The 140954-nt window shown below is 43.5% G+C and overlaps 10 protein-coding genes and 1 long non-coding RNA gene across 25 annotated transcripts in view; 7 read left to right on the forward strand and 4 right to left on the reverse strand.

Moving 5' to 3' along the window:
• adcy3b (adenylate cyclase 3b) overlaps positions 1-3844 on the forward strand; it is a 16540-nt gene extending 12696 nt beyond the window's left edge. Inside the window, exons 13-20 of one of the 2 annotated variants that reach the window (XM_077016638.1) lie at positions 445-716; positions 855-936; positions 1120-1278; positions 1542-1688; positions 1892-2008; positions 2672-2798; positions 3040-3164; positions 3321-3844. In XM_077016638.1, coding sequence (XP_076872753.1) covers positions 445-716; positions 855-936; positions 1120-1278; positions 1542-1688; positions 1892-2008; positions 2672-2798; positions 3040-3164; positions 3321-3503 — 1212 coding nt within the window. In that variant the 3' untranslated portion in view covers positions 3504-3844. Of the gene's footprint in view, positions 1-444; positions 717-854; positions 937-1119; positions 1279-1541; positions 1689-1891; positions 2009-2671; positions 2799-3039; positions 3165-3320 lie in introns of those variants that run through there. The other variant, XM_077016639.1, reaches the window with a different exon arrangement.
• A 3453-nt stretch (positions 3845-7297) lies between these two features.
• LOC143522792 (uncharacterized) lies at positions 7298-13749 on the reverse strand. Of its 2 annotated transcripts, none has more exons than XR_013133139.1 (3): positions 13611-13749; positions 9831-10872; positions 7298-9718 (listed from the first exon to the last, which is right to left on the reverse strand). It is a non-coding gene; the product is annotated as an uncharacterized LOC143522792 (long non-coding RNA). The 2 variants fall into 2 exon arrangements; XR_013133140.1 differs by having other exon boundaries at positions 7298-9445; positions 9595-10872.
• Positions 13264-25331, forward strand: wdr26b (WD repeat domain 26b). Its single transcript, XM_077016640.1, has 14 exons — positions 13264-13868; positions 15451-15550; positions 17448-17504; positions 19459-19595; positions 19913-20010; positions 20355-20511; positions 20615-20753; positions 21095-21235; positions 21551-21670; positions 21787-21932; positions 22121-22199; positions 22403-22532; positions 22679-22873; positions 23096-25331. The coding sequence occupies exons 1-14, from the start codon at positions 13567-13569 to the stop codon at positions 23119-23121; spliced, it is 1827 nt and encodes a 608-aa protein (XP_076872755.1). The 5' UTR covers positions 13264-13566; the 3' UTR covers positions 23122-25331.
• A 2155-nt stretch (positions 25332-27486) lies between these two features.
• On the forward strand, positions 27487-36059 carry fez2b (fasciculation and elongation protein zeta 2b). 3 transcript variants are annotated; one of them, XM_077016641.1, is made up of 9 exons: positions 27487-27927; positions 29652-29760; positions 30154-30267; positions 30681-30822; positions 31864-32129; positions 33435-33515; positions 34662-34737; positions 34831-34896; positions 34980-36059. In XM_077016641.1, the coding sequence occupies exons 1-9, from the start codon at positions 27620-27622 to the stop codon at positions 34994-34996; spliced, it is 1179 nt and encodes a 392-aa protein (XP_076872756.1). In that variant the 5' UTR covers positions 27487-27619; the 3' UTR covers positions 34997-36059. The 3 variants fall into 3 exon arrangements, with proteins under 3 accessions (XP_076872756.1, XP_076872757.1, XP_076872759.1); XM_077016644.1 differs by having other exon boundaries at positions 27502-27927; positions 30151-30267; XM_077016642.1 differs by lacking the exon at positions 33435-33515 and having other exon boundaries at positions 27495-27927; positions 30151-30267.
• A 2251-nt stretch (positions 36060-38310) lies between these two features.
• On the reverse strand, positions 38311-49507 carry LOC143522796 (usherin). 2 transcript variants are annotated; one of them, XM_077016648.1, is made up of 11 exons: positions 49332-49507; positions 48568-48613; positions 47599-47691; positions 47363-47417; positions 47232-47282; positions 44974-45030; positions 44781-44848; positions 42649-42899; positions 42169-42240; positions 41862-42068; positions 38311-39221 (listed from the first exon to the last, which is right to left on the reverse strand). In XM_077016648.1, the coding sequence occupies exons 2-11, from the start codon at positions 48608-48610 to the stop codon at positions 39138-39140; spliced, it is 981 nt and encodes a 326-aa protein (XP_076872763.1). In that variant the 5' UTR covers positions 48611-48613; positions 49332-49507; the 3' UTR covers positions 38311-39137. The 2 variants fall into 2 exon arrangements, with proteins under 2 accessions (XP_076872763.1, XP_076872764.1); XM_077016649.1 differs by lacking the exon at positions 44974-45030.
• On the forward strand, positions 48642-51939 carry LOC143522797 (uncharacterized). 4 transcript variants are annotated; one of them, XM_077016650.1, is made up of 3 exons: positions 48642-48797; positions 49912-50010; positions 50864-51939. In XM_077016650.1, exons 1-3 carry the CDS (start codon positions 48788-48790, stop codon positions 51547-51549), a joined length of 795 nt encoding a protein of 264 aa, XP_076872765.1. In that variant the 5' UTR covers positions 48642-48787; the 3' UTR covers positions 51550-51939. The 4 variants fall into 4 exon arrangements, with proteins under 4 accessions (XP_076872765.1, XP_076872767.1, XP_076872768.1 ...); XM_077016652.1 differs by having other exon boundaries at positions 48706-48797; positions 49917-50010; XM_077016653.1 differs by lacking the exon at positions 48642-48797 and adding an exon at positions 48830-49087.
• Positions 51940-52649: 710 nt separating this feature from the next.
• slc35a1 (solute carrier family 35 member A1) lies at positions 52650-58001 on the forward strand. The gene is made up of 8 exons (XM_077016647.1): positions 52650-52800; positions 53320-53497; positions 53899-54058; positions 54240-54392; positions 55180-55246; positions 55365-55541; positions 55978-56112; positions 56965-58001. Exons 1-8 carry the CDS (start codon positions 52791-52793, stop codon positions 57090-57092), a joined length of 1008 nt encoding a protein of 335 aa, XP_076872762.1. The 5' UTR covers positions 52650-52790; the 3' UTR covers positions 57093-58001.
• Positions 58002-58665: 664 nt separating this feature from the next.
• rars2 (arginyl-tRNA synthetase 2, mitochondrial) lies at positions 58666-66506 on the reverse strand. Of its 3 annotated transcripts, XM_077016645.1 has the most exons (20): positions 66348-66506; positions 66028-66101; positions 65681-65783; positions 65468-65551; positions 65208-65305; positions 64911-64966; positions 64708-64791; positions 64367-64443; positions 64062-64220; positions 63623-63729; positions 63435-63530; positions 63106-63166; positions 62944-63020; positions 61901-62025; positions 61675-61742; positions 60386-60495; positions 59993-60088; positions 59651-59725; positions 59112-59175; positions 58666-58872 (listed from the first exon to the last, which is right to left on the reverse strand). In XM_077016645.1, the coding sequence occupies exons 1-20, from the start codon at positions 66381-66383 to the stop codon at positions 58786-58788; spliced, it is 1737 nt and encodes a 578-aa protein (XP_076872760.1). In that variant the 5' UTR covers positions 66384-66506; the 3' UTR covers positions 58666-58785. The 3 variants fall into 3 exon arrangements, 2 of the variants coding, with proteins under 2 accessions (XP_076872760.1, XP_076872761.1); XM_077016646.1 differs by lacking the exon at positions 66348-66506 and having other exon boundaries at positions 66023-66044; XR_013133142.1 differs by lacking the exon at positions 58666-58872 and having other exon boundaries at positions 59113-59175; positions 59993-60119.
• Positions 66507-68489: 1983 nt separating this feature from the next.
• akirin2 (akirin 2) lies at positions 68490-72256 on the reverse strand. Its single transcript, XM_077016654.1, has 5 exons — positions 71719-72256; positions 70075-70218; positions 69616-69762; positions 69390-69461; positions 68490-69201 (listed from the first exon to the last, which is right to left on the reverse strand). The coding sequence occupies exons 1-5, from the start codon at positions 71894-71896 to the stop codon at positions 69191-69193; spliced, it is 552 nt and encodes a 183-aa protein (XP_076872769.1). The 5' UTR covers positions 71897-72256; the 3' UTR covers positions 68490-69190.
• A 19849-nt stretch (positions 72257-92105) lies between these two features.
• On the forward strand, positions 92106-104515 carry syncrip (synaptotagmin binding, cytoplasmic RNA interacting protein). 4 transcript variants are annotated; one of them, XM_077016658.1, is made up of 12 exons: positions 92106-92265; positions 94158-94317; positions 95164-95282; positions 95379-95486; positions 95967-96080; positions 97440-97616; positions 98144-98279; positions 98796-99001; positions 99334-99483; positions 99650-99771; positions 100070-100457; positions 102082-104515. In XM_077016658.1, the coding sequence occupies exons 2-12, from the start codon at positions 94170-94172 to the stop codon at positions 102121-102123; spliced, it is 1710 nt and encodes a 569-aa protein (XP_076872773.1). In that variant the 5' UTR covers positions 92106-92265; positions 94158-94169; the 3' UTR covers positions 102124-104515. The 4 variants fall into 4 exon arrangements, with proteins under 4 accessions (XP_076872773.1, XP_076872774.1, XP_076872770.1 ...); XM_077016659.1 differs by having other exon boundaries at positions 102085-104515; XM_077016655.1 differs by having other exon boundaries at positions 100070-104515.
• Positions 104516-105378: 863 nt separating this feature from the next.
• Positions 105379-121175, forward strand: bub1 (BUB1 mitotic checkpoint serine/threonine kinase). Of its 2 annotated transcripts, XM_077016660.1 has the most exons (25): positions 105379-105531; positions 105810-105869; positions 105988-106129; positions 106520-106716; positions 106964-107007; positions 107091-107170; positions 107278-107315; positions 107595-107764; positions 109203-109330; positions 110269-110819; positions 111229-111269; positions 111370-111486; positions 111726-111833; positions 112996-113071; positions 113233-113296; positions 113429-113588; positions 113835-113910; positions 114167-115401; positions 115814-115954; positions 116036-116136; positions 116344-116505; positions 118765-118922; positions 119275-119452; positions 119614-119720; positions 119925-121175. In XM_077016660.1, the coding sequence occupies exons 1-25, from the start codon at positions 105509-105511 to the stop codon at positions 120118-120120; spliced, it is 4353 nt and encodes a 1450-aa protein (XP_076872775.1). In that variant the 5' UTR covers positions 105379-105508; the 3' UTR covers positions 120121-121175. The 2 variants fall into 2 exon arrangements, with proteins under 2 accessions (XP_076872775.1, XP_076872776.1); XM_077016661.1 differs by lacking the exon at positions 111370-111486.
• Positions 121176-140954: the final 19779 nt, after the last annotated feature.

The following is a 140954-nucleotide window of genomic DNA, read 5'->3' on the forward strand; positions in this document are numbered from 1 at the left end:
CCTGCAGTAATGATGCTTTAGGTGTCCACTGTGGTGCCTGCGCTCATTTGCCAGGTCCCAGATGAGGGGCTGCTTATGCACTCACTGCTGCCTTTGCAGTCCAGCTGACAGTGCTCACTCTCCCTCTTCTACTGCTTTCAGCTGGTCTGAGATCAGACAGTGTATTTGTTAGTGGATGGGTCTGAGGGAGGGTAAATAACAGTTCCCACTGATCCCAGAGTTCCACCTGTTTCAGTGTTGCTGTGCTTGTGTGTGGTGCGTTCTGGTGTATGTTTAATGTTTGAGTCTTGAGTGTTTATGCTGTATGTTTGTGTGGTGTGTATGCATGTACTTGGGATATACGTGTGTGTGTGTGTGTGTGTGTGTGTGTGTGTGTGTGTGTGTGTGTGTGTGTGTGTGTGTGTGTGTGTGTGTGTGTGTGTGTGTGTGTTTCCCTGCCTGCAGCTGAGCTGTGTTCAGCCTCCTCTGCTGCTCCTGAACACCAGTGTGGGATTAACCCTGGAGTCGCTTGGTGATGGGGGCTGTGCTCAGAACCCCAAACACTACAGCTTCATTGCCGTGCTGTCGCTCGTGGCAACCACCATGCTTGTGCAGGTCAGCCACCTCGTCAAGCTTGCCCTCATGCTGCTGGTTACCATAGCGACCAGCGCCGTGGACATCTACAGCTGGCGGGACATTTATGATATCTACGACCTCTTGCGCTACCTGAACTACAGGTGAGTGTGATACATATGCTATCTGAACTACAAGTGAGGGTGCGGTCATATGCTAGTTGAACTAGAAGTGAAGGTGTGGTCATTTGCTGCTGTGACAGTGAAAACATCAGGTGTGTCTGTCTGTTTGTCTCTTTATAGGTACTCAGTGGTTCCTTCAAAATATCTGATGACCGTTATGATCATCGTAATGATGATTAGTTTCTACTATTTTGCTCGGCATGTACGTCACACACAGCTGAGCGCTTTCAGTTCAGTCTATCAGATTCAGTTCAGTTTAAATGAAAGTCAAATCCTACTGTATTGCCACATTAAGCACATTATACAGTATATAACAAATATCTGTCTCTCTGTGTCTGTGTCTCTCTATCTGTCTCTTTATGTCTCTCTGTCTCCCTCTCCCCAGGTGGATAGGCAGTCCCGCAAACTGTTTCTGAGGAAGATAGAAGTCCATGAGCAGAAAGAACGTGTGTATGAGATGAGGACCTACAATGAGGCCCTGGTGACCAACATGCTGCCAGAGCATGTTGCTAAACACTTCCTGGGCTCCAAGAAGAGAGATGAGGTAGCAGGGGGTGGGGAATGATGAGGAAAAGAGAGAGAGAGAGAGAGAGAGAGAGAGAGAGAGAGAGAACAACATGGGGAGAGAGGAATATACATAGGCTCATGTTTTCATAACTGGAAAAACCAATATGTGTGAATGTCTGCGTGTCACCTTATTTGTATCTAAAATATTTTTGTGTTTTATGCTTGAATGTGTATGGTCACTGCCTTTTTTCCCTTGAAGTAGTGACTTTTGTTTGTGTGTATGCATCTGCCATTATACAGGAGTTATACAGTCAATCGTACGATGAGATTGGAGTGATGTTCGCATCTATCCCGAACTTCTCGGACTTCTACACCGAAGAGAGCATCAACAATGGTGGCATAGAGTGCCTGAGGATACTCAACGAGATCATCTCGGACTTTGACAGTGTGGGTTCCTCTCTGCCACATCTTTTCTCCCGCCCCCTCCTCTCCTTCTGCCTTTCCCTTTATCCAAGCCCATCACCTTTTTTCCATTTTGTTCTGGGCTGCTCTAAATGCTTTGTGTACTTTGCAATTGTTACAAAAACGTGAAATCTATGTGTGCATCATTGTTTCATGTTTATAAAAGTCTGACCCCTGATCCTAAGCAGTTGCTGGACAGGCAAGAATTCCTTTGCATCACCAAAATCAAGACGATCGGGAGCACCTATATGGCTGCGTCGGGCGTGACCCCAGAGAGCAATACTAACGGCTACAGCAGCCGCAAGGTGACACTAGACACTACAGATACATAAACATACATATATACTATACACACACATACACACACACACATATATATATATATATATATATATATATATATATATATATATATATATATATATATATATATATATATATGAAGATTCGAGGTAAGTTACTCTAGTAAAGTACACAAAGTTTCCAAAGAGAAAACAAGAAGTTTCGGACAGAGGTCCTTCATCAGCAGTGCAAGCAAAGTGCTTCTCATTATATACACTCTTCAGCCACGTTATTATGTACACCTGTCCAACAGCTCATGAAAACAGTAAATGTCATGTCGAATCAGCCAATCACATGGCAGCAAGTCAATGCATTTAGGCATGTAGACATGGCCAAGACGATCTGCTGCAGTGGAAGAACTTGACACAACTCGTTTCTGGCCTAAAAACCTACAGAGCCCCTACTTAAAATAATTAGTCCAGAAACACTTCTGTTGTGTTGTGACCCACTCCTGTTGTGTTGTGACTGGATTTGCCGCATTTCTGAATTTGCAGCGCATTTCCAAAATATAGTGTATGTGTGTGTCATTTTGATGAATTTGCAGAGCATTTTTTCTTTGCAGAGAGATGAGTTTTTTTGGCCACCGTAATATTTGATATATGTGTGTGTGTGTGTGTGTATAACAGAAGGAAGATCAGTGTGTTCTGGAGCGATGGCAGCACCTGGCTGATCTGGCTGATTTCGCTCTGGCCATGAAGGTCACACTGAATAACCTGAACAAGCAGTCCTTTAACAGCTTCATGCTCCGCATCGGTAGGGCTCATCTGAATGTGTGTGAGCGTGATGTAAGATGAGATTGGAGAATTATGAATTTATTAAAAATAAGAGAATTCTGTCAGAATTTCAATAAAAATTTCAGGAGCTCAGTTTTAAAGTTATAATACATTTGTTAGATTTAATCATTACAGTATATTACATTTCGCTAGTTGATTTTGCTTGTAAATGTGTGTTTTCACTTGTGTCCTTTTATGTGCACATGTGTTTGTATCCTCAGGTTTGAATATGGGTGGTGTGCTGGCTGGTGTGATAGGAGCCCGTAAGCCTCACTATGATATCTGGGGGAACACAGTTAACGTGGCCAGCCGCATGGAGTCCACTGGAGTTATGGGTAATATACAGGTAAAACACACACACACACACACACACACACACACACACTCCTACACATTTAAACACATGCATGGACACGCATAATCCTGCTTGATTATGTAGGTTGTTGAGGTGTGTGGAAATTGTCTGCTTGAAGAAGCTTAACTGTAAGAATGGCGCCCTCAGGTGGTGGAAGACTGCTATAAGATCCTGCAGGAGTATGGGTTCCGATTTGTGAGAAGAGGCCCCATCTTTGTGAAGGGGAAAGGAGAGCTGCTCACTTACTTCATGAAGGGCAAAGACAAAACCATCACCAATGGCAACACGGTCATCCCTACTCTTCCTCACCAGATATCAGAAAGGGCCTGAGAGAGCAGCCAGCAAACTGTGGACATAAATACACCAAACACACACACACACACACACACACACAGCAGTTCTAGATAAGTAGTGCTATGCAAACCTGAAAGAGCACCAGTAACAGCCTGCCTAGTTTTAATTTATAACATGAAACATAACATTCCTATAACATTAAGGAAAAACTGTGTGAAAGTTTTGGTTATAAAGCAAAAACCCACCTTTTTACATCTCTAAACAATTTGTACACAAATAGTTTCTTCACTGAAAGTTTTTATTGTTTCACTCTGGATTTAATTTTTTTGTAAGTTTATAATCTGCAGAATTTATTGTAAGGCCTTTTAGATGGTGATATTTTTAATAAGACATTTAGAACTGTGGTGTACAAATTATGGAACCTTGATATTGATATGTTTATAAACTGAAATGTTATAAAATTGCATTACCTAGTAGTTATTTTGCAGTTTTTGTAGTCCTCTTTCATGTTGTTTTGATATTTACATTTTTGATAAAATATAAATATGGTGTGCATGTGTATGTATAAACACCTGGTTTTAGACCACAATAATTTAATACTATGTCAAATCATATTGGGAGAGACATATACAAGTCCTGCAGGGTGGTCAGAGGGATTTTAAGCCATTCTTCTTGCAGGATAGTGGCCAGGTCACTACGTGATGCTGGTGGAGTCAAACGTTTCCTGGCTCGCTCCTCCAAAACACATCTGGTGACTGCAGGCCATGGGAGATGTTCAACTTCACTTTCATGTTCATCAAACCAATCTTGCTGTGTGTATTGGTACATTGTCATCCTGATACACAGCTACATATACACACACACACACGACCACAATTTCTCAATGGGATTAAGATCTGGGGAGTTTCCAGGCCATGGACCCAAAATCTCTATGTTTTGTTCCCTGAACCATTTAGTTATCACCTTTGCTTTATGGCTAGAAAAGGCATTGTTGATGACCAAACTGCTCTCGGAGGACATTCTGGTACCATTCTTTATTCATGGATGTGTTTTTAGGCAAGACTGTGAGAGAGCCGATTCCCTTGGCTGAGAACCCCACACGTGAATGGTTTCAGGATGCTTTACAGTTGGCATAAGACAAGACTGGTGGTAGCGCTCACCTCGTCTTCTCCAAACAAGCTGTTTTCCAGATGTCCCAAACAATCGGAACAGGGATTCATCAGAGAAAATGACTTTACCCCAGTCTTCAGCAGACCACTCCCTGTACCTTTTGCAGAATATCAGTTTGTCCCTGATGTTTTTTCTGGAGAGGAGTGGCTTCTTTGCTGCCCTCCTTGAGACAGGCAGTTGCACTCACACCTGCCTGCTGCCATTCCTGAGCAAGCTCTGCACTGCTGGTAGCCCGATCCCGCAGCTGAAACACTTTTAAGAGACAGTTCTGGCGCTTGCTGGTCTTTCTTGGGCGCCCTGGAGCTTTTTTGGCAACAATGGTACCTCTCTCCTTGAAGTTCTTGATGATGCGATAGATTGTTGACTGAGGTGCAATCTTTCTATCTGCGATACTCTTCCGTTAGGACATTTTTGTGCAATGCAATGACTGCACATGTTTCTTTAGAGATAACCATGGTTAACAGAAGCGAAACAATGATACCAAGCACCAGCTTCCTTTTAAAGTGTCCAGTGGTGTCATTCTTACTTAATCATGACAGATTGATCTCCAGTCCTTTCCTCATCAACACCCACACCTGTGTTAATGGAGCAATCACTGAAACGATGTTAGCTGGTCCTTTTAAGGCAGGGCTGCAATGAAGTTGAAATGTGTTTTGGGGGATAAAGTTCATTTTCTAGGCAAATATTGACTTTGCAATTAATTGCTGTTAAGCTGATCACTCTTTATAACATTCTGGAGTATATGCAAATCGCCATTATAAAAACTGAAGCAGTAGACTTTGTAAAAATTAATATTTGTATCATTCTCAAAACTTTTGGCCATGACTGTACACATACAGCTGTGTAGAAGCGGTGCTTCAACTCAATACAGAACAAAGGGTCTAATTACTTATTATGACCATGTGATATTTCAGGGTTTTTTCTATAAATTTGCAAACAATTCTACATTTCTGTTGCTTTTTTTGTGAGAGGAAAGAGAAGGAAGTTGAGAGAGAGCCAGCTTTTAATATCAGCTAAATAGTCAGTAAGGGAAGCAAGATTACCTGAGAGATAGAGCTGGGTGTCACCTGCATAGCAGTGGAAGTTGACATTATATAGAATAGAAATCTAACTGCATATGAATGGGATTCATAAAATATTAACACTGCTGAGTTATTATAATCTTATTTTAATGCAAAGCTACAGATTACAAACATTTCAAATTCTGCTTAGTAGCATCCAAGTTACATGTGATGGTAGGTATATTTCAGTCTCTGAACCTCCAAAGTATGCACAAGAAAACTTGGTGGCTTAAATGGTATGAGGAGTACTTGAGTATGTCATGAAACTGAACCAAGTGAGGGTGGTAATGGAACATCTTTAATATCATTTTGACCCAGACAAACAGAGTTACAATAGGTTAATATGATAGGTCCTTGGCTCAATGTAGCTCTAGGGACAGCACTGAGGAATACACAGCACTAGAACTTGGGACCTGTGTATTTAGTCTATCAGCACTGGTGTTCCTCAGGGATGTGTGCTCTCCCCACGTCTCTTCTCTCTCTACACTAACGACTGCACATCTAACCACCCGTCTGTTAAACTCCTGAAGTTTGCCGACGACACTACAGTCTTCGGACGACGACGAGTCTGCATACAGACAGGAAGTTGAACGACTGATGTTCTGGTGCAGTCAGAACACCCTGGAGCTGAACACGCTCAAGACTGTAGAGATGAGAGTGGACTTCAGAAGACACCCCCCAGCACTGATGCCCCTCACAATCTTCAACAGCCCCGTGTCTACTGTAGAGTCCTTCAGGTTCCTGGGCACCACCATCTCACATGACCTGAAGTGGGAGCCCAACATAACCTCCATCCTCAAAAAGGCCCAGCAGAGGATGTACTTCCTACGCCAGCTGAGGAAGTTAGATCTGCCTCAGGAGCTGCTGATCCAGTTCTACACTGCAGTCATTGAGTCCATCCTGTGCACGTCCATCACAGTGTGGTTCGGAGCAGCCACAAAGCAGGATAGGAACAGACTGCAGAGAACAGTGCGGACTGCTGAGAAGGTCATCGGTGCTTCTCTGCCCTCCATTCAGGACTTGTACTGCTCAAGAACCAGGAAACGGGCAGAGAAAATAATCACAGACTCCTCACATCCGGCTCACCACGTTTCAGCTCCTCCGATCTGGCAGACGCTACAGAACGCTGTCCACTAAGACCGTCAGACACAAGAACAGCTTCTACCCACAGGCCATCACCTTCATCAACAGCCAATCACAAGACACCCATCACACAGACCATATACAACAATTAACAACTATTATCACTCCTATTCTAAAACCACTGCACTATAAACTGTTAGCACCCGGGAGACACGAACAGCCGGAAACAAATTCCTTGTGTGTGCGAACACACTTGGCCAATAAACCTGATTCTGATTCTGATTATATAGGGAAGAAAGAGTACTGATGAGGTGTGTACTGATGAGTGGGAGTATCAGTAGGTAGGGGACTGTGAGCAAGGGACTGGCCTAGTATGTGTGTCTGGGCGTGGACGTAGGTATCTCCCTTGAGGATTTGGACCTGCCTATTATGACAGAGAACAGAGACCCTTTCCCACAAAAAAAGAGGAAAAAATCCATCATATTGTTTGACGTTTATTTCAAAGAAACCCGTGCAACAACACTTTTGTATGATGCTTTTAAATGATCAGACATTGCAAAACACATAAATAAATAACACAAAATAAAATACAGTCGATAAGTTTTTTGAAATGTAAAGAAAAAAAAATTGCAATCATGTTCTTCAGGAATCCCAGTCACACTTTTGGTACACCAGCACCAAACCAAAAAATCATACATTTACTCAGCACAGACTTAACACTGAAATACAAACACAACACAATTCTGAAAACTTATTTCTATTAGGGCTGACTCCAGTGTGGTTCCTCCTGCCGCCACAGGGAGGGGCTCATGAGCCAGTTCCAGGCAGAACTCCAGTAATCAGCAGCAGTGATGCCGGTAACGCGTTACTTAGTAACGCGTTACTGTAGTCGGACTACTTTTTTCAGTAACGAGTAGTCTAACGCAACTACTATTTAAAAACTAGTAGTCAGATTAAAGTTACTTATCTAAAACATCGTGCGTTACTATTTCTGCATTTCGGGGGAACGTAGGTTATTCATTCTTATTTTTTGGCTACACGTTTCTTGCGCGGTTATGTCATTTCTGCGGCGCCAAAGTCAGATGGAAGGAGAGTGTCGCCTTTAGCAGCTGGAAATACAGGCATTATTTTGATTTTATTTCGGTTAAGGATGACAACATTAAGGTGCGTTGTACACTCTGTGCTGGCGACAGAGTGCTGTCTACTTTCAAAAACACAACGTCAAACCTGAAAAAAACCGGGGGGTGGCGGCGAACGTAAATTGTTACCGGGCGGGGTGTAAAATGGACTAAATTCAGTATTATATCACGATCTATCGATCGCCGGTGGTTGGCGCCAGATCGAACTAGTAACTCATTGAATCATAGATATGGATCAGAGGTAAATAAACTAGATTTTTTTTCGGCGTGAGATATCGAAAGTGTGGCGTGTGAGCGTGTGAAGACAGTCAAATGCGTGTGTCTCACGCTCAATGCGTGAGAATTGGCAACCCTGTAAGTGGGCGGAGTTGAACAGAAAGACTGTCTTATTTATTTATTTATTTTAAAAACAACAAAGCCTATTTCAAGAAAAAGTTTACAAATGCCAGTGTCATTTTTGATGTTCCGGTTAAAATACATGTCAATAAAGTGAGTATTGGCAGAACTGGTAGTCATTTTCCTGTTATAGGGGCGGGGGATCAGCCTCTGCTGAAAGTAACTAAAAGTAATCTAACTTAGTTACTTTTAAAAGCAAGTAGTCAGTAACTTAACTGAGCTACTTTTTAAAGAAGTAGTCAGTAGTCAGTAGTCGGATTACTGTTTCAAAGTAACTATGGCAACACTGATCAGCAGTGATGAGCCACAGCTGTCTTCCTTACTACTTTAGGAGTATAGCTGTGGCAATCAGAGACCTCTGGTGGCAACTCACTGCTGAATCGTTTGGCCGCTAGTGTTCTCTGCTCTCATGCTGAGTAGTGTGGTCAACACATTCTCTCCCTTTGATCATTTGCTTATTCGAGTGTTTTACTCCTGCGCCGCTTCATGGCCTCCCTCAAGTTTTCCTCTCGCTAGTGATGGGAAGATGATACCTCAAGGAGTGTATCGACACACTACACAAACTGTGTTGACACAGTATTGACACCGTGTTGGTCACTCAATAGTGACCCCTGCAGTATTTATAATATCATTGCAGGTAAACAAAATGAAAAGTTGAAAAAGCATCCTGAAAACACATCAACTCGTGAAATATTTAATCGACATTCGTTTACTTAAAATATGATCTCATCATTTTATAATTTCATTTGCTCAATTTTTTGAGTCCAAAATTTGCTTAAAACCTTGTGTAAATGCTAAACCAACTCTGCAAAGTATAGCAAATTTGTCTAATAAAATTCAGCTAAAATGTGCAACTTATGTAAGGATTTTCATTAATGAAAAAGAAAAATAATATAAAACACAAAAAATGACAAGAAATTCATTCATTTATGTATTTTTATTGAGGAACAAAAGTTTTTGAAGTGTGTTGGGTCCAAGGCGATTTCTCCTCTTATACAAGTTCTCCTGCCTTAGAAAAAACTCTTTCACAGGGTACAGACGAAGATGGTGTCCATAAATATCTAAGTGCGATGGAGAGAGGCTGACAGTCTTTGATGATCATGTTGATCACAGCCTCATCCACAGCTTGCTTGTTAGGAAATGTAAGGACATTTTTTTTGCCTTATTAAAGTACTGACAAGTTTACAAACAATATTACATAGTTACACAAAGCATTTTGTGTGTAATAAACAATTTTAAATTAAAACATTTTAATTTTATTTGAGAATTTTAACACACCTGTGGTACTCTCACCAGTATGTGCTGATTCTTCATTGCCATGCCGAGCTCTATAATGCCTCAGCATTGATGAAGTGCTCTTATTGATGTAAGACAGCTCCGTGGAGCAGAGTCGACACTTCACCTACAATAAAATAAAATCAAAAGTGACTTTATCTGAATACAATTAAAAACCCTTACCAGAAAAGAGTACAAACATATTTAATAAAAAATAATGTCCAAAGGAGAAACAATACCTTATTTGGCGTCAAAAGATCAAAATGATTCCAGGCAGTGGAAAATTTTCTGGTTCGATCCGTGAGGGCAAAAATACAAAATCTAAAAGTAACAGTAAAACTCCATCCAACAAACCCGCGACATGCCGATACAGTTCGTTTCCTTATAAACACAATTTGGCGCTGCACATCCAAACGATACACTTCTTGTATCCATCACGTGGTTTTTGTTTAAAGCAATACACGCACCGATACGGGGTTTCACTCTCGTGCGCTCGGCACAGTGTTGACGCACCAGTATCGTTCGTCCCATCACTACCTCTCGCTATTATTTCTCTATCCAGTTTGGTTTTGGGAAGGGGGGTTTTGTTCATTACAGCGTTTTCCTGCCAGCCAGCCTGTTACTTCCCCTGACGTCTTTTGGTTTTTTTTTTTTTTTTTTTTGTTTTGTTTTTTCATCCTCTTTTGAGTTTTCATTTGGTATTTTCTCCTGTGCTTTTCTACAGTCGAGTTTCGTTTCATGCATTGATTATTCCACGTATTTTATGTTTATATTTCATTTCACCGTTTCCCCTCTGTGTTTTACATTACATTTACGGCATTTAGCAGACGCTCTTATCCAGAGCGACTTACAAAAGTACTTTGCATCTGATCACAGAATTCATCCTAGGTAATAGTACGGATAGGCCAGAATTCAAGACACCACTGAGTCAGACTACTACTAAACTACAGGAGTCAATGTCATTAGTGTTAGACGTTTGCCAAGAAGCACAATTATCCATAGACAGACATACAATTTAAGAACAACGGCAAGTGGTATCAGCCGAGTTAGTGCTCTGGTAAGAACTCAACAAACAGGTGGGTCTTCAGTCTTGGTACCACCATTGGTACCACCCTTGCAATCTTGAACCCGGTAGGTACATGACCCAAACTAAGGAGTTGTTGATGATTGCTGAGATGAACGGAAGGAGTTCTCTTGACATATTCTGGAAAAGAATGGAAGGAATTGGATCCAGTGGGCATGTAGTAGGATTGCTAGAAGTCAGAAGTTGATGTTTCTTGTCTGAGGAGAGAGGAGAGAAATAAGCCAAGGAGTTGAGTGTTGGGTTAGAGCAGCGGTTCTCAAACTTTTTCTATCATTCCCCACCTCAGAAGAAGGGGAAATTCCACGCCCCACCTGTCCCTTATCACCCAAACAAAATGTGTTGACGGGGGGGGGGGGGGGGAGCGATCGTAATTTGTTGACGGGAGGGGGGGGGGGTATTTGGCAAACGTAGTTTATTGACCATAATTTGTTGACAAATTCATTAAAGGGCCGAATCTAGCCCTGGTTCACACTGTTCCGCAGACATTTTAAACATCCGGGGCTTATGCAAAACGAACAGGCATTAAAACTACAGGCTTAAAAACGTTCATTTCTTCCAATTGCTTGCGCCCCACCTGCAATACCCACACTTTGAGAAACGCTGGGTAAGAGATACTAGTAGGAAGGTTGGGAGCTGGGGAGAAGTACTGACGGACTGCTGCAATTTTCTCTTCAAAGATGATGACAAAATCCTCAGGAGTGAGAGAGGATGGAGGAGGGGGTGAGGGAGGGTTAAGGAGTGAGAGAGGATGGAGGAGGGGGTGAGGGAGGGTTAAGGAGTGAGAGAGGATGGAGGAGGGGGTGAGGGAGGGTTAAGGAGTGAGAGAGGATGGAGGAGGGGGTGAGGGAGGGTTAAGGAGTGAGAGAGGATGGAGGAGGGGGTGAGGGAGGGTTAAGGAGTGAGAGAGGATGGAGGAGGGGGTGAGGGAGGGTTAAGGAGTGAGAGAGGATGGAGGAGGGGGTGAGGGAGGGTTAAGGAGTGAGAGAGGATGGAGGAGGGGTGAGGGAGGGTTAAGGAGAGAAGAAGAAATACTGAATAGATTGCGTGGGTTGGATGCAGATGATTAAAATTTCTTTCTGTAGTAGGCTGACTTTGCTGATGTGACTTCCAGTGAGAACTTTGAAAGGAGAGATTGATATAAGCGGAGGTCTAAATCTAGGTGACTTCTCTTCCACCTCCTCTCTGCAGTTCTTAGATCTCTCCTGTGGCTGTTAAACGGTGTTAAACAATATAAATCGCTGATGAGCGATGACTAGCATACAGCATGTTTATTTAGTGCGAGTACATGTCCTGAATATCTATCCTACCCGTCAAACCATCCTACCAGGTGTACTGCGCATGAAACAATCACGTCATTGTTCAGAGCACGGCTATAGCACAAATTTACAGATATCTGTCGATTTGTGCTACTGTGTCGATGCTCAACAGTGCGTATATACATTTTATTACTTTATAAATCCTGTAATTGTAACGTGCTTTCAGCAATAACGTAGGTAGGATGATTTTACATGTTGTGCAACCTTATTAGAAAGTGCTTACAGTAATAGTACTGTGGGTAGGGTATTGAATTGAACATATTCACCTATTTATTTTAACCTATTTAACCTATAAATTTAACCTATTTATTTTAATTAAAAAATTTTTTTTTTAACATTTCAAATAAAAACAGACATTCATTGTAATGAACCTTTGTACAGAGGTAGCTGGTGTCTTTCTTTAGGATACTGAGTACACTGAAAATGTGCCCAGCGACTGCATCCATCACACTGCACCTAAAAATGTCAAATGTCTAATTGAAGGAAAAAAATTGCATAAATTATTTCCTTTTTACTGTGCATGACGTTTTATCATAATCCTTGAAATATGGATGTAATATTTCTAGATTGTAGAGTTCACTATTAAACTTTGGATATGGTGAATCAGATAGTGATGCAGTACTCTCTATCTCCTTTAGGTGTCGGTGTTGTTTTTAATTTTGATACAATGAGAGATTTAAGGTCCATTTCATACGCTTTCATATAGAATTATAATATTACCTGTATGAATACGAAATTCGAATGCGAAATATATATATTTTTAAATATAATTATTTAATAATAATTTTGCTTCTTCGATATTTATTATTTTAATAGTGTCTGCATGTGTCCAGTTAAGATCTAATCGTAACTATTTTTAAACAGAAAATATAGGCAAGTAATCGATTTCAGACACTCACGTTTCCTGCCTATAGTATGTAACCTGCCATTCGCGAATTCGTCCCCCATTAATAATTACCTATCTGTGAGATTTCCTTATTATTGTTATTAATATTTATAATAATAATAATAATAATAATTACAATAGGGTTCCCACACTATGTGTGTGAACCCTAATAATAATAATAATAATAATCCTTCGTGCTGAAAGTTTTCACACGCCTATTGATTATTTTATCCGGAAGTATGGTTGTATAGGAATTTCCGGTGACGTCAGCGCGTCTGGACTCCATTAGAGGTTGCAGCTGTTTGGAGAGAAACAACAACAAAAACGGATCGGCAGGCGAAGCTATCGCAGAGACGGGGCGATTTAAGCCGGGTTACGAGGTCTGAATCCCGGGAGCTGACGGCTCCTTTTCCATCCCCGGGCTTCACCGGCTTCTAACCACGGCCGCTCTCGGTGAGGAAACTCTGGCCTCCGCTTCCTCCTCCTCCGACTCGGACACCGGTGGAGCGTCGCCGCCCCCGCGGAAGAAACACCGAGCCTCGGCGGCGGAGGGAGTAGGAGAGCCCGGGGCTTCAACGGGAACAGCGGGCCTTTCTGCAGTTGTTTTGGCACTTTCAAGTTCTCCACATCCTCAAGCGACGTCTGCCATTCACTTTAACCGAAATATCGTCAGCGGTCTCGGCACAAATATGCAGTCAAACGGGGCAGGTCAAGGACAGGACTCGGCTCTTACCTGCCAAAATAGCGCACAAAATGGAGAGTCTTCCTCGGCTGCAGGAGTACACTCGAACGGGCTTCTGTCCAGCACAGATAACGGGAATAGTGTCGGTACCAGTAACGGGGCCCAAACTGTCCAGGGTTCCGGGACTTTAGCGTTATCTGCAGGTTTGGGTTCTGATGTGGGTTCGTTAAAAAAGAAGAAACGTCTATCTCAATCAGAAGAAGATGTCATCCGGCTGATCGGGCAACATCTTCACGGGTTAGGGCTGAAGTAAGTACCGAAATTCGACGTGGCAGTGGACACGGGAGTCTGCAAACGCGAGAAACATTCACCACACTTGGTTTTTGGAGAGGATTTCATATGAAACGACGTTATGAAACGCTTGCCTGCGTCTGCCCAACATGGGGGAGGGGGGTGGTTAGCTAGCTGTCCCTGGCTCTCTCTCGGGAGGAAGAAGGGGGGTCCATCTTGCACAATACAGACTATAACGTTGACTCTCGGAAGCTTTAAACTTCATTTGTCAAGACCCCAGATAGATAAAACATTATGAATTTGATCAGTGTCAGTATGCCCCTTGGAGAAAAGAACACTTATAGGATTTTTCGTGGGCCATAAACGCATTAGGTTACATCACTTTTACAGTCAACCTAAAGACGCTGCAAATCCATAATTAACATTGACTAGTAAATCCCCCGCCGGTGTTTGACAGCGGCTCCTTTTGCAGCCCAACACTAAAGACAAGCTGGTTTGCGAGCTTTCTTTTACTTGCATTTTTTGAGGATTGCGCAAAGAATAACCGCTTGTTTGACAGCGTCTGTTTCTGGCCTCCCCTTCCGCTTTGTAATATCTGCCTTGTTTTTGTCCAGTTAGGCGTTAAGCACAAGTGATAATAACCCCTCTGTTTAGTGTCTGCTGCACCCTGAATATGTTCATGCCTTTCTGTCGTCTGAGTTTTCATTAGTACTTTTTACCACAACCGTGCTTTTGTTCGAGCTGGCAGCGAAACCAAAATAACTGTTACTATTTTAGTATCTTTGTTGGCAAAGAGGCCTCAAGTTATAAACGAGTGTAGTTACTAGCTAGTTAGTATGTCAATCGACGATTGCTTCTGTGTTGCATCGTTTGTCAGGTTAAGATGGCCTGCCAACAGTGTTGTTGTTTCTGGGGCCCTCATTATAAAAATATATGATATAAGTTCATAAACACGCGAAAAATATGTGACAGATGGCCGCTTTTAATAAGTTTCCTGTTATTTAGTGATGGTCTTCGCTAATCGAGTCCAGTTTAACAGCACTAAAGCTGTGGTTTATGGTTTCATGGCGGCCGAGGAATGCGTCTTGAACCAGCTGTTTTAGATCACAAACGTTGGTCTAATTTTAGTGTCGTCTGCTGAAGCCATCGCAGCTCCGCTCCAGCACTGTAATTTCGGACGTTTTTCTTTCCGAGAAATCGGGGCCCGACCACGACCTAGCTCGATTTCGCCGAGGGACGGTAAACATGGAAATTCCATGGCTCGGTCCTGCCATAACACGACTCGTGAACACACACACAGGCCGGTTTAATTCCGCGTTTATGAACAGGGCCGAGGGCATTGTCTGCCTTCGGGAGCGCGCGCCGCACGCCCCCGTGTTCAAGAGGTGAAAATGCACGCGAGAATGACGCCGAAACGTTCTGCGCCACTCTCGCGCTGCCCTACCTGAGGGATGATGTCATTGTGCCGACCCCCCTCTCCCTTATACATACACTTACTGCACACACTGAACATTTGAGGCACTGGTGTTTAATGACGTTATGACACTTCATTGCCGGGGTTGCTGCTGTCTAATGCATCCATCTCTCTCTCTCTCTCTAGTCAGACAGTGGACTTGCTAATGCAGGAATCTGGCTGCAGACTGGAACACCCTGCTGCTACGAAGTTCCGGAACCACGTAATGGAAGGCGAATGGGACAAGGTGTGTCCACAGCAACCCCAGCCACTCCCACTTCTGTGTCATACACGCCTGTATTTCAGTATCGCAGAGTGAGAGCTTGGCTGTGAGATCAGCAGCTCCCTCTGCCACATATGGGTGTGGAAAGCCACTTATTCTCTGCAGATGTGAATACATTTAGTGCTCGCTGGTGCATGACTGTCACAAGTACTTTAAAATGTTGTGGTGATAATTCTGGAGCGCTTCTTGAGTGGACAGTCGAGCCGTTCATGGTGGTGAAGTTTGCTGAATGTGAAGACGGGTGCTAGCTGGGGTGATTGTGACGAACCTCAGCGTGCGCTCTCTCTGAGTGATCCTGTTGCTAAGCTGTAGTCCTGTATAGTCCTGTGAGGGACGCTGTTGGCTCCTGTGAGGACCCAAGGCAGGCAACAGCGACAGGGTTAAGCACATATGAAATGCACTTATCCTCTTCTCCAGCAAACCTGTCTCTTGTGTGTGTGTGTCTGTGTTTGTCTTCGTGTTTCTTTTTGAGAGATTGAAGGCACTGTGGTCCAGTCTTAAAATGGGTCAGTCTGTGTTCAGTCTTTATTTCACACAGCACCACCCCAGGGTTACAGTGCATGATGGCTTCTGACCTCTAGCAGCGTTGCCACAACATGCTCCCCCCATATACACAGAGGAACACCATCTAGCCCTGCTCAGACTGTACTAATACACCCCAGATGATGGAGATCCCTGATGCTTTTTGTTGGTTACCACATATAAGTGGTCAGTCGACCACGTTTCATACGAGGTTACGAAGTACTTAGCGCTACGAACGTTTCGGGAAACCCACACCAGATCAGTAGACTAGAGCTGTAGAGCTGAAACTGCACTGTAAATAAATCCAGAATTGGATCTTGGGGGTTCTGGATTTCTAGGGTTCTAGGGAAACTCTTATGCTGCACATGTGTGTTTGCCCTGCTCCAATACCCCTGACACTTCAACTGCCAAAGCTGTCTCCCCTCAGCTGAGAGCAGACAGACACTGCATGGTAAGGAGCTCGTTAACATATGGACTCTGTATTGCAAGACAACTAGTCACTTTTGTCTGGTAGCTCATGTTACGATTTCTTCTTCTGGAGCTTCTTGTCTTGGTTATGATGGGTTTGGAATATCAGGTGATCAGATTAAGCCCCCTGGATATTGCAACTGTTAGTGTATCAACATGACACTCTCCACATTAGCTATCCACATGTTTGATTTTAAACACTAATGGTGCTTCACAAAGCAGAGATGCATTGACCTGATTGGGTTCCTGACGACCATGTAATTGAAACCAGAGCCCTTGCCCTAGGTCTCCCCTAACCCTAACAGTAGTCCTAGGTCTCCCCTAACCCTAACAGTAGTCCTAGGTCTCCCATAACCCTAACAGTAGTCCTAGGTCTCCCCTAACCCTAACAGTAGTCCTAGGTCTCCCCTAACCCTAACAGTAGTCCTAGGTCTCCCATATCCCTTCCCCTACCCCTAGGGCTCCCATAACCTTACCCTGTCCATAGGTCTTTCATAACTCTACCCCTAGCTGTTGCCAGACCATTGATGCTCCATTTCTTAGTTTTCCATCCTGCCGTATTGGAAAGTTCCACCTTCTTTTCTTGTAATACCAGTTTTTTGGCTCAAATGTTTTTAGCATTTAACACAGTCCTGTGTTAAGTCTGATCTCTAACTTGAGTTGGTACAAATTGTACATCTCTTTCTGCAGGACAATCATGTGCTTCTGTTTCATTGCCACAGTTGACTGTGTTTGCAGCAGTACCCACTCTCTCTATGAATCAGTTACAGAGTGGTCAGTCCTACAAGCCCTGCCCCCTCACCTCCCCCTGGACACAGACCAAATTGCTGACCTGACTCTCTCGTTTCTCCTCTTTTCTGTGTGAACACAGGCTGAGAATGACCTGAGCGAGCTCAAAGGCCTGATGCATTCCCCCAACGCCACTGTGGTAAGCCACTCCCAGGAGAACACCAACACCTTCTGGAACCGAGTCTGGAACATCTACAATGCAAAATGGTTGTTCAGCTCGGGCATTCACTCATTGAAACATGGGATGTTCTGGAATGTCTCTCACAACCAATTAGTAGAAACAGATTTGAAACATTATTCAGATTTTAGGCAAATTAGGCTTTTCTGCTACATTCATGAAATATGGAGTGAACAGCCTAACTGCTGCACAATAACGGAAACTTTCTAAAACTCTGGCATTGGCATAATTTGATCCTACTCTGGGTGAGTAAGCTTTCAAGATGGCGGCTGTTCGTGGCCATGTCATGTAAGGCCTGACTCTTATTTCAGCACTCCTACTAAAGCACACCAGTGTTTCTGAAAGAGCTCCAGAAATGGCCGTCCCCACCCCAGCTGCAGTGATCCGGACTGCATTACCCAGAGAGCCAGCACGGGTTGCTCACGTGTGGGTCTCTGCAGAGCTGTCGAGTGAAGAAAGGTTCAGAATAGGACGTTGACGTTTATGGAGGTGTCACCTTTGCTGTCCCCCCGGGACATGAGACGTCTCGATTCTGAACTCCAGGCCTGATTGGCTAGCGCAGCCAGTGTCGCAAAGCAGGCTAATGATGCAGCCGCAGCTGGTTGGTGAGCAGGTCTACATAGCGTGAGGCAAAGTGATGACTGACGAGCTGTCTGTTCTGTTGGGCAACCAGAGAAACGCTAATTACTGTTCGTGCAAAAAGATCTTTCTAAGTAAATCAGTGCGTTTGACAGATGACAGTCCATGCTGAATAGAAGTCTCTTGTAATATTTTCTGCCCAGCCAAAATGGAGGACTTCTTGGGTATAATTTCTCTTTCAGTGAGGCTGAAACACTGATTCTGATCCAGGAGTTTAAAATCCACACCAGGATTTTGCTCCAGCCACTTGGCTTTGCTGATCAGCTCAAACCAGTGGGTGGAGTTAATTAGTGAAATAACCTGGGTGGAGTTGATTGGTCAAATGGTATAGTATAGTGCCACTGTAGGATACTTTTTTTTTTTTTTTTTAATGTAGGACACTTTTTTTTTTTTTATGTGAATTTGCAGGCCCAATGCGGCCGTGCACAGGTCCAGGTAATGTCTTTACTCTGACACCGTTAGCACCAGTCAGTATGGATTTGCTCCTCAATATGGAGCTCTGAGTCCCAGCAAACAGACAGCAAAAGTCTCAGGAACATGAGTACTGATCTGGGGTCGGTGCTCCCATTGTCTCTAGACTTCAGCCATCGGTCTACACATGAATTGCTGATCCACAATCAGTGGTGTGGGGCATTTAAATACTGTCCTAACACTCGTGCTTGCATGGCAAATGCTGACTGAAATATTAAATGTGGCATATAGTATAATTCAAATATTTTTATGCAAGGTGATCCCGAATAGCTTCTTTTTTTTACCTAGCCCAGTACTAAACTATAAAGAGACAGTTCGCTCAGCAAGGGCAGTCAGTGTGAGACGCAGATAAGAACTGTGAGGACCGCCCTTTGTATCAGTGGAGACCAGCCTGCACACAGTCCGGGTGAGGGCTGGGTATAACTTGGGCCGTGAACCTTCACACAGGTGGGGTCAGGGCTGGGTATAACTCGGGCCGTGATCCTTCACACAGGTGGGGTCAGGGCTGGGTATAACTCGGGCCGTGATCCTTCACACAGGTGGGGTCAGGGCTGGGTATAACTCGGGCCGTGATCCTTCACACAGGTGGGGTCAGGGCTGGGTATAACTCGGGCCGTGATCCTTTACACAGGTGGGGTCAGGGCTGGACATCTTGATCAATGTGGAAACACCCGTCTCCTCTGCAGTCCTCACCCACATCATCTTTGTACCCAATAGACTAGGTCTCAAAATGATGGGATAAAGATTATGAATGTATTTGAAGCTTTTCTCTCTCCATCTCTCATCTTTCTTTCTCCTGCTGTAGAGGATGAAGTTCCTGCTTTTGCAGCAGAAGTATCTGGAGTATCTGGAGGATGGGAAGGTTTTGGAGGCACTGCAGGTGTTGAGAGGAGAGCTGACTCCTCTGAAGTACAACACGGACCGCATCCATGTTCTCAGCGGGTACTGTGCCAACCACCCATAATAACCTGTCACCACTGAAGTGGTACAGTAACACTTCTGCCCAATAGGGGGTGCTAGTGAGCAGTAGTTGGGTATACTTATTCCTGGTTAGCATTCGTTACTCAAATATTTCATTAAGACTCTTTCTACTGCACTACAGATGCTGAAATAATTACGTTCTAGCTCAAAGACCTAAATGAATAATTTAGCTGTGCTGGCAAATAAGCCCATTTTTTGTCTTTAATCAGATAAACGGATGTCTGATTTCTTTAATCAGATAAACGGATGTCTGATTTCTTGCTGTCGATCCTCTGCAGGTATTTGATGTGTAGCCATGCGGAGGACCTGAGAGTCAAGGCGGAGTGGGAGGGGAAAGGGGTCGGCTCACGCTCCAAGCTCCTGGACAAGCTACAGAGTGAGCACACACACACACTCGCGGAGGGTGGGCGGCACTGTGAAAATAATCGTCAAGCTTCATCATCATCATGACACATTGCCCACATGTCAGAAAAGCATGTTGTGATTAATTGTGTCCACCTACCACAAACGTGGTTTTAAACTTTATCAATGTTGTCTATGTGAACAGACTGTTAAAACAGACTGCATGGTGTGTGTGGGTGTGTGGGTGTGTGTGTGGGTGTGTGTGTGTGTGGGTGTGTGTGTGTGTGGGTGTGTGTGTGTGTGTGTGTGTGTGTGTGTGTGTGTGTGTGTGTGTGTGTGTGTGTGTGTGTGTGTGTGTGTGTGTGTGTGTGTGTGTAGTGTACCTCCCCCCCTCGGTCATGTTGCCTCCACGGCGGCTGCACACACTGCTTCGTCAGGCGGTGGAGTTGCAGAGAGAACGCTGCCTCTACCACAACACAAAGTTAGACGCCAGCCTTGACTCCGCCTCCTTACTGCTGGACCATGTGTGCAGCAGGTACACACACACACACTCACACACACTAATCTCAATTCCACCTCCTTATTGACCATCTCATTCTAACCCTCAGTCTCTCTCTCTGTGTCCCTCTGCTCCTCAGGAAACAGTTCCCCTGTTACACCCAGCAGATCTTGACGGAGCACTGTAACGAGGTCTGGTTCTGCAAATTCTCCAATGATGGCACCAAACTCGCTACCGGCTCCAAAGACACCACCGTCCTCGTGTGGCAGGTGGAGCAGGTGTGTGCACCTTCTGTTCCCACCACCAGCACTACCTGCCTGAGAATCCATAACTTGACCTGCAGGGGCTGGAACACTTGACGGATTCTAAACCACTCTTTATTCATCACTATGTAATCATTATCTTCTGTACAAACCCTTTCAGTTCCTGCAGATTTTCCACGCTGCTTTTTCCTAGGTTGGCGTGTCGGGGCTTTACAGTCAGTCAGTCTCTGGTGTGCTGTTCCTCATTGCAGAATATATCCATCTGAAATGCTGAATCCACACACACACACACACACACACACACACACACACACACACACACACACATCCCCGGTCTGACCAGCCCTTCCTGACAGGACACACACCAGCTGAAGCTGTGGAGAATGCTGGAGGGTCACGCATATGGCGTGTCTTACTTGGCCTGGAGTCCGGACGACACTTACCTCATCGCCTGTGGACCTGACGACTGCGCTGAGCTTTGGCTCTGGAATGTGCAGGTAACCACCTAAAGGCACTCTAGTGGCACCTGTCCTCTGGAGGACTTGTTATGCCTACTTAGTGGTTGATTATTAAGTTCCACGTGATTAAAGGTTCCTGGTTCCACAGCTAATGAATCCAAAGATTGCTTTCGTAGGTCAGAATCCAAAGCAAGAATTAATTGCTGAATGTTGTCTGACTGTATTTTGCAAAACGTATTGACCAGTACTGCTGGTTTATTATAAACTGCTTTTAGAGTTGTAGGGCTTCTGCAGCCTGTGGGGTTACTTGGGTTCTCACTCATTGAGGGAGTATTGCCTCCCCCTGGTGTTCAGACAGGAGAACTGCGTACAAAGATGAGCCAATCTCATGAAGACAGCCTGACCAGTGTCGCCTGGAACCCTGATGGGAAGAGATTCGTCACAGGGGGCCAGAGGGGGCAGTTCTATCAATGCGTGAGTAGAGACGGGGGGGATGGAGGGGGGCGGAGGAATGAATGAGAGAAACAGATGGACCAATGATGGCGGAGTGTGTGCGGACGGGTAGATGGGTGACTGCTGTCTGTGATCAGGATCTGGACGGCAACCTGCTGGACTCGTGGGAGGGAGTGCGTGTGCAGTGCCTCTGGTGTGTCAGTGATGGCAGGACTGTTCTGGCCTCCGACACACACCAGCGCATCCGCAGTTACAACTTCGAGGACCTTACAGACAGAAACATGTCAGTAGCCCTTTTCACAATGGTAGTAGCAATAGTAGTAACTAACAAATAAACTAATGTCTGTTATGTATGTGCATTTAATGGACATGGATTGATATGGAAGATGATTGGCTGACTGATCATTTTGATTGGAGGATGAATGTCTGTGATTGGGTTTCTCAGTGATGATCTGTGCTTCTCTCCTGTAGAGTTCAGGAGGACCACCCTATCATGTCTTTCACTGTTTCCAAGAATGGAAGATTAGCTTTGTTAAATGTAGCAACTCAGGTAAGTGTTACTTGGAACATCTGCTTGCATGCACGTTGTTGGCACGTATGATGTGTGTGTGTGTGTGTGTGTGTGTGTGTATGTATGTTCTTGCACATATGTGTGCACATCCTCTTGTGCATTTGTACATGTCTGTGTGTGTCTTGCTTATGTATGTGTGCATACATTGGTGGGTGGGTGTGTCATTGCTCTCCTGTGCGTAGGGAGTGCATCTCTGGGACCTGCAGGACCGTGTGCTTGTGAGGAAGTACCAGGGAGTGACGCAGGGCTTCTACACCATCCACTCCTGCTTCGGAGGCCACAACGAGGACTTCATCGCCAGCGGCAGTGAAGGTACACCGTGTGTTTGTGTGTTTGACTACGGAGGAATTCCACCTCTATGCCTCTATGGTCAACTCCATGTAATACCTGCAAAGCCTTTCTTTTCCCTACCAGTCTAGCATGAGACATTTCCCTTTGTCTCTCTCCACTACCTCCAGATCATAAAGTGTACATCTGGCACAAGCGGAGCGAGCTTCCTGTCGCGGAGCTGACGGGCCACACTCGCACGGTCAACTGCGTCAGCTGGAACCCCTGCGTGCCGAGCATCATGGCCAGCGCCTCGGACGATGGCACCGTCCGCATCTGGGGCCCCGCCCCCTTCCAGGACACTCAGGAAGTGGACAGCTTCAGTGGTACGTTCAGTCACATCGGATCTTCTAAGAGGGTCACGAGTGTGTTGAGCTAACGTGCTTGCACCGCTGAAGTGGTGCAATTGCTAAACGTCTCTGAAGAACTTTGACGTTTTATGATATTTACCTCTATATGATCTGAGGAATTGAGTTGTGGCGCTTAAGGTACTTCTCTAAATCCACCCCCCCCCCTCTCTCTCTCTCTCTCCATTTTTCTTCCCCCAGAAAATTGCAATAGCATGGACAGTTGATGGTGAAGTCTTATTTCAAGAAACAATCACAAACAAACGCCTAAAAGAGTGAAACCATTTGTACACCAATCCTCCACCACCGTAAGGCGACACGAAAAGAAAGTGATAACAGCGGAAGCAGAGAGATCAGAGTATACATTTTTGCCAGCTGCGCAGTGTGTGAGTGTGTGTATGTGTCTGGAGGGGGGGGGGGGGAGTTGAGGGTGATGTTCAGATCTTCAGAGTCATCACCTGAGCGATCCTCAGGACATGCCTGGTGCAAAGCTGTCTCCGTAGCGACTCGTTTCCGTGGATGCCCCCGTTGCGGGACTCCTCTAGACTTGCATCCTCACCCGTTGTCCATCAGGAGGCCTGTAGCCAGGTGCGCCCCAGTGAGGTGTAGCCCAGGAACCCCTGGCCAGCCCAGCGCACTCTCCATCTGTGTTGTACCATCTGTGCAGTGAGCGCTCCATGAATACCTCTCTCATCCTAGCGGGCTGATGGGGCGGGCGAGGGAGTAAAACCAGTCCCTGCTTTTTGGGTTTTCATTTTGTTTTTGTTGTGGGGGTTTTTCCCCCTCTCACGTTTCTGCTCAGTTGTCCTCCAGACACGCACGATAAGGCTTTAGGTTTGGTTTGTTAGTTTGTCTCCTCCCCCCCTGCGTTTGAGCAGCTGTCCCCGTGTTTCCCTTCCTGGCCAGCTCACGAGCCTGCTCTGGAGTGCTGGAGTTTGGATCTCACCATCAGTGATGCTGATTCATGCATCTTCCTGGGATATGAAAGACCGGTAAACGTCCTCCTCCTCTCCATCTGGGACAGGCGCTCCATCGCCCGTTTTCTGTCCTGATGCCTTTGGTTCTTTTAGCGCTGATGTCGAGTTAAGGGGATTAGAGCTTGCTGGTTTTGGAGGGGGAGCATGGATGTTTGGCTTTGAGAGAATGAGCCCTGCTTGATCTGTAGCACACTGTTGTGGAGGTGTGAGAGGGTGAGTGTGTCGAGGTATGAGAGGGTGTGTGTGGATGCATGTGTGATTGCATAAGTGTTGGGGGGTGTGTGTGCCTAAATGTGGAACTGTTTCACACCAGCCAGAGTGTGTGTGTGTCCTCAGAGTTTAGTTGAATAAGTAATTTTAACTGAATTTGATTTAAAGCCCCATATAGACCCTCATCTGTGGAACAGAAATTACACTTTGAACCATTTTGTATACTTGTTTTAAAAAAAACAATGAGGGCTTTTCCTTTAGATTTGTTTTTCTTCACCTCATCACCGTTCACCTTAGAGGAGCTTTCAGGTGAGCAACTGTGGACAGAGATTCAATGGAGGTCATACGTGTACCGTGTGACCCGCTGAGGCAACAGAAAATGCAGCCACAGCTTTAAATGTGATACTGTGACACTCGACCTGTCAATCAAATGCCCCGCCTCCTTGTTCGGAGCCAGGGACAGAGGGTGTTTTCCAGGAACACAAACTTAGTGCAGTTCTGTGATCTACACACAACATACATATGTAACGTTTCTTATTGGGGGGGGGAAACATCAGTCTCCACAGATATGCATGCTGTCTGCATTGCTGGAACGCATCCTCATTTGAGACCTATGCAGCAAAGCTCCGCCCCAAATACCTTTCATAGAAAGAGTCCAGTCCTTTTAAGCCCAACTCTAGGGCCCCGCCCCCTTTTTCAGTTCTGGTGTTGAGCAGCACGGTAAACTTGTCTACATTTGCACTACGTATCAAGTCCTCTCAGTCATTTTTCCAACATGACATGTTTCAACTGCCATACGAGTTTTGGTAAAATGAATCCACCAACATGCCTGAAATTTCTAATAATGTTTAGACTGTGGCTCTGTGCTCATTAGAAATTTCACACTGGCATTTTGGCTCAAGCTGTTTACCTAATAGGTACATATACCTATTCCTAGGGTTAGCCCTATTCCTAGAGTTAGGGTCAGGGTTAACCCTGTTCCTAGGCAGTTAAGTCCTTTTAAGTTGATAGAGCAGAATAGAGCTTTCTTTCCACTGCCCCCTCCCCTTTCCACCCCCCCCCCTTTTTTTTTTTTCTTTTTCCCTTTTTTTGACACAATAATTTGCTATGGACTGATAGTAATGTTTAAAAGTTTTTTTCTGTCTGTTTTTAATAAAGATTTGTTACTTTTTTGTGATATTATTTCTCCTTTTTTGTGTTTTTGGTTGACCTTTGACCTGTATTATCATATTAAACTATAACCAGCCAAATTGTCTCCTCTTATTTCCTGTTTCATTTCATTTGCATTTGTGTTTTCCATAGTTTTATTAACCTTTTTTTATTGACAAGTTTACTTAGAAGTGCACTATTGAGATTAGTGAGACCCTTGCCCTCACCAAACCTCCAAGGCAATATATATTTTTGTGACACATTTTTGCTAAATTTGACATGCAGACCTATATGTGCCATTACCTGGTCAAAAGAAAAAGTGATAATTTACTGTGTGGCAGCATTATCAGAAGGGTCTTCTGGTTTCCTTTCAGAGGGTTTGATTGAGATTTGGGTGCGTAGCATCTTTTTCTGGACACCATTACAAACTGCTGCCTTTCTTCCTGCTCTGCCCACTCTGTTTGGGTCCACCCATGAGGTGGAATGAACCCTCCTATAGAAGCCCACCATTCCTGAAATGACGATATGAATAAAGGTCTCTTATTACTTCAAATGTGACTTGATGAAAAGAAACAAAGAAAAAACTTGCCAAGGCAGAAAATTCAAAGAAAACAAACCTCCCTTCCCTCACGCCCCCTGCTGGTGAGCCAAGCATACATTTCATGCATTTTCAGAAGAAACTATCTTTGAAAGCAGCAGCAGCGAGGAACCACTCAGTGTGGACTATAGCGAGTGAGTCCTCAGTTGGACGCAGCTTCAGCGCTTCTCTTTTTGTCGTAACAAACCCTTGTTTCCTTTTAAAAAGTGTTTTCTGGTCTGTTTAGCTTTCCATAAGGCCTTACATTGGAGGGTGGGGTTACAGCAGAAATGATGGATGTTTCAGGGTGGGAGATCCTGAGTGATGGGGTCATAGTGTGGGGGGATGTTTTTGCGTTAACTGTGTTATTTCAAATGTGATTGTAATGTTTTGTATTGTTGTGTAGGAGATGTGTTATGTATGCATATTTTCAATAAAGCATTCAGGGTTTTGAAAAAGAATATGAGCATTGCACATGCCTCCCAAGGTGCTAAAAATTAAATAAATGAAGAATAAAAAATTATTTGAGAATGACGTAGTGCTTATGTCATAAAGGTATTCAATGCCATTCTAACGTACATGACCAGTTATGTAAAAATACAAGCACAGGCTGTTAGTTTAGGGTTTTGGTTATGCTGTGTGGTAGTGTTAGAGGTTTGGTAATGAGTTTGGTTATACTGGGTGGTAGTGTTATGTTAGACTTATGTAGCTTGGTTATGCTATGTGGTAGTGGTAAGAGTTTGGTTATGTTGTGTGGTAGTGTTGGGAGTTTGATTATGTTGTGTGGTAGTGCTAGGAATTTGATTATGCTGGGTGGAAGTTTTGGGGTAGGCTTAGATTGCTTGGTATGTTGTATGAAAGTATTAGAAGTTTGTTGATGCTATATGGTAGTGTCATGAGTTGCTTATGTTGTGTGGTAGTGTCAATTGTTTTGTTATGTTTGTAGTAGTGTTATGAGTTTGGTTATGTTGTGTGGTAGTAATATGAGTTCGGTTATGTTGTGTGGTAGTGTTAGGTGTTTGGTTATGTTGTGTGGTAGTGTTAGGGTCTGTATATTTTGTGTTATGTAACATTTTCAGTCTAATAATGCTTTTACTAGTGAAACTAGATCATTGCATAAGTACTCCTGACATGTTGTTTTATTATTTTGTCTACTCTTTGTTGCTTACCCAGGTGCAACAAAGCATAATTGATAAGTACATTAATTGCTAGCTCATAGACACCAGCTGTTTTTATTGGTTGGTTTGTTTTTAATCTTCGTTTTGTTTTGGGGGTGTATGTGCTGATATGTATATTTTTATACAAGTTAACTCTCAACATAGCATGTAATCACGTCAGTATAAGCTTTTTAAAAATTACACTAATCATTTCAAAATTAATAATTTTCACTAATTATTAATTATTTTCAAAATGGCTTACATATGAAATTGATGTATGTCACTTTCAAGACTTTGTTGCTTGATTCATTTTCTACCATTCACTGGTAGATGAGCTCTAAATCAGTAGACAAGAAACAAGAAACATATTAAAATATATTAATCTTAGATTAATTATAATAATTATGGACGATGCAACTGTGTTGTATTGTCAGGGAGTACAATACAAACTCGTGTAAACAACGTCCTGAACAGTTTGGTGCAGCGTTGCCTCTATTACTTCAGGATGGAGCGGAGGCGATGACGCGTTCTACGTAATCGTTACTTCACGGGCGGCACGCGCGTGCTCGTCGCCAATGTTCGGTCGGTCCTCGCCGGGATCTACGTGGGCGAAACGGGGACGGAGGACAAACCGCTTTCGCCCGCCGCGGCAGTTATGGCGGCTCCGTTAGCTCAGTTCGACGAAGACTGGCAAGACTTTGACGAATTCAAGTCGTCCTCGGACGGTTCCGTGTCCGTGCTGGACCAGGTTAACGCGAACGCGGGCGACGCCGGCCCGGAAGACTTCTCCTCCGACACGGACAACAGCTTCTTGGGGGAGACGTGCAGCTTCAGGTCCGTGGAGGACCTTGTGCACGACTTCGACGAGAAACTGAGCGTGTGCTTCCGAAATCACGGCACCACGACCGAACATATAGCGCCGGTGAAGCCCATAACGGAGGAGAGTTTTCTGAAGAACGACGAGTAAGGAGCCCGACGAACCGCGGTTCCGTGTCCGCAATCAGCGCCGGACAAACACCGTGCTTGCTAACAAAACGATAGCCAACTACATAGGAACACAGTAATCATCTAGCTAGCTATCCGGTTTGACGGATGTCGGTTAACGTTTTTAACGGATTTTATTCGTATTTGACGTCATGACTGGCCGTTCCTGTCTTGCAACTGTCTCCAGTTGTTTGTTTGCCATCGCCGGGTGATGAACGTCTCTAGGAATGTGATGGTTCTTCAACATCTGCGTGTAAAGCACCGTCGCTTCTTCTGCACCCTTGGGTCTGCTTGGCGTTCGTGTCGACCTGTTTTCACGTAGTCCCACGAGGAGGTGTTTCTGGTTGTTTGCATTTCTGACCCACCATGCGGTGCTGCTAACATAATCCGGCATAATACTTGGTACTTTGAATACTATTCACTTCAGAGAGATGGGTTTTCTGCGTGCTACTGGATTAATTAGCTAATGCAAACACTACACCACTGCCTTCCCCAACACACACACACACACAGGCATGGACACTCACACAAGATGATGCAGTGTGTGATTTTCCTAGGTAGGGCCTGGGACTGAGCTCTACTGCCCTGTCTGACCTGTTGCCCCCAGGCAGTGGCGCACACACACTCCTGCGACTTTTCCTGTGATCTCAGACACATTATAGATACTTAGAAACTGCTTTTACAGACCTCAGAATGCTGTCCCACCGACACAGTCTTCAGATGTTCTGTTTATTAACTCGTTAGGATTAAATGTACTGAGTTCAGAGTGTGAGGTTCAACTGAACCCAGTAAATAATCTGAGCAGTGAACATCTGATATGTCCTTATCTCAGTGATCAGCTCCTAGATTTAAGCTATTTCTCTCAAATAGGGTGTTAGCAGTGTGGCAGATATGGGTTTGAGGAGACGGAGGCTTCAGTAGCCTGTTTACTGACTAATGAGGCTGGCTGGCAGTGGTTGAAGCACAGAAACTGTAAGGTGTATGTGGTTTGTGGTCCGTATGCAGTTTGCTGTGATGAGTCTTCCGGCTCTGTGGGCACAGATAAGAAGGGAGAGGATGTGTTGAAATGGATGCAGCACAAAACTCGGCAAATGTCTTCATACCTCACACCGATGTAGCCTGCAGTAGGCCTTTTTAATCCCTTATTTCCAGGCTCTACATTGGCTGGTGTTTTTTCAGATGGCAAGAAAGACTGTTTACAATGTTATGTTGCAATAGAAAGGTGTTGCAGCACTGGAAAGGGCACGAAGCCGCAAACTGTGGAGTCGGTGTTTTATGACTCTACAGTATAGGTTCAGGATTATGAGGAGAGGTCTGACGTGGGGTGGTTATAGACTGGTCTTGTAGGTCTGCTGGATCATGTGACGTGCTTCACCACAGCTGCTCGTCCCATGCAACACTCATCTGGAACGTCTGAGCTTGAACAGGATTCCCACAGCACACAAAACCAACAGTCGTGTGTTGGAGAGCTCATTTACATAGCGCAGCCATTGTAGGAGGAGGAGTACAGCGCAGGGCAATATTGTGACTACAGTGAACAGATGATGTTTTGTTCCACCACAATTCAAAGACTCAATAGTTCATTCTCTCTCTCTCTCTCTCTCTCTCTCTCTCTCTCTCTCTCTCTCTCTCTCTCTCTCTCTCTCTCTCTCTCTCTCTCTCTCTCTCTCTCTGCGTGTGTGTGTGCGCGTGCTTGTTTTTAGGATATGGAATGCTCTCACAGACAACTATGGAAATGTGATGCCAGTGGACTGGAAGACGTCTCACACACGCTCTCTGCATCTTCTTACGCTCAACCTTTGTCTGCAGGGGGTAAGGCATCCATACTTCTGGACTCTTTCTTCTGTCCATCTGTATGCTAACCCGTTACGGTACTGGAATAGTTAATAATCAGAAAGTTGCCGGTTCAAGTCCCACCCCTGCCAGGTTGCCATGGTTGGGCCCCTGAGCGAGGCTGTGACGAACCTACAATTGCTCAAATCGTATCGTCATAACTGTAAATTGTTCTGGGTAAAGAGTGTCGGCTAAATGCCGTCAATGTAAATTGGGTTGCTTATTCATTATCAACACGCCTATCCGTGTGCCACAGTAACAAATGACCAGTTAAGTGACAATGAGGAGTTTCACTCTTTTCTAAGCTGTGTGTGTGTGTGTGTGTGTGTGTGTGTGTGTGTGTGTGTGTGTGTGTGTGTGTTCAATCAGAAGGTGGACAGTGTGAGTCTGGATGTATCTGATGACGAGGAGCTGAGGGAACAGATGGATCTGCACTCCATCATTGTGTCCTGCGTCAACGATGAGCCACTGTTCACTGCTGAGCAGGTATCACACACACACACACACACACACACACACACACACACACACATACAAGGGACACATACGCATGTACACGTGCACACACACATGCGCAGTGTGAGAACAAGCAAGTGAGAAATTGGTCAGTCCTAAATTCATCAATATATCATCTGTTCCCTGTAGTCACAGTATAGTCTACTGTTGAAGGCAGTGATATGCAAATGAACACTAACACCATACAGTATGTAAGCATACGTGGGCATGCACACACACATCACAGATAAAACATGTTTGCAGGTCATAACTTTATGAACTAAGATATGATGTTCATTTGAATATGCGTGGATATTAAAATATTAATGTGACTAATTCAGAATGAAGTAGTTTAATGTGGTAGTCGTGTATTATGGCTGTATTAATAGGTGTTTTTGTGGCAGGTAATTGAGGAGATAGAAGAGATGATGCAGGAGTCTCCAGACCCTGATGTGGATGAGAGACCCTCCCAGTCTGACCTCTCTGTGCTTCCTACGGAGCTCCACCCCCTCTCTCACTCCACCTCCACCAGCAGCTATGAAGAACGTCAGTATTGCCTCTGCCCATCTGTGTCTGCCTCTGTCTGTCTGTCTGTCTGTCTGTCTGTCTGTCTGCATCTGCCTGCCTGTCTGTCTGACTGTGTGCCTGTTGTGAATCTCAATCCACGAGTACAAGCAAGTAAACCGGTTATGGAACGACTTGTTGGCGTATAGTGAACTTCAGTGCTGCATTTTTGGGACTGTTGGGTTCCTGTTGGTTCCATGGCTGTGTTAAAGACAGACACTAAAAGAGGAACCAGAGAATCAAGGTATCACGCCCAGACAAGGCTGGACTTGGGGCCGGGTTCCTCAGTGAGAGCCTGGTGGCAGGGAGCCCCATAACTGGGCTCGGCACCAAGAAGCAGGGTGAGAGCTGGAGACCTCCGAGGAGAGCCGTTGCTCCTCCATGTTGGAAGGAGCCAGTCGAGGTGGTTCAGGCATCTGATGACGATGCCCCCAGTCTCCTACCACTAGAGGGGTGCCAGGCATGTGGGCAAAGCCTGTGTTATGATCTCACTGCTGGAGGAGCACCTGTCTTACGATGCAAGCTGTAGCCTGAGTAGGAGAGGGAGGGAGTGTGTGTGTGTGTGTGTGTGTGTGTGTGTCTGTCTGTGTTGAAATTGGCAGAATGTGTAACAAGTTGAGTAACGGTGATTGCGATGGTGTACAAGGTGGTTATGTAAAACATATACATTGCATAATACTGTTGAGTATTACTATTACTAAATTGAGGTGTGGGGGGGTGATGTGTTTGTAACTATAAGCATGTGTGGGTAAGAGAGCTGGATCTTGTGCATGTTCCCGTGCTTGTGTGTGTGCTGAATACATGTTACATGCATGTGTGTGCATACGTGTTATGTGTGTAATCATTTGCATTAGTGAATATTTACTTCTGTGTCTATAGTGTATTTGTGGGTGGATGTGGGTATGTGTGTGTGTGTGCGCGTGCACATTGGTTCAGAGCCGTGTCCCTCTCTCCCCAGGTGTGCGAGGGCTGTGTGTATGTGAGTGTGCACATTGGTTCAGAGCCGTGTCCCTCTCTCCTCAGGTGTGCGACAGATGGGTGTGTGCGAGCTGGAGGAGATGCTGGAGCAGGTGGAGAAGGAGATTCGGTGCTTCTCAGAGGAACTGATTGAGCAGCTGGCCCTGCGGGACGAGCTGGACTTTGAGAAGGAGGTGAAGAACGGCTTCATCTCCGTCCTCATCGACGTGCAGAACCGGCAGAAGGAGCACCGCGAAACGATGAAGAGGAGGAGGAAGGGGAAGACTGCCACAGGAACACCGAGGAGTGATCGTACACACGTGCCTGGAACTGTGAGTGCAGAACACACCCACCCACCACACACACACGTGTGCTCGCACACGCTGAATTATGCACATTATGTGCATAAATACTGAATCGTATGGAGTCTCTTCGCCGGGACTGATGGGAGATTTGCACTGCGTCTTGTGTGTGTTCTGTGTACAGTACCCATCTGAACAAGAATAATTTTCATTTTTTTCTGTTCTCTTTTGGAATCAGGTACTACCTGCAGTCACACTCTCGATATCAAACGTGCACTTGCTCACACGCGCGCTCTCTCACATATTCTCTCACGCACACGTGCAGCAGTGTTTTGTGGAAACGGAGCGAGTCCTTTTGTCTATTGTGCACTTTCTACTTACCGTATTTTCCAGACTATAAGCCGCTACTTTTTTCCCCACGATTTGAATGCTACAGATATCATCTGTAGCATTCAAATCGTGGGGAAAAAAGTAGAGTTACAGTGATTCTACAGAAAAAAGTAGAGTTACAGTGATTATAACTTAATTCATTGAGCCCTTTAGTTTTGTCCTAACTAGATATTTAGACATAATACTGCTGTAATACTGCGAAGTCGTGGTCAGAGGTGAACTTTAGTTTAGCCAGTGTGTAATTAACACCCTTGAGCCAGTGTGGCTTTGGACCTAGATAATGCCGTGCCGTTTGCTGTGATGGATAATTAAAGTCTAGCTCTTATTTATGCATAGAAACGTAAATCGACAATATAATCTGTAGCGTCTTTATGCGGATAAACGAGGGGAGTCTGAATTCACCGGCTGAAAGCCAAAACTGTTGCACATGAAATGCTACAGGCACCGTTCAGAAACTGATAAGTTCAGTTAAACGTACAGTGAGTCCCCGCTTAACGACGGGGTTAGAGACTGAAAGTCCGTCGTAAAGCAGTTTTTGTCGTTAAGCGTGACCCTAGATTTAGATACGCTTTGATTGTAAATACAGAATAGAACAAAAACTAACAATGTTCTCATGTGTACAGCGTGTGAAAGAGCAACACTCCACTACACTCCACTGTGCTGCCAATGCTCCTCTGCACACTGCACAAAATAAAAAAAAAAAGTCGGTCATAACTCTTGTCTGTTGTTAACCAGACCCGGCGTTAACCGGGGACTCGCTGTGTTCAGTTCAGTAGATATATGCGGCTTATAGCCCTGTGCGGCTTATACAACATTTTCCATAAAAAAATTAAAAAAAACTTGGTAGGTGCGGCTTATATTGAGGTGCGCTCTATAGTCCAGAAATTATGGTACTACTACCTGTGGCTCATGCTTACCCACCTCTGTCTGTCTGTCTCTCTCTAGCAGTTCAGTATGGAAGGTCTGTCCATTCTAGTTCAGAACAGTCTCAGCCAGTCTTTCAGAGGCTCCAGAGGAGATAGACAGGTGCTGCTCCACCCCTGTCATCCCTCGCTCCATCTCTTTGTTGAAACATTTGTTATTTCTCTCCTCCTTCACCCCAAATACGCTTCACGTTCACATGCCATTGCTGTCATTAAAAACCTGTGGCCCCAAAGCAAATGAAAACAACTCTGCTGAGGTGAATCAGCCGATGAAAGGAAAGCTTAAGACACGATGATTTAAAGCTGCTTGCTTTAAATCGGTGGTTCTCAACCTTTCTGAGAACTACTGCAGTTGGGGATCCCCCGCTCTTCAGGCGCCACCACCCACACACCCCCAGCCCTCTCCCAAACACGCCACCTTGCATTGATGAACAGACAGCTGACCAGGTGACTAGGCGGACAGCCTATGATTATATAGGCCAACACCATTATCATCATCAGTAGTGGTAGGTAGGCCTGTTTCAATACTAGGCTATTGCTATAATTGAGGTTGCTTTATTGTTATTATTAGCATATTTTATTATTGTTACTAGTATCAGTAGGCCTAGTGGTAGGCCTACTAGACTATTGCTATAATTGGGAATAGGCAACAAACCTCTTTTTATGCTTTATTATTATTATTAGTTGTATTTTTATTACTAGGCCTAAGAGTAGCCATATCATCTGCATGTTTTACAGAAGCTGAAAGGTAGATCATGTTCATTTGAGAACTGGGCCTGCTGTGCCTTGCAGAGATCCTCAATTCATAGAGCAATGTTTGTTTGATAAACAGCCTCAAATCATCCTCAACTCATGGAGCAATGTTTGTTTGATAAACGGCCTCAAATCATCCTCAATTTGCACGATTGCTGTGTTTAGTTTTGAGTGTTTGTCATTTTTGAGAATGTTCATACAAACATAGAAGTGAAAGGGAGGAGAACCTTTAAGGCAACGTCACAGTTGAGGGTTTTCCTGTATCACTCCTTGGGTTTTTAAAGTAAATAAATTGATATCGAGATGGTAAAATGGTATATCGCGAGCTGATCCACTCATTGAATGCAGCTATCTGTATTTGTAAAATATTTTGTTGATTTTGTATTTATTTTCTATTTCTCCACCAAATGTTTGCATGTTGTCAGGCCTTCTTCTTTAGAAGTAAAAATGTTTGCTTAACTGTAATTACTTAAACTGCCCCCCTTCTCTTCTTCAGTATTTGACTACAGTTATTCCATATGAGAAGAAAAGTGGTTCTCCCTCTGTTGAGGACCTGCAGATATTATCCAAGAGTGAGTGGAAATTTACCCATACATCATGCGTGTTATAGTTTCTCAGTGAATGTTTGTAAACGGAGTGGATGTGTTTGTGCCAATTTTCTTCAGTTTTGCGTGCCATGCGGGAGGACAGTGAGAAGGTCCCCAGCCTTCTGACTGACTACATCCTCAAAGGTAACTGCCCCACCCAGTCCCTCAAAGGTAACTGCCCCGTCCATGAGATGCTGTGATTGATGGGTCTTCTCTCATCTCTGCAGTTCTGTGTCCCACGTAGACCTGTCCAGCAGCGCTGTGGGTTGGCTTCATCTCGGACAGATGCTGTTTCGCCTCTCAACGTCCTCACAATTTCTCCTTCATTCATCTTCGTGTTTATGTTTAGTTGTCCTTTAATGTACTAAGACGTCTTAATGTTATCTGGGCATGTAGTCATCATGTGTTTAACCATTTGACAGTATTCTTTGACGCACCGATGAAGGACTGTGTTTGGTGTCACGTCCTCAGTTTAGTTTGTTTTTGGTATGAAACTTTATGCCTTGCATATGTTTCATCATTTTATATTTCTTTACCATGGCCTGAGTTCCTGTTGGTTAACGTAGTACCATTCTGATCGACATCTAATCAGGATTAAGAGAGATCAAACTACTCCCAGTCAAAAAGCTTCATGCAGAACTAATATTAAAACACATGAATCACCTGTAGACTAGACCCAGAGCAGAGTGTAGCATAGCTATAGCATTACTCGCAATGGAGATTTTATAGCAATATAAGAAGGGTTCGTATTTCCTGATGCAGTCCTGCTAATGCAGAGAGGATGTCTTGGAACAGTGATATTTCCTGTTAACGGATGTTAGTTTTGATGAGGGCAGAGAAGCGGAGAGATGACGCAGCATCAGTGTGAGCTCACCATGGTTACCGCATCAGTGCCGTTAGTTCACTCCCTCACGACTTCATAGGGAGTCCACAAAAGTCTGAGACTCTTAGTACTACAGTGACATCAAATGGAATTGGGCAGATGCATGTTTTCTGAATGGAGCTGTCGATGATCTCTGAACATGATTTTATATAGTATATACTTTTACACAAATATGTTGGGAACAATTTTCAGAGGCACATACAGCTGCATAGTATAGTCAGTGACACTACAAGGTTTGTTGCCAAAGTAATTCACAGTGGTGGGCATCAATTCGAGCTAATGTGTATCTACTAACGGTTCAAGGATCAAGTCATGGGTCTTGTCTGCATGGAAGGCTTTATGAAGGCTACAGTCAGAAGTGGTTTGTTGGTAATCCTGGGTTAGGGTTGGTTTGTTGGTAATCCTGGGTTAGGGTTGGTTTGTTGGTAATCCTGGGTTAGGGTTGGTTTGTTAAAAAAATATATATATATAAAAATTACCGGTACTAGTCAAGCTCGGTTGCAATAAATCGAAGCATTAGCATTGCAGTAGTGTCTAGTAAAGTGAGGACATCCAGATCATAGTACTACTAGTAGTAATATTGCTACTTTCCCTAATAATAATAAGAAGAATATACTTTCTTATACTGTTTGCAGTGTTTTGTGATGAGCTCGTCCACAGAGCCCGGACTGCAACTGCTCTTAGACTGCATTCTGCCACCTCAGCACCTGTGCAGTTCTCTGATCAGAGCCTGTTCCTGTGCGGTTCCTTCTGAACCCAGTGCAGTCTGTTCTACAGGCCTGGGTTGCCTGGGACAGCCACACTTATAGTTGCATCAGAAACATGGATCGGATCATCTGTTTGTGGAGCTGGTTTGACCCCTGTCCAGCAGTAGCCTCAAGCACTTCCTGCCTGGCTCAGACAGGGGCAGGGCTTGTGAAGTGTGCAGGTACCACAGCAAGGTCCCTCTCCTCCCATCACTATCAGCAGTGCTGATCAAACATAGAATCTGAATTTGCCCCAATAGCTGACCTGTCCTGTGTGACACTACTCCCTTTTAAATACGGATTTAAACATTTACAAAGGCAATAACTGGAAGGATGTGTGTTAAAGTGATGTCTGTCCCGAATGAACCATCTCGAATGTTTTTACTAAGAAGTACCATCCTAAGTGGCTAATTCTGGATGAGTTATCTGGTTATTAGTACAGGTCCTCTGTACCAGAGTTTTTTTTGCAGGTCCTGTCTAAGGTTTGGCTAGTGAAACTTGTGTGGTGTGTGTGCGTACGCATGTGTGTTTTTATCCTCTATGGTAGTGATTTTTGTAACCTGTCAGAGACCGGACACTAGCTGCACCAGGCACTTTTTCTTCCATTATAATGAAAGTGGGTTAAATGTGAGTGGTAAAACAGGAAGGGTGTAGTCTTTCAGAGCACTACACTACAGTCCAGCTGCTCTGTGGAAAAGCAGGTGAAGAACTACACTTCCCACGCTGCTTCACAACTCTTCTCATTGCAGCAGTGATATGAGGAATAAGCTGGAGTGGCCTGTGTTAAAACATACATATATCTGCACTGAGTGCTGTTTCAGGGTCCCTAGAAATCGCTAGAAATTTATATTTATATGGAAAAATGAACAACAGTGAAAGGCCATCTTTGTAAATGCCTGACATTTTGTACATAGAAAAGCTCCTTATTTTTAATGCAGCATTCTTTAATTTTTTAATGTCATGTTCTATGCTATGACAGTTAATTTATTTAGTTAATGTTTTGTATCCATCTCATGGTCTATAGCGGTACAAACGTTACAGTGCCTGTATATGCATCAGTGCACCGCAAATAAATGACATCATGCCTGATGCACCACAGAACACCTCAAATAAAAGATGACATGCTGACGCAGGGCTGTGTGTTGGTTTTACTCCACCTGTATGTTGTGTTAACCATCTAATTAAAAAACTGGATAGCTGATGAAAATGGTACGTAGTGAAAGGGGGGTCCAGTCTGCTGTAGTGGTTTGCCCAACACCACTATATCGTTACATTGATTCTTACAGGGCCTTTTGTAAGGTGTGTTACAGACTGTTCAGTTGCTAAACAGACAATATCTGTAATGGTTGGATTTAAAATGGTTTAAGTTTAAATCTATTCAGACTGCTCTAACTTGGATGACTAGCTAGTCACCACATATGATGTGTGCAAATATCATTAGTCCTGAGATGAAAAAGTCATTATTTCACCCTTGAAATCTTTTTGAGTTATGTAATTAACTAGGATTTTAGGGCAGCTAAGAGAATTCTCACTACCGTTATGAGTCCAGATCTGATTCTCTAGAATGTATTCGCATTTTACTAAAAACACTCAATTCAAAACAATTAAATATTGTTAATAATGGTATGTATTTGTACCATGGAGGTACAGTCTTGAGAACTTAGCAGGAGTTTTACAGACAATTTCATTTAACATATGCAGTATTTTGTAAATCCATGTTCTGGGACAGACTCTGTATGTTTCTGTTTTGTTTTTACAATAATATAATGTCATTTGTTCCTTGCTGAACTCCTCTGTGAATCTGTAAGCTTCATGAACCCATAATCATTAACCCAGGACCGCACTGCTGTGAGGAAGAGGGACTTAACGTTCAGCACTTATCCTTCCAAATGCACAATAAGGAAGGAACAGATATGTACACAATTCCTATTCACATTTTACTTGTCAGCATTTATTATTGAGAAAATTCACAAACATAATTGCTGTTCTTTTTCTTCCCAGATGTGCTGGGCTTAAATATTACAAAGCTGTGTGACTTTTCATGCACATTTTCACATGTATCTGGTATATTTTCCTCTGAATTTTGCTGTCTTGGGCGCTGGTTCGCACTAGTTGGATGTGATAGTGGAGAAGCACTTTCAGACCAGTGTTCTGACATATTACATATAAAACATATCTAGAATATAAATGCCAAATTATGGTATGACACCTCTAATGTTTTTCATAAATTGCTTTGGATGAGTGAACAGAACACACAAGCTAAGACAATGTATGAGTGTTATCTGCACTGTAGCTGTAAATGTTGTTCAGCTTTAAGAAGGTGCATTTGGCCATCATCTTTAAGAGACCTTATAAAGGACAAATGCACCTTCTTCATGTTTCCTACGCCTGCGAGAAGCACCCAGCAATGGTCCGTCTCTGCAGAAAGGTCCTACGGCTGTGTGTCCTGCAAAAATGACCTCGAGACCTCTGGAGGTCTTAGTTGTTTTTGCCGTCTGTGTTGTCCCTCAGCACCCATTTGAGCAGGAATATTTTCAGGGGTGTTGGCGTCTGGCTTTCACTCTGCCGGCTACGGGGGACTCCTCTACCTCCTCTACCCCAGGCTCCACAGCATCGGTTCAGCTCTCCTTTTTCTCTCTTACGAGCTTTTCTCCCTTTTTACTTTTTCCCCTCAGTATAAACCTCTTCCTGCGTGCACCTCTGAAAGAGCCCTGGGCACTCGAAGGTGAAATGTCAGAGGGCATTTTAATGGAAGTTCACAAGTTGGTGTCGGTGAACATAGTGTGTTCTTTCCTCACAGTGCTGAAGCCCTTAATGGTGTCCACGAACTCTTCATCAAACTGAGGAAGTTGAAAAGGTGAGAAGAAAAAAGATTAGATAGACAAACAGGAATATGAGAAGGAGATATTAGTGTCAATGGCAACAGTTTAAACCAATATCTTTCTGTTACAGTTTTTTGCAGCTGCTAAGACCCCAAAATTGGTGCCTTTTAAAGCACTAACCCAGACATGGACAAACTACAACCTGCGGGCCATATACGGCCCATTAGGCTTTTTAATCCGGCCGAACTTGTCCAAAATACTGTATAGTCGTATACTCTTGCTTTTCATCCTTTCCCCTGCAATACCCTCGTCACCCCAATAGATGGCACATTGGCCTCTGTTGGAGTGTAACTTTTCGCTGCCGTTTTCGCCCTTCGGTAAAAATGAGCGTCTCCCCAATATTCCAGACACATTGGCCTCTGTTGGAGTGTAACTTTACGCTGCTGTTTTCGCCCTTCGGTAAAAATGAGCGGACCAAAGAAAAGAAAAGTGGACACTGAGTGCCGAGTGTTTAAAACGGAGAGGACAACAAAATATTTATTCACTGAGGTCCGATCAATGGCTGTATGTCTGATATGCCAATAAACAGTTGCAGTGTTCAAAGAATACATTATCAGCCGTCACTTTGTTACGAAGCATGTAAACTACGCTAGCAAACAGTCAACAGAAGGACGAGCGGCTAATGCTCACAGGTTGGCAGTTTCTCTGCTGTGTTGTGAAAAAAATGCATATGGAAAGTTTGGAGGAGTGTAATGTGCGCATTTACACATCAGGGGTACAGTAGCTTAATTAACACGCCGCACATCGCTCTCAATTTAAAGACCCCTTTCTAGTTTATACTGAAGGCAGGATATTTAATGCAGTCTGTCTCTCAGGACCAGGGCGCATTGAGCGTGTGACACACGCATTTGACCGTCTTCACACGCTCACACGCCACACTTCCGATTTCACACGGCGAGAAAAAAAATCTAGTTTATTTACCTCCGATCCATATCTATGTCGCCCTCCACTGGCGATCGATCGCGATATACAACCCCCCCCCCGCTCAACAACTCACGTTCGCCACCCCCCCCCCCCCCCCCCCCCCCGCTCAACAATTAACGTTCGCCACCCCCCGTCAACAACTCTCACACTCTGACATGAATCCAAAACTTGAGAGCCCTGCTCAGGACAATCCGTCCATGATTGATCCGTGTTTAAAACAATTAGAAATTATTGAGCTTGAGTATTTCGTTAGGTAATATGTTTTGAATGTTGAAAGTTTTCCATTGATATTTTTCCAGTAGCCTAAGTTTTGATTTCATTAACTTTGCACCTTCAATTGAAATGTATAAAAATAATATGGTCAAGTGGTTGACCACATGCATTGGGTGGCAAAGGGTCCAACCTTATCTGTGCTGCTACACTGTAGCATCATCCAGACATTTCAAAATGAGAATAGATAAGTAGACCTATCCTATATGTACTACATCATGTTTTTGCACTAGACTGCCCCTCGCTGGGGGACGAAGACAGCTATTCACCTCAGAACAGAAAGAGACCATCAATATGGTCAGAGCAAACAACATCAAACTACAACAGCACCTCATTACTGACGTCACCATCAACAACATCCATTCAGTGAGTCTATCTGGACTGGGCCAATGACATTTTGCACAAGTATGCTCTGCAATCCACTCACTGATAGTCTAGTGTGCTGTGTCGCACAAAATTGACGTTGTGCTTATATCATAATGTTGTACAAGACTGTAATGAACGTCATAGGACACAGTGCCGTTGTCAGAGTTGGGCAGCATGGTAGCAACATCACAACGTGTGCAGCCATTTGCCAGAATGGTGGTGTTCATCATCATGCCACTCTTGGTCCCTACAACACTATTCACATCATAACCTTCCTCAACACAGAACATAGCATACTCATTCTCCATCACTAGGGGGATGAACCAGAACAGTCGGGGTGTGTTGTCGTCTGGGCCAACATAAGCTTGTACCGGGCTGCTCAAGTACAAACTGGTTCACTGAATAACCACGACTTGTGGTGCTTCACCTCCACCAAACTCTCCATTGCTGTGGCATGGAGGTGGTCGCCAACCCCACCCACGCAAATCCATTCAACAGGTGATGGAGGAAGCTTGAAGTTATTTGGTCTGTTTGTTTTTCTTTTTATTTTTGTCATTTTTGTTGTCCATGTGGTTACAGTATATACCACATGTGTTGCTGTAGTGTTCATGCACAACCAAAAAAAACCCTTCTGCTAATTGTGTTTGACTTTATGGTGTAAATGTACTGAATATGCAGAAATAACCTCTATATTTGTGAATATTCATGTAAATGTGACACTTCCGTCAGAACTTCACAGCAGACTACAAACTGAACATTCGAACACATGGTGGTGTTTTCCAATTGTCACATCAGTGTGTAGTTGTCATATGGGGAAGGCTAATCATCGGATATTTGTGTGTAGAGTTTGGATGCAATAATATGGTTTTGGCAAGAGTTTTGGTTGAAGTGTGTGCTTTTTCCAAAAGTTTGAGATGTTTTGCCCGTTGTGTGTGGCATTGGCTGGTGTGTGACCAACAGTGACCAATCAACTGGCTGACAACAAGAATGGTCAGTTGATAAACCAGCTGATTATCGGAGGTGTGTTTTGGGACTCACCATGCCGCTATCATGAGCACGGAAATAGGGATCCCACACCCCGTCTTCCCCATCCCCCTCCTTCCTGTCAATCAGCTGGCTCACGCTACGCCGCAGGGGACTCTGGGAGGGGCCGTGTGCAGACATGTGGCCTGTTGACACGGTAACAATCCCCACCTCACCTGCAGATAAACTGCTGTCTTCCAGAATCTTGGTGTTGGTCACTTCCTGAGAGATGCAAACATTTCACAAGTAGTATTTGATCAGGACAGTGTTGGATGGGTCTGTTAATGGACTATGTATGAAAGGTTATTCAGGCGTGTCTCACCTCTACATGCATAGTGAAGCCTTTCAGCGTGACGCTATTGGGTGAGCTGGTTGTGTCTGGCACTGTATCAAACTGTAAAATGTATTGATTAATAGCTGACAGAAAAAGCAGTTATCAGTGTTAAATATCAGTGACTTGCATACATTCCAGGTAATATAATCACTGATAGCCAGTGTCAAGAAAGTAGTGCAGGATGTTTTGTTTGTTATAGTATTAATAAAACTACCGAATGTCTCATGCGGTGAACTTCATTCTCAGTTACGTAAATTAAAAGCAAGCAAAAACTCCAAAGGTTAAGAGAGAACGGTAAGCTCATTGTTTTACACCCTTGCTGTTTACACCCTCAACATTCCACTAACAATAACCACAGAGACAACTGCCACACACCTTGAGCACAAGTATTAAAAATGTCAACTATTTGACATTCAACAAAATGTGTGAGTGTGGGAGTGCTGTGTGTTGGAGGGAGCTGCCACTGACCATGTAGGATTTGCTGGGTGGATACATGACCTTGGGGCTGCGGGGCTGCAGGGGGAGGGGCATGAGGGGTGGTCTCTCACGGGTGAAGGGGGGCCGCCTCAGGGCCTTGTGCAGACCCACGCCCAGGAAGACGGCCAGCAGAAACAGGGCTACTGCAGCCATCACCACCATGAACCACAGCTGCAGGTAAATCGGGGGCCCCTCTGAGTTGCCCCCGTTGCCGCCCCCTGCTGGAGAAACTGGCAGTGGCTCTGAGGAGCACAGGGCACACTGAATGTGTAGAATGCCTTGCTCACTCCATAAGAACCTACCCCTTAGCGATCATAACCACCCCCAATCACGTACCACCCATGTACCACTTCACGACCCTAACCTGCCCCAATCTTAAAATCAACTCACCCCTTAGAACTGCAACCTACCCCAATCTTATACCCACCCAGCACCAATCATACTATAGAAAATGTCATGAGGACAGGTAAGGGAGAGGACACGTGAGTAAGAGGACAGATGAGGGAGGACAGGTGAATGAGAGTGCAAGTAAGGGAGAGGACAAGTGATTGAGAGGACAGGTGAGGGAGAGGACAAGTGATTGAGAGGACAGGTGAGAGAGAAGACACGTGAATAATTGGACAGATGAGGGAGGACAGGTGAGGGAGAGTGCAAGTGAGGGAGAGGACAAGTGATTGAGAGGACAAGTGAATGAGAAGACAGGTGAGGGGTATGGACTTTTGCCCTTCCTCCTAAACCAAACTAATATTGCTGTAGGTCACATTGTAGAGCAGGGGTTAGTACCACCAAGGTCATAGGTTCCATCAAGGTCAGGGATTAAGTTCCCTGGGAGCACACATACTGTCATACTGATAAATAATTGTCTGGAGTGTCTGGAATTATCATCTCTTTCATCCTTGCTCTGTGGGGTTTGATTCTATGACAACTGATGCTAAATATTACAAACGTGCTGATTTTTCTTTCAAGCATTGTCACTGAATTATTCATTTATATGTTGAGTAACTGCAATGAAATATTTTAGAGCTTCAAGGTGTCATTATTCATACAATAACCAGTGGTTCTCTTCAATTATGGAAATAATAACTGAAGAGAATCTTGAGCATATGTAGTATTTTCTTTTACGAGAATAAGATTGGGAAATTGGGAGAATAAGATATTCAGTAAAACCAATTAAATTGCTTTTACTTAAAATACTTTCAAATTACCTAACCTGGTGTGGGTACATTTATTTGAATTAATTGCTGACATATGTGAGATCAGAATGCATAACATAAATTATAACTACTGAGCAAATCCAAATTACAATACTGATTCTGGGCCTGCATGTTGGGCTGAGGTGCCAAGCTATCAGTAGCATTCTGATTTGATCCAGATGGTGATGGTGTGTTTGAAGAAAAGAATCAGAGCAGAATGCAGACCGGTCCAGTAAAAGATCTGGATCTAGCTGTCCCACCTTGTGGCTTTAGCTGGTGTTATGAACTTATAAGCTTTTCCAAGCTAACAGTCACTTTGCCTGCATTGCTGCTTTGAATCTCACTATGTGCTGTCTTGAAAGGCCACAGTTCTTTCCTACACAGTGAAGCAGTAGCAGGCTGGCGGAGCTCTGCAGGGTGGTGTTCTGGAGGGTGGAGGAGCTCTGGATGGAAGGGTGGATGTATCTGGCAGGGGAACTCTCTCCTTCTTAGGCATCCCAAAGCCAGCAACCCTTTGTAACAAGACTCCAACCTCTTCCTGTCTCTCTGACTCTCTGGCTTTCTGTCACTGTGTGGGTCTAACTCCAGTATGCTCCAGTAGTAAATACACCGATTATAAGTTGCACCTATGTACTTTATTATTTGATTAATACAAAGCTGTAATCTTCAAAGCCACTGTGTCAGCATGGATATGCCCACAGAATATATCCCTACTGAAACACACAGGAAGGGCAGAATGTGGAAACATTATTAAGGTGACACACTCTGTGTATAATATAGGTGCCAACAGGTGCCTTGGCCAATAATTACAGATTACCACAGCCACTGAGATGTGGCAAAATCGAAACTCATACGAAGGGTGAATAATTATGATGAAAGAAACAGCAACCCAGAGAATAAGAGTCAGAAATAAATAAAGGTGGAACTTACCATTTGAGGTTTCCGTGGTTCTTTTTCTGAGGCGGGTGTAGAGACCCCCGCGTGTGGCATAAAGTGTGCTGTGTGAGAGAACAAGACAGAGAGAGGGACAGAGAGAGAGTGAGAGACCGAACGCCTTCTACATCATCAATATTTCACTAGCACTCACATTGTCTGACAGCAAGAATTATTGGAGAAACATCACCAAAACATCCAAGAAGCCAAACCACACTCTGCATTCAGAGAAGCAGCTGTGTCAACTCTGAAAGTAAAAGAGGCAGAGAGGTTAATGTGTAAATGTGTTCTCACCAGCGATCCTTCACCTGGGTCACCATAACAACGGAGGTGTCGGTTTACCTTTGAGGTGCTGTGGCCATCTCATCATGATATAAGCCAGTCAGCTAAAGCATACATTCCCTCGCTCCCTCCCTCCATCACTCCCTCCCTCCCTCCATCATTCCCTCCCTCCCTCCATCACTCCCTCCCTCCCTCCATCACTCCCTCCCTCTCACACACACACATTCCATCTTTCAAACATTTTTTGTTCTCTGACACACTCTTGTGCACAATAGATCTATTTAACACTATTGGCCTATTTTATATTGTCTTGTAACTGTGTAACAGTGTATGCAGAATAGGTAGTGTGATTGTGACAAATATGGAAATGTTCAAGGGGTATGAATACTTCTGCAAACCACTGTACATTTGCAGAGGCACATTATTGACTCTTTAGACACACCAACATGCACCAACATACATTATATGGCCAAAAGTATTCGCTCACCCATCCAAATGATCAGAATCAGGTGTTCCAATTACTTCCATGGCCACAGGTTTATAAAATTAAGCACCTTGGCATGCAGACTGTTTTTACAAACATTTGTGAAAAAATGGGTCTCTCTCAGGAGCTCAGTGAATTCCACTGTGGAACTGTGATAGGATGCCACCTGTGCAACAAATCCAGCCGTGAAATTTCCTTGCCCCTAAATATTCCACATTCAAATATTAGCTGTATTATAAGAAAATTGAAATGTGAAATGAAATGTGCCATATTTTTGTCAATTGTGATTTTTACACCCCAATCGAAATTTGTCCTCCGCTTTTAACCCATCTGTGCAGTCAGAACACACACACACACACACACACTAGTGATTACTAGGGGGCTGTGGATCACACATGCCCAGAGCAGTGGGCAGCCCTAGCCCGACGCCCGGGGAGCAGTTGGGGTTAAGGGTGCCTTGCTCAAGGGCACCTCAGTCATGGCCTGTCTGGGAATCGAACCCACGACCCTCCAGTCACAAGACCAGTTCCCTAACTGCCAGGCCATGACTGCCCCTGAATTGAAGTGATTGGGAACGACAGCAACATGTAAACTGGCTACAGACATCCAAACATCGTGTGGCCTTCAGATTAGCTCAACAACAGTGCGCAGAGAGCTTCATGGAATGGGTTTCCATGTTCGAGCAGCTGCATCCAAGCTATACATCACCAAGTGCAATGCAAAGTGGATGCAGTGGCGTAAAGCAGTGTAAAGCAGTGGAGGCGTGTCCTCTGGAGTGACAAATCGCGCTTCTCCATCAGGCGATCTGGTGGACGAGTCTGGGTTTGGCGGTTGCTAGGAGAACGGTACTTGTCTGACTGCACTGTGCCAAGTGTAAAGTTTGGTGGAGGGGGAGTTATGGTGTGGGGTTGTTTTTCAGGAGCTGGGCTTGGTCCCTTAGTTCCAGTGAAAGAAACTCTGAATGTTTCAGCATACCAAAACATTTTGGACAATTCCATGATCCCAACTTTGTGGGAACAGTTTGGAGCTGGCTCCTTCCTCTTTCAACATGATGCAGTGGTGTAAAGCAGAGTAGGGCAGTGGAGCCATCGTGGGATCTCTTTGGACTCCTTCACTAGGAGCTAAGTCGGCTTAGCTTATTGTTATTGTATTTCTGTGTCATATGATGGGGGGGCAGTAAGGGAATTTGTGATTTACTGTCCGTGACCCTCAGTCAGAACACTCTGACTTGTTCCTTCCCTTATCTGTGTGTCTGCTCCTCAGTTAGAACTTCTCTCCTTTTTCCTCTGTCTCTCCCTGTACTTTTCCATTACCCCTACATCCAGTCTACTGAGGGTACACTGAGGGTTGGACAAATTTATAATCCTGACTATGAACCCTGAAGACTATGATCTACATCTAGAGATGATTTCAGAAACCTTAACATTTTCTATATGTGACAACCAAGAGAATATTATAAGTCATGTTGACAGTTTAATAAATGCTAAATTTTATGAAAATTGGTGATTAAAGTTTTGCAATTGCAACAGTCCATTTTCCTTATTTCAAGCTCCATATTTTTAGTTTTTTGTATTGCAGATCTGCTTTTATAACTCTTGTAGAGTGCCAGAATCTCAGATTCCAGAAGTATGATCAAGATTGAGAAGTTTTTATTCATGTTGAACTGCATAACTACTACTCACTTGTTCTCTCGTAGAGGTGTGAACTCTGTGAGAGGCTTGAGGGTCTTCTCTCTGTTCTTCCAACACAACACAAATCATGAGATCACATAGCACATTATCAGATACTCAGACACACACTCCTTAAATCTTGCCTTTCTGAACAGTCCTCATCCTCCTGTACCATCTTGGATGGTCCGGCAATCTCCCCTTGTAAACAACAAATTAGACAAGTAAATGTTAACGGTCCTCAGGATTCATTGTCAAATACAGGAGGGTTCAAAAGAGTCAGCACACCCCCACCACTAATGTTTTAATCAAGTATACAATAATACTACGATGTAGCCTGTAAGAACAAAAAATGTAAAATATGAGAAACAACTGAACCTACTTTTAACATAAGGATGTGTGTCATGGGGACAGATAGGTTCAGATGATGTTCCTTCTTCAATTCCCAAAGTGATGGAGCGGCCGCTGTTTTGCTCTAAATACAATAATAATAATAATAATAATAATAATAATAATAATCTTTATTTGTATAGCACCTTTCATGCACAAATGCAACTCGATGTGCTTTACAGAATAAATTTTAAAAAGCATTAAAAGGAAGCAAAGATAATAAGACAAAAATAAAATATTAAAATAAATTAAAGATAAAAGGATATGCCACTGCATATTGTCAGAATTAGCCTGAAAGGGGAAATAACTGATTAGTTTAACCTCACAACCTCGTTAAAGTCTAATTTCAGGTGTGTAAAGGCAATCAGTCATACTAAGGATTATGAAAACACTTTACATATACAGCATTGTTATTCTTAGGCCTGGAAAAATAACATGCTTGTTAAAGTGCCACATACTTCACCAAATTCATATACCTGTATGTGCAGATGCCAAACCGACTCAGATGTGACTCATTGGTATTTCAAAACAATGACTTTGTATTTCGAAATAATCACTTAGCATCTAAAAATATTCCCATAGTATCTCAAAATAATGAGATAGCAATTTACTTAATGATGGGATAAAAATATGAGTAGAATATTTTTTATTTTAGTTGGCAGGAATGGGCTTCCATAACACTGGAATAGAGTAATTGCAACAAATAATAGTTTGTTGTATGGGTGCACATAAAAAAGATTAGTTTACATAAACACATTTTTGAATAAATTGGAGATTAATTTCAAAACTAAATATATTCATGTAAAACTACAAACTTATTTTTATTAATATCACAGATTTAATTATGCTATATTTACATTTGCTCAGATTTTTTTCCAGTGTATTATTACATGTAATTTACAATCAAAATAATGACAGAGTTAACAAGACTCAGAATCATAGTCCTGCTTGAACAAATTACCTTTTTCAGGGTAAAGCGACAGCCCCTCAAAATGTCTGTGCATGTTCTGGATCAAGGGGGAAAGTCGCACAGCTGATTATCACATCAAGAGTGAGATAATACAGACATGGGAAGACTTTTATTTTGAAAACTTTTCTAACAACCTCGCCACATGGGCTAGTTTGAATCACGTCTTTACTAGTTATTTACATTCACTGTGGTTTAGCAGAAAATCTTTATCATGACCAGTGGTAAGTAGAACGGCTTAGAACGCTCCGAGTAATGCCTTTGTGTTTAACTACTGTATTTGATTTGGTCCGTATTACACATTAGCTGAAAGACTTGACTTCCGCTTTAATCCAATAACAAGTATTAATGTATGGAGGTTTTATACGTTATCTTAAGTTCTCTAAGTATAACAAATTTTGCTTTCATATAAATCGAATCAAAATCTGCCTGTTCCACTTGTATTGTCTCGGAGCTGACAAAGACAGCCCTGACGAAACGGACAATGAATTGGCTGTAGTGTCGTGAGTTTATGGTCAGTTTATGGACCTCGTCCTCAACACCCTTCGCAAAGCTGTATACTAGCTTTAATGTCTATATTCTCACAGCTGACCATAACGATATTGGAATTGAAATAAGCTGCTACTCTGTTCAGTTACAGTAACTATAGCAGGGCTCTCAAGTCTCACGCATTGAGCGTGTGACACACGCATTTGACCGTCTTCACACGCCACACTTCCGATTTCACACGGCGAGAAAAAAAGATCTAGTTTATTTACCTCCGATCCATATCTATGTCGCCCTCCACTGGCGATCGATCGCGATATACAACCCCCCCCCCCACCAAGAGTTGTTCGTCTTGGTGCGAGAATGCCACTTTCTGTCCAGTCTGAGATCAGGGGTAATTGAAGCTCTAGAGAAGGTGTGTTTGTAGGATTGAGATACTGGTGGTGAAGGGAAGTGATGCGGACAAGAACAAGCAAGCAAGTGTGTGTGTGTGTGTGTGTGTGTGTGTGTGTGTGTGTGTGTGTGTGTGTGTGTGTGTGTGTGTGTGTGTGTGTGTGTGTGTGTGTGTGTGTGTGTGTGTACCCAGGCACAGGGCCAACCGCCACCTCTTGTTGTTATTTCAACTAATATAAGGAAAATCTTTTTGTTATTAAGTACCACTGGGATCAGAGAGGGCAGTTAGATCTGCAGAACACAGAGTGCTAAACAATGAGATCATGGGCATGGCCAGGTCTAAACACAGTCAAGACCTTTATTTTATGAAATTGATGTTATTCTAAAATAACAATTGCATTCTTATAGTTAGTGAATTTAGTTTATCTCTTTGCTAATTTGTTTTATTTTATGCACCAGAACAGACGAATGATCTAATCATGCAATTCAAAGAAGAATGTGAGGTCATCAGTCTGATGGAGCAAAGTGTGGTAAAAGTGGAAGAATGCAAAAAATCAGGTAAACCTCATGTGCACACAAATAAGTGTAAACATTCAGGTTAATGTGTGTACACAAATGAACTGGTTTTTATTAACATTCGGTTTATTGTGTGTACATAAATGAACAGGTTTTATGATGTCTACTTCACTTTCATTATTAAAATTAACAACATTATTTTAAAATAAACTTAATTATTAGCCAAAAGACCAAAAAAAAAGCTGGATTTTGTTGTCTTTGATGCACGAGTATTTTGTTTAGCTACAGCAGTAAACTACAGCAATATATTTGTGTATATATATATTGAAATTACCATTTATAATGAAAGCCATAATTGATGGGAATGGCTTCAGTGAAATATTAAGTGAATTTTGCATGGTATTTTGCAGGGCTGTAATTACAGAGATTACCACCTCCTCCTCCTTCTCCTCCTAGTTCTGCATGTGTTAATCTAACTGAAGTTTGGAGAGATTGCCTCACTGAGAACAGCAGCACTAATGCCTTCTGCTCAGTGTGTTTCAGTGAGATGCAGTAAGGCCACTGTTGAGTTAACCAAATTTATTTTTAAATAAATATATCTTTACCAGTGACTTTTAAAAACATCTGTTTTTGTTGTATTTTCACACTTTAACGAATCAACATCTCTGATTCAGGCTTGAACACAAAACAATGTCCAAAAGGCAGATAGGGTGTGGCAAAATGAGCTATGTTTAAGCCAAAATGGAGACATTTTTGATCTAAAGACAGATTGGACTGGACAGTCAGCCTCACTTTTCTCTGGCTTTGATAAATGTTCTATTTTGATAATACAGGGAAATCAGATGATGATTCACTTTGATATTAATGTTCTGTTATGTTCTTTTGATTTTGACAGACCTTGTCATGGTTCTTAAAGAAGAATCCGAGAAAATTGAAGAATTTGACAAAATAGAAACTGTAAAATGGCGCAGCCCTGGATGTAACACACGGCATTACTGTTCTCAGTGTGGGAAAAGCTTCTCACAGATTGGCCACTTCAATGTGCACTTAAAAATTCACACAGGAAAAAAACCTTACAAATGCACACATTGCAAGAAGGGTTTCAGAAGTAGTGATCAGTTATCTGACCATTTGCACACGCACACAAAGGAGAAACCCCATCAATGTGACCAGTGCGGGAAGGGATTTATACGGCCAGGAAAACTGAAAATTCACCAGCGAATTCACACCGGGGAAAAGCCGCACCATTGCTGCGACTGCAAGAAAAGTTTTAAATCTGAAGAAGAACTGAAAATTCACATGCGCACGCACAGTGGGCTGAAGCCGTACTTCTGCTCCTGGTGTGGGAAGGGTTTTGGCCGCAGTGGCCATCTCATGAAACACATACGGATACACACGGGAGAGAAGCCTTACTCCTGCTCTGACTGTGGGCGGAGTTTTTACAGAGCCGATCACCTTAAAAGCCACCAGAAGATTCACTCAAGAAAAAGGGCTGCACAGAGTGCATACCCCTGTTCTAAACGTGCAACAACCTTCAACGCTCAACGAAACCTATCAAGGCATATGCACACACACGAGTAAAAGAAGCTGTCTGTTTTCTCCCTGTAGGATTGCTGAAAATCTCAAAACTGTTAAATATCTCAGAAGAATAATACTTTATTTTAAAGCAGCTGTTTTGTTGTGTGTAAGATTGTGGTATTGCAAGACCACTAAGAGCATATCTGTTTGGAAGAGAATAAGGCAGCAAAGGAAAATGTGTTATTTGTTAGAATGAAAAATAATGTAATGACAGGTGAATGCCTTTGATCTGCATTTGAACTTGTTTTCGAGAATGGAAATCTTCTATGCCTGTGCGGCACACACACATTTGCCAAGAAGAGTGGCTGTGTCTAACTACTGTTTCAGGAATGCAGTTTAACCTGACCTGTGAGATCTGAACTCAACCCGGACTTATAAGTCATAATAAATTATTGGATGTTTTATTATCGGAATTGTGTATCTCACTTGAAGTACAGGACATGAGGACCTCTGCTATGTTCTTATTTTGCCTGAAACAAGCATGACAAGTTGGGGCTGTTCAAAGACAAAGTAAAAAGGGTGTGTAACATGGGTGCAGTTAAAGGTGCTGTTGGGCTTATAGACTGTAACCGTATAAATTAGAATCATTGATTCACAAACAACGATTTGAATTTGTTCAGCCCTAAATGTTTAGTAACTGGAACCCGGAGGAAGGGGGAGTAAGTGTTTGCAAGAAAAGCGGTTCCAGCTGAGGGTCAGACACACAGATAAAGAATGTTTAAACTAAGAATCACAAGTAGTCAATCACAAATCCCCTTACAGGTGTTTGGAAAGACAATTGTTCTTTGTAGTAGAAACTTGAGTGGAGGAAGTTTGTGCTTATTATTTGTTTAGCTAGTTGGAAGATTCAAGTGTGGATTTTAATGTGGACTTTCACTCACTCTATAGAAAAGTGGCCAATTACATTTTGTAATTAATAATACCGGCATATGAAAACAGTTGGCATTGATCAAACAGTGCATTATATTTTTGTTTGCCAAAATATAGCGTGACTAAGACTAGTATGGCATTATGAACCTGATGTGAATAGCTTCGGTTCTAAGGTGGCGACTTTTATTTTGAAAATGTCATTTTAACCTGTGCCCTTTGTCTAGAATGACTTGCGTCATCTGTTCTGATGAAAAAACATGGCTTTCTCCAGCTAGCGAAGTACTCTAATGTTAGACATGTTGACAGCTGCTTTATTCAAATTATACAGATAAATACTACAGTTCCATAGTTTACGGAAAGTAAAGTATTCAGCAATGGCTAATGGTAAGTAAAATGATCAGCCATTCTAGTTAACGCTATGATCTTACAAGAAGTCTATCAATTAATTAACAGTAGCTTACTGCATTTAACGATTAATGATGTTAGTTACTTTATGTAATCTATGGTAATTTACATTAGTATCCAGCAAGCTAGCTGCATAATTGTAGTGGTATGCTGAGCTCACTTGCTGTTTACATACGTGCTTGTTTTCTATATTTATCCCTACAGCAATTGTTACAAGTATATATTAATGTGAATGTAGGCAACCAGTTATGTAGCTAAATAATTTTCAGTCCCTGCATCATCAAAACTGCGATTATCTTGTTAATCTAAGAACATCTAAGCTGGCAAATCGTAGTTTTGATGAATGAAAACAAAGTAGCTATCTAATTAAAACTAGCCGGCCACCGAATGGTTTAAACCAACCCGTGGTATTTTTGTATATTACACGTAACCCCAAATGTTGACTGTCCGAGCCCTGGTTGTTTAAAGTCTGGTTAAGACACTCGTCCTGTCCTGCAGAGCCAGCGAGCTTGGTGTTCAAGATTTACTGTCTGACTGTGATGACTCTGGTGGCGGCGACCTACACCGTGGCCCTCCGGTACACCAGAACGGTGTCGTCGGACCTCTACTTCGCCACCACTGCCGTGTGCCTAGCTGAAGTCATAAAGTTGTTTATCAGTTTGGGAATGCTGGCCAGGTAACAACACACACTAACATATTCAACTCTAGTTGACAATAGTTTGAACCTTAGGCGGGTGTAGAATTAATGAATGCTCTGTTTCGTTGGCTGACACGTACCCAACAGTTACATGCTTTAAATCCCACTGGTGCAACAGCACTATTTATGTGGTGAGTAACAATTGGTTAATGCACAACATAATGCCCTGTGGGAACAGTCGTGGTTGTAGTGGTATTTGTGACTACCCATACTGTAATTAGCGTTTATTTGAAATAGATTTGTGCTGGCAGAGACCCACTGATCTACTTAATTTTGAAATCTTAGCAATTGTCTGATCCTTATCCTTGGTGTTACCAAATTCTGTCAATAAAACTGCTTCTTGATTCTTGTTTAATGACTTTCCCCATGTCCGTCCCCAGAGAGTCATCAGGTCTTGGCCGCTTGAAGAGTGTGCTTGTGGAACATATCCTCAAAAGTCCCAAAGAGCTGCTGAAGCTCAGTGTGCCCTCCATAGTGTACGCTGTTCAGAACAATATGGCCTTCATCGCCCTGAGCAACCTGGACGCGGCAGTGTATCAGGTACCAGCCACAGCACCTCAGCACAGCAGGCTTGTAACTGCATCACTGATCTGGCCCTGTAATGCCATAGTGTTAAAAGTAATGATGTTGTGCTGTGCTATTCCTGTAACACTATTATAACACTGTTACTGCAAGGCTGTACTGGTCCTGTAACGCTGTTGCGTTACCGTGTCGTTGCTAGGTGACGTACCAGCTGAAGATCCCATGCACCGCGCTGTGCACAGTTCTCATGCTGCATCGCTCCCTCAGCCGGCTGCAGTGGTTCTCCGTCTTCATGCTGTGTGCAGGTGTCACGCTCGTGCAGTGGAAGCCTGCAGAGCTCACTAAAGTTCAGGTGAGAGTCCGTCTGACCTCCTGCCACCCGTAGCCTTCGGGTGAGACTCCACCTGACCGAGTCCCACCTGGACAGTTCAAGCGAGACCCCATCTGACCACATCTAATCGTACCACATCACCTGTAAACAGGTGAGAACCCACCTGATTTCTGCTGTCAATGCCATGAGTTCACTTGCTCACTGACTTGTACAGTATGTAATGTGGCTGTTAATTCAGTTTCATGAGTATTATTACAATTGCTATAATAGTAACTATGATTTTGTTCTAGTAGTGCTATGGACATGATGCAGTGTAATATCCTGGAACAGTTTACGACAGGACTGTACGATGTTGATTCAGACGCTTCTGTAAATGTTTTTCAGCAAATGTTTGCTGAAGGTTATTAGACAGGAATACACACTTTACACAGCCAAATGAGACCTAACTAAGACGAATAAACATTAACTAGAGGCTGAGAGGCCATTTAGAAACATATTCACAATAAACAAGTCGGAGATGGAGCCGGATCTACTGGCGTGTTCGATGTGTTTGTATGATCCATTTATTTATATGAACATGACAACCAACCAAACAACCAAAATATTATTACGCTGGGTGTGGGTGCTCACTGTAGCTTTAAACATGGGGGGTGTGCATTAAATGCTGTGTGTAAGAATGCTAACTAGCTTTAAATGGTGGGGGTGAGTGTGCTCACTGTAGCATAAAACGCGGAGGGTTGAGAACGCTCACTGTAGCTTTAAACGCGCAGGGTGAGAATGCTCACTGTAGCTTTAACTGTTTTCTCAGGTGGTGCAAAGCCCGCTTGTAGGCTTTATGGCTGTCGCTATAGCTGTCCTCTGTTCCGGGTTTGCAGGTTTGAACATTTCATCTGTTATTATTTTGTAGCTGTTCTTTGTCTTTTTTGTTTTGGTTTTCCTGACAGCTTCTAAACGTTTGTGTGGTTTAAAGCTGTGTAACATGATGTGGGACAGGTGTGTACTTTGAGAAGGTGCTGAAGAGTTCAGATACATCACTGTGGGTGCGCAACATTCAGATGTACCTGTCCGGCATCTTGGTGACGGGGGCTGGCATCTACCTGACAGATGGGCCACAGGTGATGGACAAGGGCTTCTTTTATGGCTACACCCCGTGGGTGTGCTTTGTGGTCTGTGAGTACTGATTCAGCCTCTGTGTTATTGCACTGGACAAACTTTGAAATGTTGAAAATGTGGGCAGGGGGGTCTGGAGGGGTTTCGATTTGGTGAGTGAGTGTGGGCAGGTGTCATTAGGTAATCCTGAATTTGAGAAATGTGAATTTTGTATTTTTAAAGTATTTTATGGAGTGCCAGGTATATGTTCATTGCCAGACAGTAGGCACATGTGGAGTAATTCTGTTATTGTGTAACAGAACATAAAGAGATATGAGGATGAATATGTGAATATATGTGTAAGTGAACATAATCTGGTATGAGTGTATAAATGAATTTAATCTGGCGTGAGGGTATAAGTGATTATAATCTGGTATGAGGGTATAAGTGATTATAATCTGGTATGAGGGTATAAGTGATTATAATCTGGTATGATGGTGTTCTCTTGTGTGTCTAGTTCTGGCGAGCGTGGGTGGCCTGTACACCTCAGTGGTGGTGAAGTACACTGATAACATTATGAAGGGCTTCTCAGCCGCCTCTGCCATCGTCCTGTCTACCATCGCGTCCGTCATGCTGTTCGGCCTGCAGATCAGTGAGTGGATTGGCAATGTCGATGCCAGTTACATCACATGACCCCTCCCCATGCAATATGCATTTACTCTTTTGTATTCGTATGTAAAAGGTCATTAGTGGTCCGTGGACCCAGAGGTGCTGTTACAGGCTGTAACTAGCATAGCACTGTTCTTGAACTGCTGTTAAACCAAAATTTCCCATTTGAGATCAGTCAACTATCTTAATGAGCGTATTAGTTATTGGATGGAGAATTACTTGTACTTTTCAACTGCAAAGTTGAGTGCTTCTTAAAGTAATTAAACACATCAGGGCAGTCCTGATCAGAACAGCCTGATATAGCAGCAAGCTTTTTTTTTACCATGCAGACAGCAGAAAACCAGGTTTCTCTTGTTTGATCAGCTGCTCTTAATCTTCAGTTGGTAAGTCATATCAACCTCAGCTCCTGCTGGGCAGGAAGGAAGTCATACAGTGAGATTCAAATCCCAGTCCTGAAGGTCCTGGTCCATGTTTTCCACCCTCCCTTTATTGAGTGGTGGGATACAGTAGCCCACCAGTTACATTAATCACTCATACATCATTAATACATCAATTGAATGGTCTGGGGGGGGGGGGGGGGGGGGTGGGGTGCTTCTGCCCTCCTCTGGCCTGGAGGCCAAACTACCCAACCAAACTGGTGCCTTGTTGATGAGACGATAATCCTGAAACCAAGTCATAGATATGCATTTCCCAGTGGGTCTCTACAGCCACATCTCCCCACTCTACTGCAGCGTGCTACTTTATTTCACCTCTGTGTGTCCTCTCAAAAGACTGGAGTGCAAAGCACCACAGAAGCGATCAGGACCCGAGTGACCGTGCTGTTTCCCCTCTGCAGCTGTGACCTTCGCCATGGGAGCCCTGCTGGTCTGCGTCTCCATTTACCTGTACGGCCTGCCCAAGCAGGACACCACCACGCTGGAGAGACCCGACAAGCTGGCCAGGGAGAAGCTGATCACCGTGTGACGCCCCGTGAACAGCCCACCGCCTGCTCTGGTGTTTCCTCTCTAACAACAGGACGCCGTACTCTGGCACCGACCCCACATCCTGCCAAGGAGCTGCTCGGTTTTGCGTGAGTACAGCCGTAAGCGTGGCCCCCGTCACCCGGGCGGCGGTGCTGGCAGGAGCAGGCGGAGCGGAGGAACCTCGGGTGTGGAAGGAGACGGCGGTGCAGGCATTTTGAAGTGCTTTTTTTTTGTTGTTGGATTTGTTGACGCAAGAGCCTTTTTATCCAATTCAGAACAGGACCAAGGCCTTCCCAGGTGGAGGGCTTAGCTCCGATTCTTATTCCAGACTGTGTTTTAATGTCCATCGTCTGTACTGACATCAGCCAAGCGACGTGCACCCATCAGTGCCAACCCTGCAGGATGCCACGGCACCGATGGACTTGGGTCACGTGTATTCACTTGGATAAAATGTATTTATGGGAAGAAGGAATTGTTCCTGCAACAGTATCCTGTATGCACTGTACCCTATGAATTGAATGTTTTTCTCCTTTTTAAAAATGATTTTAGTGATGTAACTCTAATCACAACCGTTTTATGTTGCCATTTATGTTGCTATGTTGAGGGTGAGGTGAAATTCTAAATGTAATTTTACAGGGTGTCAGCCTGTGACTGGTTATAACAGTGAAGTCTGCATCAGTCTGTGACTGGTTATAACAATGAAATGAAGCATTTTGGATATGGATGAGGAAGGATCATTGTCTGGGCCAAGGAAACATTAATTTACTGTGGTAGGATTTTAAATATTCTCTATGGGTGAATATAAGTATTACACAAGTTTACATTTGCATCATGGGTCTACATGTGTGAACAGCAAGAAGGAAATTTTGTAGTTGCAATAATCATTTAAATAAAGTTCATTTAAAATGTATGCACCTTTAAACACTTAAGACACATTCAAAAGCTTTATATTACAATTAAACCAAACTCAGAACCATGGGTAACACCATTGTAATTTAAAGAAGATCTTTTCTTTCAGTTTCAGTTCTGTACCACTGGTTGAGCTGTAGACCATATACCCCAGCGGTCACCAACCACCGTGCCGTGGACCGGTACCGGTCCGTGGGTCATGTTTTATTTTGAAAAAAAAAATGTTAATTTGGGATTCTCACCGGATTATATCAGTCGGTGGGTCTGGTGAGTTTTATTTTTATGTGGTTTATATTTGTTTTTATGCCAGTCGTATCATTTTATTTCGTCGTATTTACCCCCCACAGGTCGGTCTGTTAAAATATTGTCTGACGTGTAATCGGTCCGTGGCGCAAAAAAGGTTGGGGACCGCTGATATAACCTACATCTTTTAAAACTGGTTTGGTAGTGTGTGGATATAAATGCTGAGCAATATATTGACTTAACTTTGAGAGCAGCAGAATACAGACCATGGGACATATACGAGTATCTGGATGTCACGTCCGCATTATGGACATTACATTGCTGCAATGAGAGAACTGAGCAGAGGGGAGGTGCATCTGCTGGGAGACCAATCAGCTCTGCACTGTTAAATCCTGGAAGTGATTATCAGTTTAAGGCACATGTAGCATTATTTAGTATCGATTTATTACCATTTACTCATGTCTTGTGTACAGGGACTAATGAAAAAACAACTGTAAAATCAACTGACTAGCATTCAATGTTGATTTGTTCTGTGGAGACTTTCACATTTTCTCCACTGGTGTAATTCCCAGGATCCTCATCCCATTAGCCAGCACCGAGCATGCGCATGAGAAGAGGCGGAGCCTGGCCTGTCAGTCAGAGGGAAAAAAAGGAGGAGACATGGAGATGAGACATGTTCTTATATTAAATGGTAGTAAAACTGAAGGATATGCATGGCTTTCTAGAGACAGCTCAGAATATTTATATGGACTTGGTCATGAAGAATACAGGCCAAGAGGAAGCCAGGAAATGGACTTTACTGTGAGCGTTGAACATCTCTGGCCTGTAAGTGCAACAGGTGTGAAGTGAGAAGTGCTGGTTGCCTCACCTGTGCCACGGCTGGTGGGCTCCCCTTCACGGGCAGCTCCCTGTGGGCTGAAGACACCAGGTGGCTACAGGGCAAAGAAACACCGTCACACCTGCCCCCGCACTACAGTGGACACACCGTCACACCTGCCCCCGCACTACAGTGGACACACCGTCACACCTGCCCCTGCACTACAGTGGACACACCGTCACACCTGCCCCTGCACTACAGTGGACACACCGTCACACCTGCCCCCGCACTACAGTGGACACACCGTCACACCTGCCCCCGCACTACAGTGGACACACCGTCACACCTGCCCCCGCACTACAGTGGACACACCGTCACACCTACCCCCGCACTACAGTGGACACACCGTCACACCTGCCCCCACACTACAGTGGACACACCCCCAGTCTCAGTGTGTAATTTAACTTGTGGGTTTAACACAATGTCCAAGAGGAAACAGCTAACAGCTCCTGTTGACACTAATGGTGGTACTAATCCATGAAGTAGCCTGTTTATGGGGGTTTCCAACGAGTGATGTGATTGGTTCATACCACAGAGTGATGAGGAAGTTGACCAGGTGTCTCGGCTGCAGCTCTAGTGATGACTGCAGGAGAACTTCATCATACCTGAGGACGCACACAAACACACGTAGGAGTTACAGCTCCGACAGCCTGGAATCTGTTCCAGTGGTGCTATTCACACTAGTGCTGCTAACTGAAAGCAGCAAAGATCAACATGCTAACTTGGCCCAGTATTCTATTACTGGCATCAGGCATCTTGGCACACACAAATCTGGTCAGCTGCGTAGAGCCTGTGCACTGACAGCGCAGTATCCCTTCCCCTGATGCCTCACCTGGCCACAGGGAGCGGCAGTGAGTAGACGCACGCTTTACCTCAACAGATGCTGCAGTGCTGAAAGGCTTCTGCTATCCTGAAGATGGTGGGGGTCAAAGTGTGTGTGACTCACACTGGCGTGCGTCCTCAGCAAACTGGACTCGGGCAAAACACACACAGCAACAGCTACGCAGTTCAACCATCAGGCACACAGTACATTCGTGCAAGGGATGTTTTTATCAAATTTAAATCTTTAAAGTTAGAATTTTGCATTATATTAAACATTTTCAATGGCCTTGAACAAAAAAGAAGCAACCACTCGTTTAAATTATATAAGTTGTGGTCTGTAATGCTCTCAAGCCTGGTTCTTCTCGTGCTATAGTTATGATCTCTCAGCTTTGTGGCTATGGGTCTGCCTACTGTGTGTGAGGATCGTAGAAGACATTGCTTACCTGCAGAGTCGGGCATGAGTGTACTGCAGGAAGACGCCAGTGTCCCCCTGAGCCTGAAGCACCTGCTCCCAGTTAAATTTATAATCCGAGATGAGTGGTCTCTTCAGGTCCTTTTTACACACACACACGCACACACATGGTAATAAAACCATACAGAATAAAGCAAACAATACATTTTCTAACTAGAATTGCCCAAAACTGCCATGGTACACCTATGTATGATGTCACTGACTGTGTGTGGTCACAGATTGGCTGTGTGTGAGGTCAGATGCTCATATAAGTCCCTATATATGTTCTTAACACTATATATGTCATTATTGAGGCTTCATTGTTACTACTTAAATCTGCATTAAGTCAGAATTTGATTAAGCATAAGCATTGACAAGCATTTGATTAAAAAAAGTTTACATGGCACTAAAATCTGCTCCTTGTCATTCTGAATATTAACCTGTAAGCATGTTACTAAAGTCATTTTGGTTCGTCATATGCAATGAGACACTGATACGTACTGAAATGCTCATAGTGAGACTCAAGGTGAATTCACAGCAGAATTACAAGCATAAAAGTACAAATATCTATGCATGTGTGTATTTACACTAAGGGTCTTACAGCAGGAAATTACAATATGTCTATATGTCTGTCAGGAATTAGGTGACAGTAACTGGTGACAGTTGAGGGTTTGTCTGATGAGTCAGAATTAAAGACTGTTTTGTAATATGATGAGTCAGAATTAAAGAGTGTTCCATAATCTGATGAGTCAGAATTAAAGACTGTTCTGTAATATGATGAGTCAGAATTAAAGAGTGTTCCGTAATCTGATGAGTCAGAATTAAAGACTGTTTTGTAATCTGATGAGTCAGAATTAAAGAGTGTTCCATAATCTGATGAGTCAGAATTAAAGAGTGTTCCGTTATCTGATGAGTCAGAATTAAAGAGTGTTCAGTCGTCTGCAGACAGAAACTGTTAAGTCTTTTTGTCCGGGACTGGGTGAATGAAAACCACAGAGACATTTGTTTTTTTTGCAAACATTTTTGTTTGTAAAGCTCGATCTCGACATCCACACACAAACACATTAAGCAGTACAATGTTTAAACATCAATGTTGCTGTAAGATATAGGAGTCAACAAGGAACTTCACACAGACATGAAGTTTGAGATTGCCGTCATGGTCACACGTGGTGTTTGTGTCAAATAAGATTCTCAGGCCCTTATTTGATCAGGTGAACAATCACGAAGACATAATCAGAAAAAGAAGAAAGAGTGAGTGTGACGAGAACGTGTCAGATGTACCTTTATAATTAGAGCACTGATGCCTAATAGCTCAGCTGTGAGGGCAGGATCCGCTAGCTCTTTAGAGGCTGCACGTAGACAGAGAGAGATAGAAAGACAGAGCACGAAATGTACCATGTTCAGTGAAGCACTACAGTGCAGGGTTAACTAATTAAACAAAAGTTAATTAAGAAAAAAACTTGGTTTCCGTAAAATACGGTGTGTGTAGGTTTGTGTGTCTCCGTACTCTTGGACTGCTGCATGTTTTGTAGCATCCTGTTGCGAGCTTCATCCAGGACGTCCTCCAAAAACACCACATCCCCACTGCGCGTGCTCATACCCTGCACCAGCCCGAAGGGAACGTGAACACACCTAACACACACATATATTTACACATGAAAACATACACACAGGTGTATATATACACACGCACATGTATATATAGTGCTGCCCCTAATGAGTCATACCCTTGGCAAATTTTGACTTTTTTTTTTTTTTTGTGACCAAAAATGACAAAACCATCTCACAGAAGATACTAAGACAGGTTGATCATTGTTGAAAACTGGAACCTAAAACATTTAGATTTGCCCTTATACCCTTACGCCAGATTATACTCACTTACACCCTCACGCCAGATTAAATTCATTTATATACTCATACCAGATTATATTCACTTATATACTCATACCATAGTATATCCACTTATACCAGATTATGTTCACTTACACATATATTCACATATTCATCCTCATATCTCTTTATGTTCTGTTACACAATAACAGAATTACTCCATATGTGCCTACTGTCTGGCAATGTACATATACCTGGCTCTCCATAAAGTCATCAACTAATTCCTGCTCCAGGGTGTAGTTCAGCCTGCACTCAGGGTGGGGTGGGGTGATTTATGATGTACAAGTGAGACTACTGCAGATACCAGTCTCATCCTCTTCGGAGTATGCTGGGTGTGGAATTGGGGTGGCAGCAGCTACTGACAGGCCAATTACAATCCAGTAAGCCCAGTTACAACCCAGTCACAGAACACCTGGGTTTTGCAGGAGTTTCGCTGTGAAGCCAACAGGAGTAATGAGAAGAAACTGACTAATCTTTCAGCCTCCATCTGCAAACGTCGCCCCAGTCGCTGCAGGGTTAACAACCACAGCAGCTGTGTGTGAGGGTGTAGGAGCTACACACACCTCTCAGCCCAGCAGCTGTGTGTGAGGGTGTAGGAGCTACACACACCTCTCAGCCCAGCGCAGCAGCTGTGTGTGAGGGTGTAGGAACTACACCCACCTCTCAGCCCAGCGATGTCCCAGCATCTGCAGGATCTGGAAGAGCTGTCGGAAATGACTGGACTGACTCTTATCTGTCTGATAAGGGATGAAAACAAGGGTAAAACACTTTACAACGTGTGTGTGTTTGTGTGTGTATGAAAGTGTGTGTAGTGGTTCTTACCACATAAATCATCTCATCAAAGTTGAGCAACTCTTTCCGATCCACCGCTGCCGCAATGTCCCTGAAAATTGCAAAATAAAGAAATAGAATGAATAACAACCACCCTTGGTAAGAACATGGTACAAAACCAATAGCAACACTGAAGTGTTCACAGCCTTGTGTGGACAACAACAAGCTGCCAAGCACCACGTCTGGGACTGCAAGGAAATTGCTTTGATGAGTATTTGATGAGTTCCTGCTGCTGCAGGTAGATCACACCCCTGTACAGGACACCAGATGAGTGTGTGTGTGTGTTTTTTCTGTCTGTGTGTTTTCAGTAAATCACTCACCTAGTGATATAGAGTGAGGTACCATCACTGCGCAGTACAGTACAGTAGGATGACATGTCACCTGCTTCAGACAGATCTACCACACCTGTTCCCTTCCTGGTAATCAACCAATCAGAATGATCTCTCTGTGAATACTTCTCTCATTGTGACCAATTGCAGTGCATGTGCATGTTCATGTGGAGATGTACTCTGTGGTCTTCAGCAAGCCTCGACACTGCAGGTCCTTCAGCACGTCCTGCATTTTACTCTGATGGAAGGATTCTCCAGAATAATGGTCAAAGTGGATTCCTAGGCGCTGAGAGAGAGAGAGAGAGAGAGAGAGGAGAGAGAGAGAGAGAGAGAGAGAGAGAGAGAGAGAGAGAGAGTGAGGAGGGGGAGAGGGGATCAGTAAGACAGAAAAATGTGAGTGAGGAAGAATGAAAAAGACAAGTGGGAGAAAATGGATAAGAGTCACTCTGGATAAGAGCGTCTGCTAATTGCCATAAATGTAAATGTAAGAACAGAGTGTGAGAGGATAAACAAAGGAGCGGAACAGAGCGTGCGTGTGTGTGTGCGTGTGTGTGTGGGATGGGGTGGGGGCATGACAGAGTGTACACAGAGGTGCACACTTTTTTTTTACTGCCCAACCTCATAAATACGCCTGTATTCCTTCACAGTAATATCCCTGAATTGTTCCCATAGCGACAGAGCTTGCTCTTCATGCTGTTCCAGCCGTCGGAAGAACTCTGCCGCAGCCAATCGGATGCTCTCGTCCTGCTCTGCTTCCTGGTTCACCTGGACGTACACCTGACGCACACAGCCTACATGTGGTCACATGATCACTCAGCTCCATGACAGCAGACCACTATGGTTCGTTCGTTCCCCTTCCGTCTCTTACGTAACACTAGAACTGTGTTTGCGTACGTGTGTGTGTGTATGCGTGTGTAGCACACCTCAAACAGATGTTGAAGGGCATTTTCTTTCAACTTCTCCTGGGACCCCAGCCTCTGAAAGCCAGCTCCCAGCAGGCCTGAATCCCACACAAAGATTGGGACACAAGTGAATCAGTGAATCTATTTAAGTGAATCTCATTAACTAGACCCGTATCCTAACGCTCATGTGTCACAGTGCTCACGTATTTACATATAATTAGACAAACTTCCATCTTGCTCATTCAGTACAGATTTAAGCAGTAATAGGGACTTCTGAGCAGATAATCTTGGTCTCTGCATGTATTACAATAATACAGTTTATATTGTGGCATTGTTGTGTAGTAAATGTCTGGTTTACCTACCAAACTGCATCCCCCAGTCGCCTAGGTAATTCACCCGGATGACCTCGTTTCCCAAGGCCTCCTTCAGATTGGCAATGAAGTTTCCTGAAAAAGAAGAAAGGTCAAAGCCAGCCATTAAGACGCAGATATGGCTCCCTCTGCTGGCGACTGAAAGAACACCAACTTCAAAGTTGAAACTCCCTTGCAACTTCCGTGATGCTCACCAATTATGGTAGATCGCAGATGTCCAGCATGGAACTTCTTGGCGATGTTTGGTGAGCTGTGAGACATAAAGTACTAAGACCGCTACTCTTTGATGGTTTATTTAGTTATAGTTATCATTAAGTATCTAAGTATATAAATCTAAGTATATAAATCCATGTGCAAAAATGTACTGCTCTGTGACGAACAGGACCACACCACCTCTTTGCCGGTGACTGTATAGATATTTGTTCTTGGTCTTCATTTCTATATTAGTAATGACGAGCACCACACCATACCCGCCCTCTAGGCTGTGGTACCTGTACTCCACCAGAGTTCTCCCTCTGCGCAGACTTCGGAACAGCTCGCTCTTCAACCCAAAACTCTCGGGCTCCGTGTGCACAGAGTCAAGCAGCTTCTGCAGAACCAGCAGGCAGATGCATTTCAACAAAACCCTCCAGCATAGACTAGACTAAGAGATCAACGCTTGCTTGCTCACTCACATAGTCCCCCCCCCCCTCACACACACACACACACACAGGAACAGTCTGCAGGAACACTCTGAATGACTTCTCTTCACCTCTGCGAGGAGCAGTTTGTTGATCCTGAAGTTGATCGCTTCTCGTCCAGGGATAACGTCCTCAACCACTCCATCCTCCTTCAACTACAGCAGTCCAGAGACGCACTCAAATCAACACACACAGAAATAACACTGACCTCCTTTACACTTACAATGCGCTGGAGTCAAGCATAATTAATCCTTGTGGATCAGTAAACCGCAGTGACCTCCCACCTGTTTGGCCAGACACGACGTTTGAGCGGCCAGATCCTCATCAGGTGGCAGTACTCCACTCTTCACCAGAGATCTTACCGTCAACTGGACATCAGGGCTCGGCCTGTGGTGGCAGCGGTCACATCACTCACACACACTACTATGGTGCCCGTTGATTTATATTAACATGCACACGGGCCAAGACTGAAGGTAAAAGACATAATTCAAGAGACACGATGATAATAAGGACGGTGCAGTTATTCAGCCATTACAATATCACACCGATACTGAAAGTTGTAACGATACATCGCTGCACACTTGCTGATAGCTCACAGCACAGTTCATGTGGAACGAAGCGAATACTTCACCGTTTCTTTGATACGGGGACGACAGACAGAAGTGGGATGAAAAACTCTTCATGTTGTCCATAAATCCTTGAGAGCTGTGCGGGGAAAACAAGTGTCCACTTTAATGTCTCGTGATTCTACCACAACACATTGCTCTCATGTAAGGTGAAATAACACGGTGGCTACTCGTCCCGTTTTTGCAAAGACATCCCAGCCTTACGGAAGGTCATTCAGTGTTGTACTTCTGTTAACCAGCATCCTGACATAACTGCCTTAGCTAGCTCATTAACTAAAGTTAGTTACTGTAACTTTTGCTCAGGCCAGGAAAAAGGGGGATTTACCTGCGCTGCAATACTTCTTCTAAAAAAACAAGCCATGTACCCAAATAAACACAGAAGGCAGCAAGAACTAGTCAAGAACAGAGAAAACACTGGGATAACAGCATGTCAACTGTACAGATCAGGGCGATTATGAAATTGTGAAGCTAACCGCCGTTACACTCGTTCAACCATAGTTGTCGTTTCAAAATAATAGCCTCAAACGGTTTATTTTTTCGACGGATTGGTGTTATTAAACGCACTCTTCTTAAATGTATATTTATTGCAGCATCTTAAATAATCTAACAGAATAAATAATTCAGCCGCAAGCTTTCGCCGAATTTCTTAACATTTCTAGCTTAACTGGTTTGACATTAGCGCCGAAGTTGCTGTTGTTGTTATTAGTTGCTCTTTTTCAACGTTGCAAGCTACAAAATAATTTAAGTCGCGTTTCTGGACACAGCATAATTGTATACATTTAAACTGTCTGGAGGGGAAATATTGACCTGATTTGCCAAAAGGCTTTTAATTTTACCGTACGTTTCATGGTTGTGGTCTCCAGTTTCCCAATACAAATTCTGCTGTCTCCGTTATGTAGTCCCTTACAGTTCTAGATTTAATCAGACGCTCATTGAACATTGAACAGTCGTTATGCATGTGTACACCCCCGATCACCTAAGGAGCTTATAATGATATTGTAAAACACACATCGAAGACAAAACCTGTACACATCAGAACTGAAGAATTCATGAACATCCCCAGATACTCCATCAAAGAAGAAAACCCCTGTACACGAAGTCAAATTTATTTACATAGTGTTTTTCACAACACATGTCACAAAGCAGCTTTACAATTGCATGGGTCCAGATCCATAATGAGCAAGCCAGGTGCAACAGTAGCAAGGAAAAACTCCCTAGGTAGGGATTAGGAATAATCCCTGGGAGGACCAAGACTCAAAAGAGAACCCATCCTCCATTGGTGGCCCAGCTAGTAGAAGTCCCTACATATATAGTTCTATTTCTAGACCCAGTCACAGTCCCTCCAGTGTGGATGTTGGGCCTCAGGTTGGAGGCGCAATTGATGCGTACACTGGAGGCATCGACACCTCCATCTTCAAGGTGCTTTTATGAAAATGTCTTTGTAGGAGCATGTAACCATTATATATATATGAGAGGGGCCTGGAGGTGACCACAGTCATAAGGCTCCATGAGCCATTGCACCTAAATCATTATCGCTAGAGTGAACACATGACATAGTTGGATGAAAGCATAATCTCAGATTACCAGAAGACCATTTAACACCTTGTTGGTCAACAGAAGAATTTGAAAATCAGTTCCGATATTTACCAGAACCCAGTGCAATACACAGAGAGTAACGTGATCTAATGTGATCAAAATTTCTAGCCCTAGTTAGGACTCTGTTTGCAGCATTTTGTACAAGTTGGAGTTTATTCAGGGACTTTTTAGAGCATCTAATTAAAAGACCATTACAGTAGTCCAATCTTGATTAGACAAACGCGTGGATCAGGTTCTCTGCATCTGATAACAAGAATAAATGTCTCAGCTTGACAATATTACATAAATGTAAAAAGGCAGCTTTAATGACATGCATGTCAAAAGCTTTTTGCAGATTTAGGTGTTACTGGAAAACCATCTAGGGTAAGAGGAATGTTAGACCAATTGCTTCTTGCAGCCTTGGGTCCATGAAGCAACACTTCAGTGTTCTTAAATTTAGAAGAAAATTAGATGTGATATATACAACTGAGAATTATCTGCATAGAAATGGAAGCCAATAGCATGCGTACGAGTTATTCTGCCCAGCAGTAGAATATACAATGAAGAATTTGGTGCCCAATACCGATCCTTGTGGGACACCATAAAACAACTGGAGCCCTCATCTTCCCCAATCACTATTATCCTCTTAAGTGTGCTCACCAACCACTTAAACTGAAGAACTACACTGTTACACTCAAAAAGGAATTAGAATTTTACATAAGCAACTTACAGCCATCAAGATAAGAATTTCATAGTAAATGGAAGAAAACGCTGTGATGTGTAGAGTGCAAAATGCCAAATCCACAAACAAACAGAGCAGAACAAGACAAAAGGTCAAGGCCCATGTGCATGTCTGGGAGAACACAGGACAACCAACACCACGCTCCAAATCTTAAAATGTTGAACATGTAAACTATTTATTTGGATATTGTCTCAACATAAAATTCCATTAAAATACACAAGCAATAAAACAATAAGGCTCAGGGGAAATGGAGAAAAGAAAAACAAAAAAGATAGATAAGGTATTTCAATCAAAATATATGAGTAATTTGTACATGAGAAATACTAAGGAGAGCCCAGATGCATTTTTACAAAGCCAAGAGAAGTTATTCAGGTCCACACCCTCTGTGATCTCACAGGCACAATACACACTGCAATCATGGTGGGACTGGTCAATGGTTTAAAATGAAAAGAAAACAAAACATTAATGTATGAGGGAAATGGACAATGAGGGGAAAAAAGCCTAATAAATATCAGAGGCTGAATAAATGAAATGGCAGCAGCCACATATCTGAAAAGTTCTCCAAATATGCGTGTACTGATAATGGCAGGTGCTTCAGACAGCAGGTACTGTTGAGAGGAGTGGGTGCCTAAAAAAAAATTTCACAGACAGAAGCCTTGCGCACGCTCTCCGTCTCCCTGGCCAGGACAGTGGCATTACTGGTAATCCAGGAAGACCCTCACTACAAGTCTGGGGTTACCACGGTTACCACAGATAGAGAGGCCAATGATGCAGAGCAAACGAGGTGACATTGGGGTTCCGGAACACTTCTGCTACCAGAACATTCCCACTTCCGGAACATTCTTGACGTCTCACGATACATCTGCGAGGGGGGGGGGGGGGGGGGGGGGGGGGGGACAGAAAATGTGAATGTAAGATTATGGAAAATTGCACGAAAGGGCAAAAAAGAAAAACAAACAAACATGAAAAAACAGAAAGCGGCTTCAAAAGTAAAGGCCAAAGAAAGATGAATGACAGGAATCTGAAAAGTGCTAGTGGGAGCTAACTCACAGCTAGCGGGTTGTTCTCCAAACCGTCGCATCAACTGGTCATGGGTGAACTTCACAAAAGCATCATACTGCTCTAAAAAGACAAATACAGGGATCAAAAACAAGAAAATAATACTTTTATTTTATCCCTCATCAAATAAAAAAAAAAACTGTCCAGTTACAACTTCCATAGTGACAGACATTAGATAAAGTGGATAAAGCCAGATCAGAGCAGTTGAGGATTCTACCTGCGAGTTTTGTGGTGAGGATCTCCTCATACTCCTCACGAACCTTCTCCTCACGCTCCTTCAGGAGCCGTTCACAGATCATGCCCACCTGTCTGAGAGTGAACAGAGGTTGCTCTCGTCTAGGTGACGACGCACCCGCAGATGAGACTGGGGACGAGGGAGCAGGAGGGATTTTCAGTAATGCACATCAGGGAACAATATTGTAAAACATACATCAATTTGCCACACACAATACATATATAGTTCACACAAACTGCAAAATACACAATACAGAAATTGTAAAATACTCTAAAACATGCTAGTTACAGCAACATACTAAAGAGTTAAAAAAAAAAAAAAAAGAGTTCCCTCTTACATGAACATCAATCACACTGGATAAAAAAAAACACCCACCAGACCTTTAAATGGGAAAGTATGATCAGAAAAGTTAAGTATCAAGATCTTTCTTGTGGAAGTTACCTGTAAGTGAGGCAGGTCCGGGTTGGGCGGAGCTAGGCAGGGCGGGGAGGCAACAGCAGGCCTCCACCGGCTGCAGGTTGCTCTCCAAATGCCGCCTCTTCTGCATACGCTTGTACTCCTGCTTGATGTTGTTCAGGATTTGCTCTGTAAGACACCCAAAACCCACCAGTCAGTCACATCAGCGGAAACATGGGATTTGTGTGCTTGTGGCGTCAGGGTTCTACAGTATGCGCTCTGCTTCAGAACATCATACATGTGCAGCTGTAGCAGAGTCTGTCAGACACCAGCTGCCTCACAGTGGGCCATAGGGGAAGGACCCTCTACACCAGAGACAGACAGCCCAAATGGATAATCCCTGATTTAGTTAAAAATAAATAAATAAAAAAAACTGAAAAACAGACTCAGAGTCGTTTCTCAAGTCATACTGTAGCTGAACCAATTAGCATGTCCCAACCTGCACACGTGCTTTGTTTGGTGCAAATATCTGCTAGGGAGGGTTTTCCTTGTCGAGGACGGATGTATTCATTCTCCTGGTTGTATTAGTCAAAAGCCTAATTGTATTCGCTGGTGGCAGCCATTTCATCTTTGCCAGTCAGAATACGAATTAGCCAAATGAAAACCTTGTGAAATGATGGAGAAGGCACATACGACCCCTAGTAAAAGCTTGCAGTGTACTGACTTGGCTCAGCATGCCACAATAGCTGTGTATGTTTCTAGGCTATCCTAGTTATGTCTCAACTCCCACAGGGGTTCAGATATTGGAACCTGGAACAGCTGGGACTCCATCACGGTCTGGCTATCATTCTCCAACACAAGAGCCTGTACAAAATCAAAATGGAGCTCCCCCGTTGACAGCAAGCAATCGACTAAAATCTTTTGTTAAACTCAAAAGAATGTCTGCTACCAAACATAAAAAAAAACTAACAGTAGTCTCCCGACATTGACACTGCCCTACCCAGAATACTCATGGTCCACTTACTAGAAATGAAGACCAGAAACATGCGTGAGACGCCAATTACTCACTCCTCAAGCTGGTTTAATAAAAATGGTGAACAGAATGGCGAGCCCATGACCCTGGTGCATTTTTCCAGGAAACAAAACGAGAACACATCGACCGTTTAAAGGTTTTTTTTTATACGGGTTGCCAAAACAATTTTTATAGCACTCAAGATGACACCATTTGCTTCAAACTAGCCAGAAAACTTTAAAACTGTTACAGAACTGCCTACAAGGAAGTTGTTTGCTAGGCTAGCTAGCCATCATAACTGCTAGCATAGCTAACTTGCGCAGATACAGCAACGGGCATTTAACGCCTCGGACGTTAGCTAGCTATACTCGGTGGTATGACACATTTGTACTAGCTTTAACTAAACTACACGTATTTAGTACTTTCACTAGATAACTAGTTAATTAGTATCCGTGTACACAAGTTATTTAAATCACTGAGCTCGTAGATGAATTATACACTGCTAAACCAAATGGCTCGATAAGACAGACAGCGAGTCGCTATTTAAAAGTCTCGGAAGACTCAGTTAACGTTAGCCACCCACAAACACACACAACTAGGGGCGGTGGGAGCTGCTCTAAAGGCTGTCAAAACGGATAATTAATGGTAGTTATTTATCTGATAGGCTCGCTGCTCACCTGTGGTGAGTCTGGTGGACACATCTCCAAACGGCGATGGATCCATACGCAGGTATTTTTGTGGGGAAGAGGTGGAAGTCGACGGGGACATGGGGGCGCATCGCCTTCGCTTCGGCGACGCCGGGTTCATCAGAGGATCGAAATCCATAGTCCGTTTAAGAGTTGCCCCACATGCCATTGTGGTTTACACGAAGCGAAGACAGGAGCGGCGTTATAATCCGCTGACGGCAGAAATTAAAACAGATAAAAATGTTCGGCGAAGCCCCTCCTTGTGGCCAAGATTGACGGCTTTCTCTGGAGACCGTCGAAATGGGAACAATTAACTTCGTCTTTTAAGTTTCCAGATCACCTTTTCTCCCGAAACACGGCCTAAAACAAACTTGACCATTAAAATTACGCAGATCCTTGATTATTGTATATTTCCACTTATAAAAATTTACGATTAAATCGGATTCACCTCGGATCTCAGATCTTGACGCTATACGTTGTTTTTCGTGAGTGATCGCCGACCGGCCAGCAAATATGGCGTGGAAACAAAACATTAGGGAGGCGTGACAATCTGCGCATGCGCGTCAACCTCAACGTGTGTAGGGACATGTAGTGTGACTTACTGCTTCATTACATGAAACGCTGCGTAATTACTACCGAAAAAGACTACATAACCCTTGACGACACCGTGGCAATATTTTTTTCTTAGGTTTAAATGCCTCCATTGGTGCTTTTGTACTGTTTGTGGAATTCAAAAAAGGCGACGGTACCCAGAGATGTTGATACACAGAAAACACTGAAAACCCAAATCTCCCTGTAATCGACAATGAGTTTCCACTGATTTCTGTGATGACACTAAACTGTGTATGTGCGATGAGTCCATGGTTGTGTAAGTTCCTTGTTGATTTAGGGGAAGGTCATTATACAATTTAACCAAAATGGATTAGATTATTATGTGCAGTAGTGGCTTGGCATAGCCAAAATATACGAAATACGATGCACATTCTACAGTGAAAAGTGATAAATTAAAATCAACTCACGTGTAAGATTATGTAATATTTTAAACGAATCCAAACGGGCACTGCTGCCATAAGTAATTTACTGTGAGATGGTAATGATCTATTCATTATAATTTTATTCATAACATTTATGCAAATAAAATGCAATTTGGATCGAAAATGTATGTGAAGCATGAGTGAGTTATTTTTGAATGTTCCCCCCCCCCCCTCCTCCACACACGCATGCACGCACACACACACACTGTACATCTCTCTCCCATATTCACTCCACACACTAGGGGTGGGCGATACTCTGAATTTTGGTATCGATACGATACCGATACGATACTGGTCAGTATCGCCGATATCGATATCGATACCGATACCGATACTTCCAAACCGTTGGGGGGGGGGGGATACTTTTTACTTTAAATCAGAGGTGGGGACTCGAGTCACATGACTTGGACTCGAGTCAGACTCGAGTCATTAATACTAAGACTTTTGACTTGACTTGAAAAAATATTCAGAGACTTAGACTTGACTTGGACTTTTACACCAATAACTTGGGACTTGAATTGGACTTGAACCTGTTTACTTGCAAAGACTTGAAAACGCATATTAATATTTATAAAGTGCGCCCCATTAATTTCATTTCCGTCCTTCTGACGCAGACCGGCGTTACACCAGATTCTGTGACCGTCGAGTTTTGTGGCCACAGGGGGCGCTATTTCACAGTTTTTGTTCAGAGGCACAAACGCTTTACGAATGCTACGTAAACTACACTGATGCACTTTCTTTACTCGTTTTGTTGGTATCCACGAGCCAATATATGACCAATTCTGACAGCAGCCATCAGAATATGTGACCCCACTGAATCTCCAGGTAACAATAGTAGCCTACACCGTGACCCCACAATAACAGAAAACAATGAAAAAATAACCCTAACCTTTTATTAGTCTATATTTAAACATTTTATTCAAATGTTTAGAATAACCATTCGTAATGACAGCATCTTGCTTACGATTAAGCTTGCTATTTTCTTGTAAAATGAAAACGAAACATTCTTGTTTAAGTACATTTATGTAATTAAGAGAAGATAAAATGATCTGTCATCTTTTGGCTGGCGGACACCAACAAAACGAGTAAAGAAACGCATCAGTGTAGCATTCGTAAAGCGTTGGTGCCTGTAAAAAAAAAAAGACTCGAAAGGACTTGAAATTCCAAGTTTCCGACTTGGGACTTGACTTGACGGTTGCCTGTCTTGACTCGAGACTTGACTTGAGTTGACTGTCTTTGCTTGAGACTTGACTCGGGACTTGAGGATAAAGACTTGGACTTACTTGAGACTTGCAAAACACTGACTTGGTCCCACCTCTGCTTTAAATTATAATCCATTAATATAATAATTTATATATTTTTGCTGATGCTGGTCCAGCGTGTCGCGTGCCAGTGATTATGCCTCGTGCCAATGGTGGCACGCGTGCCATAGGTTGCCGACCCCTGCTGTAGACGGTCAACCAGTTTCAGCTGTGGAAAATTCAATTAAAACAGGCGAATACACCACAATTAAGCCAACTACAGGAAAGTCTGATGTATGGAAGTCATATTCCATTGTAATTAATGGAGAGGGAAATCGGCTTGTTGTGATTGATGTCAGAAAGTGTTGGTGTACGTCACCTGACGGCATGTGTTTGGACTGTGGTAAGAAATGGGACAGCGCGATCCATCGCTATATTGCTGTTTTAATAAATACATAAGAAAATCTCAAGTACTAAATCTAATTAATTCAATTCATATTAGGATTGCGGGCGGGGGCCACAGAAATGTGTATGTGGCGGGCGGATGCGGGATTAAAACAAGCGATTTTTTGGCCGGTGCGGGTGGGAGCGGGATTAAAACAAGCGATTTTTTGGCGGGAGTGGGATTAAAACAAGCGGGAGCGGGATTAAAAAAGCAGTCCCGCGCAGACCTCTAAACTGCAGCAAAATAATCGATATTTTCGCCGTGGTATCGATCCGATACCGATCCTCACCTTTGTATCGATACTATCGATATAAATATCGATCCGCCCACCCCTACCACACACACACACACCTGGGACTCCCTAGCAATCAGCAAGCAAGACCGTAGCATAGGTGTTAGTACAGTACACTATTCAAGATCAAATAGTGTTATGTTCAGGTTTTTTGAGAGGGAGGGGGGGGGATTATTCCACCTCTACACAAAAAGCATAGTCCCCTTTCACAGCAATATGAAACTGGCCAATCCACTAAACCTTTAGCCATTATCTTCCCCATCTTAATGATTATAGTGTTATCATGATAATTAGATTTTTGTTACTTTTTCCAGCCTAAATACATTTTTTCTGATTAGCTGATTATAAACTTGTGTAGCTATTGGAATGGGGAAGGGGAAAATCAATGTAAGAGAGTGTATACATTTGTGTAAAACCACAACAGAGAGCTGCAGTTAAAGGTAAGGTTCATTTTAAACTGGCTCTGCTTTTTTAGCTTTTCTATTGGTCACAAGATTTAAAAAAAAGTTAGTTTGTGTGACAGGGTTTTGATATTTGCCTGTTACCTAACAGTAGTTTTCCATTACTGTAGTTGACAGGATTTGTTTTTTCAGTTTTTTTTCAGTCTATTTGAAAGGAGTTTTCTATTAGCCTGTTGCCTGACAGGAGTTTTCTAATAGCCTGTTGCCTGTCAGGATGTTTCTAATAGCCTGTTGCCTGACAGGATTTTTCTATTAGCCTGTTGCCTGACAGGATTTTTCTATTAGCCTGTTGCCTGACAGGAGTTTTCTATTAGCCTGTTGCCTGACAGGAGTTTTCTATTAGCCTGTTGTCTGTCAGGATTTTTCTAATAGCCTGTTACCTGACAGAATTTTTCTAATAGCATGTTGCCTGACAGGATTTGTTTTTGTGTTAGTCTACCTGAAAGGAGTTTTCTAATAGCTTGCCTGACAGGATTTTTCTATTAGCCTGTTGCCTGACAGGATTTTTTCTAATAGCATGTTACTTGATAGGATTTTTCTACTGGCCTGTTGCCTGACAGGATTTTTCTACTAGCCTGTTGCCTGACAGGATTTTTCTATTAGCCTGTTGACTGACAGGATTTTTCCATTAGCCTGTTGACTGACAGGATTTTTCCATTAGCCTGTTGACTGACAGGATTTTTCCATTAGCCTGTTGACTGACAGGATTTTTCCATTAGCCTGTTGACTGACAGGATTTTTCCATTAGCCTGTTGACTGACAGGATTTTTCCATTAGCCTGTTGACTGACAGGATTTTTCCATTAGCCTGTTGACTGACAGGATTTTTCCATTAGCCTGTTGACTGACAGGATTTTTCCATTAGCCTGTTGACTGACAGGATTTTTCCATTAGCCTGTTGACTGACAGGATTTTTCCATTAGCCTGTTGACTGACAGGATTTTTCCATTAGCCTGTTGACTGACAGGATTTTTCCATTAGCCTGTTGCCTGACAGGATTTTTCCATTAGCCTGTTGCCTGACAGGAGTTTTCTATTAGCCTGTTGCCTGACAAGATTTTCTATTAGCTTGTTATCTAACAGGATTTATTATTAGCCTGTTACCTCACAGTAGTTTTCCATTACTGTAGTTGAAAGGATTTGTTTTTTCTATTAGTCTATCTGAAATTAGTTTAATATTTGTGTGTTACTTGACAGGAGTTTTATATTAGCATGTCACCTGACAGGATTTTTCCGTTAGTCTAGTCTGTTTGACTGGAGTTTTCTAATAGCCTGTTGCCTGACCAGTTTTATATTAGCCTGTTGCTTGACAGGATTTAAATATTATATTTAATAATATTATAATATATAAATATAATATTTAATATTATATTTAATATAATAATGTTACCTCACAGTAGTTTGACAATAGTGTAGTTGACAAGATTTAGTTTTTCTGTTAGTCTATCTAAAAGGAGTTTATTATTTGTCTGCTACCTGACTGTCTATTTTCAAGGAATAGACAGTGTACTTGTAATGCACTGACATCTCTTAGTGTTCTTCATGAACTCTCACAGGTTAAGAGTAAAGACCTTGATTACATTTTGAAACAAGGTGACGTGCTGTACACTAGCATAAAGAAAAAGCTCACTTTTGATGAGCTTCCAGACAGCATATCAACCAATATGCACACATACAGTGTAAATAAACTTCTCTCACGGTATGGATATCTCAGTAAACATGGACCTGATGGTGCAACAGACTTCTTAAAACTTTCTGAAAGGTTGCAGTGTCTGTAATTAGATGTAAACTACGCACTACTCACAATGCGCAGTCAGACCATTGATGTGTTCCGGGACAGTTCAGGTTGCTATATGGTTTCTTTGATTCCCACTGTAGGTCTCCTGAAGGGTTCAGTCACAGCCTGGGTACTGCTGTTATGCTGACCTTTGAACATCTGAGTGACATGATTGAAAGACTGCTTTTATTCCATGCATTGGTAGACACTTCTGATGAGTGCATTTATGAGTTTATGCCTGTTTTGTTCACATGCATAATGGACAGTCAGCAACCTGTCCAACTGTTGTAATGTACAGTCTGATGTGAGTGAAGAGAGCATGCCAGTCACTAAAGGCACTACATCAAATCGAAGACGTAGATCAGTACTGCCACAAGCACTAAAGAAGATGTCACAAAAAGAAGCTATCAAGTTGAAGAAACATACGTATTATAAAAAAAAAATAAAAGGTAAGCAAGTTAAAGTACCAAAAAGATTTAAACTTTCCTCAACTTATGACTAAGAAGAAAGCTGATATTAAAGATCGTTATTCCCGGGATGCAGACTACAGGTTAAGACAAAAACTGTATATAAAGACACGCTATTCCAGGGATGCAGACTACAGATTAGGACAAAAACTGCATATAAAAGACACGTTATTTGAGGAATGCGGAACACAGATTAAGACAAAAACTGCATATAAATATGCATTATTCCAGGGATGCAGAATACAGATTAAGACAAAAACTGCATATAAAGACACGTTATTCCAGTGAGGCAGAATGCAGATTAACACTAGGGAGACAATAGAAACAAAAAACGTGGAAAACTCAACGCGTAAATTGAAACTCAACCGTGAACACTCGGGAGAAAATAGAACACAAAACAATGCGGAAAACTCATCGCATACAAAGCAAAACTCACCCATAGAGAGAGGGGAGAAAATTAGCAAAGGCGACTCAAAAGATGCGGAAAAAACGTGTGGCGTAAAAAACGAAACCAAGAATGCCAGGGGAAGTAACTGGCAGCAGGCAAAATGCCGCAACAAATGAAACCTTCCAAAAATAATTGTATAACAGATAGGAAGTGAAACAGATGGAGTGGCACAGGAGATAGTTACTTGAATAAGTCATAGAAAAATAACAGAGAAGAGAGAGAGAAAGCATAAGGTGGCGGGAACGGGAACGAACGTAGTGGCTTTAGAGAAAGCAGGGAAAGGGCTGAGAACGAGTCGGCGAGTCAAAACGAATCAGCAGTGATCCGTCTCCACAAGCTTCCTTAAGAAGCCATGGCAACAGGTGAAACGGATCACTGCTGATTGCGCCGATTCAGTCTAGGACTGACTCGGGTACCTCTTGTGGAGGTAGAAGGCGTGGCTCGGAGAGCCAGCCCTGACAATGACAGTACTTTGAATGAGAAAGACAGTTCACCTAAAAAGCCACTTTCAGAGCCCTCAGAAGAAAGCAATGCTCAGGACTCAGATGACTCAGAATAGGATGTTAATGAATAGAACAGGGGTTGCTTCTTGGACACCTGTTTACAGACGGCTGATGTTGCACAATATCTTATAAGTGAGGGTGTTTTTTGTGTAGCTCCAGCAGAAGGAAACAGACCAGTGAGTTTTTTCAAAGTGTCAAAACTAGAGGCTATGGCTTTTCCTGTTCAGTTTCCTACTGGTTTTAAAACTTTAGATGAAATGCAGAGATTCAGGAAAGTTACTCCCAGCAGATATTTTAATGCACGTCTCCTTTCTGTGGACAATCATTTTGCTATTGTTCAAATTATATTTTCTTTGCACAGTTTGTCCCCGAAATGCATTTAGCAACATCCAGTATGTCCATACAGCTCCGTAAAGGAAAACCTATCACCAGAGACGGACGTAAAATAACAGTTAAAATGCTACAAGATAGGCATGAAGTGGACAGACTCTTAAGGAACAAAGATGCAACTAGATTTATGCAGCCTTTGAGAGGGATTCCAGCGTACTGTAACGTGGCTCGCGCCACAGAGCGAGGAGACGGACACAATCGCTGAGAAGAGCGAGATTTATTAAAGGAGTTACCATCATCGTCGTCGCTTAGCCAGGCAGGGTCAATAACAGGAGGGCAGTCCGTAAAACAGGCAAACACGGGCATTACGAAGACAGGGGACACGAGTAACAGGCAGGAAACACTAACACGGTCAGGTACAAAGGAACAGTCAAAACCACAGATCAAAATACCGGACAAGGGAGACTCAGGGGCTTATATACAAGGGACTGAAAATGAGGGACAGGTGTGAACGATAATACAGGGGCGTGGTAACAAATGAGGAATCACGAAGACAAACGAGCTGGGCGGGATGAACAGGCAGGGAACACAGACATGAGGGAACCCAGAGTGACAGCTACGAGAGGGGGCGTTGCCCTACGTGACACGTACTGGGAGAAAACTTTGAGAGACCTTTTTGCTATGCTTCATCAATTAGGCACTCCAACTTTCTTCTGTACATTTAGTGTTGCAGAAATGAGGTGGCCAGAAGTAATACAAACAATAAAGGCACAGCAAAATGAGCAAGTGAATTTTTCTGAGATGGACTGGATCACAAACTAAGTTTTTACTTCGTAACCCTGTCACAGCCATGCGCATGTTTGATAGCTAAACGTTTACATGCACTACTAAGACACTTACTCTTGTCACCTGCACAGCCTATTGGAGAGGTCCTGGATTACTTTTTTAGAGTGGAATATCAAGCTAGATGTTCGCCACATATACATCTATTGGCCTGGTGTCAGAACTCACCTGTTTTTGAGGAAGACTGATGAAAAAGTGTGAATTTGTAGATAGATACATAACTTGTCAGCTACCTGATCCAAATGCAGACCCAGAACTTTACAAAATTGTAACAGAAGTTCAAACTCACAGCAAAGGACACTCAAAGTCATGTAAGAAAGGGAATAAGCATGGTAGATTTGGTTTTCCAAAGCCACCAGTAGAGAAAACATTCATAACGAGACCAGTTCCAGCACAGATCAGTGAAGAACACAAAGTTGATTCTGACAGCGATCAGCATTTGATGTGTCCTGAGGAAGCAAAAAAGAAACTGAAGCCCCTTTGGCAATTGCTACATGACCATGAGGCATCATGTGCAAGCATGTCCCAACTACTTGCACAAAGTAAATTAAGCAGTGAGGAATTTTGACGTTTTTTTTTTTTTTTTGACGTTTTTTATCAACAAAATTTCAGACACCAGGAAAAATCTTTCATCGACTAATCATATTATTGGTCCGCAAAACCCAGTAGAAATTAGACTTGAATATTTTCTACCGATCTCTCCTGAAGGACTTGGAGAACACTGTAAAAAATATCCATATATTTAACAGAGATAAACAGTAAAATTGCAACAGGAAATATCCATAAATTATAAAATATATAAAATTAAAACTGTTAATTTCATGTGAACTTACCATAAATAAATTAATCTGTGAAAACAATAATTTGTAAATTTTCTCAGAAATAAATACTTAACACTACCGTAAAGCAGTTTTTTTTAATGAAAATTTTTTAACAGTCAAATACTATAATTTTTACATTAATTTGTTGAAAATGTAACCGATGTAACCCAAACAGATGTAGACTATGCCACTCCCGAATTGTTAAAGGGGGGAGAGCCCTATCCAATCGTAATGTTTCCCCGTGATGGTCCCCTTAAAGTGATCACACAGCTGTAAGTACGATGACACCCTTTTATTAAGACAAATTAAAAGAAAGATAAATGACAACACAACCCCAAAGTTAGAAGACTCTAAGATCGCAACAATAGGTACAGCCTCGAATGGGTCCTGTGGGTGGCAGCTACACATAGCCCAGATACACAAAGATAATCACTGCAACCATTACGTCCTCAAATTTGGACATACACCCAGGTGCTTAATGCCACTCCCAAACTTTCAAGCTTACAATGTTTCATTCACCCCAAGCACAGCACACAACCCTGGGCTATAGTTAGCTGCCAACCACCAAACAACACAAGTACATAAAAAGAACCCAGCTACAGAGTCTTAAATTGAAAGGGGATGTTTAAAATAAAACATTACAGTTGGTTATTTAAGATGAAATACAAAAAAAAATAGAGCTCACCTAAAAGGCAATGAAGAATTATGACTGATTTAAATTAACAATAGCGCCCCAATATAAAATAAGAGTCTATAGAGCTCGCTATAGGTGTCGTACTGCACACAGGATCAAAGCTGAGGCCTTAATCCTCATTTGCATCACGCATGCTCATGTCCCTCCTACTGGTATCCTAAAACTCTAATCCACAACCAAAAATAAAGGTGGGAAAAACAGTGGCTACACTATAGGCGTGTCTCCAGTCCTCTATGGTTCTCAGTAGTTAAGTCTTCCAAACAGCCCTCTACACGCTCGTCCACCGGCCCTGGTTTCCGTGGATAACTGTAATTCCAATCCTCTCCCCCAATATCACTGACTGTGTAAGCAGCCCAAACTCTCAGTTTTGCATCCAGCGTTTCTCCTGCGTACAAGCAATCAACACACGAACACAGCAAAGTCGGCAAACTCCAAACTCTTAGCGTTCTGAGCACACGTTTCAAACAATGGTGGCACACTACGGGTCTCGAGGGAGCTCAATATATTTGCGTTACGTGATTACCGAGACGCTGATGCTTCCTGCTGGGTCCTAGTGCCCCCCCATTTCCTTCCCCACTGGGACTAAGTCTCACAGGCTACAAAAAAAATACAGGTTTTAATTGCTGCATGCAAGTTAGGTTGTGCTGGTAATGAATCTATGCTGTAATATAACATTCAGGCATGAAAATCTGTCACCTTTCGGCGAAATTCGCCGTTTTGAAGTTGAAAATGGTGACCTACGTGAATCGTGTAGATCCGATGAGTTTTTTGTTTTTTTTTTTTGGGGGGGGGGGGGGGGGGGTCAGGAGATTATATGTATTAATTATCATATTGACTTAATAAGCAAACAGAGCACTTCCGAAATCGGCAATTTCAATGACAGTGGCCAGCAGTTTCCGCCCAGAACCTTCATAGAGGCCAAATAGCGTTTCAATCATACCAACGTTCTTCATTCATTTACTGCTAAGCGGGACCTAGTGCTACACCGGGGACAAGTCAGAAGAGCATACATTTACCACTATATTTACCACATCGTACATTTACCACTACATTTACCAGATCGTACATTTACCAATACATTTACAAGATCGTACATTTCCCAGTGGATTTAATTGGGTTATTAATGGTTTCAATCGTTTTCATATTTTGCGGTAAAACAAAGTTACTGCCGTTCGCTACAGCGTTGAACACTGTCAGAGCCACAAGCTCTTGTGATAATAGGCCTATCTATCTACCTATTTAAGTTCGCGTCAACCCCGTGTAGTTAACGGTGACATAAAATAAGAATCAAGATTTTTTTTTCTAGTGTGTCTGTAGTTGTAACTGGTGAATCCAGGGACGGGTGAGGACATTCGCGCCAGGGCTGAAAAGGTTGAAGATGAAGTTGTAAACGCTTGTCGTTTGAGTCTACCCTGTGCTTTAGCCCATGTTAGAAAATAAAAACACGTGAACCTGGTATTTTTACACTCATTTTCGCCGCTGATGTATGTATTGGTTCATTAAGACGTAATGGTTTTGACTGAGCCATCTGGAATGGCGAAAGCGGCCTCTCGCGTTTACGGATCTGGCTCCATACATTGAATCCATTGACATGACAGTCAAAAAAAATTTTTTAATGGATTTTACTATATTTTACGGAGCCCGTAAGGTGACATCATGTAAAAAAAATTAATAACGCGTGGCCACGACTTATTAACGCATGGGAACGAGATAATAATGTCGCCTTTCACACGCGGCAACAAAGTTTATTTTTTCACAGCAAAGCAAGCAGATCCCAGGGATGTTCGTGAACTGACTGCCCAAGGAAGGTAAACCTGGCTTTATATAAAGTAATACTTAATTATCTTGTTCGCACACAATAATTATCTCGTTCGCACGCGTTAGTAAGTCGTGGCCACGCGTTATTATATTTTTTACATGAGGTCACCTTACGGCCACCCCCCCCCCCCCCCCCCCCCCCGTCGCCGTATACCCATGACGTCACATGTCAACGCCCCGTCGCCCCCATGACGTCACATGCCCCGCCCCCCGGTCTTCTCATCTTTTTAACCCCTGACCCATTTTCATGCCTGAACATTGTGATTTCTAAAAATATTTTCACAGAAAAATGGATTAAGGAGCACTATTCAAGAAACTGAAAGCACTTTACATTTAATCCATTCTTGATTCACAAATTAAAAATGTTCATGTCCTTGTCAGTTTCCTTTTGTTTTGTGATTTTTAATACCTATTCTTCTTCTTTATACTTGAAACTGTTTTGGATTTATTTTTTGTAAAGAACGCAACGCATATCCTTTACATATACATTCAGTTTACCTTATAAATCCATCAGGTTTAAGATTTCAAAGACCAGTAACTTGATGCACCAACAGTGAAATCATATGTTATATTCTCAAAAGCATTAAAATAATAATCCACTGTCTGTTCTATCTATTCATATTTGAATAATATTGTATCTGTTTTTTTTTCATGGAAAATAAAACTGATCTAAAAAAACAAACAAAAAATAACGTTTCCCCATCTGGAGCGTCTAAAGGCGCCAGAATTCAAACGCACCAATCAGTGCACTGCATCACACTCCACAGCAGCAGACGTAGTACAGCAGCTCACAGAGACTCACTTTGGAGTTGAGGAGTTCGGCATCAAGCCAACATTCACTAAGTGTTTTCAATTTCCTGGATTTAACCTAAACCACAGCTCGTCTTTAGTTACTTTGGTAAGAAAGTAATCGAAGTAGGTTAATTTATTAATTTATTGTGTTGCAGACAGCAAAGGCACAAATGATAAAGTTGCGTTAGCTTTAGCTCCCGCCTAGCATTAACGTTAGCCACATTAGACTGTAAAATACGCCTGTAGTGCATGTTTCAGAGATGTGTGTATTAATGTAAACTGTCTTATATAAGGGTAGCGTCATGTTAATACTTTTTATAACGCCAGCATGTAAGCAGGTATTTTCTGGTAAGAGGATGTCAAAGTGAATATATTTGATGTTCACAACTTAAAAAATGCTAAATAAAATACTTTCTTGCAAATATAATGTGGACATTTGTGTTGTATTTAGAAATGTTAATACATGAATGCTTTGTGCATTAAGCTTGCAGAATATACTGTTTAAAAGAACTCTAGTCTAAAAAAGGTTCATTTGCAGGCTGAATATTTTAATTTAAATGATTTGCATTAATAAAATGAGGTAGTAGTTAAGTCATTGTGAAATAACCAGCAAAAGGTGATCATGTTTCATCAGGTAAACCCTATGATTAAAAACTCATGATAGTTTTTCATGTCATGTCAATTATTAATCATTATTAAAAGGGAAAGTACTTCTCATACATATTCTGGGAATTTTTACAAAATAAAATTATTTTTCATAATTAATTTTACAGGGAAAATACGTTGTTTTTTGTGGCACAAACTTAATTTTATAGGTTGTTTTCATGTTAATTTTATGGAAAAACATTTTTTTTATTCAGTTAAAACATCATCTTTTACAGTAAAATATTGACTCCAGCACCAGTTTTAACCGTAAAAACAATGACTTTGCCTTCAAACCGTTAAAGAAAAAAATGTTATACATTATATATAAATGTTATATAGTTCTGGCAACCTCAGCTGCCAGCATTTTACCATAAAATCTACATTTTTTTTTTACAGTGAAGTAGTATGTGGCTTACGCCCTACTACCTCTCCTGTTGACATCCTTCCTACTCATTTTTTGATAAATGTTTTCGAAATTTTGAGTCCATTTTTATTGTCAATAGTTAATCTATCATTTAGTTCAGGATGTGTCCCAGATTGTTTTAAATTTGCTGTGGTTCAACCAATTTTTTAAAAGCCTTGCCTTGATCCTACAGACTATGCTAACTATAGCATACCCCCCCCCCCCCCCCCCCCCCCGCTCAACAAATTACGTTCTTTGATTTTGTATGATTTTACAAAGCTTCAGAATTTACTGGAGTGTGTCCAGTCTATAAAAGATTGGATGACCTGTAATTTTTTACGTCTAAATGAGAATAAAACTGAGGTTTTGATTCTAGGTCCCCAAATTGTGGCTAGTAACCTGAAGAAGGAATTGGGTTGGCTGCATACAAAGATTAATACACAGCCGAGAAATCTAGAAGTTATTTTTGACTCTGATGCTACTTTCTCTATACATGTGAGGAAGTTGTTACAGGTTTGTTATTTACAGTTGAGAAATATAGTTAAGCTTAGAAATTTTCTGTCATTTCAGGATACAGAAAATTATTCATGCCTTTGTTTCATCGTGATTGGATTATTGTAATGCGTTGTTCACTTGTCTCAGTTGTGAAAGTCTGGCTTAGCTCCAGCGGGTCCAGAATCCAGCGGCACGAGTGCTTACTGGATCTAAGAAGCGTGATCATATCACTCCAGTTCTGGCCGCTTTGCACTGGCTGCCTGTAGCTTATAGAATTTGGTTTAAAATATTGGTTTTAACTTATCAAGCGCTCTGTGGAGAGGGTCCAGAGTACATCTCTGATCTATTAACAACTTACTCAAATTGAAGGGTATTGCGGTCTTCTAATCAAGGGCTGTTGGTAGTCCCTAGGACTAAACTGAAACGAAAGGGAGATTGCGCCTTTTCTGTATGCGCTCCAAAGCTTTGGAATAACCTTCCACTGGATATTCGGCTATCTGGTTCTAAAGAGCTTTTTTAAAAAAGGCTTAAAACGCATTTGTTCTCTTTAGCCTTTGCAGATGGGCACAGCTAGGTGTGCGTAGGAAGCGTAGGTGTGCTGTTTTAATTGTGTTTATTTGATTTTGGTTTGTTGTGATTTTTGTGTAAACATATTTATTTCTCATGTTTTTATGTGCAGCACTTTGTAGTCTCACTTGGAAAAGTGCTATACAAATACAGTTGTGATCAAATTTATTCAACCCCCACTGAAATAAAGTGTTTTGGCCAGTTTGACATTGATTTTGATCATTTCAGTCATCTTATTTACAATTATATCAAAGAGGCACTTATAAATTAGACAAACATAACATAATATTTATGATGGAATAACCACAAATGTCTTTACTGTGCTCACATCATTATCAGTTTTATTCAACCCCCTAGTGACATTATTTTTTAGTACTTAGTACAACATCCTTTTCCAGTTATGACAGCTTTCAAGCGTGAAGCATAGCTTGACACAAGTGTCTTGCAGCGACCTATGGGTATCTTAGCCCATTCTTCATGGGCAAAAGCCTCCAGTTCAGTCACATTCTTAGGCTTGCGCACTGCAACTGCCTTCTTTAGGTCCCACCAGAGGTTCTCAATTGGATTTAAGTCTGGTGATTGCGATGGCCACTCTAGAATGTTCCAGCCTTTCATGTTCAACCATGCTCTAGTGGACTTGGATGTGTGCTTCGGATCATTGTCCTGTTGGAAGGTCCAACGTCTCCCAAGCCGCAGGTTTGTGACTGACTCCATCACATTTTCCTCCAAGATCTCCTGGTACTGAAGGGAATTCATGGTACCCTGCACACGTTGAAGCTTTCCTGTACCATTAGAAGCAAAACAGCCCCAAAGCATAATTGACCCCCCGCCATGCTTCACAGTAGGCAAGGTGTTCTTTTGTTCATAAGCCTGGTTCTTCCTTCTCCAAACATAGCGCTGGTCCATTGTCCCAAACAGTTCTAATTTAGTTTCATCTGACCACAGTACACTGTTCCAAAACCTTTGTGGCTTGTCCACATGACTTTTGGCATACTGCAGTCAACTTTTCTTGTTCTTTGGAGTCAGCAAGGGGGTGCGTCTGGGCGTTCTGGCATGGAGGTCTTCGTTATGCAGTGCGCGCCTTATTGTCTGAGCTGAAACTTCAGTGCCCACATCTGACAGGTCTTTTTTCAGTTCCTTAGCAGTCACGCGGGGATTTTTCTCCACATTACGCTTCAGGTAGCGCACAGCAGTCGCGGTCAGGATCTTCTTTCTGCCACGACCAGGTAACGTTTCCACTGTGCCCTTTAACTTGAACTTGCGAATGATACTTCCGATAGTGTCTCTTGGAATATTGAACAACTTCGCAATCTTTTTATATCTATTGCCATTCTTGTGAAGAGCAATAACCTCTTCTCTTGTCTTCTGGGACCATTCTCTAGCCTTTACCATGCTTGGAAACACACCAGTAGATGTCTAGAAGGAGCTGAGTATCACAGTCCTTTTAAATCTGCCTAATTGGTGCTTATCATGCTTGATTGCTGCTTGTTGACATCCACAGATGTTTTCAATACCTGATGGAAAACACTGGAATGAACCTCTGTTCTTAGGAGTGGTAGTCGTAAAGGGGTTGAATAATTGTGTCAATGAAGAAATCACAAAAAGGCCATTTAATACTTTATGACAAAAAAAATTGATGCTATCTTAGTTGCATTTAGTTCTTTAACAAGTCCTTGTAAGATTTCATTATGAACACAATTACAAATGTGCACTGAATTCCATAAAACCCTTCGCAGCATTGAGGGTTGAATAAATTTGATCACAACTGTAAATATTTACTTACTTACAAGAGATATATCAATTCATTAACCAGATCCAGTGTGATAATGATAAAACGCAGTGGGGAACCGTCAGGGCCCTCTACGCCCTCTCTGAGGGCCTAAAATATTCTTAAAAAATAAATATATATAATTTATAAAATATTTTTTATCTGCTTACAGTTTGACAATCGACATCTAAACAATTACAGAAATATAAGCAAATAAATTATTTAACCGTGTCTATTCAATCTGTGTTGGAAGGTGAGGGGCTAAGTGGAAGCCCGCTGTTCGTTTACAGGGGGCCTGGCAGTTATAATTCAGCACAATACCAGTTTCAAATGACAGTAAAATTGACCAATCATATCTTCCCTCTTAGTGGGCGGGCTTAACTGTATGATAATTTCCGCCCGCTGTGGCGACGCTAGCTGTCGTTAGCGTACCACCTCTAGCTAGTTTCGATGTATTCCTTTGATGCCCTCATGCGCGTTGTTTACATATTCCGCTCCCGAGGAACACAGAGCTGTGAACCTTATTTTGTTGGAACCTAATTTTGCTTAAGAAGTTATCTAGTACAGATATCATTGTTTATTGCGTTTCTAAATCTGTACTGTCGTCTCAGGGCGTACTCACACTAGGCACGGTTTGCTCGTTCCGTGCCGGGGCCCGGTTATCCCCCCTCCCCACTCCCCCTCTGGCCTGCACTCACACTCGCTTCAGCAACCCGGCCCGAGCACGCTTACGTCATCACAACGCCGCTTTATTTGGAAAAAAAGCACGCTCGCACAACACTATGGAGTTCATGATTCTCTTTTTATTGTATTTTTGGAGTCGTTTTGGGAGTGCAGAAACACGGTGCAAGCACAGATTTATCGATAATTTAACACAACGATTGTCTGCTAATCGCTTTGCCGCTATGACTGTTTAACGTGAGCGTCGCATCACTGATGTCATGTTTGAGTTCCAGCGAAATGAACCAATCAGACGAGGCACCAAGCGGGCCCGGGCACGGATAGCGCTCACACTAGAAGCGAACCTTGCCCGAGTCCACATGAATCGTGCCCTGGCCCACCTCTTCAAGCGGGCCCGAGCACGGTTAACTGATCCGCGCCCGGGCACGGTTGGAGCGCTCACACTAGCCAAACGAACCGTGCTTCGGCAGGCAACCGTGCCCGGGCCCGGATCACAGAGCCTAGTGTGAGTACGCCCTCAGTTTTTTATTTTTTATTTATTGCAGTTAATTAGGAAAGGAAACATTTTTTTCGGGGGGGGGGAGCGGGCCCAGGTTTAATGGTCACGGTTCGCTACTGATGAAACGTCAGCCAAAGGATGCCTGGGTCAATGGTTATAACAAGCATTTGTTAAGAGCATGGAATGCAAACATTGATATTCAGTACATCTTGAATCCTTACTCTTGCATAATGTACATTGTATCATAGGCTACATATCAAAAGCTGAAAATGAGATGAGTGAGTACCTTAAAAGAATTGTTGCTGACACAAACCAAGCAAATACATCTGATCGTGATGAAATGAAACAGATCATGCAGGTTTACTCCAAAAACAGAGAGGTCAGTGTTCAAGAGGCGGTAGCTCATGTGTGCAGTCTAAAGTTGAAATCCTTTTCCCGTAGTAATATATTTGTGCCACTGATGACAATGCCTTGATGTAAGCACAGGTGGTCGCACCTGCTTGGCATTGCTGCCTGACGCACCTCCGACTGTGCCATTGTGTAGGCTGCAGGATCGTCAGCTGGGGGGCCACCTTTCACTGATGTTTCGCTCCATTATCCCCCAGAACATCTCTGGGTGGTGGAGCAGCGACAGGGATGTCTCCCTGCCACCCCCTGCAGCCTGCTGAAGGATCCGTATTCTCCCCACTCTCTGACCCTATTGTTATTGTTATGTGGAATGAGTTGCAGGGTACTGTGCATGGTCGGATGTGGCAGCATTTCAGGGATATAGAACGCATTCAAACAGTGTTAGTCCGGTGCTGGACTGGACCGAGGAGTTTTGCACATATTTGTGAGGTGAGTAGCGAACTCCAAGTGTCCGGGTATTCGCTACAATAAGAGCACAGGAATCTTCCCAGCTCTTGGTATACGCGCTTCACCTCCCTCCATACCCGAGAGGTGAATTGCGAACCTCGATCGGATACGATGTCCTCCGGCAGCCCGTAATGGAGGAACACCTTGTGCAACAACGCCTCCGCAGTCTCCCACGTTGTTGGCAACCCTGGAAGCGCTATGAACCGCACCATTTTGGAAAACCTATCTATGACTGTTAGGATGGTGGTGTTTCCCTCAGACACAGGTAGGTTGGTGACAAAGTCCACAGCTATTCCAGGACTGCTTGGGAATCAGAAGCGGCAGTAGCTTACCCGCAGGAGGGGCGCTCAGCACTTTGCTCCACGCGCACTCTGCGCACGAGGCAACATGAAGCATGATGTCTCGGTGCATGCCTGGCCACCAGTAGCGGGCTCCCAGCACTTGCAAAGTTCTCGTGGACCCAGGATGTCCTGTGCCAAGAGACGTATGAGCCCAACTGATGAGAGGAGTGCGCTGTGACGGGGGAACATACCTGCAGTGAGGAGGACATCTCCGGATTGGATGCGGATTGGCTGCGGAGATCGCCCTGTCGATCTCCCATTCCACAGCACTGAGGAAGCAGTCCGCTGGGAGTATCGGTTCTTCCTCCGTGGATTCCCTGCTCTTGGGAAAGGACCGAGAGAGGGCATCGGCTGTTGTGTTCTCATCGGCTGTTGTGTTCCCCACTCCTCGAAGGCCAATTTCATGGCCAATAACTCATGGTCACCTACCCCATAGTTTCTTTCGGTGGAGCTGAGCTTCTTAGAGAAGAAGATGATCGGCTTGGGGGAGTTGTGCTTCTTAAAGAGTTGTGACAGCACAGCTCCCAGTCCCACATCCAAAGCATCTACCTCAACGATGAAGGGCTTGCTTGGATCGGGCTCATGTAAGACTGGGGCAGAAGCATACGCCCACTTCGCCCACGACTGATAGTGTCCCGTGGACATACTAAACGCTGTTTTCCATTCATCCTCTTCCAGGACACGGATGAGGTTGTAGGCGCTGCGCAGATCGAGCTTGGTGAACACCCTCGCTGCCCGCAACTGCTCCAGCGCCAACGGCACTAGAGGAAGCGGGTAGGAGTAGCCCACCAAGAGGGAATTGAGCCCTCGATAATCTACACACGGCCTCAGACCACCGTCCTTCTTTACGAAGAAATTGCTGGCTGAGGCATAATGTGGACCTTCTCCTTTTCAGGTTCGGGTGATGAAGAGACCGTCACCTGGGAAGTAAGGCTCTGCAGACAGCTAGACATGAGATGCATTAGGTTTCTCATCTCCTCTATTTTCTGTTGTTGTTTCCCTATGGTCCTACCTTGTAGTGCCAGGATCTCCACTGGTGACAGCTCCTCTGCTCCTGCTGCTACAGGCTGCGCATTCTGTGACTCCAGGACAGAAGCAGCAGGAAGCAAAGGCTGATAGCGACTGGTTTTATTATCAATAACGAGGAACTCAAATACTCAGGCCACAAGGCAGAATAAGCATCAAACGGAAACGAAAACGAAGAGCATGAACAGTATAACCAATGGGGCGCGGTTGTCCAGCAACAGAGCAGGACTCTCCCACGGTGCGAGGCGAGGGTGCAGGCTGAATGCGCAGCACTGGACAGTGCGACCTGTGGGAATAAATACATCCCTATCCTGATTAGATGACAGGTGTCAATACTCTGGTGATTAGGATGGAAGGAGTGTCCTGGTATGAGAGGGTGTGCTCTGTGTGGCTGTGGGCATGTGTGTGTGAGAGAAGATGTGCGTGTGCGCGCCCTCTGGTGGCGTCCAGGCTGACCCACCGTGACATTCATAAACAATAATGACATGTAATAACGCAGAACAATAGAAAAAAATCCACTTAGAACATTTTTGACAGGACTTGAGGGGAGCATTAATAGTCCCCCATTGAGGGCGGGTGGGTGGTAGGGGGGGTGGTGGTGGGTTAAAAATAGTTATTTAATAAATCTAAGATAAAACACTGAAAATTGAAATTTACTTGAAATTAAATTCTGACATTTTTCAATCACAATTGACAAAAATATGGCACATACTTATAACGGACACTGAGGATTTAATGCTCCTGGAACATCACTTTTTCCTTTTTTGTCTTATGCTTAAACGTAGCTAAAGTGCTGAAATCTCAGGCTGTATAGATATGACATATTTTATCAAATAACTTAATTATTTTGTTTGTAACGAATTGTTATAATATTATTATACAAATCTTATTACTATTATTAGTTATAGTAATAGTATTTATTATCGTTAGTAATATCGTTAGTATTTGTATCTTTATTAATTATATTATTAGTAGGCTATTAGTACTAGTAGAAGTAGTAGTAGTGGTATTATTATTATTATTATTAATAGTAGTAGTATTAATAGCATGTGGGTGTTATTGTGAGAGTACACGCCTGTGTCTCCACCCTGGAGGGTACAGACCGTGAATGCTCGTCTCAGAAACCCCGTAGATGCGAGAAAGCCAACGTGAACGAGCCGCCATTTTACATTATTTGATGTGAAAGAAGCAACCGGACCTACGCCGGGGAGTCGTAGACTCTTTTCCTTTTTTAAACATTACCCCCCCCAAATTTAGATAAGCATACTTGCGCACCTTATTGAATCATCAAAAGGTAAATGCATATGCTGTGTATGTCGTTTGTTTGCTGTGTTAACTCAAGTAGTTTTTTTCTCCATTCTGGTGGTGTTTTCAAACAATGTGGAAAGTGGCTTGGATGGTGCACCCGGCTTTTTGAAAATGGACTCCCAGCCGAGAGCTAGACCGCTGCGTGGCTGCACGTTCAACGTCTGACTATTCAATGTCTGTGGTAGCAGCAGTTGCTTGTAAATGCAACTGAAGTCTGTTTTTTAAATAAGGCCTGTAGTGTTGTAGTCTGTAGTAGTGCTTGTCAGATAGATGTATCCTATCTATGTGCTGGCTGGCTGGCAAAATACGATATCTTGTATCACTAGCAAGCCATGCGAGGTCAGCTATTTTATCAGCCAACATTATTATATTCTGTCTAGTAGAGAACAAGTCACGGCCTTTCATGGTGTGTTGGTTTTAAGCAGGTTGATGGTGTGCTGTGTGTGACAAAACCAATGTTTTGGCCGCCAAACGTTGCTGTTGTCAACAATAATTTGGCAGGCGCTGGCTAAGGGGGCGGAACGCCTGCATGGTTGTAGTGTGCAGATAGCCAGACGTGTCCCGACTAAACCCACACCATCTATTTAGACATCTTTTTAGACACGCTAAAAATATCAGATAGTTTTCATTATCAGAAACTGTTTCTGTTTCTTAATATACAAGGAGATATAGACATCTTACGCGTAATGTATTCATATGTTGATTCTGGATAACCTCACAGTTTACAGATTATTAAGCCGCTTGATTAAACTGCACACGAGAGACGTGTTAGTCGGACCACATTTGCTGTCGCCGCCGTTTGTTTTTTCTTGTAGCCCGCTGTTTTTTCTTTCTTTTAGCCTTCACCTCAAGGATAACACGAGAGAAGCACGTGGAAAATGTACAGAATGTGGCCCAATAGCGCTCCTTCCATAGCGAGAGAGACCTTCTCTGTGTGGCTGTCACCCTCCTCGTCGCCCAGTGTAGTGACCCCCATGTGCTGGTTTCAGTCATGGTGTGGGATAAAAAACAAAACATTTCCTCACACTAGCGAGCTAATATACCTCAAAAGGGACGCGTTAGCCCTATTGTACTTTTTTTTACTTGACTCTCTGGTGTGCCTGATTCTCCCTATTTCTCTGCTGTGTTGAGTATGCAATTAGGTAGGAAAGCTGATAGAGAGAAAAAAATGTGTTTTTAACAGTGTGTTATCTCTCTCTTGAATTTGATTGCAGCGGTAGCACTAATACAGTTAATACCGCTTTCATTTTTAGGCAGACAAATTTGTAAGGGATGCGCATGCAAGTGTGTTTTCACCCATGCTGTATCTGGATGTGGCGTGTCTGCTCAGCCTGTCTGACGGTTCTGCCCTTACTCTTGGCCAGTGACCCCAGCAGGCACCACCGGGGCAGATGCAGATAGCATGTTTACAGAATACTGCAATCACGTTGCGTACATTAAAGTGTGTGTGAAATTCGGTGCTTTGGCACAGTGTTTGATTTGTTCCAGTTTCACCACAAGTCAGTCAAATCATCCTCCACATACAACTAATTTTTACTGTCTTATCTGGGAGATGTGTGTTCTGTGATGTGATGTGACCTGACAGCCTGGGCCGATATTTGTTTTTGTTTGTCTTGTTTTTCCTTCATTCTTTTAATTTCTTAATTCGTGTTTTTTTTTTCCTGGTGTACGAGAACTCTTGAATGTGGTGTGTGTTTTGCCACCTTGTATTTTGCGTAGTGTTGATGTCAGCTGCTCAGCTGGGTGCTCCATGCAGGTGAGATGCTCTACATCTGCATGCAGGCTTGGCCCTTGTGGACTGCACCTCTACAACACTGTGACCGTCTTTACTGTTCGCTATGCCTCCGAAAGTAATTTGGCTCCATTGCATTTGAACAGATTTCTGGCGCCATGGCAACAGAACATGTAAATGGGAATGGTACGGAAGAACCAATGGACACATCCGCTGCAGTTACCCACTCTGAGCACTTCCAGACTTTAAAACAGGCTGGTTTACCACAGAAAGTTGCTGAAAAGCTAGATGAAATTTACGTAGCAGGTAAGCCAAGAAAAAACAGAGAATCACCACTTGAACCCCATTCAAATTGACTGTCCTGCTGTCTTCCACTCCTGGAGTTTTGTTCCTAACACTCAGTGCATGTTAAAGACTGTATTTGATATCTTTCTTCTTAACCTGTGATTTTTAGAGGACTGAAGCAACTTTGTGTGGTTTCCCAACAAACTGGTCCTGAGTACTGGTGCTGCAGACTGAAATGGTCCCGATTGCGGCTGGTGCTTTGTACAGTGCTGGAGCCCGAGTGGGCTCTCTGCTTGTACACTGAGCCTTCCTGGGGATTAGCGCTTTGTTGCTGTGCTGGTCGGGTGGGCGGGTCCTGGGGGTGGGGGTCTGCCCATTTTCATGCAGTCCCTGGGGAGAAGTGTGTGTGTGTAGGGGTGGAGTGTGAGGCAGAGGCCAGCTGGGCGTTTACTGGGACAATGGCAGCAGCTGTCTGAGGCGGAGACAGGTGACGTGTCCCTAAACCCTACTGGGACCAAACCCGCTAACCAGGCAGGGCCACAGGAACACGGCCAAACCAGCAGCAGCAGACCTTACTGGGGCTCAGAGCAGACAGAGCATGCGTGCATGCACGCCAGACCCCCTACTTCTCCATTTCAGCTCAGAGATTAAGTGTTTGTTTGAAAATGTGCTTTGATGGTGATTAGATCAACACATTTAAGATCCTTCACCCAAATGATGATGATGACGATTTGAACTCTCTCTCTGAGTAACTGCAGTTACACTGCTGTGCACTGACAGCATCTGATTGGGTGAAGGACATTACAAATTCAGCATGTGCTTCTGCCATTGGAGGGTCTGAAGTTCTCTGTTGTCACCTTTTTCCAGGCCTTGTAGCACACAGTGACCTGGATGAACGGGCACTTGAAGCCTTGAAAGAGTTCAATGAGGAAGGTGCATTACAAGTCCTCCAGCAGTTTAAAGAGAGTGACCTATCCCATGTACAAGTAAGCTCAGCTACGCCTGCAGCCTTAAAATATGAGTTTGTAAAACAAAGATGAGACTAATATCGCACTTTCTCTCTCCTGGTTTGTGTGTCTCAGAACAAAAGTGCCTTTCTCTGTGGAGTAATGAAGACGTACAGGCAGAGAGAGAAGCAGGGGACCAAAGTTTCAGATTCCAGCAAAGGACCAGATGAAGCAAAAATTAAAGTATGTATGCAACTCCCTGAACGCTTAGTAATATAGTGAGGCACTGATACATAGTGACCCACTGATAGTGATCCACTGTGATATAATAATATCCATTATTATCACAATAATCCATTGTGACATAGTAACGTAGCTCTATACACCCCTTCATGCACGCTTGTTCCTGACTACTGAAAGCATCTGTTTCTCTTACGATTGTGTTTGTGCTTCATGAAATGCCTGTTGGCTCTTCGGTTGTGAATGTGCCATGTGCTATTGCTGCTGTGCTAACAACTTTCCATTTATTCTGGAGTTGTCATTAACTGACATCGTAGCTGTTAACTGAGACCTATGTGTTGTAGCTTGCTGTGGCTGTCCAGTTGCTTGGGTGGGTGTGCGTGCGTGTGTGTGCGTGTGCGTGCGTGCGTGCATGCATATGCAGGAATGCACTTGCAACATGTTGCGTGCTGTCCTGGTTCCTGAATGTGCTATTGTGTGCAGGCACTACTCGGGCGAACTAGCTACACGCTCGATGTGACGACGGGCCAGAGGAAGTATGGTGGCCCCCCCCCTGAGTCCGTCCACACGGGGCCCCAACCCACAGTCGGCACAGAGGTAGCGTTCCCAGCACACACTCACTGCTTTAGCTCACACCGTTCACTACAGACATTTACAGAAAACCGTTATGCTAGTACACTAGATGAAGCCTGAGGACACCATTAAGCTGGAACCCCGTTAGAGGGAAAATACAGGTAGCAGAAGATTTTAAAGCATAAAAGGATTAAAGAAAATTTTTAAACTGCACAATTAGTGATTCATCAAAGGCCGTTAAAAAGGGTAGACATCTTTGCTTCTTGAAGAGGTGGGTCTTCGCTTGAAGACCGTGAGGGACTCCACTGTGGACAGGTAGGGGGAGCTCCTTCCATCTGTTGCCTTTCACCTCCACTTCTCATTAAAAAGAGCAATAAGTAGTTCTTCCAGTGATTCTTCATTTTATGCCATTATAAATGGTTTATATAATAATCTGCCATTATACTGACACCTAGTGGCCTTGATGTTTCAGAGCTTCTGTACTAAATCTGTTTTAAATATGGCCACCTCCATGTGGGGGACCTGCTCTTGGGAACATAAACTAGTTCATTTGGGAACTTCAAAGCAGTCTTGATTCTTCACTTCCAGAGGAAATGTGAGCATGATCACTTTTATAAATATTTTTAAAATACTTTTGGGTGGTAAAAACGACCATATTGCTCCTTTAAGTGACTGACTGTTTGTGGAGGAAATAATTTTGCATTTGCAGAGCTGAGTGATTTGAAATTTAGTTTCAAGTAACAGACATTAGGAATGGTGCAGCTGTGTGTATACACACTGGTTCCTGTGCAGTCACTGAAATCACTTATTTTTATGGCTTTCTAAATGATGACATGTAATGTGTGCTGGAGTAACTTTTGTTACGATGACAGTTCACCGCTAAGATCTGACTGGAAGCCCCGAGTAAGAATATATAAATCCACAGCCTGAGCGTTAGGGAGTCCATGCTGATTATTCAGACATTCTTCACCTCATTTGACCCTGTAAATGTTTCCTGTTTTCTTGCTAAACCTGTTTCTACTTGTGAACTCCAAAGTGCTGCTGCTGGTCCCTGTGCTACGGTGTCTTGCTCCAGCCGCTTGTGACTCCTTGCATGCACTTAGTATTATAATTATTATTATTAGTAGTAGGTATTTTTAAAAGTAGTAGGTATTTAAAAAAATTATTTTTAGTAACATTGGTATTATTAGACCAAACACAGATATGTTATTTCTGAAACACGTGTGAAGTCTGAATACTTTAACTGGTGTCGTTATGTGATGTGAGGTTGCTCCTTCACATCTAGAACACATTTTAGAACTGAAATTATACATTATTCATTTTGAAGTACAGGGTTATCAGTTTGCTGTGTGACACTGTGTGCGTGTGTGTGTGTTTATGTAGATTTTCATAGGAAAGATACCGCGGGACCTGTTTGAGGATGAGTTGGTGCCGCTGTTTGAGAAGGCTGGGCCGATTTGGGACCTGAGGCTGATGATGGACCCGTTGAGTGGTCTGAACCGCGGTTATGCCTTCGTCACTTTCTGCACTAAAGAGGCCGCGCAAGAGGCCGTTAAGCTAGTGAGTCCCTCCTCCATCCTCCATTTATTTGTGGAATTAATAGTTGAAATTTGAGACCCCCTGTACAAGTATGGCTGTAAACAGTGAACTTATTAGAATTATTCATGCACAGTCTTAAATTTAATTAACGCTGAACTGGATTTACAGATTCCGTTTCTTCCGTGTTGGAATCAAAATTCTAGAAGCTGGTGATATGCAGATCTAAAATATTTAGTTAATTTATCTACATTTTTAAAAAGTCTTCGTTCATGTGGCCTCCTGAAGCACATTCACATTGTTGGCTAATCTGTTGCAATATTGGGTCTTTGCTAAATGAAAAAAATAGTCCCTAAATTGCAGTGTAGTGTTGGCCACGTATTCCAGAGCAATGTTGTGTTTGTTTTTACACAGAGCAGTATATCGGTAGATTATCTGGAGCACGCTGGGCTGTCCTTCCCTCCAGTGTCTGTCTGTTTCTTCTGAGACTTTTGTTAAAGCGGTTCTGGTGTTCTGCCTGTAATTGCTCTAATTGTTTTATTTTCCTTCAGTGTAACAATCATGAAATCCGACCAGGCAAGCCGATCGGCGTGTGCATATCCGTCGCAAACAACAGGCTGTTTGTCGGCTCCATTCCCAAGAGCAAGACGAAAGAGCAGATTGTAGAAGAGTTCTCCAAAGTCACAGGTGAAGACTCGCTTTATTCTCACTTTGTTTATGTTCCTGAAAATCTAAGAGGAGAGATGTTGCGTGACAACGAGAGCATTCATGTAAAGCACATGAGTTTCAGTGCTGTGGAGTTTTCAAATGTGGACTGTAAAAGGTCATAGATTGAGGTAAAAGGTCATAAGTCGACCCTCTCGGCTCATGTAACAGGGAGACATGAAGAGAGTGTTGTCTGTCTGCGTGCCGTCAGATTTGTGTACAGCTGAAGGAAAGGGTGCCCTGTGTTACTATTGTGGAAGGGCCCTAGCAGCAGGGCAGGGTAATGAGGGTGTAACTGTGCCACTGATGTCCATGACGTCCAAGTCCATGTGTGCTGTGCAGATTCAGGCCAAGTAACAATGTCTCTGTTTGCTCATGGCAAGCAGCCTGTCTGTGTGGCAGTCACCACTGACCTTCTGACTTTTTAACATACATTCATGTCCCTCGCTCTCTTTTCCTCCACGTGTGTGTGTGTGTTTGTGTGTGTGTGATTTTCAGAGGGCCTAAACGATGTCATACTGTACCACCAGCCAGACGATAAGAAGAAGAACAGGGGTTTCTGCTTCCTGGAGTACGAGGACCACAAGACGGCGGCCCAAGCACGGCGCCGCCTCATGAGCGGCAAGGTGAAGGTGTGGGGGAACGTGGTGACGGTGGAGTGGGCCGACCCCATCGAAGACCCTGACCCAGAGGTCATGGCCAAGGTGAGAGCCGGTGGGGGTGGGTGTCTGTAGGTATGTGTATTTTGGCTGAATGGGTGGGAGTTTAAAGTAACGCCAAAGTCAGTTTAGAGCCATGTATTATAAATGTCATGTCATGTTTTGTAACCTCCTGAGCCATGTCGGTGTTGTCTTGTTTTAGTGCTGGATTCTTCTTGCAGTATAATTACCGTTTCCTGGTGTGGAAGCTCTGAGGAAGTCCTGAGTCGTCCTGCCAGTCATTGTTATCGATCCCTGAGAGTGTCGCGCTGTGAGCCTCGTGTGCGGCTGTTTCCCAATATAGCTGCGTTTTATCACTGGCTCTTTCTCTGTGTCAGGTGAAGGTATTGTTTGTCCGGAACTTGGCGAACAGTGTAACCGAAGAGACACTTGAGCAAACCTTCAGCCAGTTTGGAAAATTAGAGCGCGTGAAGAAGCTGAAAGACTACGCCTTCATCCATTTCGACGAACGCGACGGAGCAGTGAAGGTAAGATGCCTGCAGCAGACTTCAGTGGACTTGCTACCATCATCAGCGGAGATTCCGTTGTGGTGCTCGGCGCTGATGTGTTGCCGCCCCTGTCTGGGGCGCAGTGCGCGTACTCGGATGTCAGCGGAGCGCTGGGTGCTGAGCTTGGTTTGCCTCTGTTGCGTAGGCCCTGGAGGAGATGAACGGCCAGGAGTTGGAAGGAGAAAGCATTGAGATTGTCTTTGCAAAGCCACCTGACCAGAAGAGGAAGGAACGAAAGGCCCAAAGGCAAGCCGCCAAAACACAGATGTAAGCAGCACCGCGAACCGGACCAGTCCGTCTGACAGAGGCAGGGAGATGGGCGCTGGCCCTGTGGCTGGTGGCCGTGTAAAACCGTTGGCTTGACCTGAGGCGCACTGTCGTGCGCGGTTAGCTGTGTTAGCCTTGCTGGCTGGGAATGCAGCATGTGTTTAGGTACACTGACATTACTACTGCTGTGGATGAATATTCGAGCCTGTAGCCCTCAACAGCTGCCATTTATTTGTGAGTTGCGTCATTGTGTGTGTTTATGTGGGTGTTTTGCCTCTCCCCCTTATTTCACCTACAGGTATGACGATTACTACTACTATGGCCCGCCTCACGTGCCCCCACCTGCCAGGGGGCGGAGCAGGGGCGGAGCTAGGGGTGGTTACCCCTACCCCCCTGACTATTATGGCTATGAAGATTACTACGATTACTACGGTTATGATTACCATAACTACCGGGGTGGCTACGATGACCCTTACTTCGGCTACGACGACTTCCAAGCCCCAGCTCGAGGGCGGGGGGGACGAGGCGGTGCCAGAGGAGGCGTGTCCCAAGCACGAGGCCGAGGTGGAGGGGCTCCGCGGGGCAGGGCGGGGTTTCCCCAGCGTGGAGGAGGAGCTGGGGGTCCGGGAGCGAGTCGAGGACTGCGCGGAGGAGGAAGAGGCGGGCCTGTGTCCAGGGGTCGCGGGGTACGTGGGGCTCGGGGTGGACGCGGTGTAGGAGGCAAGCGCAAAGCTGACGGGTACAGCCAGCCCGATTCCAAACGCCGCCAGACCAGTAATCAGAACTGGGGCTCACAGCCCATTGCACAGCAGCCACTGCAGAGTGCTGACCATTCTGGTAACTATGGTTACAAATCTGACAACCAGGAGTTCTATCAGGATTCTTTTGGTCAACAGTGGAAGTAGATAAAGTAGGGCTTGTTATTAATTTTTATGTGATTTGATTGGGCCCATTAAGATGTCTCTCTCATTAATTGACATCTGGAGAGATTTCTCTTGTATATATTTTTAACAACCATCCATCTGGACTTCAACAGTAGTCACACTCCCATGTGCTTCTTCCGAACTTCTGTTTTATTTGTTTCTCGAGCAATTCCATCTTTTTAATCAAATTTGAGAAATATAAAAATGTGCTAAATCTGTCTGTCTGAATTTGGCTCTGTAGTATCATGTATGTTTATAGCAGTTTGGTCTCCCTGTTTTAAGTAAATAGTGACACATGTCTAAACTTGTTTTCAATCAAAAACAAAAAAGCAAAGAAAAAAAAACAATCAAATTTGGTTTTGTATGTTACAAAAGATAATGCTAGTAAAATAGCGTGTTTTTGGAGGGAAAGAGGACCATGGTCCTTTTTCTTTTTAGGGGTTTTTTTGGCTTTACATTTGGCTTGTATTCTTTGCTGTGTGTCTGCTCAAATAAACATACGCACCAGTGTACAAAAACTCAAATTGTGTTTCAAATTCATGTTTCGGCAAATTCTCTCTTCAAATTGCTCAAAAATCTGGTGAAGCCGCGAGTGGCCGGGTCGTCGACGAGGTGGGCCGGCCGCCCATCACTGAGCGCATGTGGCCCCTCCCCCAACTCTGCACCCTAGAACAGTCAGCGTGATGTGTGTACAGCAGCATACCTCAGTCTCACGCTCTCAGTCGACAGGCCTGTCAGTAATTGCGCTCTAACATTCTGATTGGTCTTCTAAACACTGTTGATGCCTCGATCTTGATTTGATTGGCTGGTGGGAGGGAGGGATTTTTAGACAGATCCCCTTCCCCGATGGAGACCGGGCTTGTATGGCCTGACATGTAAACTGGATGACTGACACTTAGTCACTGGATGCTTTGGGTTTAAATACTGTTTTGCACATCTCTCCCAAATTCTGTAAATTGAGCACTGGTATGAAGTGACCACCATGCAGGAGCTGTTGTTTGTTGAACCTTTGGGGCTTTAGTGTAAATGTGGTGTATTTTGATGTTAATTAAAATATTTCTCCCTCTAATTTTTTTTTCCAAGTCACCATGCCTTAGTTTTCCCTACTTCCTTCCAATTACTCGTCACCCAGAGATAAAAGCACTTTTGCTTGTATCCTCCAGGGGGCGTACATCATGTTAAACAGTAGGGAGGAAGCAGAGAACAGCAGGGTTTTTTTGTTTGTTTTTTCAGTTTAGTTGAAAAAGTTATCCCTTTTCACTTTAGTTGTTTTGGTCTCATCTTCCTCTTTATTGGACACGTGTGTGTGTGTGTGTGTGTGTGTGTGTTTATTGATCTTTGATGTGAAATGTTGGTCTAATCTGTTTCCCTTTTGTTACCTGACTAGCAGGGAAAGGGGGTGGAGGCGGGCCCTGACCAGTCTCTGTGAGGGAGGTGCGGCTCGCTCGCGGGGGCCTGTGGGACGGCGGCGGAGCAGCCTGCGGTAAGACCAGCATCCCTGTGCTCCACGGAAACCCAACTACTCCTAGACTGCCACCTCCAATCACCACAGCAGTGCTTCGGCTTGGCTCTGACTATTCAGTGCTGTCGTTTGTTTGTTTGTTTGTTTGTGTTTAGTTTTGTTAAAAAAAAAAAAAAAAGTTCCAGTGTCCTATGTCCTCATGCCCCCAAAGACTATAGCCTGCCACTCAGAGTTACTGACGACACAGTCATTGCTCGCAAGAATTCTTATCCTTTATGGAAAATGTGTTTTGCACTTTGTGTGTTTGAGGTGGATCGGAGGGTCTTGATGCTGTTGTCTAATTTTTTTGTTTATTTTATTTCTTTGTTGTTTTTTTTTTTTTAAAGAATGTTTTGCAGGTTTCTTAGGTGTAAACCACCTGGCCTGATTGGTCAGGCATTCCAGGAAAATGGTTCATTTAAGAACCTTTTTTTGTTTGCTTTTCTGTTTGTTGGTTGGTTAGTTGTTGTTGTTGTTGTTGTTTTTTTTTAAGGGTCTGTTAACTACCTCAGTGTGGAGGCGGGAGACTACCCTCTCTGTGACGTTTGTACGGAGACTCTAACGATGAGCGCAGGGCTTTTCTACTCCACTTTATGCAGACGGGCAACCGCAGAGCCCAATGTACTTTAGTGTATTATAGCTGTTTTATAACGCTGTTCTGAAGATGCTGCGAGCAGTCAAACTGTGTGTGTGTGTGTGCGCGTGTGTGTGTGTGTGTGTGTGTGTGTGTGTGTGTGTGTGTGTGTGTGTGTGTGTGTGTGTGTGTGTGTGTGCGCGTGCGTGTGCGCGCGAGAGAATGACACTCAGATGATGAGTCTAAACAAGCCTGGCCTTTGTCTCCTTTTCAGCTCCCTAGCTGTCCCTCCCAGAGTGTGTAGTTACTGGTTGTATTATAGTTTAGAGAGTTTTTTTTCTTTTTGTAAAGCTTTGAACATAAAGGATAAAGGTTTTAGTTTTTTCTTTTTTCCCCACCATGAATTCTTTAAATAAAAAAAAGCCTTTTTGGCTGTAAAATTGTTTAGAAAAATGATCATGTCCATTTGTTTGTTTTGTTTACCAGGGTCTACGTTAACATGCACAGCAAAATCTGAGGCCCCCTCTGAAAGGGTCAAGGTTTAGCCACATGATGGCCAGTAGAGCTAACCTGGTTACAGGCATCAAATGGCCAGCATCCAGTATCTTCTGTTGTGCTTCACTGGCTATGGCAGCAGATCTGTGGGTGCAGTCGCTCGGAGCGGCCTCAGTTGAAACCCTGACGATTGCAGTCATGTGGGGCTAATACTCTTGACAGGGCACCCTGTTAGGCCTATGCTTCCCCATCCTTGCCACTAGGGGACAGTGGGTCTGCACAGAGGTCGGCTCATTAAGGAATCGGGCCAGGCCTCAGTTTACGAAGCTTCATAGAAGCTGGTAGCGTTTTTCACCCTAAATGTCTGACATATTTGAAGGAAAATTCACGGCAGTTTTTTCCAGTCATCTTTCCTAGTGCACTTTTGTTCTCCGTATGTCAGAGCGGGGAAAGCTGTGAAGTAATCCACAGAGGGTCACTCCAGGAAGACCTGGGAGACCAACCAAACCTGTTCGCAAGCACTTCCTGTCTGTCTGTTCATTGAGTTTAGTGGACCATGTGCCAGAGTACATGGGCCAGCTGCTATAAAGGAAACTCAATATTTCACTCTAAAGTGCTCCAGTTGAACGATGGACCCTGCGGAGGTTTGTGAACCAAGTCCTCGGGGCCCAGTGTCCTGGCAACATTTTGACTCCAACCAAGCCATTAAGAGCACTGAATATCTGGTACCGGTGTGCTGGATACTATGACCAAGTCAAAATGTGGCCTGTGTGATGGATCCTGAGGATGGAGGTAATGGCTGGTCTAAAGTCTCTGGCCTTCAGTCCAGGACAGAGTTAGCAGGGTGGGTGTGTGAACGCTGTGCTGAGGTCTGCTGCTGTAGGGCCTGTACCCAGGCACTGGCTAAGTGCACAGTAGTGGGGCTGGATGTTCCATAGGAAAGGTGCCTTCGGTCTTCTCTTGTGTTCCTGGCTGTGAGACAGGGCGCCATTTTGAGCATGTTAGCAGTAGCATTGTGAGCTCACGCACACAGGCTTTGCAGATTTAAGGGGATACTACAAATGGTTACAAAATGCTGTAGAACATGTTGACTGGTAGGCACCAGATTAGCTCTGGATCCCATTACCCGCTGTTCTTCTGTTTGTGTTTTTGTTTTTACTCCCTACTCCAAAGGATGTCATGAATTTTAAATGAACTATTGGTGCATAAATGTTTTTTTGCATTCTTGCAAATAAATTGTTTTATACTGTATCAGTGGTTTGGAATTATTTCAAACAGCATTTATCCTTAAAATTGTATTTTGGAAATCATGAACTGAGGTACGTATAAGTGCTACTGAATCAAACTTCCACTATTAGATTAACCTCTGTGTGTCAAGGGTGGGGTATATTGAGCAGTAAGCAATTAAGTTCTTGAAGTGGATTTGTTGGAAACAGTAAAAATGAGTAAGCTGAGTAGCTTTGACCAGGGCCAAAATATCATGGCCAGTTGACTGATAATAGCAGGTCCTGGAGGAGGGAGGTGTTCCTGGTGGGAGGTGGTACCTACCCTACGGGAAAAGTCCAGTGGAGACTGTAATGTTCTGTTGACAAAAATGATCTACTGCTAACATCTGGTTGCCACATACCACAGTGCATAAAACCTTGATGGTTCACAGGTGATATGCTTGTACTAGCCTTCATCTCACAGTGAAGGTCCATAGATACAATCTTTAGGTACAAATTCGCCAAGTGCTATGAAGTTATGTAATGCGCGCTACGTCGTGAGGTACTGTAATCATGTATGACAGATAGAACATTGTAACGAGCCTCCTTCACAGCCTTTTTTATCTTATATAGCTCACGTCCGTATTTGTGCTACTGCAGTGCAGGCATGGAGTACTGCGTACACGCAAGATCAGCTATTAATCAGCTTTATCCCAGACTTGCTCATTTAGCTTTATTATTGCGCTTTTCCCGTTAACCGAGCTGCCGTCGCCGTTTTCTCACGCGGTTAAAAGCAAACTCGCGCAAAGAGGAAGCGAAGGAGGTCACGTGACTAAAACGCAGAGGACGTACGTCAGGATTGTGGGTGGGGTCGCGAGTGTTGACGAATGCGATTGCGCGAGCTCCGAACTAGGCGTGACGCCATTGGTCGACGCGCGCGATTCGATTTGAAAACATTGTTTCGTTAGAATGAACGTTGAGTTATTAAACTTTAGCTAGCTGGCTAACACTCGGTTCTAGAAATAGGTAGATACATACCATGGATATTAACTTTTATTTACAGTAAGTATTGTAATGGTAAATTAAATACAGGTATACGAACGGTTGGAAGATGTATTTTTTTATTTTAGCTGTATATGAGGTCGCTAGCTACTATTATGTAGCTAAGCTAACTAGCTAACGTTAGGTTACAGTGGTGACGTAGTGAAATTTTACGTAAGCCAGCTAACTTTATATTCTTTGCTGTCTCTTATACGTGTTGAGCTACTTGGTTAGCTAGCCATGATGAAATCACGAATTTGAGTTGTTTAGTTTATTGCTTTATTATTATAATTTCCTAGAAGCTTCGAGTCGAGTGTGAGGAACTATGCTGGAAACGACCCGCTTGATCCGTGGGATAAGTGAGTAATGAGCGCTTGCTTACTAGCTGCATCGGTAGACGTGCTATTAACGTTCACATGGTATTGTAGCTGAACGCACAGCTTTATCTTTACGTGTGTGGGGATTTTCCTGTGGCAGGTTTGTGGAGTTTTTGGAGCTCAGACTGCCGTCAGAAGAGAAGTGCGGTATTTCTGTTGTATTAGACCGCCTGGTGCAGACATTTCTGCAAGATAAACGTTACCATAATGACACCAGATTCGTCAACCACTGCATTAAATGCGTAAGTAATCACACTTCATAAAACTGATACCATTTTAAAGAACTTTCTCCATCTTAAATGTGATTAATATAATGATGCCTTTTAGATCGCTTTGTCTGCATGGTCCCTTGTCCCTTTATAAGGTCCCTTCCCAAGGTGATACACATCGGATCGTAATAAGATTTTTGTTTTTTTTCTTTTTGCGTAATGCACTTTGAATTTGCAGTGTGTATGAAAGGTGCTGTAAAAAAGAAATTTGCCTCGCCATTTGCGGTTAAAAGTTAAATTAAAATTAGAAAATACACGTTCTTTATTCTGACTTCCATAATAAATTCCCTGCTACAGGAACTCATTAAAACTTACAGTGTCTATGTATGTGTACATGCGCGGTCATTGTAATTGTTATTTCAGGCGAGTTTCCACTCGGAGGCAGGCCAGGTGTTCAGCTCCATGTACAGTGAAGGTGTGGGCACCCACTGCGCCATGTTTTATGTATCCTGGGCTCAGCACTTGGAGCAGAAGGGGCTGCTGGCTCAGGCCCTGCAGGTGTATCAGAGAGCCGTGGAGAACCAGGCTGAACCCCTGGACACTGTACAGCAGTACTGCAGGTCAGATCCAGTTGCCCCATCGCAATGCCACTGGCTCTCTGCAGTTCCTGTCTGGAGGCTTGTTTCTTGATGTGGTTTTCACAGCAGGTTGTAACGTAGTGACTTATTTTTCTTCAGAGACTGCTGGGTATGTTTTAGTGGCATGTAGATTTCTGTAAGTCATGCCCTTTCTGAACTGTGTGAGCATTCTTCCCCTGCTGGTGTGCACTGGGGTCCTGAGCTGCTGTTACTGTGCTTATGGTTGCAGGTTGTTCCAGAGCAAAACGGAAAAAAGTCAGACAGTAGCATCAGGTAGGAAAATGGTGCAGAACACCTTGCTTGAAATAGAACCGTGGCCTTCTAATGCAAAATGTGTTTTTCACTCTGTGAACCAGACGCGAGGAATCCTCTTCAGAATTCTCAGATTGTGAATCAGAACCCCCAGCAGAGGGAGCCGGTCCAGCTGCAGTGTAAGGTACGCCACCCAGCCTTTCAAACACCCGTCAGGTGTGCTTACTTCACCATACCTCCTCCCTCTCCATCATCGCGTTTTGTCTTGACCTTGTTGAAAATGTTTTGCAGGAGCTGGAAAACCTTCCAACTGACAGAACCGTTCGCATGTAAGTAATAAATAAATAAAAAAATCTAAATCTCATAAATCTATTGATGAGTCACTCTGTATGAGAGCTTTTTCCAGATAAAGTTAATGTTGATTTGTGACCCTGGCCACAAAACACGAACTTTATGGAAGTTATTGTAGAATAACACAAACAGGATGGAGTGTGTAATTTTTTCCCTTTGAGCATAGTGTCTCTGGGCTCTGTAAGTGTGCTGGCAGGCTCTGGTTTATCCAGATCTTTGCAGGCTTCAGTTAGCGAGGAGGTGTGTGTCGTCCCCAGAGTCTCTCGCTCCGAGAACAATCCGAAGCCCAGCAGTGGAAGTGTGGAGTATGTGTCCATGTACTGTGTGAAGGAGGTGCAGGGTGACGGCTATGAGCTGTGTTTCGAAGAGCTACGAGCTCGTCGCTACTTCAGCCAACGCAAACACCAGGAGGAGCTGAAGCACCAAGGTGAGGAGACCACATGCAGCCACATATACAAACACCAGTATGAGTGGGGCACAGCCCATCCTCTCATTACACAACATAGTGAGCTACAGAGTCTAGTAATAAACATCCTGTTAGGAGCGTCTGCCAGACCTTCAAAGAAGTCTTCAGTCTCCGTTAGTGTTGCTCGTTCATTTTCTGGAAATTCGATTCCATCCTTCTGTGACTGACGAACATGAGCACTTCAGAAGTGTTTGTTCTGTAGTGCTTTGCTACAATTGCTCTCCTTCCCATGTTGGGATGGAGCATGTGAACAGGCAGGCGGTCATAGCTGCTTCTGAGTGGACACCTGGTTAGAACTCTGCGAAGTCCAGTCAGACCGTCGTCCTCTGAGACTGGCGGCCTGGCCCCTGCCGTATCCCTCCTGGTCCACAACCTAGAGAGCGTGTGGTGTGGTGCTCAGGGTCCGTATCTTGCTCCCCGCCCTGCCAGCTCCTCTATCTGGTCTCTAGGTGTCCTCCAGAACCTCTGTAGGGCCCCTGTAGAGACGTTTAGTGCTGCCCAGTGCTTCGCTCTGAAACATGACGTACTGTCACCGCCATTTGTTCAGTTCAGTGTAGTCCAAGATGGAGAAGAAGCTGACCAGAGGAACGTCACCATGTCCGTTAAAATCGGAGAGGCCAGCATCGCTATAGCTTCTTTTTCAGTGTGAAGGCTGACGGGGTCTACAAACTGCCACGGTTAGTTGCTCACCATATGCCACAAAGCGCCGACTGTTGCATGGCTAGACTGGTAGCTAATTTTATATTGGTTTTGAACGTCTTTTCTATTTTCGGAACATCAGCCTTGTATCCAGGTATTTTCATTTCTGAAACCGTTCAACATTGTCAGGCTGTATTTCACAGCCACTAAGGATGGGGGGAGAGATTCAGGGTGTTTGCCTTTCTAGAGCCTATGTTTATACTCAAAAGGTTGCAGTAAAAGTGAACTGTGACATTGTGCTTGCTGACTGAAGGACCACCGCTCCATCAGGGGCCCCCCGCCCCACCAGAGGCTGAGCGTACAGTTTTCTGTGTGCCGTCCTTGAGAAAATCAATTCCTATAACCTGACGCGGTCCTTAATTAAAATCTCACAGTTTGTCTGAAGCTGTTGGCCATTTACCAGAATAGTTGACGTTTTCGTCATCTTGGAGCATTGACGGGCATCGAGTGCTGACATCGTGACACTGACGTCCCCGCCAGGCGCTCGTTGTATAGAGCGCTGGCACTGGGAGAGTGAGCCTTGTTGTGACGTGATGCTGGATTGGCGTGCAACTGCCACTGTCTCCTGAGAGTGTGTTCACAGCCAGCAGGTTCCTGGGCGTGCCTGCAGCACACCTAACCGCCTGCAGGGGGGGTGGGTGGATGGTTGAGTTGCGATTGCTGAGAGTTCAGGTGTGTTTTGTTTTGTGTGTGTGCTCAGAGGAAGCATTGAAGAAGTATGAAGAGGAGAAAGAGGAGATAAAGAGATTGACGAGGCAGCTAGAGGAGCTTGACAGCAAGCTGAACACTGAATCAGACCAGATCTCACAGCCTACACACCATCCACAGGTACAGCACCACACACAGACCAGATCACATGACATACACACCATCCACAGGTACAGCACCACGCACAGACCAGATCACATGACATACACACCATCCACAGGTACAGCACCACGCATAGACCAGATCACATGACATACACACCATCCACAGGTACAGCACCACGCACAGACCAGATCACATGACATACACACCATCCACAGGTACAGCACCACACACAGACCAGATCACATGACATACACACCATCCACAGGTACAGCACCACACACAGACCACATCACATGACATACACACCATCCACAGGTACTGCACCACGCACAGACCAGATCACATGACATACACACCATCCACAGGTACTGCACCACGCACAGACCAGATCACATGACATACACACCATCCACAGGTACAGCACCACGCACAGACCAGATCACATGACATACACACCATCCACAGGTACAGCACCACACACAGACCAGATCACATGACATACACACCATCCACAGGTACAGCACCACGCATAGACCAGATCACATAACATACACACCATCCACAGGTACAGCACCACGCACAGACCAGATCACATGACATACACACCATCCACAGGTACAGCACCACACACAGACCAGATCACATGACATACACACCATCCACAGGTACAGCACCACGCACAGACCAGATCACATGACATACACACCATCCACAGGTACAGCACCACACACAGACCAGATCACATGACATACACACCATCCACAGGTACTGCACCACGCACAGACCAGATCACATGACATACACACCTTCCACAGACCATCTTGCACAGCCTGCACACCTTTCACAGGTACAGCCACACAGTCAGTCACATGTGTGCTCACATGCAGTTTTTGGTGTGTCCGTGCAAATTTTCTAATAAATTCGGCATTTCTCAATTCTGCATATTTCAACAGGCGTTTCATTCGGTTTCATGCAATGTTCAGAAACCAGTAGAACCCAGCAACACATGGAGTCTGTCAGAACGGCCTGCCCCGTGCTCCGCCCCTGGTCCGTTGTCAGTCTCACTCTCCCAGAGGCCTGCATCTCCAGCTCATGTGGGTGGCTCTGAACAAAACCAGGCCACTGCACCAGAGCGCCCCCTTCTGTCTCTGAGGAAAAGCGAGTCTCATCTGCTGCGGGAGAGGAGTCTGTTTCCTGCTGACAGATGCTCTCTGACTGCGGTGCAGCCCTCTTTTCAGAGACCACCGCACACGGACCCCGACACGCACCCCGCAGACGCCACACAGCCGCCCAGCTGGCGAGCCGAGGGCACGAGTGTCGGCGCAGACGCGTCGCTGTGCATGAGGCCAACGGGTCAGTTTGACCCTCTCCCCGGCACCCGGACCGCACCGCTGCCGCCAGACCGGCTGACCCGAGCAGCGTGGCATCTGGCCGATGTGTGCTCCAGTCGGGCCGAGCGCTCGCTCCTCGACGCCACCGTCCAGCAGGGGGCAGCACTGCCTAGGTGAGTCCTGCTGTTCACTGCTTCAAAGATACAAAATCGGAAACAATGCCGAAGCGAGCACGCTCGGTCCAGAGCCGCTGGAGTTGTGTTTCCATGGTGCCACTCTCCTTCAGAAGTCATGCTGGTTTTCAGGTGGCACATCAATGCCATTATAACTCTGTCAGAGAGAATGACGTCAGATCCCCCCCTCTAGGGATTCTGTTGAAGAGTAGATACCAGGGTTGAGCCAAGCCTGAAAGCACGGAGTTTATCTCAAAGCACTTTTGTCCTGTTTTTCAATTGGTTACCCAGAATCCAGCACAAGACGGAAATGCTGGATCTGCTTTGGTCCAGAATCGTCTGTTCTTGTGTTTGGTGAGGATGGCTCAGTTCCTTGAATTGACGGTCTTACTCTTCTGTTCTGTTGTAGAGACGCGTTCGCAGGAGCAGAGGGAGACGCCACCACAGACAGTAAGAGAAGGACCCTCACACCTCCTCCTCCCTTTTGCTGTGGAAAACCAGGGCCCCATTCATCTCTGTCTGTCTGTCTCTCTCTCTCTTTCTCTATCAGCATCTCACGGAGCTCTTAACCACTCTCACGTCACTCCTAACACGTCTCTGGGTCTGATATCAGCAACACCTTCACGTGTTCTCCCCTCCCCTACCGTCAACACACGTGAGGCTTTGGGTAAGCACACGTCACTTGGGTTGTGCAGTTCACTGGGTGGTTTCTGGTAATATTTGATAATATTGTGGTAGCATTCTTTCAGTGTGTTGCAGTCTAAATTGTGATCATGATTTAAAACTGATCGATTAAGCAACCCTGCTCTGAATTGCTAATATTCGTTTGTGTTTGTATCTCTAATCTGGGCTCAATAGGCCAGCATGTGTGACATGTAACTGGTTTTCCATCCTGCCCTCATCCAGACGTGATCATGGACATGTTCCAAGCCCCTACTCTGCTGCAGGATACGTTCTTCAACATCACAAGTCAGGCGCCTGACGCCAGCTTTGAGAAGAGCTGCTGCAGCACTGGTGAGAGTGCTGCTCCCTACTGGACACTTTCTCCCTCACACATAATGGAAATACAGTAGAACCCTGGAACTAATTCGTTCTGGATGCAGTGTCGAGAAGCTATGCGGTTGAGTTCCGAATCCATTTTCCCCATAAGAAATAACTGAAAACGGATTAATCCATTCCCAGCCATCAAGTTGAATTCCAATGCTACGTCCGTCACACGAATGCCTTTTTCATACTTCTCTATGACCGCCTTTTTCAACTCTATCGGTGTTCTTACCGTTTTCCTATTCTGCTTTTCTGCTATGCCTTTCTTGGGACCCACGTTTTTTGTCTAAAACGGTACAAAAAAACAAAAATACAGCAAAAACTTGGAGCACTGCCTCAGAATGGTTTAAAACCCATTGAACAATGGCGTGTGACCGAAGCACAAACTATTTTGTTTAGAAAAGTCCCGTGAGTTGGGTTGGGTTCCGAAGTTTTGTTCGGGCTCCGAGACAAAATTATCTCGAAATTTTGCGCAGAACTCCAAATATGTCGAGTACTGAGGCGGTCGAGTTCCGGGGTTCTGTTGTATAAGACTGTAGATTATAAATATTGTGATTAAATGATTAAAAATGATATCATGAAACATTCCATCTTACGGGACCATCACCCTCTAGGACAGGGGTACTCAAATAGATGACGGGCCACATTATATTTTTTCAATCACTGAGGGGGCCGGTTACGGGGGGTGTAGCGAACGTAAACTGTCGGGGGGGGGGGCGTGGCCAACGCATTTAGGCGTCTGCTATGTGTTTGATGGCAATCCCCGGCATCGTCTTGAGATCGCGGTGCGCGATTTCAAAATAAGAGCGGATAGTGCGATTGGAATAAAAAGATTCCTAAAAAAAAAAACACTTTTCAAAACAGCTCGCGGGCCAGAAATAGATAGCCCGCAAGCCGATATTTGAGTATGGGGGCTCTTGGGAGTCTCACTTGTAATACTGGTCTGCAGTAATACTAGTCTGCAGTAATACTGGTCTTTCATTCTGGTTTGCAGTTATATTGGTCTGCATTATTGCTTTAATTCCATTTGTTCAGCTCACCACAGAACGGTTGCATTCTAAAGCTATGGATTTTAATTAATGCATACTCATTCTCTTTGTGTGTGTGTGTGTGTGTGTGTGTACGCTCAAAGGTTCGGCGCCGTCTGTGAAGCCTCCTTCCTTGGCTCCGTTCAGGATCTATCAGGATGAGAGCGATGGGGACAGAGGGTAGAGAGCCTTCCTTACAGTAGCTCCACACTCAAACCACCATCACTCAGAGAGGAGGCGCAGGTGTCTTCCAGGGAGGAGACGCTGTTATGCTGGACTCCTGCTCTTGACTCCTGTTGTCTGTCCTGCAGGACTCATGCGCTCTGTTCTCTGTCCCGCAGGGTAGATGTGGTGAAGGCCAAGCCGATGGCACCACGCCCCTTGATGGAGATTCCTGTGTCTAAGGTAAACAAAGGAGGAACACACTCGCTGCTGATTGCAAATGCGCAATGATTTGGCATGACCTTAATTGCCTTTGGGTGGGGCCTTTGGGTTGGACCTGCGTTGGTTCTTGCTTATCTGGACTCTGTGCTCCAGGGCCTGAGCGTTGGTGTGGAGTCCCTGAGTGACGACAGCGCCATCTGGGGGCCGCGTTACAGTTCCGTGGCCACCTGCCCCAGCATCACCCGTGACTTCACTCTGGACACACATTTGGTGTCCACCCCTCTCCACCCCACTGCCCCATACACCAGCCTGGGTACACACACACACACACACACACACACACTCGCACGCACAGAGCATTGCATGCAAAGATGCACATATTCACACTGGATTATTCCAGCACACATTCTACAAAAAAAAACAGAAATTGTCACTACAAGGGAAACCTTCAAGGGGAGGGTGGTGGATTTTTGTTGAAACCCCACTGTAATTTCTTTATGATGCTCCCGTACTTCACCTTTAATGTTAAAGTTTGTGTGTGTATGTGTTTGTTTGGTAGATTTGCTTGAAAATGTCCCCAGAGATTTCAGTGGAGCAGAGGAAAACCCCTTCCTGCGTCAGCCCACCAAACTCAGGTACAGTCGCCCCAGCACAGCTTTTGGTAACAAGATCTTATTCATGGACAAGTTACCAAAATAAATCGGTAAATATACAAAGAATTAGTCCTGTATTGTGATTACCTGGTGGCATGTCCAAGTCAAACGCATGTTTAATGCACGTATCGGAGTCTGTGTGTAATTTGCAGTTTCACACTCCAGGAACACTGGACCTCTCGTCACCTCGTATTCTCCCCTCCTCTGACTGGTCTGTTGTTTCCCTGTGCTCTTACAGCCCTATCCTGGAGCAGAGTCCGTCTGAGGAGAAGCCGTCCGAAGGCGCCGAGTGCACCATGAGGGGGCAGGGCACTATTGTAGGGGAGGGGGTGTGTCTACCTCAGCAGAGCCACACCTTCTCCCTGAGCCAACACAACCAGACCAGCTGCAGTATCAGCAGAAATCCACTGGCTCCACTAGCCTTCCCAGACCCCATGGTTGCGCCTGCCCCCACGGCTGTGTTTACCCCCACTGTGGCTGTCACAGGCACCAATGCCAAAGCCAGCTGGGCTGTCTATCAGAGCCCAGAGAAAGCCAGCCACATGGATGGTGACGGGCAGATCAGTGCACGCGGTCTGCGGCTGTCTGTCAGAGAGCTCCAGCCTGACCAGGTCGGCTCAAACCAGCTGCAATTGGTGAGACAGCTGAAACCAGACCAACTCGACTCAAACCCGCTGCAGTCACTGCAACAGGGACTGTGCTCAAGCCAAGAAGACGCTGATGTCCTTCTTCCCAAAACATCGTTTCACTCGCGCAAATCACAGATACAGCGGTCAGAGAATCGGGATTTCTCCCAGGACTCCTGCATGGTTCTGGCCAGCCCAAAATGGGAACTGCGAAAAACCCAGGATGTCCCCATGAGCCCAGACCCAGCACCACGGTTTGAATGGCTTCTGGAGCAGGGTCCAGCTAATATTACAGAACCCGGCCTGGATGTCACGGACAGGTCTTCTCAGATATCCAGAACAGTTCCTGGATCACTGCTCATGGGCTCTAAACCCAGCTGGTCCATCTACCAGAGCCCAGGGTACCTTCCTGACCACCACCACCACCTCCCATTCCCCACCCATGAGCCAATGGAGGAATCAGATCACCACACGCTCCCAGATCTGCAGCAGTCTGGAATTCTCCTCTCCAAGAGATCATTTAACAGGCGGAAGTCAGATAAACGAGTCTGGGAACTTGGAAGCACTACTCGGACGTCTCTTTTAACAAGTCCAAAGCCAGCATCGACCCTGGACCAAGATAGCCCCATGAGTCCAGAACCAGCCCCGGGACTGAGCTGGTTCTGTACAGACAGCCCACCCCGCGTGTCCGAACCAGACCTGGATGTGCTAATGACGCCACAGCACTCGCCACAGCACTCGCCAGCAGCGATGAACGTTCCTGGACCTTCTGCTGCACAGCTTCATTGTGCCACTGACGTTCCCCTGAGTCCCACACAGCCTTCTACACCTGCAGCTGCTCCCTCACGTATGACAATTCACAACGACGCAGTTAATTAGCCTTGACATCATGACGTCATTCAGTCCTTTTGATGGATGAGGCTCTGGTGAGGCTGTGACCATGGTCATGGCCAGTTACATAAATTATAAAGTATAGAAATGGGTTGTAAGACGTATAACATCTCCTGACCTTTTAGACTAGACAAGCTTTTTCATATACAAAGCAATTCCAAATGCTTTGTAGATAAAATGGAGAGTATAAAAAGTAATTGAGGGGAATAAAAATGGAGAAAAATTAAAAAACATGACACAAAGTAAATAAAAAAAAACAGGAGGTGTTTCTTTACTTTCTTTATTTCAGCTCCAAATATACTGGCACACTATTGTTTTATAATTGGAACCTTGTAGATTTCATGTTCAAATGTTCTTGTCTTCCACAGGACTAGTGCCTGACCCTTGGGATGAGGACCTGATTGCTTCTCTGCTGTCCGGCCTCCCGACTCCTCTGTCATCGTATCCTGGCCTCAGCACCTGGTCTCGCAGTCTACCCACCATCACACCCAAGATGACCATGCAGCTGGGTATTAACATCACAACCTTGGAGGTGTGGCGGAGGTGTATGCGTAGTGTTGGAGGTATTTGAAGTCTTTTTTCTCTCTTAGCTGGAGAGAATCTGCAGGTGGACTTTGTGCTGGGACGGGGAGCCTTTGCTACGGTGTACCAGGCCACAAACCTTTCGACCTCGCAGAAGCTCATCTTGAAGGTAAAAGCTTTCAAACAAACTAAAGCTCCTGAAGTGCTCGGATCCAGTATGTGGGTCTGCAGTTAGCTGGATCAAAAGCGTAGGATCTGAGCACTGCAGGAAGCTGATGGCAGATCAGATAGTGAACTGAAGACCAATAGTGCTGCCTCGTGACTAGTTACGAGCTTAAACATGAGGTCATCTCTTGTGGTGGTGGTATCTGCCCAGGTGCAGAAGCCGGCAAACCCTTGGGAGTTCTACATCAACGGGGAGCTGAACACACGGGTGCAGCCGAGAGCACGTCACCTGTTCAACAAGATCCACTGCGCACACCTGTTCACCAACGGCAGTGTGCTCATCGGAGAGTTGCACAACTGCGGGACACTGCTGGTGAGGGGCTGCACATTCTATTGTCATTAACAGCACACACTCTAAAGCTAACTTTGCTAACAGCATGCATTAACGCTAATGTCCTTAACGGCTCACGCTCCAACACTAATGTCGCTAACAGCAGGGTAGCTAATGCTAACAGGTTGGACTGAAATGCTAATGTAGTTGAAAGCTTGCACTGTAACATGAATGTTGCTAGCAGCTCGCTCTGAAGTACTAATAGAGATGAGGGGGAACCTGAAACCTCCCCTTCATAACACTTGGCACAGTGGCCCACGGGCCAAACTACGGCCCACGGGCCAACCGCGGCCCAAGCCCAGTTTTCATTGGCCTGCAGCAAATTCTGAAAATACAATTGAATACAAGAATGTAGAGCAGAACCAGTTATGGAAACGGTGCTTCTACACTAAACAAAATAAAGAAAATTCTAAAAGGTAGATATTGTTAAGAAAGGTCGAGCAACTCTGAAGCTAGTTAGCCTGTCACAACCAGGAAAAGGATTTGTCCGTCACTTTCAGGTTACCAAATTTCTCGAAGACATGCCGTCTGTCATTATTCCACAAATCTGTGGCTCTGACATATGTTGGTATTTAAATTGGCTCAATTTCAGATCTTCAGACACTAGCGCATTTATATGCTCAAAAAAGTTTAACGCCAGATGTTTGGGGTGTAATGGACTCAAGTGCAAAGAGGCAAGGTTGATTATAGGCATTAACAGATATGCATTTGGCAGACCAGGCTGGGGTCAAATTTCGAACATAGAGACAAGGTCTGGATTTACGGGAGTGGCGTGGCAAAATGAAAAGTAACACAGACAAGCCAAAAAAAAAAACAAACAAATAAGAAAACAAAGTACAACATCAAACATTAAGAAGTAGAATGATTGAAGATACTCCACTGCAATAAATAAACAAAACCGAAGAGCACGGCAGTGGAAGAAGGAGAAGAAAGGGAATTAACAGGACACGGAATAAAACGTTCAACAACGCCTAGAGCTGGGCGATTAATCGATATTATCTATTAATTCGAATTTACAGTTAAGGACGATGTGTTTTTAAGAAAATCGATTTTCTGAGATTTAATTTTCACCACCGACGCTGCACTGTGGGCTCCCGTAGTTCAGTGAGTTTAGCACCTCCCACCCATCCACCCTCAAAACACACACACACAAACATGACGGCGGAACTTGTGTCCAAGAAAAGAGCAACTAGCTCCGTGATCTGGAGTTGGTTCGGTTTTGCGGCGTCAGATGTAGACCAAACAAGTCCTCGCTGTAAGGTGTTTGAAACCGATAGAGGGAGAGAGCGAAGAGTGCTATTCAGTTGCGCTGTCAATAAAGTTTCCCTCCGCGGGATATTTTGGATTAAGCAGTTTCTGCCTCGGTCACCGAACCCGCTTCAATGGATTATACTTTCGCGAGTGACCGTAGCGCGCGGCTCCGGGCACCTCGCGAGTGTGTAAAATGGAGACAAATTAAGTATTATATCGCGATCCATTATTAGTGTTGACTTGTAACTCCTGCGGTAGCCCAACTCAAAAGTAGACCAAAAAACCGCACCCCGCGACCCCATAATTTTTACCCGCGGCTGGATTTTCCAAACAAGCCCAATTTGGCGTGAAAACGCGAACCTGGCAACTATTGTAGTATAAAGTATAAACTGTGGTAGTATAAAGAAACAGTGGAAGGAACATTTACCTGACGAATTTTAATGTTACATTGTGTTTCAGGTTTGAAAAGTGCTGGAATTTAGGCTAAAGTGAGGGGAGCCCTGTTCTTAATCAGAATGTAGACAGCGTGACTGTCAGTACAACATGCAAGAATTGTTCAATTGTATTTGTTTTCCATTTTATTAAAGGGCACCAAATTATTTATATCTATTTATTTTTTGAGGGTGTGTTTTATTTATTTATTTTAAGTTTGAGGTTGCATTGTGTCAATGCTTAAAGTATGTTGGAGAAAACCTTCTAAAAGTTACTGAATGTTCTCACTTGTTTACAATTTGTTTCTGCTTGCACTTTAACCCCAAAGGGGAAATTTAAGTGAAAAATAAATTAAAACTTTTTTTTACCATTCCTTTATCATCTGTAGTTTTTTAGTAGAGGAAAATAAATCTATTAAAATCGAAAATCGGATTTAAAAAAAATTAATCGAAGATTTTTTTGGAGGGCCATATCGCCCAGCTCTAATAATGCCCAACCCTAGTTTCAAACTCTGTGCTGTTAACTTTGCTAACTGGTGTCTGTCCCTGCCCTCTGCAGAATGTGGTGAACCTGTATAAGTGTCGTAGTGAGAAGGTGATGCCCCAGCCTCTGGTGCTGTACTTTACTGTGTGTATCTTGCGCATGATGGAGGAGCTGCACCAGACACGCATCATCCACGCCGACATCAAACCTGACAACTTCATGCTCGGAGAGAGGTGAGCTCTGCTGCACTGCACTACAGTGTTTGTATGGTGCTCCTGGCCAGAGGCGCGGAAGTTGTTTGTTGGCTCTACTGGGCTTTTCATTGGCTGAGATCAGAGACTGCTGATACTTTGACACCACTGGTTGTTTTACGTCCTGTATAATTGAGATGCAAGTTTTATTGAGTTCACATACCAGCATGTAGCCTGCTGCAGTGATTGGCTTGTGATTTGGAGCTCTTAAGTGTAGGTACCCACTGGAACCTCTTGCGGGTCAGAGTGAGCTAATGTCACACCTATCTGTTAAAACTGACCTCACGTGCTCTCCCTCTCTCTCGGTCATCACAACTCTTTTTGTATCTTGTAGATTTCTGGAGAACGAGAGCTTTGATGTGGAGAACTTGGACCATGGTCTGGTTCTGATCGATTTTGGTCAGAGCATTGACATGAGCCTTTTCCCCAAGGGCACAGCCTTCACCGCCCGATGCATGACCTCCGGCTTCCAGTGCACAGAGATGCTGAGTGCACGACCCTGGAACTACCAGGTAACCCAGCTCAGCTGGCCAGGTCCAGACCAGGATTTACGTTGGGCTTGGGTTGGGCTAACCCTAACCCTAGGTTTGATTAAGTTTAGAGTTTGGTCTTACAATGGTTTGTGCTGAGTTGTGGCACAGTTTGAGATGTTTGATTTATTTGGTCCCTACAGACCGACTACTTTGGCATTGCCGGCACTGTACACTGCATGATATTTGGGTCATACATGCAGGTGAGAAATGAAAATGGAGTTTGGAGATCTAATGGAATATTCAAAAGGTTTGTTTTCCTGTTAAATATTTTTCCTTTTCAATCCTGAACAATGTGCACAGACACACTCACACAGTTTGCAACTTTAATAGAACAACTCTGGCAGTTCATATTTATCCAGTGTTGAACCGATTCATGTAACATGCAAATCTTGCTTGTTTTATTTCTGTCTGGCACACTGTCCCCCTCTCTCTCTCTCACTTCACCTCCTAGGAATCCGCACAGTGAGTTGTGGCAGGAGTTTTTCCATACACTGCTGAATATTCCAGGCTGTGAAACTTTGCCATGTCTGCGAAGCCTACGTGTGCGATTGAGCGCCGCCCTGCAGGAGAACTACAGCACGAAGCTGTGCAGTCTCAAAAAACGCTTGGTGGTGCAGATCCTCGAAGCTCGCAGTTCACGCAGATAGAACTACTAACCCCAAATCCCCCCATATTCTGGAAGCCATTGGGCTGCTCTGGGTGGTTTCTAATTTAAAATATGTCTGTATGCTAGCGATGACATGATAGCAGTTATGTTTTACTGACAGTTTCTATCAAGGTCAAATAAAAAAAAAAATCTTTAGTCTTCAAAAGTGCATGTGCTGTTAATGCTCAAAAGAGTTTCAAACTGTTTTCTGCTCTATAATGGATTTTCACTCTCATAGTAAGATATTGACATATGATGAATCCTACTCCAGGTCTGTACTTCCAAACCCATTTTGATATTTCCTCTACACAAAAATTTGAGCATATTACACTGAGGTCAAAAGCAACACTTCATTCTGTATCGCTTCATCTTAAACGCTGATCAGCATCACAATATGTCTCTCCCATCTAAAACCTGTTAAACCTGCAAACTTGCAACATAGCCCCTGGAAATTAATGCATTTATATTTGTGTACTCCTAACTACCCATCAGAACCCCTAAATGACTTGCATTGAGATGTTCTCAAATACTGTATCAACTGTTAGCATCATGCAAGCTCCAACTTGGAGCAGCCAATAACCCTGAAGATCAGTGCCAATGCACTAGGACCAGACAAAATCCTCCAGAGCAATGCTGCCAAAAACTAATCAAAGCATCAGTGTGTGTCATCCTTAAAATGGATAAGAAGCCTGTAGCTCATATACACTTACCTCTTAAATGCAGATGTTAAAATACTAGAGAAAATCTTTTGTCAAAACAATTAGAAATGTCTTCCTGCAATTTCTGAAGAGCACAAAGGACTCTGATGTAGGGTTTTTCCCCAGACATCATCCACTAAATATATTTCTGCCCCATCTAAAACCATGAATACACAGACTCGCGGTGCATGGAAAGACTGACAGGGCTGAAGCCTCATCCTGGTTCTGTCTTGTGTGATATGTTTTTTCTTGTCCAAGGCTTTATATTATACTAGCCACAATGCTAGATATAATAATTTTATGTTAAAGCAGATCCTTAAAACCTATTAGCTGGTAGTGAAAAGTAACAAATGGGAAACTGCCTTCATAAATTTGTTTTACTACTGGGCAAACAAAAAAAAATCTACAAGTTGACTTTATGAGATTGAGTTGGGCTGGTGTAAAATGCAAGCCCTCTCCTGTCATTTAACCTCATTTGCTATGCCAAGTTCCTCTTCACCTATCCCTGTAGAAAACTATCCAAAAGTGAAAATATAGTCACACTTCTGTAAATGCTTCAAATGATCAATGATATCAGTTTTTTTAAGCTCATTATGCTATTGCCATCTAATAAACGTAATTCTGTTCATGTGCTCTGGAATAGTATCATGTCCTACAGATGTTTGCATTTGGGCGGTAGCTTTGCTGATTTTTAAAGTCTGGCCAATAAAAGTGATCTTCCTCAAAGTCAATCAAAGTAACACCAGTGGGAAACTGTTCTGGGTACCCAGTTTCAAGACCCGTGGGACAGAAGCCAAATTACAGGTGTCTAGCCCTGCCCCACCTGTTAGTCATGTCTATGCTTGTTACCCCATGTGCCAGTGTTTTTATGTGCCTGTTTGTCCCCTCCTAGTAAACTGTAGCCCCGCCCCATTGTTGGCAGTCTCATGTGTGTTTTGTTAGTTTCCCTGTTTAGTTGTATATTTTAGGCCTTTGTGTAGACCTGGTGGATCTTTCTTTGTGCTACATTCCTGTAGCACGTGCGAGTTCAGTTTGTCTTGTCTTGTTATTATGTCGGAGCAATCGCTACGTGTTGGGTACATGTCTGTGTAACTCCTTGTCTGATTGGACACTAGCCTTCCTATATGACCCTGATTATGGATTGCACTTTAATAAATCTAGCTCTTCTCAGCATGTGTGTCCGCCTCCCATTTGGTCCATGACGCCCCAGGCGTCACAACAGGTTAATTATTCCTGCTCTAAATCTTACACAATCTAAAGTGTTCCTTAGAATGGATTTAAACAAAGCTAATCTATGGTTAGTGTTAACCCTAAACTTGCACTATGAAGACCTGTAACACATGAGATTGCCCTCTCACCAAGCCCCTGCTTTCTGGAAAAAGGTCCCAGGCCTGGATAATCACACCCTGTCCATATATCCATCCTGTCCTTATAACATGGAGTGCCCATAACTACTCTGAATTTGCTAATAAGAAATTTTCTTGTAAGAAATTATCTTGGAAATGATCTGGGTTCTACATTCCATGGCAAACTATCTTGTCATACTGACAGAATCTACAGGCCTAACCGCCTATAACAGTACTGCATCATGACCGTGTATTCAGCTTTGCGTCTGTAATGGTATCAAATATTTGAGCTCTGCATATAGATACTATATTTAACTTCTACATACTGTGAAACATTAACTTGTTAACAGTAGGCCATGTGGGCAGTAGGAACATGGGGTTTGTTTCTCTCTACCACTTTTTCTGTATTCTCTTGTTTATTCCATATCTGTTTAAGCAAATATAAAACTGGACATATTTGTACTTCCAGATACAATGTAAATATGAAGGGACGTCCAAATTGGATGTCCTGCATTTGAGCTGTAGCAGGCTTCGACTGCCACAAGAGGCTCTGATGAAGTCCAGCATTTAACAGGAACCAAATCACAATAAATCACCTGCTGCTGACACCTTATGCCTGCTTTTCTGTTTGGAATTCAAACTGAAAAGAGGAGAGTAATCGGGGGCTTTTAAACTCGGATCAGTCTTCTGTTGGATTTTGGTGCACGAAATGACAATGTTGAGATGTAGTGATTCCTAATTTTGATAAACAGGTACAGGTAAACTTTTAAAAGTGTAATATATGAGATTAGTGGCAAGAAATTATTAATAATTTTCTTCTAGTCAAGGATAATATACACAAATATCTACAGGTGTGTGTCACTCAGTGTATCCAAACATATATGACTATAATGTGGGAAACTTAACAAGTAAAGTCTGACTTCCAAAAATCTAAATGTATTTATATAGCGCTTTTTACAACAGTTGTTGTCACAAAGCAGCTTTACAAGTGACAGAGACCAAGCCCCCATTGAGCAAGCCAAGGGCAACAATGAAAAGGAAAAACTCCCTAAGAGCATATGGAAGACTCAGTAGGGGAAACCATCTTTCTCTGGCTGACGCCAGTCACCATGACAACTATAATAAAAGTGATGGGAATGATAAATAATTCCAATCTTTGTGTGTATTTATTTACACGTGTTCTCTATGTACATCTTATTCTTATGTGTCCTAGACTTCTTGATGGTCAGTAATAGTAGTCTAGGGATGTGGAGATATAGCCATTGTAGGGAGGAATTCAGGGTGGTGAGAGGGGCCAGGGCAGTGGGTTGATCCTTCATCCATAGCTGGTTAGGCAGGAGGTGGCTGGCCCAGGGTGGATAGCAGGAAAGGCTCATCTCTCCTCGTCTCAGTATTTCTCAGGTAGGAGGGCAGCCATGTGGAAAGAGAAAAGGGGAAATTAGCTCTGTGTGGGATTGTACGTGGGACAGGAAATTTAAACATTTCTGGAGTGTGGCAGCAACTCTGGCATTAAATTATTACAGTCTAGCTAAAAGGGCAGAACCAGAAGGTAGCACAGACTTGGGAGCATCCTGAGACGTTGACATCCATCCACTACACTGTCAATGATCCTGAGTGATCACGTGCAGTGATGACAGCACCAATGCCCCAGTTTACCATAAACCTTTACCCATGAACTTCTGGATCTGTACCTTTATCCAAGGGGGCATATTAAGTACCAAATGCTAAACTAAATAAGTAAGTTTTCAGCCTAGACTTAAAGATTGAGACTGTCAGAGTCCCGGACACATTCTGGAAGGTTATTCCATAGTTTGGGGGCCTTATAAGAAAAGGCTCTTCCTCCTGCTTTTACCTTATTAATTATTGGAACTAATAAGAAGCCAGCACCCTGTGATCTTAGTGGATGTGGGAGTTCATAATGGGAAATACACTCACTGACCACTTTATTAGGTACACCTTGCTAGTACCGGGTTGGACCCCCTTTTGCCTTCAGAGCTGCCTTAATCCTTCGTGGCATAAATTCAACAAGGTACTGGAAACATTCCTCAGAGAGTCTGGTCCATATTGATTGGTCCTTATTCTCAATCAATGAGGCTAAGTATGACTTTAATGTTTCTTTTATCTCTAGAATTTTGCCAGCTTAAAATGAAGGCAACATCTCCCTTTAGTCTGATGCAAAATGCTTATCTAACTCTATTATGTAACATAACATGCCATTTCAAGATAAATAGAGCCAAAGATTGGGATCGTTACATTCCAGAAAATGGCCACTTCACTTTTTGACAATAAAAAATTCAGGGTTTTTAAAAAAGCTATATTCTCATGTATGCAGGTCTCAACACTTCAGCTAGTTTGTGAATGCAGGTGAAGGTTTGCTGCTCAATGATATTTGGTTCTGAATCATGAGTTCCATATAAATTGTACATAAAAGAGTTTATTTACCAGTTGGGTTTCTCACAACACTATGGTGTAAATTCAAATCCACATCAGGCCTTTCAAAGTTTAATATGTGTTCAGAAAAACTCTGCGATAAGTGTGCAAGAATCATCCAGGATCAGGCATTATTGTTAAATTTAGATGTCTGATCTGATGTCTGATCTGTCAGATCTAATATTTTCCTCCAAGGAGAGATTAAATATATTTCTTAGGGTTGCTACAGAACACCATGTCATTAAAATAAATGTCTATTTCACTTCTGAGCCCCTAATCTGAGGTCTTCATTAGAAACAGAGAGCGCTGAAACTCTCAGCTGAAAAATTAGGTGTCTGTGTGATATATTTTTGTTTAACATCATATCTTCTCTCTGTGTCAGCTGTTGCTTATCTGTGGTTAGGAGCAGTGGAGCAGTAGAGGAGCATTGGAGCAGGGTTGGTAATTACATGCTGAGCTCCAGTGCTGTCTTCTTTATATAGACTGAGCAACAGGCAAAAAGCAGAACAGGAGGATGTGGAGAGAAAATGTGGACCTAGACATAGGACATAGACCTGAGGACATAGACCTGAAGACATAGACCTGAGGACATAGATCTGAGGACATAGACCTGAGGACATGGACCTGAAGACATAGACCTGAGGACATGGACCTGAAGACATGGACCTGAGGACATGGACCTGAGGACATAGACCTGAGGACATAGACCTGAAGACATGGACCTGTAGGCGTATCAATTTATCTACAGCCAGTGACTTTTCTAATGCGTTTTTAGACTGTGTAAAGTTAAATAATATTGACCTGAAACAGCCTAGTGTTGATGATATAGTCACGTCATTCTATCATAACTGTTCAGCTGCTCTTGACTCTGTTGCTCCCTTGAATTTTAAACGTGTGAAAGTCCAGCCCTGGCTGAATCCTTGTACTCAGAAAATTAGAGCAGCTTGTAGGAGAGCTGAGAGGAAATGGAAAACACAAAGACTACAAGTTAATCTTGATATATTCCAGAGTTGTCTACGCAACTATCAACTAGCGGTTAAAACAGCCAGAGAAGTATATTTTTCGCATATAATTGCTCAAAATGCCAGTAGACCCAAAGTACTGTTTAGTACAATTAACTCTATACTTAATCCTGTATCTGACCTGGGACATGTACCTCCCGACCTTGGTGAAGAGTTTTTAAACTTTTTTATTGGTGAGATTGAATCTTTTAGATCTCTCTTTCTTTATGCAGGTATGGACTGTTCCCTTCCTTTGCAATGTAAAGAGGTTTTCGGAGAATTTGAAACCGTTTCAATATCAGAGCTTGCCGATTTTATGCTGAATATAAAGCTAACAACTATCCCACTTGACTTTTTGCCACCCCAGCTGATTAAGGCATCATTTGAGGTTTTAGGTCCATTTATCTTAGGAATCATTAATAGTTCCCTTGCTACTGGTATGGTCCCTGTAATTTTTAAACATGCTGTAGTCACTCCCTTGCTTAAAAAGCCAAATCTAGATGCAACAATGTGTAGTAACTATCGCCCTATTTCTAAATTACCATTTCTAGCTAAGTTACTTGAAAAGGTTGTGTACTCTCAGTTTTTACCATTTTTAAGATCTAATAGTGTGTTTGAGATTTTCAGTCAGGTTTTAAGGCAATGCACAGCACGGAATCTGCCCTTCTTAAGGTGACAAATTAGTGTCTGTAGACTGGTAATTGTGCCATTCTCACGCTGTTGGATCTAAGCTCTGCTTTTGATACAATTGACCATGACATACTGATTGATCGTTTGAAGGAGTGGGTGGAGGTAGAGGGTGTGGCCCTAAGATGGTTTAAATCCTATCTGAGGCATAGGACTTTTTCAGTAAACATGGGCAACTCATTCTCCTCTACAGGTGATGTGAAATATGGTGTCCCTCAGGGATCCATACTAGGTCCAATCCTTTTTTCATTATATATGTTACCTTTAGGTCAAATTCATTTTTATGCTGATGATATTCAATTGTATTTTCCTATTAGACCCAATGACAATGGCTCTTTTATGTCTCTAAAGAACTGTGTTGAGGACATCAAGAAGTGGTTGGCTGCTAATTTTCTTAATTTAAATGAAACTAAAACAGAGATTATCAGTTTTGGGTCTCCACACTGCAGTACTGTTGTTTCTGATAACCTTGGTCTATTACCAGCAAATGTAAAGTCATCAGTGAGAAATCTTGGTGTTGTTTTTGACTCGGACCTCAGATTTGATAAACAAATCAACTCTGTGTTAAAAAGTAGCTTCTTCCACCTCAGAAATGTTGTAAGGCTAAAGCCTTTTCTCAGCTTTGGTGACCTTGAGAAGGTCATTCATGCCTTTATAACATCACAAATTGACTACTGTAATTCTTTATACATTGGTATTAACCAGTACCTATTACAACTCTTACAGTTAGTCCAGAATGCAGATTGTTAACCGGAACCAAGAAAAGAGAACACATTACACCTGTCCTCGCCTCACTTCATTGGTTACCAGTACAATATAGAATACAATTTAATGTGATTTTATTTGTTTTTAAAGCACTAAATGGGCTGGCCCCTTCTTACATCTCAGACTTGCTCCAATCTCCAATCAGGCAGCCCTCACTGAGATCTTCATCTCAGAACTAGTTGTCCCCAGGACTCGTTTAAAACTCAGAGGGGATCATGCTTTTTCAGTGTACGCTCCGAAACTGTGGAATAACCTACCACCTGACATTCGTCATGCTACCTCTGTCTCGGCATTTAAATCAGGTTTAAAAACCTATTTATATAAACTTGCATTTGTTCAGTAAGACACTGTGGTATGTTGGGTGCATTGATGTATTGTATGTTGTGCTATTTTATTTTATTCTTATTTTGATTGTTGTATTTCTGTATTTTACACATTATTTATGAGAACATGTACAGCACTTTGGGCAACCTTGGTGGCATAGAAAGTGCTTTATAAATAAATTTTACTTACTTACTTACTTACTACATGGAGCTGAAGACATGGACCTGAGGACATAGACCTGAGGCCATGTACCTGAGGCCATGTACCTGAGGACATGGACCTGAAGACATGGACCTGAGGACATGGACCTGAAAACATGGACCTGAGGATATGAACCTGAAGACTGTGATGGGCCTGACCTTTAACACTGTAACATGAAATAAAAACACTACCAGATTTCCTCCGTCCTGTGGGTGGAAAATACTCATCAACCAGTGCTGGTACAAATGTGTTCTAAGAAATTAAGGAAGGTGTCTTACTCCACACCAGCCTACAGGGGGCAGCAGACATTTTAACATGCTATAGATCACTTTTTTAAAATGCTGGGAAGCTGAGGAAACTCGAACAATAATTAAAAATCTATTTAAAAATACATTAAGAAAGTTCTAAATGTAAATACCATGGATTGGCAGATTATAGACTACCAAATGCTGTCGGGAGTAATTCCTTGAGGAGACGGAAAAGATCATGTTGTCTACTGGACTGTTAGATGGAAAGGGTTCAGCCTTTTAGCACTGCATAATTCGTCAGTGCACTGTAATCAGTCTCACAGCCACTCCTGCTGCTGTAGCATTTTAATCTTTGATTTTTGCTGTTGTCTCTCCCTGAACTCAGAATGCATTTCTTGGTCCAACTAAAACAGTGAGCAGAGAAAGAGCTCCCAGCAGGGGAGACAGCCGACCAAACCCACCGAGTGAAATGAAGCAACAGCCTACAAGACTCAGCATCATTTATACAGCCCAAGACTGTGGGAGTGCTGTGGGGTGACTCACCTCCAGCTGAATTTAAGCACAGGTCTTCACACAGATGAGACCAGTATGAACCAAACGAGCTGCACACGTGTCCTCACACAGAGAACTAACACTGAGTAAACTGAGTGAGTCCTGGGTTGGACCATCGTCCACGGGAAAACCAAAAGACAGAGGGCAGGGTGTGATCCACTGCAGGGCAGCACGTGACCAGCACACTACAGGAGGAAGCACGCTGCTCAAACATGGAGAGAAAAAGGAAAACTAAAACTGTTTCCTAACCAAGGAAGTCTAATGAAAGAAGACAACAGATCAACAGAATAATCCCCAAGGGATGAATGTCAGAGCTGGCACAGGGGCAGAGGGAACTTAAGACTGGCTGAGAGAAGTCAAGAGTTGTATAGAATCTGAGTTTGAGAGGGCCCAAGAGACAGTATTTCTCTGTCGGAAATTCCATCCTTGTCTTTTTCCAGAGCACTAAATAAAGACTGAACACCGTGGAGCCTGTGGGATATTAGACAAATGTTGCTGATGAAGGCCTAGCCCTGATTAATAGGAGGTCAAGTCATGTCCGCATTAACACACGGTCAGGTCTGATACCCATTAACACGGTGTTGGGTCACGTGCTCATTAACACAGGGTCAGGTCTGATCCCCATTAACACGGTGTTGGGTCACGTGCTCATTAACACAGGGTCAGGTCTGGTCCTCATTAACATAGAGTCAGGTCAGCCCTCACCAATACTAGTCCTTATTGACATGGTCTGGTCCTCACTAACACAAGCTTAGGTGCGGTCCTCAATGGAAATACAAACTGGAAAATGCTGTTTTGTATTTCAAAAAATTTTCTCACATGAGTTGTTCTCTAGAAGTTTTGACAAAGCTACGTTTTTCATTATCCACACTACAATAGCAGAGCTGCAGATTCAGAATGACCCACTTTGAAGAATGGATTTAAAAAGACAAATTTTCTGTGGAAAATGCCGATTTAGTGTGGATGAATGGGCAAACTGTATGAAAACAGATGCTTTTACCAATTTATCCATGTTAGTATAGACAATGCCTACACAGCCCAAGCAGCTTGCTATGTTTACAAGTTGTATTATTATTATATTTAATATTATTATTATTATTATTATCATTATAATTATTAATTATTAATGACATATACAGTGTTCCTATGTGTTTATAAGCAGGGATGAATGTTTTTTGTAAATTCCTGTAGGCTCATCCACAGCTTCAGATACACCCATGTGTACCATGTGGGTCATTTCTGGTCCACATACAGAGATTTTAGTGCGATTTCTCCTGATAAAAGGCTGTTAATGAACAGGCCATAGGTTCCAGTTCAGACCTGGCAGCTCCTGTCTGGCTATCATGGGATTGTTGCCTGGATACCATGCAGAAAATTCAAGTCTCTTTGATCAACATTCAGTCCCTTTGAAGACCATTTCAAGTAGCTTCTATTTAAAATAATACCCTTCTCTCCTGGTTCTCTTCTGTCGTCAGGTCGCTTGATCTGATGGTGCAAGTTCAAAGGTACATTTGAGCTGGAGGGTGAGCAGTGTTTGGCAGGTCCATGTCTTTTCCTCTTTAGGAAGGTGGATCTTATCACAACACCATGCCCACATTAACGATGCTACAAAAAGGTCATTATTCACCTCTTTCTCACGTCAAAGCTGCATGTGTCTGCATGCGTGTGTGTGTTTAAGGGTGTGTTTGCATGCATGTATGTATGCAAGTCTGCAGGTGCGTGTGCAGGTATGGGTATGAGTGCAGGGTGCACGCGCGCACACACACACACACACACACACACACACACACACACACAGGCCAGCACATCTAGACCACTTGCTGATCGTCCGTATATGAGCTTGACCTTCCTCATCTTCACTGTGCATGATGCCAACATAGTGACTCATCGCTTTGTTTTCTTGTACTTAGCTGAAGCCATGACACAGTTTAGATTGGATTTCTACTGAATTACAAAGAAGACATAACTGCTAGATCGTCTAATCATTCTTCTGACACTGACTGCCTAAAGTATCTACAATCATTTAAATACAGTTTCTTCACTGTTTTGGTGATGTCTTCACAATTTCTCTTGTAGTAAATTGTCTTTTGTTCTTATAGTTATTATTCTTATTGTTGTTATTTTTGCAGACCAAAGGTACACACCAGGCCTGGGGTCCTTCATTATGATATAATTGGCCATGAAGCTACACTTATATTGTGCTTTTCTCAGTCCCAAAGGACACTTTGCAATCAACTCACTGCACAATGCTGTTCTAACATTCTACATGTTTTGTTCCCTCATTCTCTCCCTCATTCTGTCTGTCTCTAACTCCTTCATCCACTATCACTCTCTTCTATTCTCATCCTCTCTCTCTCCCTTTCTCTCTCTGTCTCTCTCCCTTTCTCTCTCTATCTCACCCCCTTTCTAACTCTGTCTCACTCCCTTTCTCTCTCTCCCTCCCTTTCTCTCTCTCTCTCTCTCTCTCTCTCTCTCTCTCTCTCTCTGTCTCGCTCCCTCTCACCCTGTCTGTGTGGCTTTTATAACACAGTTTCATATTTATATTGTGAATTAAGAGCAAAGTGAGAACCTAAATGTTATTTGTTAGAGAATAATCACACCTCCCTCCCACACACACACACACACACACACACACACACACACACACACACACACACACACACACACACAACATAACCCCATCCCAAACAGTACAGCTCTTTCTGATACTGAGCGATCTCCTACCTTTAACATCTAACACATAAACACACACACACACACACACACACACACACGAAATTATACCACTGTCATTACCCAGAGCTGACGATTGATTGTGTCGGTGGAGGAGGAAGAGCGATCAGGAGTCCATCTCAGGGACCTGCAGTGGGCAGTGCTCCTTCAAAGATTGGGTTTGGGGTTCTCTCTCTCACACTCTCTCTCTCTCTCATTCTGTCTCTCTCACTCTTTCTCCCTCTCTCAATAACTACACATTACTCTCGTCTAGCATTTAGTGCTTGATTATCTCGTTCCAAACCAAGTCCTGGTCATTCTGGAGGCATTTGACTGGCTCGGGAACAGTTACTGGGACCAGTACACATCCTGAAATGTGGCACACGGGAGCCTCCACATATTTTGGAACACTGGTAAAATACTGTAAAATAATAAATCTAATAAAAAATTGGTTGGACAAAGCAAAGTAAACGGCTAATTTGGAGTAGCCTATTTCTCCTTTTTTATTTTATTACTTACTTATTGATGTCCCTCTTCCTCCTTTATTTGGTTATTTTTTCACACTTAGCTAACGTGGTGTACAGTTGTTTGTTAGTGTAAAGTGATTTATGTGTGTTTTGTTCTATCTATATTTGTTTTTTTAACTTTGAAACTCAATAAAAACAAAAAAAAGAAGAAGAAAAGACTTCACTAGTTGCCACTGAGGTTAACTGTTGCATGGTTAACATTTAATGCTCCAAAGTCTCCAGCCAACGTAGAACATACACATGTGTGAAAGATGAGACTGGTACATTGCCACAGACTGGCATGTGGGAAACCTACCAGTCTTTAAACAAGGGCTGCATGAAGTCTGACCACTGTCTGGACAAGAGTGCGAGAATATGTCTCAGGAACCAGACCATGATACAGTCATCCAGAGTGTCAGTGAAGGTGGTGGTTCTACCTGGATGGACCCTGTGAAGACAGGAGGCGTAGGTGTTAGGGTTAGGGCTGGTGTGATGATGATGATGATGATGGTTAAGATTTTGTTCTTCTAGTTTCGCTCTTTCTCTGCTCCTCCCATTTCCTACGTCCTCTCTGTCTGTCTCTCTCTTGGACTAAATTTCAGTTGCTAATATACAAGTGTATGGAACAGTTAGTGGAACAGTTCACAAAGCACTAGTGTTTGCCGCAAGCAACACACACACACACACACACACACACACACACACACACACACACACACACACACACACACACACACACGTGCGCATGCACAAACAAGACTCATGTCAGTCTTACTTTGAACCACTGACAGTGCATGTTGTTGCTGCCAGAGGTGTTGGTCAGTAAGGGGCTCGGAGGTCAGCAGGTCACCTGGTGCACCAGGGCTGTTCTTAGTGTTCTCTGACACATGCAGTCATTGTGTCTGCACTCTGTGGCCCTAAACAGTCAAGCTGGACATTTGGAATTCAGCTGTACTGCTGGTGCCAGACAAAGAAAAGAAAGAGAGGGAGAAAATTCAGTGGCAAAAATGATCTGAAAGCAAAAGGGGACGTACTGCACTGTACACACACACACACACACACACACACACACACACACACACACACACACACACACACACACACGCACACACACACACACGCACAGTGCTTGCAGGAGGGCTCATATGGAACTGTAAATGGGCCTGAGTTTAAATGTCTGCTCTATTCACGCGCCTTCACATCCCAGCACACTGTAGCGCCCTCTGGTGTTGGGGAGGGGCATTATCATGGGGGAGGATCACAAATAAAAATATTAAAAATAACAAATGGCCTCCGCCCTGGCCCCACAGCATACTTAAAGCTTCGCAGTATGCAAAATTTGGTAGCTAGGAGACAGACTATTTTAAAATGAAAATCAATTTTAATATTACAACATAAAAGCACTCCCTGAGCTACAAATGGGCTTTCTGTTTCTTAAAGCTGTGAAAAGAAGCTATCAAAACTGTTTTTGTCATAATAAACACAATGACAGTGTAGAAATGTTGCCCCTCACTCACTGGAAAGTTACCAATGCCAGTATGACCACACACAAACAATACACATATCACGTAATACAATATAATTTAAAATATATTTTTGAAAGTCTGCAGTGACTGATGACTTGGTCTTGGAAACAACCAGGACAAACAGTCAGGCTAGCTTCAATTGGTCTGTGTGTGAATGCATATGTGTAGTGTGCATGCATGTTCATATGTGTGTATGTGTGTGTGTGTGTGTGTGTGTTTGTATGTATGTGTGTGTGTGTTTGTTTGTATGTATGTGTGTGTGTGTGTGTGTGTGTGTGTGTGTGTGTGTGTGTGTGTGTGTGTGTAGTAAGGTAAATGAGTCACTGTTTCAGAAATACTTGCCATTCAGGACTCACTAATCACTTACAGGTAAAAAGTGTCCTTGGACTCTACCTTTCCAGTCAGAGTGTGGGCAGAAAGTAATGAGTACAAAGAACGAGTGAGATTTAGAGAGAGAGGGAGGGTAAGAGTCAGAAAGAATGAGAGAAAGACAGAGGTCTGTCTTTTGTATGTCCCTCCTGATTCATCCTGTGAGTCAATGTGTGGCGGTGAAACAGACAGGATGGATCTTTTTGAATACTTCGTTTCCTGTCTCCGCCTGACTCTCAGCGCACAGCTGAACAGCCTTGACCACTGAACTCAAGCTGCAGCTAACATACGTTTGCTCATCATCCACAGTGGGTGATTATTCAACTTCTCAACAAATTAAACAAAGTGGAAGTAGATTACTGATATTACTTGATTTTATTTGTTATTTTATCTGAAACAATGTTATTAATTCATATTAATTATTACTAAATTTAATTACTTATGTAGGGAGAAATATGTTTGTGATTCATTCATGTTTTTACTTTTTTTATTGTAACTTAAATGATAAAATAAGATTCTGTCTCTGAGGTGAATCTCTGTTTGCAAACAAACCACACACGTGCACACACCGTAACGTCACAAACGCTTAGCAGGACGATGAACTGATTCCAAAGACCCAGCCAACAAGTTCAAACCAAGTTCACCGACATAAACAAGAGCATTTATGCTCTGTTTGGCTTCTGTAGCAACACAGACAAGAAGGGGAAGAAATAACGACAGGTTACAGGAAGTCTGCCATCCGCAACCTGCAACCTGTCAAAGAAATCCTCCAGCACTCCTGAAGGTCCTAACAACCTCCACTATAGTATATTACACCTGAGATTATGCATTTAAAGGCCGGATTTACTGGTGTTCTTTAAAGTATAATGCTTGTCTTTTTAAATGGCTGATAATTAGCCAAGCTACCTCATTCACACCAGTCTGTGGTGTGAAAACCTAAATGTAACAGAGCAGTGAAGCTTTGGATTATGAGCAACCCAAATGCCAGCCACACCGGGTGAATTGGAACTGGGAAGACAGTAAACAACACTGTGTGCAGAGCACCCCCTCTAAGCAGAGAACAACCCCATTCTTCAGAGAGCAGCCCCCAAGCAGAGTGTACCGACAGTCACGCTTTAGTGCTGTCCTCAGCCCTGTCACAGTTCAAATCCAGTGCTAAGCTCATAGGATCTTAAACAGAACATTTATTCTGCACTTGTTCATTAACCAATCACTAGGAAGCCTTATAAAGGATTCGGGTAATCCTCCTCAGGGGTGTAACGAGGGGGTTGGCCTGTAGCTCGTAAGCGATAGATGGACAGATGCATCAGAGGGCGTGGCTGGAGGCATTGTGACACCACCACTGTTTGTTCTTTGATATGTGGGACTCCGATCAGATGCGTCAGAGGTTTATAAATGACAGCACTGCTACAGTCTTCACGGCACCATACAAACCATCCAGGTCTGCTGAATCTCTGCTGGACTCCCAGTTCTGCTGAAGCTCTGCTGGACAGCGTCAACACAAAAGCTGCTGGTGTTGTGGATGAGATTGTTCCGGGCGTGCCAACAAAGAGCACCCTACGCTAGTCACATTGAAGCCAGAGAATACAGAAAGCCTGAATGCAGGTGGTGTGGGAACAAAACTTTACAAAGAAATCTACAAAAATTATAACAGTACAATAATATGTAAAGCTAGACAATTCATTATCAACAGTAACATGAACAATAGTAAAATATTGATCACAATGGTTGACAAATTGTGAATTTCACAAATATAATTGGCCCCTGAAAATCAACTGAATGATGTAATGAGTTTTGTATCCCTTTTAGAACTAAAATTCACAATATATAGTGTCTGTCCATTAGTAAGCATGTGACTCTCGACCACCATATAGTCATGAAAATAGCTGTTTAGTTCTATTAACAATGACATTTTAATTGATACAGTGAGTTACATAATATCATCTTACCCCTCAATGTACTGAGCACATTCACAAAAAATATTTCACTCAGTAACAACTAACCCGTTTCAGACAATGAACACCTCACACTTATCTGCTGTTTTTCTGAAGTCACCACAGACTGCAGTGCTGAAGACTATGAAAAAAGAAAATTCTGGAAATCTTGTAACTGTGGTAATTACAGTACAAACCCATACTGTTCACTGGGAAAATCGTCTTCAAAAAACATGCTGGATTTCTGTCCTCTAATGGCTGTGTAGTCAAATTTCAGTTTACTCACAGTACTGAGACTGCTCTGATCAAGAAAATCTATGTCTGCATTGTTTTAATGGAGACTCTGGGAATGTGTCAGTTTTACTACTGCTTGAGCTTAGTGCAGATATTTGATTCAATAGACCATAACACTCTCATAGACTTGAAAAATGGGTTGATGTATTACTCCCTCTCATACATGCTCAAATCTAAAGAGCTAGCTCATAACTATGGCGCACTCTGATCTCAGAGCTATTAGTTTCACATCAAATCAGTTATTATATCAAAATTTTATCACCTTAGAACTTCAAAAAGATGAACGATTTCCTGACACAACCAGGGCTAGAGAAACTCATCCATGTCTCTAGCAGGTTTGATTACCGTCATGGGCTCTTATCGAACCTTCCATGGCAATCAAAGAGTTTCAGTTTATTCCAAATGCAATGGCTTGTTCTCAATAGGAGCAAAACATAAGTAAAAAGTCACCCCATACTTACGTCCTTACACCTTACTACAAGGCTACCAGTATACTACAGAACTGACTTTAATGTACTATTACTGGTCTATAAGTGGTTTAATGGTGTAGGATCTGCGTATCTATGTGATACACTGTAGTGTTATGAGAAAAACTTACAGACCATAAGGATCTAGTCGGTCAATCCAGCCAGAGGTACAAACTGAGCAGGGAAATGCAGCATTTAGCTACTATATGAAACCAGCTGTCAGAGGATATTAGACCAACCCCAACACTAGACGTTATTAAATCGAAATTAAAAACATTCTGTAACAGCCTGTTTCTTGTATGTGTCACCTTTGTTAGGTCTGTGTGTGTGTGTGTGTGTGTGTGTGTGTGTGTGTGTGTGTGTGTGTGTGTGTCTGTTCCCTCATCGTCACGCTCCTCATCGTCCCTCCTTTGTTAGTTGGTCATTTGTTACACCTGTCTTGAGTTATCGTCCCCATTAATGTGAATATTTAATGCTCTGTTTTGTAGTCTGTGTTTAGCAGCGTTTGATCCGTTGTTTACACGGTGTGCTCAGGCTGCCTGAAGTCTCACTGGTTGTTTGTTGTTTGCAGTTGTTTCTCATCATTCTGTGTGCTTAGTTTCAGTTTTATGTTACTGTAATATACGTCTACTGTGTACTCGGCTCATCCTCTACGCTCCCCTGAGTCACACGTGCTTATCTGACCAAGGGTTTGGCTCAGATTTGGCTTACGTTATTTTGTCTTCGTCTTTTTACATGTGTGTACTTAATCTTAATCAACTTTATTTTTCAATTTTTTCATCTTTCTTACAATGAACTTTAGTTTTTTTATTTAAATCAAGTTTATTCACTTTTATTTTTGTCAAAGACCTTCTCTAGGTGATGGATCTCAGGATGTAATAAGCTTTACTATACTTCTATCTGATGTGAACTGTGTGTGCATGTGTGTGAGTATGTGCAGTGCAGACAGCTCTTAAAGTCAAGCTTCCTGTCAACCTACCTGGCAACTGCCGGCGTGTGTGCGCCAATCAGCTTTTGGTAATCCATCATTCAAGGTCACTGCCCATGAATTGAGGTCATCAATCACTTGGGAGCCTAAAAATAGTGACATCATGTCTCCGCTAAGAAAATATGACATCAAGTAGCCTGAAGAGGTCACATGAGAGAAGAGAATCAGTATGAGTGAAATAGAAGCCGTCTGGCAGGGTGACTCATATCATCACGTCTCTGAGACACAGACCAGGGCCACACACACTGTAGTGCAGCCCCTCTCACACACACACACTCACACACACCCACGCATGCATACATACTCACACTCTCACACCACCCCCCCTCCCACACACACACACACACTCTCCCCACTTAAACACACTCACACACACTCTCTCTCTCTCTCTCTCTCTCTCTCTCTCTCACACACACACACACACACACACACACATTCACACATATATTCACATGCACACCTTCACACACACACACACACACACACACACACACACACACACACACACACACACACACACACACACACACACACACACACACACATTAATATGCATTTATACACACACTCACCCCTCCCCCCCCCATAAACACACTCACACATACATTCATAGACACACACACACACTCATACACACACACTCACACACATGGACTCACTCATCTGTTCCTCCAGGAGTGAGCCTCTTATATAAAAGCAACGGGGTGTTGCTGGGACATGTAGCTTCTCAATACTCTGTGCTGGTTTGACCCGTTGACCACTACTCCACTGCCCTCCACTGGTGCCAGTGATGCCTTTGGTTAATTGTAGGTGAATGCGAATGTCCGATTCTCTGTTAGAGGAATGATCATTCGAGCTGGTTCACACAGTGGCCAAAACTGCAGTTTGACTTTTCTTCTTTAGTTGTAATAGGGTCACTGACATTTTACCATGAGGGAGAGAGAGTGTGAAAGAGAGGGAGTGAGGGACAGAGTGAAAGAGAGGGAGTGAGGGAGAGAGTGAGAGAGAGGGAGTGAGGGAGAGAGTGAGAGAGAGGGAGTGAGGGAGAGAGTGAGAGAGAGGGAGTGAGGGAGAGAGTGAGAGAGAGGGAGTGAGGGAGAGAGTGAAAGAGAGGGAGTGAGGGAGAGAGTGAAAGAGAGGGAGTGAGGGAGAGAGTGAGAGAGAGGGAGTGAGGGAGAGAGTGAGAGAGAGAGAGAGTGGGTAAGAGATAGTGAGGGAGGGAGTGAGAGTATGAGGGAGTGAGAGGGAGAGTGTGAGAGAGAGAGTGAGGGAGGGAGTGAGTATGAGGGAGTGAGAGGGAGAGTGAGGGAAAATGTGAGGGAGAGAGAGTGAGGGAGAGAATGAGAGAGCATGAGAGAGAGTGAGGGAGAGAAAGAGATAGAGAGAGAGTGGGGGGGAGTGCAGCTTGGCCTTTACACATATATTCTGCATATGTGATAAAGGTTCCAGGGAGTAACTGCAGTGTTCTGTAGTAAAAGATGTAGTCAAAATTGATGTGAAGTACTCAAGGTTTCCATAGAAACAGGATGCTTCATCAGCTGTGCCAGCAAGGTCAGACTTCATCATGAAACTTTGAATATAGTAATAAATCATTTTTAGCAAATTGTATTACTGTAAGCAAAATAAAGAAAAAACAATTCCAGTAATTAAAGACTCTGAAGGAAAATGAATCAATAGCATTTAGACCTTTAGAATTTTAGAAATTGTAGGAGATATTTTTATGATTATTCTACATGATAGTCTTTGAAAAATAATTAACTGAATCAATAGCCATGTAACCCTTTTTGACATATGAAAGTCATGCACAGGGTCTGTATCCTGGTACAGTGTTAGGTCTGTATCCCGGTGCAGTGTTAGGTCTGTATCCTGGTGCAGTGTTAGGTCTGTATCCCAGTGCAGTGTTAGGTCTGTATCCCAGTGCAGTGTTAGGTCTGTATCCCGGTGCAGTGTTGGGTCTGTATCCCAGTGCAGTGTTAGGTCTGTATCCTGGTGCAGTGTTAGGTCTGTATTCCAGTGCAGTGTTAGGTCTGTATCCCAGTGCAGTGTTAGGTCTGTATCCTGGTGCAGTGTTAGGTCTGTATCCTGGTGCAGTGTTGGGTCTGTATCCTGGTGCAGTGTTAGGTCTGTATCCCAGTGCAGTGTTAGGTCTGTATCCTGGTGCAGTGTTAGGTCTGTATCCTGGTGCAGTGTTGGGTCTGTATCCTGGTGCAGTGTTGGGTCTGGACCCAGTTTTTAATGAATGCCAGTATGATAATGGTGTACGACAGCCAAGGCTCAATGAGAAAAGGATAAACAATGATGCTCTCCCTAGAGTCTAGGGCCTAGACAGTCTAAAAGAAAGGAAAGTCTACATTCAGCAAGTGGATGATTCAGCATATTTCTTAGAGATAGCAATAAAGGGGTTACAGACTCAGCAAGTACGGTTAGTTTTGAGGCACCTCCTTCATTGTAAACCTTTGATTATGTTCAATAAAGATATTTCACTGTTTTCCCTACCTGTTTGGTGAGTTCTGTTCTTTATTGATGTTTGGCATCTGAAAACAAAAAAGGTACAGTATATTTTTCAGAACATTACAAGACCAAGCAAGATTGAAAGTAAAAAAACATACATAAAGAAACTGAAAAATAAAAACAGATATTAAATGAACCAATATCCTTGGAAGAATTTCTGTGTCCTAGTTCATATGTCTATTAACAAAGCTGCAGGACCAGATGGCCTCCCTGCTGAGTCCCGCCAACCTTTCTGGCCCATATCAGCTCCACACTTTAAGAGATTAACAACAGAAATTAACAACAGAAATGAAACAAAATATAAGATTACCCAAAAGTATGAATACAGATGCTATATCCCTCCATCTCTCCCCCAACAGGGACCTCACTCTGCCATGCAGTCACAGACACTGTCATTCACTTATACTGATTTACACCATTTTAAACGAGGCTCTAGCAAACAGATCCAGTAATTCCACATCTAATCCATCCTGACCAAACAGGTTTAATCAAAGACAGGCATTCATCCAATAACATGTGTAGACTGCTTAACATGATCTACTGTGCATCCCGTCAAAAACACAACAAGCTGTAATGACTCCTGATTCAGAAAAAGTCAAATGGAAATTCTTTTTTGCCACACTATGTACAATTGAATTTGGAGAATGATTTATACAGTGGATCAAGATTTTATACATCTCTCAGTAAACTCTAATGGGATTATAGCTACAGTAAACACTAATGGGGTTATGGCCACAGTAAACAATAATGGGATTATGGCCACAGTAAACATTAATGGGATTATGGCCACAGTAAACACTAATGGGGTTATAGCCACAGTCAGGGCCGGAGTGGGCCACTTTTTCAGCCCGGGAGATTCATGCCCAAATCCGGCCCAAACTTATTTTTCCCTCCCAATCGGCCCAAACTAGAGATTGACATGAGTCGGCCCATCGGGAATCCTCCCGAACCTCCCGATTAGCCACTCCGGCTCTGGCCACAGTAAACACTAATGGGATTACATTGTGCCGTTCATTACTTATCCTCAATGATTCCTGTTCATCCACTAACTCATACCATTATCACTAGTCCCTGCAAAAACCTACTAATGGAATATTTATCGTTGGAAAAATCTGTCTCAATCTAAAAAATATATTAAATTAGACTCAATCTGGAATCTCAACTTTAAGGAGGAACAGCAAGCATTCTGGCCCCTGTTATCACACACATTCTGCTCATACATACCCTCCTGCACAATTACATACTTGCACTCAAACACACACACACACACACACAC

The sequence above is a fragment of the Brachyhypopomus gauderio genome, chromosome 9, assembly GCF_052324685.1.
Source record: "Brachyhypopomus gauderio isolate BG-103 chromosome 9, BGAUD_0.2, whole genome shotgun sequence".
NCBI classification, from domain to species: domain Eukaryota; kingdom Metazoa; phylum Chordata; class Actinopteri; order Gymnotiformes; family Hypopomidae; genus Brachyhypopomus; species Brachyhypopomus gauderio.

Coding starts and splice junctions, on each gene's coding strand:
- wdr26b (XM_077016640.1), top strand. CDS start 13,567: ATGCAGTCAAACGGGGCAGGTCAAGGACAGGACTCGGCTCTTACCTGC. Junction 15,551..17,447: donor TGGAAGGCGAATGGGACAAG/GTGTGTCCACAG, acceptor GTGTGAACACAG/GCTGAGAATGACCTGAGCGA. Junction 21,236..21,550: donor TTTGGCTCTGGAATGTGCAG/GTAACCACCTAA, acceptor CCTGGTGTTCAG/ACAGGAGAACTGCGTACAAA.
- fez2b (XM_077016644.1), top strand. CDS start 27,620: ATGGCGGCTCCGTTAGCTCAGTTCGACGAAGACTGGCAAGACTTTGAC. Junction 33,516..34,661: donor GCTCCAGAGGAGATAGACAG/GTGCTGCTCCAC, acceptor TCTCTTCTTCAG/TATTTGACTACAGTTATTCC. Junction 34,738..34,830: donor CCTGCAGATATTATCCAAGA/GTGAGTGGAAAT, acceptor AATTTTCTTCAG/TTTTGCGTGCCATGCGGGAG.
- LOC143522796 (XM_077016648.1), bottom strand. CDS start 48,610: ATGCACAGACATTTTGAGGGGCTGTCGCTTTACCCTGAAAAAG. Junction 45,031..47,231: donor ACACCTCTACGAGAGAACAA/GTGAGTAGTAGT, acceptor TTTTACTTTCAG/AGTTGACACAGCTGCTTCTC. Junction 42,241..42,648: donor CACCCAGCAAATCCTACATG/GTCAGTGGCAGC, acceptor TACATTTTACAG/TTTGATACAGTGCCAGACAC.
- LOC143522797 (XM_077016650.1), top strand. Junction 50,011..50,863: donor GGAAGAATGCAAAAAATCAG/GTAAACCTCATG, acceptor TGATTTTGACAG/ACCTTGTCATGGTTCTTAAA.
- slc35a1 (XM_077016647.1), top strand. Junction 53,498..53,898: donor AGTTTGGGAATGCTGGCCAG/GTAACAACACAC, acceptor GTCCGTCCCCAG/AGAGTCATCAGGTCTTGGCC. Junction 54,059..54,239: donor TGGACGCGGCAGTGTATCAG/GTACCAGCCACA, acceptor TGTCGTTGCTAG/GTGACGTACCAGCTGAAGAT.
- rars2 (XM_077016645.1), bottom strand. CDS start 66,383: ATGGCTTGTTTTTTTAGAAGAAGTATTGCAGCGCAG. Junction 65,552..65,680: donor CGTCGTGTCTGGCCAAACAG/GTGGGAGGTCAC, acceptor GGACTGCTGTAG/TTGAAGGAGGATGGAGTGGT. Junction 63,167..63,434: donor ACCTCACTCTATATCACTAG/GTGAGTGATTTA, acceptor TGCAATTTTCAG/GGACATTGCGGCAGCGGTGG.
- akirin2 (XM_077016654.1), bottom strand. CDS start 71,896: ATGGCATGTGGGGCAACTCTTAAACGGACTATGGATTTCGATCCTCTG. Junction 70,219..71,718: donor GTCCACCAGACTCACCACAG/GTGAGCAGCGAG, acceptor GGTGTCTTACAG/AGCAAATCCTGAACAACATC. Junction 69,763..70,074: donor CGGACCTGCCTCACTTACAG/GTAACTTCCACA, acceptor CCTCGTCCCCAG/TCTCATCTGCGGGTGCGTCG.
- syncrip (XM_077016655.1), top strand. CDS start 94,170: ATGGCAACAGAACATGTAAATGGGAATGGTACGGAAGAACCAATGGAC. Junction 94,318..95,163: donor AGATGAAATTTACGTAGCAG/GTAAGCCAAGAA, acceptor ACCTTTTTCCAG/GCCTTGTAGCACACAGTGAC. Junction 98,280..98,795: donor AGAGTTCTCCAAAGTCACAG/GTGAAGACTCGC, acceptor TGTGATTTTCAG/AGGGCCTAAACGATGTCATA.
- bub1 (XM_077016660.1), top strand. CDS start 105,509: ATGGATATTAACTTTTATTTACA. Junction 105,870..105,987: donor CCGCTTGATCCGTGGGATAA/GTGAGTAATGAG, acceptor TTCCTGTGGCAG/GTTTGTGGAGTTTTTGGAGC. Junction 107,008..107,090: donor AAGTCAGACAGTAGCATCAG/GTAGGAAAATGG, acceptor TCTGTGAACCAG/ACGCGAGGAATCCTCTTCAG.